The sequence below is a fragment of the Loxodonta africana genome, chromosome 2 (genome assembly GCF_030014295.1).
Source record: "Loxodonta africana isolate mLoxAfr1 chromosome 2, mLoxAfr1.hap2, whole genome shotgun sequence".
NCBI classification, from domain to species: Eukaryota; Metazoa; Chordata; class Mammalia; order Proboscidea; family Elephantidae; genus Loxodonta; species Loxodonta africana.
In genome coordinates, this window is record NC_087343.1 from 210,387,837 (window position 1) to 210,532,015 (window position 144,179).

General features: G+C 41.6%; 3 protein-coding genes across 5 annotated transcripts; 2 read left to right on the top strand and 1 right to left on the bottom strand.

The window, feature by feature from the left end:
• The first annotated feature begins 13,754 nt into the window (after positions 1-13,754).
• Positions 13,755-51,877, top strand: SLC47A2 (solute carrier family 47 member 2). The gene is made up of 17 exons (XM_064279356.1): positions 13,755-13,877; positions 14,870-14,971; positions 15,315-15,383; positions 16,809-16,957; positions 18,102-18,144; positions 21,190-21,234; positions 21,601-21,698; positions 22,279-22,376; positions 23,310-23,423; positions 24,319-24,386; positions 25,383-25,491; positions 26,387-26,462; positions 27,160-27,229; positions 48,705-48,837; positions 48,918-49,012; positions 50,367-50,451; positions 51,525-51,877. Exons 1-17 carry the CDS (start codon positions 13,755-13,757, stop codon positions 51,743-51,745), a joined length of 1,698 nt encoding a protein of 565 aa, XP_064135426.1. The 3' UTR covers positions 51,746-51,877.
• Positions 51,878-52,994: 1,117 nt separating this feature from the next.
• On the bottom strand, positions 52,995-100,530 carry ALDH3A2 (aldehyde dehydrogenase 3 family member A2). 3 transcript variants are annotated; one of them, XM_003420694.4, is made up of 11 exons: positions 100,307-100,530; positions 98,542-98,773; positions 97,341-97,426; positions 95,089-95,297; positions 93,777-93,894; positions 91,481-91,622; positions 82,838-83,004; positions 79,216-79,315; positions 59,550-59,785; positions 58,495-58,615; positions 52,995-56,385 (listed from the first exon to the last, which is right to left on the bottom strand). In XM_003420694.4, exons 1-10 carry the CDS (start codon positions 100,457-100,459, stop codon positions 58,532-58,534), a joined length of 1,527 nt encoding a protein of 508 aa, XP_003420742.1. In that variant the 5' UTR covers positions 100,460-100,530; the 3' UTR covers positions 52,995-56,385; positions 58,495-58,531. The 3 variants fall into 3 exon arrangements, with proteins under 3 accessions (XP_003420742.1, XP_010598546.1, XP_010598547.1); XM_010600244.3 differs by lacking the exon at positions 58,495-58,615 and having other exon boundaries at positions 100,307-100,529; XM_010600245.3 differs by lacking the exons at positions 58,495-58,615; positions 59,550-59,785 and having other exon boundaries at positions 100,307-100,528.
• Positions 100,531-125,329: 24,799 nt separating this feature from the next.
• On the top strand, positions 125,330-134,350 carry LOC100657008 (replication factor C subunit 5-like). Its single transcript, XM_064279735.1, is given in 3 exon segments — positions 125,330-125,422; positions 126,299-126,355; positions 133,436-134,350. Coding segments are annotated over 3 exon segments (1,065 nt in total).
• The last annotated feature ends 9,829 nt before the right edge of the window (positions 134,351-144,179 follow it).

The following is a 144,179-nucleotide window of genomic DNA, read 5'->3' on the forward strand; positions in this document are numbered from 1 at the left end:
TGTGACCTGGTAAGGATGTTACAACTCCACCCTAACCCTCTTTAACACAAAATTACACTCACAAAATGAAGAACAACCACACAATACTGGCGATCATGGCTTAAGCAAGTTGATACGCACAATTTTGGGGGGATATAATTCAATCTATGACAATACCTTTTTTTTTTTTTTTTCCTGCACAGCATCCCATCCTGTGGGTGAACCACCGTGCTCCTCTCCAGGTGATTCACAGTCCCATCCTCTCCACCTTATCCTCCTTCATGCCCATCACAGGTTGGCACTTGCCTCAGTCTTCTAGTAATACATCTCTGAGACTGAAGGTGGGCTCTCCCTTCAAAACCCAAAGAGTTCAGAATTGCCCTGATTCTCTCCTCCTCAAGGCCACTGCTCAGCTCTCTCTAGATCACCTGCCAATAAGTCTTCATCTTTCTTCCCTCCCTCTCTCTTTCTTCCTTCCTTCTTTCCTTTTTTTATTTCCTTCCCTTCTTCTTTCCTTCCCTTCCTCCCTTTATCTTCTGGCATTATCCCAAGTTATTTATACTGTTTCCATCAATGAACCACAACTGACCCAGAAATTTGTTGTAGGCCACAGTCCTTCTGGGAAATGAGAAGACTTGGAAGAAGTTATTATCTGACAAGACAGGGGCTCCAAAAGTCAATGGGTCTCTTTCACATTCTAGAGGGCTAGTAGCCCCTGCAATGAGAGGTGAAACACCTAACAGTGCCTCATGTGCGTTGTTAGGTCACCCAGGATGCAGGACTGTGGGGGAACATGGCTGCATCTGACAGTACTGGATAACTGGGAGAGAGGGCAATGCTAAAATGTCAAAGGATAGCACTCAGGCCTTGTCTGCAGCTCTGCTGAAAAACTCCACAACAGCTTCCACAAGGCTGAAATCCCAGAAACCCAACCCAGAGACTGAGTCTGGAGATCGCTGACTGGAAGTTCAGCTGAATTTGCAGTGACCACAATAAGTGTGGCACGTATTGGAAAAGAGTGGAAACATAACTTGAAAGTCAGTGTCCAGGAGAATTCTGGGGACTTGGAGATCCCCAGCCCCCTAAACCTTGAGGGAATAGTTGCCACTGTGCTACCTTTGTTGGAGAAAGCAGCCACTACATTGTAGAAGAAAGTCATCAGCTTTCCATTTCTGAGTAGGATCGAATTTATCCAGGCTGGGGATTGTCATACTAAACAGAGTGTAGAAAAAAATGGTTTTGCCCAGAAGAAAATGTAGGAATTAGTTAGCTTATATCATAAAAATCCTGGGGAATATTTGTGAGACTGGCTTTTGAAGATGCTCATCCAAGGACTTCCTTCAGGAAGATGAGCTGACCTGTGTACTGCTCCTGTTGAGTACCCCATTTGTCAGCAATCTTGGTAAACCTTGACCCAGAATAGTGCCCTGTCTTGCATAAGGTGGCAGGTTACTTAAACTGAGTATCTTCCATCTTGGTGGGGGTGGGGGAGTAAATTTCCCTTAATAAAATCAACTCTAGACCTAGATTTAAACCACCATTCCTGGGTTCCTGAATGAGCCTGTTGTTGTCATGGGATCCTACTAACATTGCTTTTGACAATAGGAGTCACTTCAGTGTAAGGTAATGGGCCAATGCCAATGGAAACACTGCTCTTGCCATGGGTCCCATAACTGGAAGCAGCTGGTTTTACACAATAGAGCAGGTTTCCTATAAAAGGGATTTTGGTGCACTGCGTGGGTTCAGAAGAGAAAGCCTAACCAGGCAAGGACTGGCCAAAGATGAGGAGAGCATGGAAGAGGCATTGGAAGAATGAAACATAAATACTAGCAATGGCCTTATAACTAGAGTATTGTAGCTTTTAATCTGCACTTCCTCCTTCTTTGTGTCATATAATAATAATGGCAATAAAATTTCTTCTCTTTTTGTTGGTGTTAGTTAAATTTGTTATTTTAATTTTTCAATAGTTAAATTCCCTATTTCCACATTGTAGATTATTGCAACAAGAAACCCAACAGAAGGACTGAAGGAAGATACCTTACTTAGATAAGATATATTATCTCAGTATTCACTCATTGGAGGCTGGATGTGTCTTTGGCTTGTCCCCTACTGAGAAGAAGGCAAGTGTACTTGATGTGAAGTAGTGGCACCTGTGAGTTGGGAGCATTTTGTAATTCTGTGTAAAGAAAGAAGGCTGTGTGTACATGTGGGAAAGATGTATGACGGTACTGGGCAGCCAAGGGGTGGAATGTAGTAGGCATCTCTTGTAAGTATTTGCCCTGAATCCTTTCCTTTGGGGATCTCACTTTCTCCATGTGGCCCTGGGGGATGCCAGTGATGGACTCCTGACTGCCACTCCCTCATTGCAGGGGTGGACGTGTGAAACATGCTGCACGCCAGGAAGGGATTAACTAATAAGCACAGTAAGCAAGGGGCACCAGTTGTCCAAAGCAAAGACTCATAGATGACAAGCAGACAGGACACAAGGAAAATGAACACTGCAGTGGAAGGGAACTGGTAGGGCACTAAATGAAGTTGATGCCATTTTATGAATTTCGTATACAATAACAATTATATTTTCATTTCAGACCAATCGGGTACAATCTCACAGGCAGTGCTGTCTCTTCAATCACATAAGAAGGAACCAGCAGTACTAGTGATGTATCTGGCTCTGCACAAAACAAACCAAGACACGTCTTCAGATTGAGCTCACCCTTGTGTTTCTATCATGCTCTTTTTGAAGGTACCCGCTCCCATCGTGTATCAGCATTACTGCCACAAACTGTGAAGATGCAGCATCAAAGGACGGAAAAGAGAGTGTGCAAGTTTTTAAGTATTATCCCAAGATGAAAAACGCTCACGGAGGTCTTTGAAGGGCCCACCAAAAAATTCATACAACAGATGAATGAAATTATTTCTGACTGCCTTGTAAATACTGTTTCTTTTGACTATCTGAGACCTGAAGAAAAAAATTGCATGTTCCAAATCAACTTTTTTACTTACTGATTTTCAAACATAATTTTTTTAATTAACTTTTATTAAGCTTCAAGTGAACATGTACAAATCCAATCAGTCTGTCATATGTAAGTTTACATACATCTTACTCCCTTCTCCCACTTGCTCTCCCCCTATTGAGTCAGCCCTTTCAGTCTCTCGTTTCGTGACAATTTTGCGAGCTTCCCTCTCTCTCTATCTTCCCATCCCCCCTCCAGTCAAGAGTTGCCAACACACTCTCAAGTGTCCACCTGATTTAATTAGCTCACTCTTCATCAGCATCTCTCTCCCCCCCGCTGACCAGTCCCTTTCATGTCTGATGAGTTGTCTTCGGGAATGGTTCCTGTCCTGTGCCAACAGAAGGTCTGGGCAGCATTGCCGCCGGGATTCCTCTAGTCGCAGTCAGACCATTAAGTATGGTCTTTTTATGAGAATTTGGGGTCTGCATCCCACTGATCTCCTGCTCCCTCAGGAGTTCTCTGTTGTGCTCCCTGACAGGGCAGTCATCGATTGTGGCTGGGCACCAACTCTTTCTTCTGGTCTCAGGATGATGTAGGTCTCTGGATCATGTGGCCCTTTCTGTCTCTTGGGCTCTTAGTTGTCGTGTGACCTTGGTGTTCTTCATTTTCCTTTGCTCCGGGTGGGTTGAGACCAATTGATGCATCTTAGATGGCCACTTGTTAGCATTTAAGACCCCGGACACTACATTTCAAAGTGGGATGCAGAATGTTTTCATAATAGAATTATTTTGCCAATTGACTTAGAAGTCCCTGCAAACCATGTTCCCCAGACCCCCGCCCCTGCTCCGCTGACCTTTGAAGCATTCATTTTATCCCGGAAACCTCTTTGCTTTTAGTTCAGTCCAATTGGGCTGACCTTCCATGTATTGAGTGTTGTCTTTCCCTTCACCCAAAGCAGTTCTTATCTACTGATTGATCAATAAAAAACCCTCTCCCTCCCTCCCTCCCTCCCCGTCTCGTAACCACAAAAGTATGTGTTCTTCTCAGTTTTTGCTATTTCTCAAGATCTTATAATAGTGGTCTTATACAATATTTGTCCTTTTGCCTCTGACTCATTTCGCTCAGCATAATGCCTTCCAGATTCCTCCATGTTATGAAATGTTTCAGAGATTCGTTACTGTTCTTTATCGATGCGTAGTATTCCATTGTGTGAATATACCACAATTTATTTACCCATTCATCTGTTGACGGACACCTTGGTTGCTTCCAGCTTTTTGCTATTGTAAACAGAGCTGCAATAAACATGGGTGTGCATATATCTGTTTGTGTGAAGGCTCTTGTATCTCTAGGGTATATTCCGAGGAGTGGGATTTCTGGGTTGTATGGTAGTTCTATTTCTAACTGTTTAAGATAACGCCAGATAGATTTCCAAAGTGGTTGTACCATTTTACATTCCCACCAGCAGTGTATGAGAGTTCCAATCTCTCCGCAGCCTCTCCAACATTTATTATTTTGTGTTTTTTGGATTAATGCCAGTCTAGTTGGTGTGAGATGGAATCTCATCGTAGTTTTAATTTGCATTTCTCTAATGGCTAATGATCGAGAGCATTTTCTCATGTATCTGTTGGCTGCCTGAATATCTTCTTTAGTGAAATGTGTGTTCATATCCTTTGCCCACTTCTTGATTGGGTTGTTTGTCTTTTTGTGGTTGAGTTTTGACAGAATCATGTAGATTTTAGAGATCAGGCGCTGGTCTGAGATGTCATAGCTGAAAATTCTTTCCCAGTCTGTAGGTGGTCTTTTTACTCTTTTGGTGAAGTCTTTAGATGAACATAGGTGTTTGATTTTTAGGAGCTCCCAGTTATCGGGTTTCTCTTCATCATTTTTGGGAATGTTTTGTATTCTGTTTATGCCCTGTATTAGGGCTCCTAGGGTTGTCCCTATTTTTTTCTTCCATGATCTTTATCGTTTTAGTCTTTATGTTTAGGTCTTTGATCCACTTGGAGTTAGTTTTTGTGCATGGTGTGAGGTATGGGTCCTGTTTCATTCTTTTGCAAATGGATATCCAGTTATGCCAGCACCATTTGTTCAAAAGACTATCTTTTCCCCAATTAACTGACACTGGGCCTTTGTCAAATATCAGCTGCTCATACATGGATAGATTTATATCTGGATTCTCAATTCTGTTCCATTGGTCTATGTGCCTGTTGTTGTGCCAGTACCAGGCTGTTTTGACTACTGTGGCTGTATAATAGCTTCTGAAATCCGGTAGAGTGAGGCCTCCCACTTTCTTCTTCTTTTTCAGTAATGCTTTGCTTATCCGGGGCTTCTTTCCCTTCCATACGAAATTGGTGATTTGTTTCTCTATCCCCTTAAAATATGGCATTGGAATTTGGATCGGAAGTGCGTTATATGTATAGATGGCTTTTGGTAGAATAGACATTTTTACTATGTTAAGTCTTCCTATCCATGAGCAAGGTATGTTTTTCCACTTAAGTACGTCCTTTTGAATTTCTTGTAGTAGAGCTTTGTAGTTTTCTTTGTATAGGTCTTTTACATCCTTGGTAAGATTTATTCCTAAGTATTTTATCTTCTTGGGGGCTACTGTGAATGGTATTGATTTGGTTATTTCCTCTTCGGTGTTCTTTTTGTTGATGTAGAGGAATCCAAGTGATTTTTGTATGTTTATTTTATAACCTGAGACTCTTCCAAACTCTTCTATTAGTTTCAGTAGTTTTCTGGAGGATTCCTTAGGGCTTTCTGTGTATACAATCATGTCATCTGCAAATAGTGATAGCTTTACTTCCTCCTTGCCAATCCGGATACCCTTTATTTCTTTGTCTAGCCTAATTGCCCTGGCTAGGACTTCCAGTACGATGTTGAATAAGAGCGGTGATAAAGGGCATCCTTGTCTGGTTCCCGTTCTCAAGGGAAATGCTTTCAGGTTCTCTCCATTTAGAGTGATATTGGCTGTTGGCTTTGCATAGATGCCCTTTATTATGTTGAGGAATTTTTCTTCAATTCCTATTTTGGTGAGAGTTTTTATCATAAATGGGTGTTGGACTTTGTCAAATGCCTTTTCTGCATCAATTGATAAGATCATGTGGTTTTTATCTTTTGTTTTATTTATGTGATGGATTACATTAATGGTTTTTCTGATATTAAACCAGCCTTGTATACCTGGTATAAATCCCACTTGATCAGGGTGAATTATTTTTTTGATGTGTTGTTGGATTCTATTGGCTAGAATTTTGTTGAGGATTTTTGCGTCTATGTTCATGAGGGATATAGGTCTATAATTTTCTTTTTTTGTAATGTCTTTACCTGGTTTTGGTATCAGGGAGATGGTAGCTTCATAGAATGAGTTGGGTAGTATTCCGTCTTTTTCTATGCTTTGAAATACCTTCAGTAGTAGTGGTGTTAAGTCTTCTCTGAAGGTTTGGTAGAACTCTGCAGTGAAGCCGTCCGGGCCAGGACTTTTTTTGTTGGAAGTTTTTTGATTACCGTTTCAATCTCTTTTTTTGTTATGCGTCTATTTAGTTGTTCTACTTCTGAATGTGTTAGTTTAGGTAGGTAGTGTTTTTCCAGGAATTCATCCATTTCTTCTAGGTTTTCAAATTTGTTAGAGTACAATTTTTCGTAGTAATCTGAAATGATTCTTTTAATTTCATTTGGTTCTGTTGTGATGTGGTCCTTCTCGTTTCTTATTCGGGTTATTTGTTTCCTTTCCTGTATTTCTTTAGTCAGTCTGGCCAATGGTTTATCAATTTTGTTAATTTTTTCAAAGAAGCAGCTTTTGGCTTTGTTAATTCTTTCAATTGTTTTTCTGTTCTCTAATTCATTTAGTTCAGCTCTAATTTTTATTATTTGTTTTCTTCTGGTGTCTGATGGATTCTTTTGTTGCTCACTTTCTATTTGTTCAAGTTGTCGGGACAGTTCTCTGATTTTGGCTCTTTCTTCTTTTTGTATGTGTGCATATATCGATATAAATTGGCCTCTGAGCACTGCTTTTGCTGTGTCCCAGAGGTTTTGATAGGAAGTATTTTCATTCTCATTGCATTCTATGAATTTCCTTATTCCCTCCTTGATGTCTTCTATAACCCAGTCTTTTTTCAGGAGGGTATTGTTCAGTTTCCAAGTATTTGATTTCTTTTCCCTAGTTTTTCTGTTATTGATTTCTAGTTTCATTGTCTTGTGGTCTGAGAAGATGCTTTGTAATATTTCGATGTTTTGGACTCTGCAAAGGTTTGTTTTATGACCTAATATGTGGTCTATTCTAGAGAATGTTCCATGTGCACTAGAAAAAAAAGTATATTTTGCAGCAGTTGGGTGGAGAGTTCTGTATAAGTCAATGAGGTCAAGTTGGTTGATTGTTGTAAGTAGGTCTTCCGTGTCTCTATTGAGCTTCTTACTGGATGTCCTGTCCTTCTCCGAAAGTGGTGTGTTGAAGTCGCCTACTATAATTGTGGAGGTGTCTATCTCACTTTTCAATTCTGTTAAAATTTGGTTTATGTATCTTGCAGCCCTGTCATTGGGTGCATAAATATTTAATATGGTTATGTCTTCCTGATCAATTGTCCCTTTTATCATTATATAGTGTCCTTCTTTATCCTTTGTGGTGGATTTAAGTCTAAAGTCTATTTTGTCAGAAATTAATATTGCTACTCCTCTTCTTTTTTGCTTATTGTTTGCTTGATATATTTTTTTCCATCCTTTGAGTTTTAGTTTGTTTGTGTCTCTAAGTCTAAGGTGTGTCTCTTGTAGGCAGCATATAGATGGATCGTGTTTCTTTATCCAGTCCGTGACTCTCTGTCTCTTTATTGGTGCATTTAGTCCATTTACATTCAACGTAATTGTAGATAAATAAGTTTTTAGTGCTGTCATTTTGATGCCTTTTCATGTGTGTTGTTGGCCATTTCATTTTTCCAGGTACTTTTTTGTGCTGAGACATTTTTCTTAGTAAATTGTGAGATCCTCATTTTCATAATGTTTGACTTTATGTTAGTTGAGTCGTTACGTTTTTCTTGGCTTTTATCTTGAGTTACGGAGTTGATATTCCTTTTTGTGGTTACCTTATTATTTACCCCTATTTTTCTAAGTAAAAACCTAACTTGTATTGTTCTATATTGCCTTGTATCACTCTCCATCTGGCAGTTCAATGCCTCCTGTATTTAGTCCCTCTTTTTGATTATTGTAATCTTTTACCTATTGACTTCCATGATTCCCTGTTATGTGTATTATTTTATTTATTTATTAGAATTAATCTTAATTTGTTTGTTTTTGTGCTTTCCCTATTTGAGTTGATATCAGGACGTTCTGTTTTGTGACCTTGTATTGTGCTGGTACCTGATATTATTGGTCATCTGACCAAACAATCTCCTTTAGCATTTCTTGTAGCCTTGGTTTGGTTTTTGCAAATTCTCTAAACTTGTGTTTATCTGTAAATATCTTAATTTCTCCTTCATATTTCAGAGAGAGTTTTGCTGGATATATGATCCTTGGTTGGCAGCTTTTCTCCTTCAGTACTCTGTATATGTCCTCCCATTCTCTTCTTGCCTACGTGGTTTCTGCTGAGTAGTCTGAACTTATTCTTATTGATTCTCCCTTGAAGGAAACCTTTCTTTTCTTCCGGGCTGCTTTTAAAATTTTCTCTTTATCTTTGGTTTTGGCAAGTTTGATGATAATATGTCTTGGTGTTTTTCTTTTTGGATCAATCTTAAATGGGGTTCGATGAGCATCTTGGATAGATATGCTTTCGTCTTTCATGATGTCAGGGAAGTTTTGTGTCAGGAGTTATTCGACTATTTTCTCTGTGTTTTCTGTCTCCCCTCCCTGTTCTGGGACTCCAATCACTCGCAAGTTATCCTTCTTGATAGAGTCCCACATGATTCTTAGGGTTTCTTCATTTTTTTTAATTCTTTTATCTGATTTTTTTTCAGCTATGTTGGTGTTGATTCCCTGGTCCTCCAGCTGTCCCAGTCTACATTCTAATTGCTCGAGTCTGCTCCTCTGACTTCCTATTGCGTTGTCTAATTCTGTAATTTTATTGTTAATCTTTTGGATTTCTACATGCTGTCTGTCTATGGATTCTTGCAACTTATTAATTTTTCCACTATGTTCTTGAATAATCTTTTTGAGTTCTTCAACAGTTTTATCAGTGTGTTCCTTGGCTTTTTCTGCAGTTTGCCTTATTTCATTTGTGATGTCTTTAAGCATTCTGTAAATTAGTTTTTTATATTCTGTATCTGATAATTCCAGGATTGTATCTTCATTTGGGAACAATTTTGATTCTTTTGTTTGGGGGGTTGTAAAAGCTGTCATGGTCTGTTTCTTTATGTGGTTTGATATGGACTGCTGTCTCTGAGCCATCACTGGGAAACTAGTTTTTCCAGAAAATCCGCTGACTGGTACGCTGGCTCCTGGCTCTGAAAACAATCGCTGTCTCCCCGTATTTGTTCGTTCTCAGTCTCTAAATCTGTGTTTGTTGTTCAGAGTTCATAGATTGTTATGTATGTGATCGATTCACTTGTTTTTCCGAGTCTTTGTTGCAAGAGGGATCCGCGGTAGCGTCCACCTAGTCCGCCATCTTGGCCCCGCCTCCAAACATAATTTTTGTGTTAATGTCCAGATTCAAATGTAAATTTTATTTTATAAATTTTCCTTGTTTTGCACATTTTATTTATTTTCAATTATTCAAATTATTTGTTACGGTAGAGCCAAATTTAAAAAATGACATAATTTTATATCCAGATAAAATGGAACAGCAACAACTAAGTGGAGCACAAAAACGAAAGTTCACAGAAGATAAAAAGAAAAGGATTTCCCAATCCCTAAAGACAATTACAAAATTAACTTCCTTTTTAAAATGTAATGAATCAAAAGAGACTTCTATTGAATGCTTGAGTATAAAGGGTGCAAATCGTTGTACTAGTGCCACTAGTGCTGAAATTACTAATACCAATACGAATACAACAGCATTTGTCCCAAATTCTGCATCCATTCCTTAGTGTAGTAAAAAAAAATAATAATGGGGTACAAAGTGAAGCTGCTTTAGAATCTGAAATTGTCACACTTGCAGACCCGATAAATGCAGAAATACAGATCCTGCTTGGTGGAATAATTTTTCTTCTAATGATGTAAATTATCAGAGCAAAAGAGGAGCAAGTGATTGTCAACATCACAGTGGACCATTTGAAAATCCGTGTCAAACAATTCTGGGTGGTAAACAAACAAGGTTCTGTAGCCAAATTATATTTCTAAGGTCCAAAGGTAATGGTGAAAATTATAAGAGGGAGTAGCTACTGTATTCCCCATCAGCCAGCTCTGTATACTGTTTTGTTTGCAAACTATTCAGCCCTAAATCATTTAATTCTCAATTTGCTACAGATGGATTTAGTGATTGGTGCAAATTGAACATGATTGATAAACATGAAAACAGTTCAGTTCACAGAGATTGTATGCTGTCATATTTAAATCAAAGATGTGGCTTAACTCATGAACTGGAAAGACAAATTTATGAAGAACTTCAGTATTGGAAAGCCGTTTTGCAACCCTTTGCTGCTGTCATATGAATCACTGAGTCTGGAATATCTTTTCGAGGAAGAAACCAAGTATTTGCATCCCCACAAAATGGAAATTAGGGGGTTTAGTTGGACTTGTTATTCAATTTGATCCATTTTTGGCAGGTCACATCTCAAAATAAGGTAACACAGGAAAGGGCAACTCATCGTATATGTCTAAAATGACATGTGAAGAATTAAGAAACTTAGTAAGTGATAGAGTTTGATGAACTAATTTTGGTGAAATGTGTATAGCTTGATATTTCAGTTTGCCTGTAGATTTCACTCCTGATCTTTCTCACACAGATCAGCTAAGTATTGTTTTAAGATATGCATCTCCAACAGATGGAAAAGCTGTCAAGGGACTTATCACATTTAGTAGCTTGCAGATCAAGTACTTCACTATTTATCTGAAGTTTGAATATTTGATTTTTCTAAGTGCATAGGCCAGTCCTACGACAATGCTGTCAATATGTCAGGGCGTTATAAAGGCATGCAGCAGAAGACTGTAGAAGGTAATGAATATGCCATTTTCATACCATGTGCTGCACACTCAATCTTGTAGGGCGTAGCACAGTAGGTTGTTGTCCCAAAGCAGTTGATTTTTTTCCCACTATTCAGTTACTCTACATATTTTTTTACTGCCTCTATTCATCAATGCGCAGCTCTTAAAACATATTTAGGCCGTGGTGGAGTACTCAAACGTCTTTTTAACATACATCGTGAAGCCCATGCTGTAGCAATGATTGCCACCCTGGGATTGTACACTCAGATTCTAGGTGCCTTAGAAAGTATTGCTAAAGACCAGACACAAAAAGGAGACAACAAAAAGAATCTGAAAACATAGTCAACAAAGTGCAAACACTAGACTATACATTTATGTTGGTTGTGTGGAATATAATGGATCCCATCGTCTTCATCAGACAAGTCAAGCTTTCCAAGATTCAGAAATAAATTTTTAAAGACATGCCCAGATCTCTACCAGTCATTACCTAATTTAAGAGAAGATTTTGAAAACACAACAAAACAAATACTGCCGAATACTGATTATCAAGCAGTTCACCATCGCAGAAGCATTAGAAAGAAACAAGTAAATGACAGAAGCGCTCCAGAAGTATCACTGAGGGCCAGAGATCAAATTTCCATAATCACATACTACACCATCACTGACACACTTGAATCTTGTGTGAAAACAAGGGCGAAAGTGTATGAAGTTCTCTCAGATAAATTTTCCTCAGTAAACTGTGGGGATAAAGCTGAAGAAGAACACATGAAGTCATCCAGTAAATTAGTGCTCGCTTATCCCATGACTTAAATACAAAGCTCTACAAAGAAGTGCAACAATTTCATTCTTACATGAGAACTAAGTTTACAGATTCAGGAAAGACAAATTTTACTCCTGCAGGCATGCATGATCCATAATAGAAGATAAAATACAATGGGTATTTCTCAATGTTGAAATTGCTTTTTGCATATTCCTAACTTTAATGATCACAAACTGCACAACAGAAAGCTCGTTTTTGTCCCTTAAGAGGCTCAGTAACCCTCAGTGTACAACAATGATTCAAGAAAGACTCAGTTCATTATCTTTATTACGTATGGAAGCAGATTTTGTTTGGCACCTTAATTGTGATGAAATCATTGAAGAATTTGTAAGAGCAAAGAGTAGAAAGAAGTGCTATTAATTATAAGATGTTGAAGGTGAATTAATATATTTTTAATTATATTAAAAATAAAATATTAGTAATTTGTTGTAATATTTGTTTTCTGATCATTAAATTGTCTTCTGTGACATCCTTCCATTTGTTCATTCTAATTATAGCATTTATTACCAAGTAAGCATCAGAATTGAAGTATGATCCATTTAAAGCAGACTTGCTGAAAGTCAATTTTTTATTGTAGGGAGATCAACAGAATTTTACATTGATTGTTGAAATGATTAAGTTCACTGACTCATTCTCTTTATTGTAGAATATGTGCAATATTCTTTTTGTAGAAAATGTGGTATACAGTAAAACTTTTAGTACCCTGCATCCCATAAAAATTCTATAACCCAGCTCATAGTCGAATTTAAATAGAAATTACATCATGAATAGCTAAGACATGCACGCACGCACACACACACACACACACACGTATATGTATAATTCACATGTCCCTTCTGAATGTGTGAGTAAGCAGAGGAGGGGACATGTCTTAAGACCCTCACATGTCTTAATCCAGCCCTGCTAGGCGCACAAGAGAACCGGAGCTGGTCCTGCCTGCTGCTCCTTACAGCCCTTCTTTCTCACCCCTCCTTCCCTGGGCTGAGCACACACCCTGAGGCCTGATCCAGACTGGGCCAAAGAGGGGCAGCAGTTAAAATCTCCTACATTTGCTGTCAGTGGGTCACAAGCAAGGGAGAGACGGCAACCTGAGCAAGAGGGGAGCCTACTGGGACACCAAAGGACAGCTTCAGTGGGCAAAGTTGAGGAGAGGAGGGGCTGCTTTCCTGAGCCGAGTCCTGCCTAGTCCTCAGTTATCTACCAGAAGGGGCGGGGGGATGTGTGAGGGCAATGGGAGTCATCCCAGATAGCCCAGCTCCTGTCCCCAACCCCAGGCCCACTCAGCAGGAAACTGCCAGAGGACATGCTATCACCAGCAAGCCTACTCCTACCTCGCTCCCTCACAGGGCAGGAGCAGGGGCAGGAGCATGGAACCCCAGTTCTGCCTGCTCCGTGACACCAGCAAGCCACCTGCCTCTCTGAGGCTTCAGTCCTTCATCTGTAAATGGGAGTCATTATGGCGCTAGGAGGCTGGGGCACAGTCCTGTGGGGATCGGTCTCAGCCTGTCCCAGCTCTTCCTCCCCTCGTGCCCCAGCACACATCCTCATGGCTATGGGAAACAAGCGCAAGCCCCTATTTCTCAGGGCTTCCTGCTGACCCCTCTGGGTGAGCAGACAGAGTCACAGGCAGGCACTGGACTGGGTGACTCTGTCCTGTGCCCCCTAGGGCAGGCTCACTCCATGGCTGGGGCCAGCAGGCCAGGCAGTGGTGCTGAAAATTGCCCCCAGGAGGGAGGGCACATCGCACAGGTTGCCATGGCTGAGGCTGCAGGCTGGGGCTGCTCCTCCTCCTCACCACCTACCCCCCTCCTCCAACTCCTTACTCATTAGCCAGGCTGTAAGGTGACATGGGGTGGCAGTCAGGGATGGCTTGGCTGGCTGTACAAAGCTGACTGGGAGAACACTCTGGCCCACAGGGTAGCCAGGCCTGGCTTGGGATGGACAGCCTCCAGGAAACAGGGCCCCCGGCCCATGGGTGCTGCCGCCCTGCCCTCCGCAGGCTGTTCCCTGTGGGCTTTGGGGCTGAGGCACGAAAGCTCTTTGTCCTTTCTGGACCTCTGGTGAGTAGGTGGGGTTGGGGAGCAAGCAGGGTAGGGGACAGGAGGGCGGCTGCTGCCTAGGCAGGACAAGGGGGTGTGCCAGGGGCTGCTCGTGCCTTTCCCCAGAAACTACCGATGCTGGCACCCCACCTGCACCAAGGCCCTGCCCTGAGCTGGTGACAGCGGGATGGCCCCTCAAGGCCAAGGACAGTGCCTGGGTAGTAGGGGGCCAGGTGTGCTCAGCACAGGCAGCCCCACTCAGAAGGGTCCGGAAACCCTTCGAAAGGCTCAGATGAAAAATCCCGAGAGGGCAAATGGGGCTCACTGATACCCAGGGCCTGTGGAACTCTCAGACAGGGGAGAAGGAGCCTCCTGCCCATCCTAGAAAGAAAGTTAGAAAGAAAATAACCCATCCTCTTATTTAACCTCCTGGAAATAACCATGGTTTTTTGGTGTATTTTATTTCACTGTTTATTAATATGATCTGATCAAGTTCTCCCACTTTATTATAATCATAACAGCAAGAGCAGTATTGGATATTTGTAGAAGCTTCCTGTGTGCCAGACACTGTGCCAAGTGCTCTCCAGATGTTACCACAGTTTTAAGGGAGGAAACGCAAGCCCAGGGGTGAGGGGAAGACCTAAGATCACACCACTGCTGCTGGTGGCAGGAGGGCAGCAGGACCGAGGTTTCCCCACTTCCAGCCCTGGCTCCTGGCAAGCCTGGACCGCACTGTTGTCTTCCTGGATCCGGCTCTGTACAGAGATGTTTGCCCAGGGGGTGGTAGTGTTCCACAGGAGAGACCCCTCAGCACAGGCAGGGGTGATTCTTGCCCACTAGCCTTGAGAGGTTTGCTGGGCTGTGAGGACTGAGGATGCCTGGGGTCTTTGCTGGGCGGAGAAGCAGGACCGAGCAGGGTGAAGGGTTGGGGTCTCCCTCAGGTGGCAAGAATGACACAGGCAGGAGCCTACATGTGGGGCCAGTGGCACATCTGACCCCGGGACTGCCCCCAGTTCCTGTTCCAGATGCTGACCTTCCTGATCTACGTGGTGAGCACGGTGTTCTGTGGGCACTTGGGCAAGGTGGAACTGGCATCCGTGACGCTCGCGGTGGCCGTGAGTACCCACCAGCTCCCAGGAAGCCCTGCTGTGGGTGGTGGGGCGGGTCAGGCAGTGTGACTCAGACCATCTGGTCTGACCACTGCACTCCACAATGGGCCCAAGGGCCAGAGGTGGGAAGAGTTTTGTCCAAGATCACACGGTAGAGCATGTTAGGACACAGCCAGGACCAAAAGGAAGGCCCTTGTTCAGTTGCATTCAGAGCTGTCTCAGGCCCCATTGCCCCTTCTGGGACAGTCTCCCCTGAGGCCCAAGTGGACTGGCCTAGTCTCAGATACAGGGTCTTCTCCTAAATGCACACCTGACAAGCCCTTGTGTTTTCTCCTGTGAGCGGCTCCAGTTTGTCAATGTCTGCGGTGTTTCCGTGGGATTTGGCTTGGCCTCGGCATGTGACACCTTGATGTCCCAGGTAGGGAGCCTCCTGGAGGCGGGCACCTGGCTGGGCAAGGCAAGAGCAAACCCCTCAAGGCTAGCAGGAACAGCGGGAGGAGGGCCCGCTGAAGGTTTCTCTGCCCACCCCTGGACCTTGAGCCTTAGTCCTACAGACAGGTGCTGGGGTCAGCTACCCCATCTCCAGGGACTGTGAGCCCTTAGGGACAGAGACCAGGTGTTAGCTTGACCCTCTGGGAGACCAGCAGACTGGTGAGAGGAGTCATGGAGGAGAAAGGCATAGAAACAGTTCGCTGGCTTGTTCCCACAGTGGAAGTCACCAAAAAGAAAAAACAGTTGCAACCTTAACGTGTTTCACTCACTTCTTCACCCTGCCCGCTAACCCCTTGCCCCCCAAACACAGCCCATTAAGCTGCCTATTGCAGCATTGTGTCAGATACTGAGGACGCAAGATGGGACTTTCCCCCTCGTGTCCCAGAGGAGGCTTGCCCAGGCTGCAGTGGGCCGCAAAGCCTCCAGTGAAGCGCTCCAGGGACCTGACCCCTGTCTCGGCTCATCGGTTGTTGCTGAGCTTCCCTGACCTTAGCTACAAAGTGGGATGAATACTATCATCCTCATTAGGCACTTCTGAAGAACAGTGGAGGCAATGGATGTACAATGGAAGGCACGGAGCTATTGCTGTTGTTTGCTGCCATTAGGTCACCCCTAACCCAAGGTGACTCCATACACAAGGAAATGAAATGCTGTCAGTCCTGGGCCATCCCCATGATCCACTGTGGATCAGACCATTGTAGTGCACACAGTTTTCAATGACCGATTTTCAGAAGTAGACTGCCAGGCTTTTATCCTAGTCCTAGTCTGAAAGCTCTGCTGAAACCTCTTCAGCATCACAGCAACACAAAAGCCTCCGCTGACAGATGGGAGGTGGCTGGGCAGGAGGTGCATTGGACGGAATGGAGCCTGAGCCTCCTGCGTGGAAGGTGTAAATAGCTCTTGTTATAATTCTATGAGCGGGTGAGCCTCTGGGCTGTGATTGGAGGTGCACTTAGGGAAAGGAGCCTCAGTGGCACAGGAGAAAAAGTTGACTACTAGCCTAAAGGTTGGCGGTGGTTGGAACCCACCCAGAGGCGCCTTGAAAGGCTGGCCTTTCCACTTCCTTCTGAAAGGTTACAGCCTTGAAAACCCTATGGAGGAGTTTTAATCTGTATACGTGGGGTCGCCATGAGTCCGAATCGACTAGATGGCAACCAACAACAGCAACAACATGATGCGCGAGGCTGTCACACACCTGGGAGCCTCCCTCACCCCACCTCACGCCCCCCGCCCGACCCCGGCATGTGGTAAAACCAGGATTTTCGCTGAAGATCCCTGGCCGGGAAGGGCTAGGGGGTGATGCGGTGGGAGCGAGCAACAGCGGCCTGGCCTGACCTGCCTGGTTTTGCAGAGCTTCGGCAGCCAGAACAAGAAGCACGTGGGAGTCATCCTGCAGAGGGGTACGCTTATTTTACTCCTCTCCTGCTTCCCCTGCTGGGCGCTCTACCTCAACACCGAGCAGCTCCTGCTGCTCCTCCGGCAGGACCCGGCCGTGTCCAGGTACGCTCGCTCCTGCTGGAAGCCGGGACTCTGGGAGGTCCAGGGAAACCTGGGGCGGGAAACCCAGAGGAAGCCCATCTCCCAGGCCCTTGCTTCTCTTGGCCACAACAGCTTCCAAGTGCAGTGTCTTCAGGGATGCTAAGGTACGCGTCTCCAGTTGTGACCAGCAGGGGGCAGACAAGCGACCAAAGGCGAGAAACAGCCTGGCGTTTGCATTTGTGTCCTGCCGCCTAGTACCAAAAAAAACCCCGTTGCTGTGGGGTTAATTCGGACTCATAGCGACCCTATAGGACAGAGTAGAACTGTTCCATAAAGTTTCCAAAGAGCGGCTGGTGGATTCAAACTGCTGACGCCACCAGGACTCCTTCCACATAGTATATGCTTCATAAATGCTTTCTTTCTTTTTTTTTTTTGATGAAGCGTGCGCTACCTCATATTCCAAAAGGAGAAAGAGGACAGAGCCAATTTCTGATGATTTACGCATACATTTATTATTAAATGGGAAACCCTGGTGCCATAGTGGTTAAGAGCTACAGCTGCTAACCAAAAAGGTGGCGGTTCGAATCCACCAGGCACTCCTTGGAAACTCTATGGGGCAGTTCTACTCTGTCCTATAGGGTCGCTGTGAGTCAGGATCGACTCGACGGCAAAGCGTATCTATGTGTTAGTAAATGTAGAAACGCCCTTTCATTGGGATGCCTTGTTCATTTTGTATTAGGTACACTTTTCTTGGTTATTTCTTGATAAGATAGATGTATATGTATATGTGTATGTGTATGTGTATGTGTATGTGTATGTGTATGTGTATGTGTATGTATATACACACACACATATACATATATATTTTTTTTCCCTCTACAAACGACATGTTACGAAACGTTAAGTTGCTTACTCACGAGGCCTCAGTGCACTGGGCTCTGGCTCCTGGCACCTTCTAGCACCTGGTAGCAGCGATCCCTGACTGCTGAGGTTTCAGACGCTTTAGCCGAGTTCTGCAGAGCCTGATAAATCCTCTTCTCGCACCCTGGTATCCGGGGATGTCCCTTGGACGGCAGCCCAACCCCCCGTCAGAGGTCAGAGTGGAGAAGGCCCTGCCTTCCCTGGGCCGTAGCTGATCAGCTCCGTGCTTCTCCTTCTCTTGCAGGTTAACTCAGGACTACGTGATGATTTTCATCCCAGCACTTCCAGTAAGTACCTCTGTCCCTGGGCTTTTTATTCCGCTGAACGAGGAGGAGCCTGGAATTATCCTCGTCTAAATTCTGGCTTCCTGCCTTTCCACCCTTCCCACTCAGAAGGCACATCTCAGCCCACGGTAACCCCCTACAGGGCCAGGAGAACGGCAGAAGTAGGAGAATAGGAGTTAGGATTCCAATCTATGATTCCAGTTGTTGCAAATTGGACTTAAAAAAAATAATAATAACATAGCATGTTCTTCTGATTAGAAAATTGTTTATTGGAGAAAATTTGGAAAGCATGGGAATGAAAATTTTCAAATCACCTATAATCCTACCAAAGTCCCTGGATGGTGCAAATACTTTGTGCTTGGCTGACTACCGAAAGGTTTTTGGTTCAAACCCACCCAGGAGCTCCATGGGAGAAAGGCCTGGCTGCTTCCGTAAAGATTACAGCCAAGAAAACCCTATGGAGCAGTTCTATGCTGTAACGCATGAGGTCGCCATGAGTTAGAATCGACTTGATGGCAATGGGTTTTTTTGTTGGTTTGTTTTTTGTTTTTAATAGTCCTACCACTCAGAGAGAACATATGGCAACTACTTCTATTCATGGGTGTGTATGTTCAAACACACACATATATACAAATAGTTTGAAATAGAGTCAGTATGTGTATATTGTATTCTGACCTACTTATTCCCACATAAAATATGTCATTAGTCTCGTGATATGATTAAATAGCCTCCTGCAATATCTATTTTAAAGGCTATGTAGTATTGCATCAGATGTTGTGGTTGGGCCGGGTGGCAACTAACAACAGTGCCATATAGTTGTGCCGTAATTCTTTAGCCAATCCCTATTTGCAGATATTTAAGTTGTTTTCAATAGCACTATTATAAACAAGATTGTGATAAACCTTGTTGAAAAATCTTTGTGGACATTCATAAAGATCTCCTTAAGATGCGTTATTGGAAGTGGGTTGTTTGGTCCACGGCTTTTGATACGTATTGCCCAGTTGTACCAATTTTTACTCCCACTGGCAGTGTGCGAGAGCTCCACTTTCCCAAAATCAATGCAGGGGATCATACTTTTTTTTAACCAGTTGGAAATAAATTATTTTTAACATGCTTTTATTGCTTATGAAGTCGAACATTTTTGCATCTATTTATTGGTTGGTTGGTTTTCTTTTCTGAATGTCCATTTGCTCTGCTTATTTTTGATTATTTAATCTTCTAATTATTACAATTCATATTAAATAATATTTTAACCCTTTGTCATTTATGTTACAAATATTTTTCAGTTTGTCATTTGCCTTTTATTTCTTGATATTTTTGACTTAAAGAATTTTATCCTGTGTGTAATTGGATCCACAAGGCCTCTGTTTCATGAAGTCTGTCTTAGATGAGCTTAGAAAGAATTATCCCGTTGCAAGATTATATAGGGATTTGCCTATATTTTCTTTGAACTCTGCCATGGTTTCTATTTTTACATCTAAGACTTTAATACACCTAACTTAAATTTTTTCTAGCACCAATGATTGAATATTCTCTTCCTTCTGCCTTAATTTATTAAGTGCTAAATCAATAAGCACAGCATATATTCCGGTCAGTGTCTGGGCTTTCTACACTGACCCAGTGATTTGTATGACTATTCTGGAATGCAATACTGCATTATTTGGTTTGTTGTCATGTAATCATACTCATTAATGTTTGGCAGTGCTGATCACAGATGGCCCAAGTTCATCTTCCCATCTCTGTAATAGCAGCAGCCCTTTTGCCTCCATGGCACCAGGGGCAAAGTTCTTAAGGCAGGAACCGGGAAGAGACTGGGTCAGGGTGAACACAGGGTGCCCCTAAAGCATGCCCAGGTGTACCCCAGCCATACCTACCCGTCTGAAAGGCCAGGGCCTGACCTCTTTGAGGCCCACCCAGCTACAGATTTCTTCCATATCTTATGGAAACCACCTGAAGGGCTGGTTTCCCTATAAGGCATACTTTGGCTCTTCAGATCAAGATGATGGTATCTTACCAAATAAGGTCATTGGAGCTGGATCGGGGGAAACGTCCTCTGAAGATATCATTATGGTTCAGTGACATCACTAGGGTGGTGCGGGGGTGCGGACAGCACCATGTGACACAGAGTCAGAGAATCTGACACCAAAATGACTGTCTATAAAACGTTTGTGCAGTGTTTTGGCAAGTTTTCCAGGCCATCTTGGCACTTTAAGTGACCATTAGTTCACAAAGTGCAAAATACACATAAGCACCTGCCTCTGAGTGGAGACTTAACGTGCTAACCAAGGAAAATTGACCTCTTCCTCCATCCCGGAGGGTCAAGCGCTTGTCTAGTGAAATTAGTCATCCCCAAGCTCTAGGCACTTGCTCGAAGGTTGATCCCGAATATTGATTATAAATTTATATTTTCTTGTCTGCTCTCTATAAAAGCCTGCCTCCCCAAGCTGCCTGCCAGCAGTCTTGGGGGCAGCCCGACTGTTCCTTTCCTCCCCCAAGAAGATAAAGGCACCTTTCTAATCTCCCACCTCAGCCTCTTGTTTGTTGACTGTGACGAGTTGATCCAAGCAAAACCTGGGGTTTCCACCCAGCAACAAGTATAGAACTGTGTTCCACAAGGTTTTCAAATAGTTGATTTTTCAGAAGCAGATCTGCAGGCCTTTCTTCTGGGTTATTTCTAATCTTCGGTCCCATATCCTGACTAGCAAGAGGCAGCATGTCCCCAGCATGGCCTGTGGATTCAGGCTTTGCTGGGCCTTTCTCTGAACAAGCCCAGCCTTCGCTCCCTCCTTGTTGTCCTCCAAAGCTGAGACAGGCGCCGGCTCACTGAGGGAAGCTCCGCTTGGCAGCCAGAAGCAGCCTTTTGCCTGTTGCCCAAGCGTGACCAGACCTCAAATTTGTTTTCTTAGAGCCCCATACTCTGCCTGCTTTCTCCCACCACAGCAGAGCAGGAGACCTGAGGGAACTCAGATATCTATGTCCCAGAAGGAAATGTCTGTTAACGCTAGTCTGAGTTGTTGTTTGTTGATTTGTTGTTTCTTTTTCATACAGGCAATTTTTCTCTACTGTCTGCTGGCAAAATATTTGCAAAATCAGGTACAGGTCGCTGGCTGGAGGGAGGCTCCCTCCCACCACAGCACACTTCCCGGGCAGCTCAGGAATACCCCGATTCCAACTGAATGGGACAGGACAGATATCTCTGTGCTTTCCCTCTCTACCATCTATGAACCAGGGAGTCAGAGGAGAAGGCCCGGGTCACTTCTTATCTGCCATCCTGTGTCCTGACCACCAAGAAGCAGCATGCCCCCAAACTGCTACACAGCTGACATGTTTGGGCTTGTTCACACTCCCTCAGTCTTACCCACCTGAGGGGTGGGTAAGACTGAGGGAGCAAGGAAGTCCTTGCATTTAAGGAACAGAGGTTACTTGTGGCCTTAGGCTAGTGGATAATCTTTATTTCAGGGGATCATCTGGCCTGAAGTCCTCAGTGGCATTGTGGGGAACTGTGTCAACGGCTTGGCCAACTACGCCCTGGTTTCTGTGCTGAACTTGGGGGTCAGGTGAGCAGCTCCTGCCATGGGCACGGGGGCTGGTGAGCTGAAGGGTGTGGTCAGGGAGCACTGCCCACTGAGAACCCTCGTGCAGGCAGAAGACAATTACCACCACAGACTTGCTCAAGGCAAGAACTTGTGCAAGGCTGCTGTGCTGTCCTTAAGTGAGGGGGCCACGGGGAGGGGGCCTGATGGTCCTCAGGTGCCCCATGGCACTTCTGCTGTGGGCCCAGTCAGGTGGGAGGAGGATCACTCCCCATCGATGAGATGGGGCAGGGACACTCCACTATCCCCCAGATCCAGCCCACCAGGAGATGGGGACAAGTAGGGGCTGGCTGGGTGGCCCCAAGGACATGGTAGTATTTGCTGCCTGTGTGGCATTGCAGTGCCCAGAGACCCCCTGGCTACTGGACAGGATCAACTCCAGGGATGGGGGTGCTGGCCAGGCCATGGCTGTGTCCCCTTGCTGCCCCATGCTGGCTGTCAGCAGGAAAGCCACCTCCACCCCACAGAAAGAGCAGTGAGGGCTCCAGGAGAGCGCAAGGGGCCATTTGGCTATCAGCCACAGCCTGTCTTCCCTCCTTTCCAGGGGCTCTGCTTATGCCAACACCATCTCCCAGTACATGCAGACCATCTTCCTCTTCTTCTACATCGTGCTCAAGAAGCTGCACCTGGAGACATGGGCAGGTGCGTGCGAAGAGCCCCCCTCAGAAACCCTGGAGTAGAGGGTGGGCACTCACCAGGTAGAGGCCGCAGGCCCTGTCCCTGGCCTGCCTCCATTTCCCTTTAGGGCTCCTTCCTTCTCCTTTGTTCTGCCCCTTCAGCACCCACAGCTCTGCTGCGGACCAGGTTCTACTGTGTTGGCCAGTCAAACCTGGTCAGTGAGCATCCCATAGTGTTGGTCACACTAGTAACGCAGGCAGAAGCCCTAAGTGTCAGCAGCATGCTGAGTGCCTGGCATTCCTTCCCTTGTTTAAACCTCCCCATCTTACCTTGAGGAAACTGAGACAGGGAGAGGTTGAGTAATTTGTCTAGTATGTCAGAGGTCCTAAGTGGTAGGGCGTGGACTTGAGCCCACACCTGTCGGATTCAGGTCTCGGGGTCTGAGCACTGCACTTGTCTGCCTCCTGAGAGCTGACTGTCGAATGTGGGTTCCTCCAAGACCCAGAGCCTGGCTGGGGGCAGGGACTCCTGCACCCCTCTCCTATCTTACACAGCCCTGGCTACTGTGAGAGTCTCTTCGTCACCCTTAACCTCAGGTTACCCTCCAACAACCCTTTAGGGGAGGCAAGGTGGAGACTGCGGACTCAAGGTTTTCAGATAAAAGGGTAGGGTATTGTCTGAAGTCCATGATGTCAAGGGGCAGGATGGGGACCTACACCCATGACCCCTCCTGGTCCTGAGCCACCCCTTTATCTGGCTCTGCTGTGGCCAGATGGCTGCTATCCTGTGCCTGCATCCTTCTCCTCTGGCCCCAATGCCCGCTCCCAGGTCAGCTGACTCCCATCCCCCCTCCCACCCCCGTGTGGGGTGACACATGCCTTGGGCCTGCGCTCCCAGTGGCGGCAGGCACCCAGTCTGTGGGTGGCTGCTGCTCAGCTCTCAGGTTTCTGCTCCTAGGCTGGTCCAGCCAGTGCCTGCAGGACTGGGGCTCCTTCTTCTCTCTGGCCATCCCCAGCATGCTCATGATGTGCATCGAGTGGTGGGCCTATGAGATCGGGAGCTTCCTCATGGGTACGTGCAAGAGGGCAGGGTGGGGCACCACGTGTGGGCAGCTTGCCCAACCCAGAAGCCTCTGGCCTAGACAGGGAGTTCACAGGTCTCACTCTGAGTCCATGGGTGGGTCCCAGCACAGCCCAGCTGGTGCAGCTGAGTCTGTTGCTCACCTATCTCTCCCTGCCAGGCTGGGAGCCCCCCGAAGGCAGACCTGTGCCTTTTACCTTCCATCTCTGTGTCCCCAGAATTGCCCAGCACCAGGCTTGGCACTGTGTGGGTCTCTGTGAGAGCAGGCTGAGTCAGTCAAATGAAGAAGTTAGGGAGGGAATGACTTGGGTGGGAGGGTTAGTCATTCAAGGGCTTGGCAAGTGCAGGGCTCTCACCTGGCACTTCCCATGTGTTTCTCATGGCAGTCGGCACAGAGTTGAAACATCCTGAAATGCAGAAAGCGTGGCCTGGAACAGCCCCAAGAAACCTAGGCCAATCCCTGGCACTATTTACAGATGAGAAAAATGTGGAGTCCCACAAATAAGAGAAATTGTCCACAGTCACCCAGAAAAGGACGGTAGGGCTAGGGCCCGAACTTGGGTCTCCTGACCTTGGTCCATCCCCCATTAAAGACAGACCCTCCCTCATCCCCTCTGTTCCTGAGAGGTGCAACCTGCAGGACATTCTGCAAAACAACTGGGCCAGGGTTTCCCAGCAAGCAGAAGGCCAAGTAGGAAAATTCTGGCTGCAAATCTGCTCTTCAGGATCATTGGTCCCTTTGTCCGCAGAGCAGAGAGTCATAGTGTCTCCCAGTCTCCGGACTCCTCCCCACTGGCTAGGCCAGTAGGTGGCATTTGACTGACCTGAGCGCTGGATCCCTTCCCACTCCCCACTCTGCACTGTGCTCTCCTCCACCCCCCAACAGGCCTGCTCAGCGTGCTGGACCTTTCTGCCCAGGCGGTCATCTACGAGGTGGCCACGGTGACATACATGGTGAGAGGCTTCTCTGCAGGTGCCTTCCCACACTTTCCGCCTAGGGCCCAACACCCACTGATCCTTGGGGGTGCCCGGGGGGGTCATCTGTCACCACACAGGGCACCATGTCTCCTGAGGGACCCCTCTGCAGCCTCTCCTGGGAATGTGAGGTGCCTCAGGGTGAGGGATCCCTCCCATGTCCTGTAGCATCAGGTCCCAGACCTGCTTGGCCAAGGCTGAGCTTGCACACAGGTGGCACACACAAGTGTAATATTCAGTTCAGATGACTGTAGAATTTTTAAAATTTGTTAACATCATTCACAAATTGGGAGATTTCACATTATAATCTGGGTGTTTGGCTTTTCTTAAAAGTACAGGACATTCCATTTAGGGAAAGGCCTGCATTCTGCACACCCAGTCAGCTGGAGCTGAGAGACAGCAATCTCCCTCAGTCCCATGCCACTCTCCTCCCCACAGACGCTCAGCATCTGAGGGCTCCTGAGGGCACCGAGCCTGGGATCCCCATTTAAGCAAAAAAATTCACAGAAATTTATGTTTACAAAGCTAGTTTATCAGGTGATTCTGATTTTTACAAATTGTTTCCACTAAATTTTTTTTTTTTCTTCTTCTTACGCCGAGCTTTTCTGGTCTACGTAAGACCACATTCACCGCTTTAAAATTCATTTCCTTGTGCCTTTCTGGCAACACATTGATTTCAGTTGCAAGGCCAGCACTCCTGTGAAGTCTCTGATGGAGTGGGTGGGGTGGCATTGGTGAGGGAATGATTCTGTGGCTCACTTAGGAGACCCCCACACCACCTCCCCACCTCAGACCTCACTGCCTGCCATCTGCAACGATGAATGCCCTCTCCTCTTATCCAGCCTGCTTTGCTCTCTCCCTACTGGCCAGGGTGGTGGGCTGCTCTCCCCCAGCCTTTTCCTGGCTCAGGATCCCACTTCATCTCAGGGGCTGGAGAGTGGCTCCACTGACAGCACCTTCATATCTCTGATCTAGATTCCCATGGGGCTCAGCATCGCAGTCTGTGTCCGAGTGGGGACAGCTCTGGGAGCTTTAGACACTGTGCAAGCAAAGCGGTCGGCCATCTCAGGTGTGCTCTGCACAGGTGGGTGGTAGCCCTCTCCTCCTGAGACACTGGCATGAGTGAGTCAAGGACCTGATCAGAGGAGGGCCTGGCATGTTGGGATCCAGAAGAGCCAAATGGTTTACCTTCCAAACCTGCTGTGTCTGCCGTCCAACCCAGAGCAGGCCCTGCTGATGGGAAGTTGATAGCTGCCACTTTCCCAGGGTTCTTGGCCCCAGAAGGCAGCTCCAAACATGTCTCTCTTACTTGTCTTGTCCCCTCCCCACTCCTTCCCTGCTGCTGGGACTCTCAAACTCACCTGGGGACAGCCTCTCAGTTTAACTTCCACAACTTATGGTACACAAAACCAGGAAGGCCCTTCCTCCCCAGGGTTCAACCTCCAACTGTCCAGCGTCTTTCTGTAAGTCCACCTTCCCAGCATGCCTATGAGCTTGGAATCTGCCCATCCCACCCAACAGAATGAATGTCTGTGTTTCCCAACCCATTCGTTCTGCTCCTGAGACTAACAGATTCAGACAAGCTCATCTGTGTAGAGCAGTGGTTCTCAAGTGTCAGCCTGCATGGAATCTCCTGGAGGGCTTGTGAACACAGGTTGCTGGGCCAGCAGAGGTCTGATGTAATAGGTTGGACACTTATCTGAAAACTTGCATTTCTAACAAGTTACCAGGTGATGCTGATGATACTGGTATAGAGACTGCCCTTTGAGAACCACTGGAGTAAAACACATTTTACATGGTGACTTCCTAGGTGACGGCAAAACAGTATGTGTTTTCATCTGTATGAATGACTAATACATTAGGCCCTGCAACCAAAGCTCCTCAGGGTACAGGGTTGGGAACTTCGCACTGATTTATCTGATCTAAGCTGGGGTCCTCAGTTTGGGTGCTGTCACCGCTGTTCCCTTTGTCTCTTCCAGTTGCCAGTTCCCTGGTTGTGGGCACCCTGTTGAGCATCCTGAAAAATAAACTGGGGCATATTTTTACCAATGACGAGTAGGTAATCAGTTTTCTTCATTGTCTCCTGGAAAATCTTGGTGTGGTTCTCAGCTGGTGCTCAGAGACTTGTTCCATGCCTGGCTGGGTGCTGGGTCTACAGGAAACGGGAAGAGCACAATCTTTGCTCTCACTGGGAGGAGTCCAACATCTTGTGGGCCCTGGGTGGTCCACCTACCCTGTGCTTGTCCACCCAAGTCCTGTCCTCTACTGTTTGCTTGCCCATAGACGAGATGCTAATCTAAAGGCAGTAGCAAATTGTGCAGGGGGTGGGGGGTGTAGGCGGGGCTTCTGGGGTTTAATATGTGGCTCAGACATATAGAAAACTCAGGCCTGTAAGTGTCAGTTATGTTTGCACGAGGGAATGACCTCTATTGCAAAAATATGGGGGGTGGGGGGGGGCGGGGGAATAAAAACCAGTTACCTTCAAGTTGATTCCAACTCATGGCGACCCCACGTGTGTCAGAGTGGACCTGTGCTCCATAGGGTTTTCAATGGCTGATTTTTCAGAAGTAGATTGTCAGGCCTTTTTTCTGAGGCATCTCTGGGTGAACCTGAACTTCCAGCCTTTTGGTTAGCACCTAGCATTTGTACCACACAGGACTCCTGGGGGAGAATAGAAGGGACACAAATGTGTATCTAAAGATAGTCTTTTCTGAGTGCTCCAAGTGAGTGTTCTTTCCCACTTCTTCTGCAGAGAAGTCATTGCCCTTGTGAACCAGGTCTTGCCAATTTACATCATCTTTCAGCTCTTTGAAGCCATCTGTGTGAGTACCGTTCTGATCCAAACCTGGCCCCAAAGTGCGTGAGTCTGTGTGCACCTGCTGAACCCTCCCTGAGACCTCAGAGAGTTTTTGTGAGGATTAATGAGTTAAAACGTGTAAAGGGCTAACTACAGGGTAGACAAAATTATTTGCTGTTATTGGTTCTATTCAAAGCAATGGCTCCCTTCATCTTCTGGAATTCCAACAAGCCAAAAAAAAAAAAAAAAAATGAATCAAGATTAGCAAAAAACTGCAAAATTGTATGTGTAAGCTCACAAACTTTTTCCTTCTTAATCCCTCAAAAGCTGAAACCATGGGCGCTGACCCCTGCCCCATACTGGTCAGGAGCTCAATAGCAACCAGAAAAGAGGGACGTTTCTGAGAATGAATGAGTGAATGCCAAGGGATCTAAATTTTCTGCTCATTTGATCACTAAAATACAAGTACTGTGACTCATGGCACCCCCATGTGTGTCAGAGTAGAACTGTGCTCCGTAGGGTTTTCGATGGCTGATTTTTGGAAGTAGATCTCCAGGCCTGTTTTCCAAGGTGCCTCTGGGTGGACTCAAACCACCAACCTTTCAATTAGCAGTTAAGTGAGTTAACCGTTTGCACCACTGAGGGACTCCCAATAAAGTTGGTGTCGTTAGGTGCCTTTGTGTAGGTTCTGACTCATAGCAAACCTATGTAAAACAGAAAAAAACACTGCCCGGTCCTGTACCGTTCTCACAATCATTGCTACATTTGAGCCCATTGTTGTAGCCACTGTATCAATCCATCTCATTTAGGGTCTTCCTTTTTTTTTTTTTTTTGCTGACCCTCTGCTTTACCAAGCACTATGTCCGGACTGGTCCCTCCCGATAACATATTCAAAATACGTGAGACAAAGTCTCTCCATCCTGGCTTCTAAGGAGCATTCTGGCTGTACATTTTCCAAGACAGTTTTGTTCTTTCCTCTGGCAGTCCATGATATATTTAATATTCTTCAACACCATAATTCAAAAGCATCAATTCTTCTTCAGTCTTCTTTATTAACTGTCCAGTTCTCACATGCATATGAGGTGATTGAAAATATCATTGCTTGAGTCAGGCCCACCTTAGTCCTCAAAGTAACATCTTTACGCTTTAACGCTTTAAAAAGATTTTTTACAGCAGATTTACCCAATGCAATATGTCTTTTGATTTAATGCAAATTTAATTTATGCAAATTTTTTAAAAGTATGACATAAAAACACACAACACTAATGTCTAACTTTACAAGCAGAATTTGAAATCATAGGACTCCTACTTTAGTTACGTGAATTTTACAGAATACATCAAGAAAACCCAACCCAGTGCCATCGAGTCAGTTACGACTCATAGTGGCCCTATATGACAGAGTAGAACTGCCCCATGGAGTTTCCAAGGAGTGCCTGGCGAATTTGAGACCCTTTGGATAGCAGCTGTAGCACTTAACCACTAGGCCACGAGGGTTTCTGAATATATCAAGGGATGCCTTAAATCCAACAGCTCCATATGGGATTTGTGCCCTTAATTAGCAACTCAAAACTACTACACTCCAGCTCTTTGCAGGGGTGTGGGGGGCAGGATGTACAATAATTGTTATCAACTCATATAAAAATATCCCATTGAGATAAATTTTATTTATGAAGGATTTTTCCAAAGCACTCTAGGAACGCCATCCAGCTCTCTAAATATTCTATGATTTACCTTTGAATCAAGCTGGACATCCAGAAAGCAATGTGGGGCCACATGTTCTTAGCCTCAGCAGATCAGCTTTCTCTGGGCTGTGTTGGTATCATATTCATAACTTTTGTCAAGGAATATTAGAAGAAATTACTTTATAGAGCCCATTATTGCATTTGTCATAGGATATTGTTAAGGACACTATTTGTGTTTTGTTTTGTTTTTTTTTCTAGCTCTTCTAAGGTGAAGGTACAGTTGAGAAATTGCTTTTGTAAGTAAAGACTGAGAATAGCTTTGCATTTCTCAAAAAATTACATAGGCCTTCTCCTCCAGTAGGAGCAGTGGTGGTTCAGTGGTAGACTTCTCCCCTTCTATGCGGGAGGCCCAGGTTCAATTCCTGGCCAATGCACCTCGTGTGCAGCCATCACCTCTCTGTCAGTGGAGGTTTGTGTTTTGCTCTGATGCTGAACAGATTTCTACAGAGCTTCCAGACTAAGATGGCCTAGAAAGAAAGACCTGGAGATCTACTTCCGAGAATCACCCAATGAAAACCGAGTCCAAACCAATGTGGGGATGGTGCAAGACTCAGTAGTGTTTTGTTCCATTGTGCATGGGGTACCATGAGTTGGGGCCCAACTCAATGGCAGCGAACCACACCCGTTCCTCCAATGGGCAGCACTTCTCTGCTCACATGGGTTGCCAGGAAACTCAGAGGGAAGTTAACAGCAATTGTATGGAGACTTATGGCTTGCATATCTATATTCTGTTATTTTTCCTCACAGTTATTCTATTTGATTCTTAATTTGTTTCCTGTGAACCTTATTTTTATTTCATATTTTTACAGCTTTATTCAGGTATAATTTACATGTCATAAAATTACCTCATTTTAAGTGTACAATACAATTATTTTTAATAAATTCAGTCTTGTGCAACTATTGTCACAATCCAGTTTAAGAATATTTCTATCACCCCTCAAAATTCCCTGGAGCCTGTTTTGTAGTCAATCCCTGCTGCCACGCCCAGCCTCAGGCTGCCACCCCCAGCCTCAGGCAACCACAGATTTGCTTTCTGACTGTATGAATTTGCCTTTTCCTACCATTTTATATAAATGGAATCATACAACATGTAGTTTTTTGTGTCTAGCTTCTTTCACTTAGTATTATATTTATATATATACACATATATATATATAAATTTTATTGTGCTTTCGGTAAAAGTTTATAGCTCAAGTTAATTTCTCATTCAAAAATTTATACGCATATTATTTTGTGACATTGGTTGCAACCCCCACAATGGGACAGCACGCTCCCCCTTTCCATCCAGGTTCCCTCTGTCCATTTGTCTAGTTCCTGTCCCTTCTCATCTTACTTTTGGGCAGGAGTTGCCCATTAGGTCTCATATATTTGATTAAACTAAGCAGCATGTTCTTCATGTCTGTTAGTGTTTGTTTTACAGGCCTGTCGAATCTTTCTCTGAAAAGCAGGATTCGGGAGGGGTTTCAGTTCTGAGTTAGCACAGCGCCTGAGGGCCAGAGTCTCAGTCTCTGGTCAGACCAGAAAGCCTGGTCTTTTTTCCTGAATTTGCCTTCTGTTCTACATTTTTCCCCTGTTGTCTCTGGGATTCTCTGTTGTGACCTTGTCAGAGTGGTCGGTGGTGGTAGTCGAGCACCGGCTAGTTCTTCGGGGCTCAGGCTGGTGGAGTCTCTGCTTCACGTGGTCCTTTAGACCTTTGGGCTAATATTTTCTTTGTGTCTTTGGTTTTCTTCATTCTCCTTTGCTCCGTATGGGATGGGACCAAAGGACATATCTTAGATGGCTGCTCACAAGCTTTTAAGACCCTAGCTGCTACTCACCAAACTGGGATGTGGAACATTTTCTTTATGAAATGTGTTATGCCAGCTGACACAGATGTCCCCCAAGACTATGGTCCCCAGTCCCCAGCCCCAGCTACTCGGTCCCTCAAAGTGTTTGGATGTGTTTAGGAAACTTCTGTGGTTTTGCTTTGGTGCAGTTGTGCTGACTTCTCCTATATTTTGTGTTGTCTTTCTCTTCACCAAAGTTGACACTTGTCTACTATCTAGTTAGTGATTCCCCCCGGCCAAACATAACCAGAGAAGAATGTTTTTTTTTCTGTGTGAACCCTTTTCTCAGGTTCTTATAATAGTGGTCTCATATAATATTTGTCCTTTTGTGACTGACTTATTTCACCCAGCCTAATTCAGATTCATCCATGTTGTGAGATGTTTCAAGATTCAACATTGTTCTTTATCCTTGCATAGTCTTCCATTGTGTTTATGTACCATGGTTTGTTTATCCTTTCATCTGTTGATGGGCACTTAGGTTGTTTCTATCTTCCTGCTGTTGTGAACAGTACTGCAGTTAACACGGGTGTGCCTGTGTCTATTCGAGTGACAGCCCTAATTTCTCTAGGGTGTATTCCTAGGAGTGGAAATGCTGGATCGTATGGTATTTCTATTTCTAGCTTTCTAAGGAAGTGCCATATCATTTTCCAAAGCAGTTGTACCATTTTACATTCCCACCAGCAGCGCATTGTTGTTGTTGATTGGTGCCGTCAAGTTGGTTCCAACTCATAGTGACCCCATGTACAACAGAACAAAACATCCCCCAGTCCTGAGCCATCCTCACAGTCATTGTTATGCTTAAGCATATTGTTGCAGCTACTGTGTCAATCCATCTTGTTGAGGGTCTTCCTCTTTTTCACTCATCCTCTACGTCACTATGAGTCGGAATCGACTCAATGGCACTGGGTTCTACTTTACCAAGCATGATGTTCTTCTCCACGGACTAATCCCTCCTGTTAACAAGTCCAAAGTACACGAGACCTAGTCTTGCCATCCTTGCTTCTAAGGAGCATTCTGGTTGTACTTCTTCCAAGACGAATTTGTTCATTCTTTTGGTAGTCCATGGTATATTCAATATTCTTTGTCAACACCATAATTTAAAGGCACCAATTCTTTTTGTCTTCCTTATTCACTGTCCAGCTTTCGCATGCATAGTAGGTGATTGAAAACACCATGGCTTGGGTCAAGTGCACCTTAGTCTTCAAGCTGACATTTTTGCTTTTTAACATTTTAAAGAGGTCTTTTGCAGCAGATTTGCCCAATACAATGTGTCATTTGATTTCTTGACTGCTGCTTCCATGGGTGTTGATTCCATATCCAAGTAAAATGAAATTCTTGACATCTTCAATATTTTCTCCATTTATCATTATGTTGTCTATTGGTCCAGTTGTGAGAATTTTTGTTTTCTTTATATTGAGATGTAATCCATAATGAAGGCTATAGTCTTTGTTCTTCATCAGTAAGGCTTCAAGGCCTCTTTCAGCAAGCAAGGTTGTGTCATCTGCATAATGCAGGTTGTCATTGAGTCTTTCTCCAGTTCTGATACCCCATTCTTCTTCACATAGTCCAGCTTCTTGGATTATTTGCTCAGCATATGGATGGAAAGGATACAACTCTGACACACACCATTCCTGATTTTAAACCACAGTATCCCCTTGTTCTGTTTGAAAGACTGCCTCTTGGTCTATGTACAGGTTCCTCATGAGCACAATTAAGTGTTCTGGAATTCCCATTCTTTGAAATATACCCATAATTTGTTATGACCCACACAGTCAAAGGCCTTTGCATAGTCGGTGAAACAGAAAGATGTAAACATCTTTCTGTTATTCTCTGCTTTTGGCCAAAATGCATCTGATCTCAGCAATGATATCCCTCATTCCACGTCCTTTTCTGAATCCAGCTTGACTTTCTGGCAGTCCCTGTTGATGTACTGCTGCAACTGCTTTTGAATGATCTTCAGCACAATTTTACTTGTGTGTGATATTAATGATATTGTTCTATAATTTCCACACTCTGTTGGATCACCTTTCTTTGCAAAGGTGATTTGGGCACAAATATGGATCTCTTCCAGTCAGTTGTCCAGGTAGCTTTCTTCCAAATTTGTTGACATGGATGAGTAAGCACTTGAACTTCTTTCTTCAGCAGTATCGGTTCTTGATCATATGCTACCTCCTGAAATGGTTGAAAGTCAATCAGGTTTTTTCAGTACAGTGACTCTGTGTAGTCTTTCCATTTTCTTTTGATGCTTCCTGGGTCTTTCAATATTTTGCCGATAGATTCTTGCAACATTGCAACTTGAAGCTTGAATTTTTTCTTCAGTTCTTTCAGCTTGAGAAATGCCAAGCGTGTTATTCCCTTTTGGTTTTCTAACTCCAGGTTTTTGCACATGTCATTATAATACTTCACTTTGTCTTCTCAAGCTTCCCTTTGAAATCTTCTGTTCAGTTCTTTTACTTCATTATTTCTTCCTTTCACTTTAGCTTTATTCTATGTTCAAGAGCCAGTTGCAGAGTCTCTTCTGACATCCATTTTGGTCTTTTCTTTCTTTCGTGTCTTTTTAATGATCTCTTGCTTTCTTCATAGGAAACCCTGGTGGCGTAGTGGTTAAGTGCTACGGCTGCTAACCAAAATGTTGGCAGTTCGAATCTGCCAGACACTCCTTGGAAACTCTATGGGGCAGTTCTACTCTGTCCTATAGGGTCGCTATGAGTCAGAAGCAGCTTTGGTTTTTGGTTTGCTTTCTTCATGTATGATGTCCTTCTACAACTCATCTGGTGTTTGGTCATTAGTGTTCAACCTGTCATATCTATTCTTGAGATGGTCTCTAAATTCAAGTGAGAATGTCGTACTTTGGCTCTTGTGGACTCTTTTCATTTTCTTCAGTTTCAACTTGAAGTTACATATGAGCAATTGATGATCTGTTCCACAACTGACCCCTGGCCTTGTTCTGACTGATAATATTGAGCTTTTCCATTGCCTCTTTCCACAAATGTAGTTGATTGATTCCTATATATTCCACCTGGCAAGGTCCACATGTATAACCACTGTTTATGTTGCTGAAAAATGTATTTGCGATGAAGAAGTCAGTCTTGCAAAATTCCATCATGTGATCCGTGGCGTCATTACTATCACCAAGGCCATATTTTCCAACTACTGATCCATCTTCTTTGTTTCCAGCTTTTGCATTCCAATCACCAGTACTTATCAATGCATCTTGATTGCATGTCTGATCAATTTCAGACTGCAAAAATTGGTTAAAAATCTTAAATTTTCTCATCTTTGGGTTTAGTATTGGGTGCAGAGGTTTGAATAATAGTCATATTAACTGGTCGTCCTTGTAGACGTATGGATATTACCCTATCACTGACAGCATTGTACTTCAGGATAGATCTGGAAATGTTCTTTTTGCCAGTGAATGCAATGCCATTCCTCTTCAATTTGTCACTCCTGGCATAACAAACCATATGATTATATGATTCAAAATGGCCAATACCAGTGCATTTCACCTCAGTAACACCTAGGATAATGATGTTTATGCATTCCATTTTATTTTCAATGACTTTCAATTTTCCTAGATTCATACTTCGTACATTCTATGTTCCAATTATTAATGGATGTCTGTAGCTGTTTCTTCTCATTTTGAGTCATGCCACATCAGCAAATGGAGGTCCCAAAAGCTTGACTCCATCCACGTTATTAAGGTCAGCTCTACTTTGAGGAGGCAGCTCTTCCCCAGTTGTATTCTGAGTGCCTTCCAACCTGAGGGGCTCATCTTCTGGCACTATATCAGACAATGTTCTGCCGCTATTCATAAGATTTTCATTGGTCAATTTTTTCAGAAGTAGACTGCCAGGCCCTTCTTCCTAGTCTGTCTTAGTTTGGAAGCTCTGTTGTAATCTGTCCGACCTGGGTGACCCTGCTGGTATTTGAAATACTGTTGGCATAGCTTCCAGCATCACAGCAACATGCAAGCCACCACAGTAAGACAAACTGATAGATGCCCGGTGGAATATTCTCTTAGAATTCTCTTAATTTTTTCATGGTCAGCAGTGATGTCCCAGTCAGACTCTTTCCCAGTTTTGGTCATTTGTGTCTTCACTCTTATTATCTTGATCAGTTTAACTAAGAGTTAGAACCCTTTTCCAAGAATTTACTGTTGGCTCCACTGATTTTCTCTGTTGGTTCTCTTTTCTATTTCAAAGATTTCCATTCTAATCTTTATTATTTCTGTCCTGCTTGATGTAAATATAGATTGTTCTTCTTTTCTAGTTTCTTAATGTGGAAGCTTAGGTTATTGATTTGACATCTTTCTTTTTTCCTGATATAGGCAATTTAAATTATACATTTCCCTCTGCGTATGGTTTTAGCTGCATCTCATAATTTTTGGTATGTTTTTCTTTCATTCTACTAAAATATTTTAAGTTTCTTCTTGTGATTTATTCTTTGATCCATGGATTATTTAAAAGTGTGTTGTTTAATTTTTAAATATTTGAAGTTTTCCCAGATTTTTTTCTGTTGTGCATTTCTTATTTAATTTGTTGTGATCAGAAAACGTATTTTGTATGAATTCAATCTTTTTAAAATTTATTGAGACTTATTATGGCCTAGCATAGATCTATCCTGAAGAATGTTACATGTATGCTTGAAAAGAAAATGTACTCTGGAGAAATCTGGTGGGGTGTTCTATAAATGCCAATTATGTCAAGTTGATCGATAGCATTATTCATATCTCCTATATCCTTGCTGCAGTTTCTGTCTACTTGTTTTATCAATGATTGGGAATGAGATATTCAAATCTCCAACTATGATTTTTAATCATCTGTTTCTTTTCAGTCCTATCAATTTTTGCTTCAGGTATTTTTGGGCTCTGCTATTAAATGTGTATACGTTTATAATTTTTATATTTTCCTGATGTATTGACCCTTGCGTCAAATGAAATGTCTCTATTTGTCTCTAACACTATTTTTCATCTTAAAGTTTATGTTGTCTAATATTAACATAGCCACTTCAGCTCTTTTACTGTGTGCATGGTATATCTTTTTTTCTATCCTTCTACTTTCAACCTATCTGTGTCTTTGAATCTAAGGTACTTTTATTTTAAGGAGCATATAGTTGGGTCTCGCTTTTTTATGCAGTCTGATAATAGTATAACTTATACTTATATAAGTACGTGGTGGGGGAAGGGTGCAGCTAGCAAACAAAAGTAGAAAGTGTGTGTTATTTGCTAAAAAATACAGTATGATATATAAACCCATGTATACAGTGTTATAATTATTGCTTACTACAAAGGTATGTATTTTAAAAAGATCAAGAAAGAAAATGAGAAGAAAACTGTATAAATTCTTTTATATTTACCGACATATCTCTTCCTGTGGATTCAAGTTACTAACTAGTGTTACTTTTAGCCTGAAAGATTCCCTTTAGTATTTCCTGTAAAGCTGTTCTGTTAGCAACAAATTCTCTCATTTTTTATCTGAGAATGCACTTTTAAAAAAAAAATTATTCTTTTTTGTCTTATTGTAGTAAAATACATATAACAAAAAATTTGCCATATTAATCGTTTTTAAGTGTACAACTTGGGACATTAATTACATTCAAAATGTTGTGCAACCGTTATAATTATCTATTTCCAAAAGATTTTCCCCAACACAAACAGTACCTCTTAAGCAATAGCTACCCATTACCCCTACCCCCAGCCCTGGTAACCACTAATGAACTTTTTTCTCTATGCATTTGACTATTCTAGCTATTTCATATAAATGGAATCATACAATATTTGTCTTTTTGTTTCTGACTTATTTCACTCAGCATAATGTTTTCTAAGTTCATCCATGTCATAGCATGTGTAAGAACTTCATTTGTCTTTATTGCTGAATAATATTCCATTGTATGTGTATACCACATTTTGTGTATCCATTCATCTATTGATGGACACTTGCATTGTTTCTGCCTTTTGGCTCTTGTGAATAGTGCTGTGATGAACATTGGTGTACAACTATATGTTTGAGTCCCTGCTTCCATGTCTTTGAAGGTACACCTAGGAGTGGAATTGGTGGGTCATATGGTAATTCTGTGTTTAACTTCAAGAGAAACTGCCAAACTCTTGTCCACAGTGGTTGTACCATTTTGCCTTCTCATCAACAATGCACAAGGGTTCCAATTTCTCTGCACCCTTGCCAACACTCATTATTTTCCACTTTATTGATATTAGCCATATTAGTGGGTGTGAAGTGGTATCTCATTGTGATTTTGATTTTCATTTCCTTAAGTTGTTGAGCATCTTTCCACGTGCTCACTGGTCATTTGAATATCTTCTTTGGAGAAATGTCTATTCAAGTCTTTGGCCAATTTTATAATTCAGTTATTTTTGTTGTTGAGTTGAAGGCGCTCTCTATATATTCTGGATATTAAACCTTATCAGATACATGATTATCAAATATTTTCTCCCATTTTGTAGGCTGTCTCTTCACTTTCTTAATAATGTCTTTTGTTGCACCAAAGCTTTATCATTATTATTTAAAAGACTACTTATCCATTTTGTCTTTTGTTGCTTATGCTCTTGGTGTCATATCTAAGAATTCATTGTTTTAAAAGGGGAGTGTTGAAGCTTTACCCCTATGTGTTTTCTAAGCATTTTATAGTTTTAGTTCTTATGTTTAGGTCATTGATCCATTCTGAGTTAATTTTCATATATAGTGTGAGGTATGGGTCTAACTTCATTCTTTTGTATGTCGAAATTCAGTTTTTCAAGCACCCTTTGTTGAAGAAACCATTCTTTCCCCATTGAATGGACTTGGAACCCTTGTTGAAAATCAGTTGGTCATAGATTTATTTCTGGATTCTCAGTTCTATTCCACTGTGTGTATATCTATCCTTATACCAGAACCACATATTTTGATTGCCATAGGTTTATAGTATGTTTTGAAATCTGAAGTGTGAGTCCACCTACTTTGTTCTTCTTTTTCAAGGTTGTTTTGGCTACTTGGGGCCTCTTGAAATTTCATATGAATTTGAGGATTGGCTTTTCCATGTCTGAAAAAAGGCTGTTGTAATTTTGATTGGGATTATGTTGAATCTGTAGATTTCTTTCTGTAGTATTTAAATCTTAACCATATTAAGCCTTCCAGTCCATTAACACAGGATGTCTTTCCATTTATTTAGGTCTTATTTAATTTCAGCAATGTTTTATATTTTTCATTGTACAAGTCTTTCACCTCCTGGTTAAATTTATTCCTAGTTATTTTATTCTTTTAGATGCTATTATAAATGAAATTGTCTTAATTTCCTTTTCAGATTGTACATTAGTACGTATAGAAACACAACTGATTTTTGTGTGTTGACTCTTTTTACTCTGCAACTTTGCTGAATTCATTTATTAGTTTTAGTAGCTTTTTCTTGAGGACTCCTTGAGATTTTCTATATATAAGAAATGTCATCTGTGAATAGATAACTTTTAATTCTTCCTTTACTATTTGGATGCCTTTTATTTGTTTTTTCTTGCCTAATTGCTCTGGCTAGAAGTTTCAGTACAATATTGAATTGCAGTAGTAAAAATGATCATCCTTGTATTATTCCTGAAGCAAAGCATTCAGTCTTTCCCCGTTTAGCATGATGCTAGCTCTGAGTTTTTCATATGTGGCCTTTACTATGTTGAAGCAGTTTCCTTCTATTCCTAGTTTATTAAGAGTTTTTATCATGAGGGGTGGAGCCAACATGGTGCTATAGACAGAAGCACCACACCATCCCTCCACAGCAAAGACCTGAAAAACTAAGAAAAAAGGAGATAAACATCAATCTTGGAACCCTAAGCATCAAATGGAGAGATAAAGAGCTCAGTCAAGCACCAAATGAAATAAGAAACTGACAGAAAATTGAGAGTGAGGAGAGATGTGTGTGGGGGTCCCCTATCACCTAACGCAGCAGATTCACCATCTTGGACTCCTATCGGAGACCAGAAGACAGGGGTACAGGATAGGAGCTTCACATAGGTCCCAGCAGGAGACAGAAAAACCAGGAACTAGTGATATATGCTTTCCCACCCCCCATCCTTCTCACCCCTACTCCGCCTCCACTGCTTCCTAGCTGACTTTGGTTACTAGGCTGGCTGGGAAGTGCAGGGTCTGTATGGCTTGGATTCGCCCCATCCACATCAGAGACTGGCAGACAGGGGGTATGAGAAAGCAGCTTTATGGAGCTCCCAGCAGGAGATAGAGCAGCCAGTAACCAGCAATATACACTTTTCTACCCCCCACCCTTCTTCCCTCTACTCAGCCTCTGCTGCTTCTCGCTGGCCACAGTCTCTTGGCCGGGAAGCATAGGCTCTAGACACATGCCGCTATGATTCACTGCACCCACACTGTCCGGCCCCATAACTGCCATCTTTTTGTTGCTGGTGTTGCTTTTTTTGGATTCTTTTGGTTTCTTCCCTGCCTCTCACCACCTCCCCCTCCTCTGTCTCAAACACCTCACTCTGTGTGCCAGCTTAGCTTCTTCTTGAAAGGCTGTGAAGCATCGCTCAGCTGGGAAACTGCTTCCCTGGTCTGTGCCACCATGCTGGTGTGATCCCTGGAGTCTTTGTTGTTGTTGTTGTTGTTTTCTTCTGTTTTGTCTTGTTTGTTTGTTTTCTTTTTCTTTACATGGCCAGGCTTTCCTGCCCAGCTTGGGAGCCACTTCCCTGTTCTTCACAGCTTCACATATTCATGGAAAATACAGACAAAAAAATGGAAGAATTCAGGAAAATAATACAGGAACAAAATGCCAAAATAAATTCACAACTAGAAATCATACAAAAACAACAATTAGAAATCCAAAAAGATAAACAAGATTTCAGAAATGGACGATGTCACACAAGGGCTGAGGAGCAGATCTGAAACAATAGAATTCAAACAATGGAAGACAAGATCAGCAAAATTAAAGACAAATACTTGGATACAACTCTGGGGAAAAGTCAGAAAAAAGGAATAAAGAAAAATGAAGAAACTCTGAGAATTATGTGGGATATGATCAGAACCAAAAATTTGCAAGTGACAGAGTTCCAGAACAGGGGAGAGAAAACAGAAAACACAAAGAGGATCATTGAAGAATTGCTGACAGAAAACTTCCCTAATATCATGAATGATGAAAAGCCGACCATCCAAGAAGCTAAATGAACCACATACAGGATAGACCCCCAAAAGAAAATCACCAAGGCATACCATAACCACACTTGCTAAAACTGAAAGACAAAGAAAGAATCCTGAGAGCAGCTCAAGAAAAACAAAAGTCACATACACAGGGGAAAAAATAAGACTAAGCTCTGATTATTCGGCAGACACCATGCAGGCAAGAAGACAATGGGATGACATACACAAAATGTTGAAAGAAAAAAATTGCCAACCAAGAATAATACATCCTGCAAAACTCTCATTCAAATATGATGGTGAAATTAGGACACTTCCAGATAAACAGAGATTAAGGGAATATGTAAAAACCAAACTAAATTTACAAGAATTATTAAAGGGAGTCCTTTGGTTTGAGATTAAACAACATCAGACCACAGCCTGAATCTAGGACACAAGATCATACCAGCCAGATACCAACCTAGGAAATGAACTCTCGAGGACTATCCAAAACCAGAAGAATTACAACAGGGAAGCAGAGAGGTTAATCTGTAAATGACAACAACATCAGAACAATAAAAGTGGGAACAAATGGTGCAGATATAGACTTTCTAATGAAGAGGAAGGCAAGGCAATACGAAGCATTAATAGACTGTTTCAAATGTAGGAAGATAAGGGTAAATATCAAGGTAAGCACAAAAGAAGTTAACAAGCCTACTCATCAAAATAAAGAAGAAAAATAAAGTCTCAGTAAAAACAAAATCTACAAAAACAAAAGAAATGAAAAAAGAATTCAGCACAGGAGAGTAAGAGGTACAAAGAAAACATCAGCACTACAAAAAAAAGAGCAGTACAAAATGACAGCAATAAACTCACACTTATCAATAATCACACTGAGAAAAAAAATTTTTTTATTTTATCAATAATCACACTGAACGTAAATGGCTTAAATGCACCCATAAAGAGTTAAACAGTGACAAAATGGATTAAAAAAACGATCCATCAATATGCTGTCTACAAGAGAGACACCTTAGAAACAAAGACATAAATATATTGAAAATGGAAAGATGAAAAAAAATATATCAAGAAAACTGCAACCAAAAAAGTGCAGGAGTGACAACACTAATCTCAGATAAAATAGACTTTAAAACAAAATTCACTATAAAAGACAAAGAAGGGCACTATATAATGATTAAAGGGATAATCCATCATGAAGACATAACCATAATAAACATCTATGAACCCAATAATACCCAGAGTCAATTCAGACTCATAGCAACCCCATAGGACAGAGTAGAACTGCCCCATAGAGTTTCCAAGGAGTGTCTGGTGGATTCGAACTGCCAACCCATTGGTTAGCAGCCGTAGCACTTAACCACTAGGCCACCGGGGTTTCCGAACCCAATGATAGGGCTCCAAAATACATAAAACAAACTTAACAGCACTGAAAAGAGAAATTGACAGTTCCACAGTAATAGTAGGAGACTTCAACACACCACTCTTGGTAAAGGACAGAACATCTAGAAAGAAACTCAGCAAAGATATAGAAGAGCTAAAGGGCATGCTTAGCCAATGTGACCTCATAGACACTTCACCCAACAGCTGCAAAGTGCACATTCTTTTCCAACCCACATGGAACATTCTCCAGAATAGAGCACATTTTAGGTCACAGAGCAACCCTCAACAAAATTCAAAACATCAAAGTAATACAAAGTGTCTTCTCTGACCACAATGCCATCAAGGTAGAAATTAACAGGAAGAGCAAGGAAAAAAAAAAATCGATTACATGGAAACTGAATAATACCCTGCTTAAAAACCATGACTAATAGAAGCAATCAGAGATGGAACCAAAAAATTCCTAGACTCAAGTGAGACTGAGAACACATCAACCAAAACCTTTGGGCACAGCAAAGGCAGTCCTCAGAGGTCAATTTATAGTAATAGATGCACACATCAAAAAAGAAGAGAGGGACAAAATCAAAACATTAGCTGCATAACTTGAACAAGTAGAAAGCAGCAAAAAAAAAAAAAAAAATCCCACAGCCACAAGAAGAAAGGAAATAATAAAGATCAGAGCAGAAATAAATGAAATAGAGAATAGAAAAACAATAGAAAGAATCAACAAAACCAAAAGTTGGTGTTTTGAAAGGATCAACAACATTGACAAACCACTGGCCAAGCTGGCAAAAGAAAAACAAGAGAGGACACAAACAACTCAAATAAAAAAGAAATGGGGGACATTGCAACAGACCTAACTGAAATAAAAAGGGTCGTAACAGAGTATTATGAAAAACTATACTCCAACAAATTTGAAAACCTGGAGGAAATGGACAAATTTCTAGAAATACACTACCTACCCAAATTAACACAAAATGATGTTGAAAATCTGAACAGACCCATAACAAGAAAAGAGATTGAAAAGGTAATTTAAAAAACTCCCAACAAAAAAAAAATCCCTGGCCCAGATGGCTTCACTGGAGAATTCTACCAAACATTCAGAGAAGAGACTATACCAGTACTACTCAAACTATTTCAGAACATAGGAAAGGAAGGAATATTTCTAAATTCATTCCATGAAGACAGCATAACACTGATACCAAAACCAGGCAAAGACACCACTAAAAAAGAAAATTACAGACCAATATCTCTCATTAATATAGATGCAAAAATTCTCAACAAAATTCTAGCCAATAGAATTCAGCATCATATCAAAAATATAATACACCATGACCAAGTAGAATTCATACCAGGTATGCAAAGGTGGTTCAACATTAGAAAATCAGTCAACAGAATCCACCACATAAAAAAAAAAACGAAAGAAAAGAATCACACAATCATCTCAATGAATGCAGAAAAGGCATTTGACAAAGTCCAACACCCACTCCTGATAGAAACAATAAAATAGGAGTAGAAGGGAAATTTCTCAACATAATAAAGGGCATCTATGCAAAACCAACAGCCAACACCATTCTTAACAGAGAGGCTGAAAACATTTCCCTTGAGAACAGGAACAAGATAAGGATGCCCTTTATCACCACTCCTATTTAACATTGTGCTGGAAGCCAAAAGCTATAAAGTTCATATAAGAAAAAATAGGATTAACACTAGAGGCCCTAATAAATGGCATTAACAGGATGCAAACAATAACCAACAACACACAAACTCCAGAAGATAAGCTAGATAACCAGGATCTTCTAAAAATTAAATACTAATGCTCATCAAAAGACTTCACCAAAAGAGTATTACACAAAGATAAAGAGGAATGATGAATCTGTGAAGCATCTCGTAACATGGATGAACTTGGGAGGGCATTATGCTGAGTGAAATAAGTCAATCACAAAAGGACAAAAATTGTACGAGAGGACTACTGTAAAAACTCGTGAAAAGGTTACACACAAAAAGGAACAATTTTTGATGGTTATGAGGGAGGGGAAGGGTAGGGCTGGAAAAACACTAAATAGACAATAGATAAGTGGTAACTTTGGTGAAGGGTAAGACAGTACACGATACTGGGGAAGCCAGCACAACTTGTACAAGGCAAGGTCATGGGAGCTCCATAGACACACCCAAACTCCCTGAGGGACCGAATTGCTGGACTGAGGGCTGTGGGGACCATGGTCTCGGGGAACATCTAGCTCAATTTGCATAACATAGTTTATAAAGAAAATGTTCTACATTCTACTTTGGCGAGTAGCATCTGGGGTCTTAAAAGCCTGTGCGTGGCCATCTAAGATACTCCACTGGTCTCACCTGTTTGGGAACAAGGAAGAATGAAGAAAACTAAACGTACAAGGGAAAGATTAGTCCAAAGGAATAATGGACTATCATATCTACCACAGCCTCTACCAGACCGAGTCCAGTAAAACTAGATGGTGCCTGCTACCACCACCGACTGCTCTGACAGGGATCACAATACAGGGTACCATACAGAGTTGGAGAAAAATGTAGAACAAAATTCTAACTCCCCCAAAAAAGACCAGTCTTACTGGCCCGACAGAGACTGGAGAAACGCTTAGACTATGGCCCCCAGAAACCCTTTTAGCTCAAGAATGAAGTCCCTCCCAAAGTTCCCCCTCTAGGCAAAGATTAAATAGGCCCATAAAACAAAACGAGACTAAAGGGGCACACCAGCCCAGGGGCAAGGACTAGAAGGCAGGAGGGGACAGGAAAGCTGATAATAGGGAACCCAAGGTTGAGAAGGGAGAGTGTTGACATGTCATGGGGTTGTTAACCAATGTCATAAAATAATATGTGTACTAACCATTTAATAAGAAACTAGTTTGTTCTGTAAACCTTCATCTAAAGTACACAGAAAAAAAGCTTACCATGAAAGGATTTGGGATTTTGTCAAATGCAATTTTTGCTTGAATTGAGATAATCATGTGGTTTTTTTTTTCCTTTGCTCTATTAATGTGGTATATTACATTGATTAATTTTCTTATATTGAACCAGCCTTGCAATCCTGGGATAAAATCACAATTGGTCATGTTGTATAACCCTTTTAATATGATGTTGGATTTGATTTGCTAGTATTTGATTGAGGAGTTTTGCACCTATATTCATAATGGATATTGGTCTGTAGTTTTCTTGTGGTGTCTGTATCCTGGCTTTGGGATCAGTGTAATGCTGGCATCAGAGAATGCATTAGGAAGTGTTCCTTCCACTTCTATTTTTTCAAGAGCACAAGAAGGGATGTGCTAATTCTCCTTTAAATGTTTGGTAGAATTCACCAGTGAAGCCACCTGGCCCTGGGCTTTTATTTGGTGAAAGGCTTTTGATTACTAAGTCAACCTCCTCACTTGTTAAAAGTCTGTTGAGATTTTCAATTTCTTCTTGAGTCAGTTTTAGTAATATGTATGTTTTTAGGATTTTGTCTATTTCATCTAGATTATTTAATTTGTTGGTATGCAACCGTTCATTAAAGAAAAAAAAAAAACCAAACCCATTGCCATTGAGTCAGTCGATTCTGACTCATAGTGGCCCTAGAGTACAGAGTAGAACTGCCCCACAGCGTTTCCAAGGAGCGGCTGGTGGATGCGAACTGCCAACCCTTTGGTTAGCAGCCATAGCTCTTAACTGCTGCGCCACCAGGGCTCCATAGTATTCTCTTATAATTTTTTCTTCCCTTTATGATTGGTAGTAACATTCCCACATTAATTACTAAATTTAGTTATTTGCATCTTCTTTTTTGCTTTGTTGGTCTAGGTAAAGTTTTGTCAATCTTACTGTTCTTTCCAAAGAAACAATTTTTGGTTTTGCTGATTCTGTTTTCTATTCTTTCATTTATCTCTGCTCTAATCTTTATTATTTCTTTCCTTCTGATGGCTCGTTTCTTTCTAATTCCTCAAAGTGTGAAGTTAGCTTATTGATTTGAGACCTTTCTTCTTTTTTAATGTTGGCGTTTACAGCTCTAAATTTCCCTCTGAGCTCTGCCTTTACTGCATCCTCAAGTTTTGGCATATTGTGCTTTCATTTTCATTCACTTCAAATTATTTTCTGATTTCCCTTGTAATTTCTTTTACTCATTAGTTGTTTTACAGTGTGTTGTTTCATTTCCACATATTAGTGAAACTTCTAGTTTTCTGTTATTGATTTGTAGTTTCATTCCCTTGTGGCCAGAAGAGATACTTTGTACAATTTCAACCTTTTAAAATTTATTGAGACTTATTTTATGAGCTATAATATGGTCTATCCTGGAGAATGGTCCATGCGCACTAAACTATGTGTATTCTTCTGATGTTGGGTGGAGTGTTCTATACATGTCTTTTAGGTCTTATTGGTTTATAGTGTTGTTCAAGTTCTCTATTTTGATCTTGATCTTATGTTTAGGTGTTCTATCCATTATTGGAAGTGGGATATTGAAGTCTCCAGCTACAATTGTGGAACTATTTCTCCCTTCTATTCTGAAAATATTTGTTTCATATGTTTTGGGGCTCTCTTGTTAGGTGCATATATGTTTATAATTGTTATATCTTCTTGATGAATTGACCCCTTTATCATTATATAATGCCCTTCTTGGCCCTCTCATATCTCTTCTGCCCATGTGCATAAGCTCCACTGTCCAGGGGTGTGGAGGAGGTTTGGACCTGCTCCTACAGTCCCTGGGGTATGTGGAGAATTTTCAAGCCCCCTCTGGCTATCTTATTTCATGGGATTCCTTGCTAAATCCCTGTCTAATCTGCCCGTCCATTGCTTGTCCTATATAGGACTATAAAAATATATATATATATACATAGCTTCAGGCTAATGGGGCCATTGGCCTTCCTGTGCACTTGCCACTGAAATTTTTACTTTAGTTTATGATGCTGTGAATAAGGACTTCTCAACCTTAGCATCACTGACATTTTGAGCCAGACAAATCTTTGTTGTGGGGGGGACTATTTTGCTTTGCAGTATCCCTACTAGATGCCAGTTATCTACTTCCCTCCAGTTGAGACAACCAGAAACGTCTCCATACACTGACAAATGTCCCATGAGGGCAAAATCACCCCCTAGTTGAGAACCACTGGTCCAGAGCACATCAATCATAATTTGGGAGAAGTCTTTTTTTTAACCAAAAAAGATCTTCTATTCTATGATATATAATAACCAGAAATGTGCACACCTTAGTTCAAATTTCAAGAGGTACATATCGCCTAACCCCAATGAATACTTCTTCACTCAAATGTGTAAAAATCAAATGATTAAATACTTCTCATCCCTCATATTAACAAAATAATCAAATACCTACCGGTCAATAATGCTGACTGAGCATGAGCTGTGCCTGTAGTTCTGCAGTTCATTAGATCTGAGAGCAAGTTGGGAGGATGAGACTAATAAAAGCCAAGTTTCTATTTTTTCCAGAGCAACTCTGATCTGTGAACATAACCACTGTGATGGAGTAGGCAAGGGCTGCCTATATCATATGGAATGAGAGAACACCTTTGCATGACACTTGCGGTGGGCAGAATAATGGCCCCTAAAGATGCCCATGTGCTAATTCTTGGAACCTGTGAATATGTTATTTCACATGGCAAAAGGGACTTTACAAATGTGATTAAGTTAAGGATATTGAGATGGGGATATTATTCTGGATTGTTCAAGTGGGTCCAATGTAATCACAAGGTTCCTTATAAACGAAAGAGGCAGTAGATTCAGAGTGAGAGAATGTGACTACAGGAGCAGAGGTTGGAGATACGATTGCTGTCTGGGGGCTATGAGCCAAGGAATGCAGGTAGTCTCTAGAAGCTAGAAAAGGCAAGGAAATGGATTTTCTCCTAGGGCCTACAGAAGGATCACAGCCCTTGGTTTTAGGCCAGCGAGACCCGTTTTTGACTTGTGACCTCTAGAACTGTAAAATAATAAATTTGTGTTGTTTTAAGAAATAAAGTGTGTGGTAATTTGCTACAACAGCAATAGGAAACTTAATAAATCATATCTTTGCTGTATCATTAGTCCAGCCTCCCAGAGTCCTGGACTAGTGGTTGGTCACCAATTCTATCTTTACTTTCTAGCAAGGTAGTAATGGTGCGGAGGTGAAGACTGGGGGCTCTGGAGTTTTTTAAAACATAGCTACTTTTGTGTAACACTGAGCAAGTGTAACTCTGTGACTCAGTTTCCTCATGGAAGAAAGGGGGATAAGATTACTTATCTGTATTAGTTTCCTAGGACTGCCAAAACAAAAAAGCTTGGTGGCTTATAAGAACAAAAATGTATTGACTCACAGTTCTGGAAGCCAGCGGTCCAAATTCAGGATGTCTAAAGGCCCATCTTCTCTCCAAAGGTTCTAGGGGAAGATCTTTTCTCATCTCTCCTGGCTTCTGGTAGCCTTAGGTGTTCCTTGGCTTGCAGTTCCAGCAAGACTCTATCACATATGGCCATCTTCCCTCTGTTTCTCTTCTCCTCTTTCATATCACTGAGATTGGATTAGGACCCACCCTCCTCTGGTATGACCTCATGTTAACCACTAACATCTTCAAAGATCCTATTTCCAAACAAGGTCACATTGACAGGCACTGGGAGTTAGGAATTCAACATATCTTTTGGGGAAGCCCTGGTGGTGTAGTGGTTAAGAGCTTGCTTGCTGTCATGGTTTGAACTATGTCCCCCCAAAAATGTGTTTATCAACTTGGTTAGGCCATGATTCCCAGTATTCTGTGGCTGTCCTCCATTTTGTGATTGCAATTTTATGTTAAAGAGGATTAGGGTGGGGTTGTAACACCCTTACCAGGTTACATCCCTGATCCAATATAAAGGGAGTTTCCCTAGGGTGTGGCCTGTACCACCTTTTCTCTCTCAAGAGATAAAAAGGAAAGGGAAGCAAGCAGAGAGGGGGGACCTCATACCAAGAAAGTAGTGCAGGGAGCAGAACGTATCCTTTGGACCTGAGGTTCCTGCACTGAGATGCTCCAGCTCAAGGGAAGACTGATGCATCACAAGGACCTTCCTCCAGAGCCGACAGAGACAGAACGCATTCCCCTGGACTTGTAGTCTACTAGACTGTGAGGGAATAAATTTCTCTTTGTTAAAGCCATCCACTTGTGGTATTTCTGTTGTAGCTGCACTAGATGACCAAGACACCTGCTAACCAAAAGGCTGGCAGTTTGAATTCACCAGTTGCTCCTCGGAACCCCTGTGGGGCATTCTACTCCGTCCTATAGGGTCTTTATGAGTTGGAATCGACTCAATGGCAACGGGTTTGGATTTTGGTGAAACAGTTCAATCTATAACACCATCCTAGTGTTGTGAGAATTAAATAAGGCAATGCAATTACTTAGAAAAGTACCTGTCGCTTATGTTACAGCTACCAATCTCATCGTTACTAATCTCTAGCCCCTTTCTGCCTCTCTTTCCAGTGTGTCTATGGTGGAATACTAAGAGGCACCGGGAAGCAGGCCTTTGGAGCCATTGTGAATTTGATCATGTATTATGTCATCGCCCTCCCACTGGGAGCCGTTCTGACCTTTGTGGTTAGAATGAGGATAATGGGTATGTGGTGTAAGGAAAAGCTGGGAGAAGGTCTGGGGTGTTCATTTCACCCTCTACCTATTGTCATTTGTCTCCTACAGGCCTCTGGCTGGGCATGTTTGCCTGTGCCCTCCTGGCAGCTGCTGCCTTTGTTGCCTACACTGCCCAGATTAACTGGAAGTTAGCTGCAGAGGAGGTAAGTAAATCAATATAGCACTTGGCGCAGAAGACACACTCTGCACCTGGCCCAAAACAGGAGAAATGCCCAGAGCATGCCAAGACTTGGCAGCAGTGATCTGTGGTATAGGTTGCGGTGGGAGTGGTGGAGTCGGGGAAGGGCCACCTGAGCCTCAACACCTCATTCTAATTGGGCTCCAGATAGTTCCAGGTTAAGAACATACTCTGCAATTACAAAGAGAAATGCAAGACCAAAAGTCTTCCTTAGACAGGGAGGCTACTGAAAACCAAACAAAAGCAAAGAGCTCAGTCAAACTAGGCTGATTCCAGAGGAGCCCCCAAAGTGTGTCTTGACTTTGGAAGATGTCCTAAAATCACCCTGTCCACAATCCTCTCAGCGAAGTTTTAAACGGCAAGCCAGCATTTGTTTCTCCTACACAGTAATGAGTCGGAATCGACTCGAGGGCAGTGGGTGGGGTCTGGGACACAGTAAAGAGTGGAAGGTAGGTATTCTCTCAAAGATCAGGGTAGGATTTTGCTGTGTGTGTGGATAAAGTCATCTTTGCATCTTAAGACACTGTTAAGATTTAAAGCAACGACAGTAAAGACACACAATAAAAACTACTGTTGAAACAAAAATCCTATTAAGCCAATATCAGAAATTGATAGAAGTTTATTGAATATACGATTTCCAAATCAGGGTAACATTTCAACTAGTGTCAGAAATGTTCCAAAGATTAAACAAACTCCCAAAATTTTTACACAAAATCTTATCAGCATCATTGCCATGGGAAAAAAAAGGGCGGGAACAGAACTGATAAACAAATTTGTGGTCAAGCAGGATTTTCATACAGCATTATCTTGTAAAACAATTAAAATAATTACTGATTTACCCTAAACATAGTTCCCAGTCTGACCTTTGGAATCTGTTTCCCCAAACTAACCGAATTCTTCAAAAGAACACAGGGCAGGTTACAGAGGGTCCCCAAAGGCATGTCATACTATCCTTAAACAGCCTCTAGTCAGACCCTGGAGTGCCTGCATCTCGAAACAGGCTGCACACAGAAAAATTTCCAAAAGAACCCAATATCTAAAGGCAAACAACTTGGCTAAACTGCTTACTAAGCTATTGTTTAATGTGAAGGTGATTCCAGTGAACCAGTTCCTACAAGGTTCAAAAAGGACACCTAAGGGCAGATGACCCCAACTCCCAGGAAAGCCAGAAATCTGGATTCCAGGAGGATTAAAACTCTTGTCACAAGTATATGAATGTGCTCTGCTTTAGCTTATAATATTTCCAAGGCAGGCGATACATGAGGCCAGTGGTGCCAAGAGGGCTGGCAGGCTGACTCAGGCAGCTCTCTCTCCTTTAGGCTCAGAAACATGCAGGCCTGCAGCAGCAGGAGGCACAGTGCACAGTCCCCAGACCTGGGCCAGAGAAGGTGGTTGTATCTTCAGGTAATGTTGCAGCGTCTTCTGCTTTGGTACATAAAACTTTCAGTGGCACATTGTTCCTGGCCACCTTCTGTGTGACAACCAGCTTCATTCGTTTAATAGTTATGGGGCACCTATTTTGTGTTAGGTCCAGAGCTTCCCCATTAAGCCTCTGTGTGGCTCAAGTGTTTGGAAACTGTGTAAGCCCAAATGTTTTCCTCCCTATCATCATGAAAATGATGTCCTGAGTGCCAGGAAAACGACAATAATATACCAGACACCGCAACAAGTAATTTACAGCCTTAGGCTTGTATGCAAGTAACACGTATCCCCAACTTCAGATAAGAAACCAAGTCCCAGAGAAATTAGGTACTTTCCCCATCATTCCACAACTATTAAAGACAAAAGACAAGATGCAAGTCAGACTGGTAAACTCATATTCTCACTCACTCAACTCCCTCCCAGGACAGAAGGGATAGGGGGATCCTGACTTTGCCCACAGCAGCCATCCGGAGATGGGAGCCTGGACCATCAGACAGTCATAACCTCTCTGGTTTACATCCAGTGTTCACACGATAAAGTGAAGGCCCCAGCTCTGAGGCACAGGGTCCCCTCCCACCCCCAGGCTGGCACTATCAGGTGTGTGTATGTAGCTCACAGCTCTTCCAGGGGCCACAACTCTTCCTGGGCTTCCCCTGATTGGAGCAGTTGGGAGCCAGTTGACTAAAACACTGAGGACTTAAGTTGTCATGAGAGAATTTGGTAAGACAAAATCAACTAAGCATTTAATATGCTTTTCTGAAGTTATACACAGGATTAACATGCAAGGACAGATTCAGATAGATTCTTCATCTGACCAAGTAGTAAGCTTTATTTATACAGCAACTCACAGATTAAGCTTCCCCAAATATTTCTTCATCTGATCCTGCTTGTAAAGTAGAAAAAGGAGGCATTATCTCATTGTACAGGAATTTTCTATTGCAAGGCATAGAGGTTAATTAGCCAGTCATACAGCATAACAAGTAGAGTCAACTGGTTAATGTAAGCTTTTTGATTACCACAGCACTGCCTAAGTTTGTTCCTGTTTGCTTCCGCAGTGGCTATGGGCGGCTCCCCTGGCATCACCTTGACAACATATTCAAGACCTGAGTACCAAATGGACCTCTTCAGGATGCCAGAAACAGCCCTCGGCCTTTCGGTTTCTGCCAACATGTTGTCAGTAAAACAGCTGGCCGTCCGCCGAGGGGCTGCTCTGGGGGCAGCATCAGCCACACTGATCCTGGGGCTTGTTGTCAGGGTCCTGACCACCAGTCACTAGCAAGGCAGCTTGGACTGCCCCCACCACACACACGGGTCTGCCAATGTGTGGACACTGAGGACAGCTCCTCATAAGAGCTTCAGGACACATGAGGGCATCTGAACTGCAGACTGACAATTCTCTTGTGGTCAAGCTGCTTTCTTCTTCTGACTCGGATTGCTCTTTAGAAGATACCAGCCAAGTGAAGAGTGAAAAAATCCTGAGTGCCACTATTATTCAATAATGTAAATGGCTTCAAATTGGAGATGTCAAATAAAAAGATACTACAATAATCACTGTTGTATAAAAAGTACTTATTTCTGAGGCAGTCTGCTGCCCAAATCTGTTCTCAGACTCTTTGCGAAGCTCTGGAAAAGCGGCCAGTGGGCCTGTCCAGGCAACCCAGTTCACCACAACCCCCTCGCTGGCTCCCCCAATCCCCCCTTCAGCAAATACAGGTGCTGTCAACTGCTGAATGTAGATTCTTCTTCAGGGATCCCGTTGAACCTTCCCTCCAGTTCTCTCCTTACCACCAGTATTTTCACTTACACAGCTCTGGGAAACACTTGTTTCTTACCACATTTTTTCTTATAGTAGTTACTAAATATAAACAAGGGCAGCAAAAACAAGATCTTTCTCCCACATAGCCCTGGAATGGAATTCAATGCCGATTCAAATTCTAGGATGCTTTCTTTGAGGCCTGGGGCTGGTTAACATCTTAGGGTTCAATGGTGAATGCAGGTCATGCCCTGCCATCAAAAGTGGAAGGCAGTCTACCTTCATTGCTGCTCTCTTCAACATCTTTAGCTATAAACACAAGGCCAATGGAAGGGATAAAAAAGGATGCACAGAGCATAAATCCCTGCTTTGAAGATTCAACATGCTATAAATTCAGTTACTCGGTGTTTTCAGTGTCCCGTACTTATTTGTGAGACAAATGCCTTAGTGAGCTTCTAGCAACCAAACAAAATAACTAGGTACAGCGCACAGAAAAGTAATCACTGAAGAGAAAATCTGGACTCCGTGGTATTGTCTCCCCACGTGCGCGCTAAGGAAATGGTAGTGTCATGGAAAGTTAACAGGTGTTGAGGAAAGGGGTTCCATGGTCAAATAGCAACACACACTAAATGCTTCAGAGATTCTATAGGACTTGGATCTTTTGATATGCTGATGTGCTTTACAAATCCCTGCTATACAGGAATAGCTGTGGGACCATTCTTTGTGTAAAATTTTGTGGGTTAATGTTCTATGAATATGCTTTCAGAAGCCCGTTTTAGATTAGTGAATGAGGACAGGAGGATACAGTTGGAAAAGTATATTCACTATAGCTTTTTTTTTTTTTTTTAAACAAATCACATAAAGAAAGCTTGAGAAAATCTTCTTAGCTAAGGATTTAAATTAAGAAAGCATGCCTTAAAGTTGCCAAATACTACTTTTGATGGTTAAGAGCAAAAAACATACGTAGTTGGAAACAGTTTATGATCTGATTTAGAAAATAATATTGGAGTCATTATTCCCTGTCCCTGAGCATACAGAATGTAATCCAGCTGGAGCTGGACTCACAAGGACTCCCAAGGACACATCAACTGGGCCCCGAGGTATAAAGGCAATAGATAGAACAATCTTGGAAAATGTCTTTTAGGAAAACTTTCACATAAGCCAGAACACAAAAGACTTTCCACTCTTATCTTTTTCTATTAACATTTAGTGAATAGAAATTTGTTGGACCAATGAAGACCCTCCTGACTGTCATCTGTACCAATCATTGTTAAGAAACACAATTCAAAATGTAGGATGACAGTTTCTACCCAATCTGTGAAAAGGTGAAGCTTTCAATGGTTTTGTGCATTTGTAATGTTAATATATACTGATGACTATGTAACCTTCCTTGGACTTGGGCAGACATGGCTATGGCAGCATGCTTGCCCGTTTTCCCACTTTTGTCTGTTCTGTAATTTCCTTGGACTCGGACAGACAAGGCTGTGGTAGCATGCCCGTCCATTTTCCCATTCTTGCTTACTCTGTAATACTTCCTTGGACTCAGGCAGACGAAGCTCTGACAACATCCTTTGACCGCTTCCCACTTCTATCTTTTTGAATATACGTTGAATAAAACTTTCCTTTTACTGTACTAAACTTGGAAATGTCTTTTCCCCTACAACAGATTGAAGAATCAGGGCATAACTGAGGTTCCACGCCAAGAATGCTACGTTTAGTAGCATTTGCCAATTCTTTCAAATACAATGTACTTATTCTGAAGGAGAATGTACTAGTAACCATGCCAAAAATTTAGTTTAATCATGAATTATAATGTACAATTTATATACTAAATGAAAGTTTCATACTGAAATTTTGCCTAAGATATTTTAATGTTCTCCCTTTTGGATTGTTACAGCCACAGTTTAGTCAGTCTCTTCCTAAACTGGGCAAGTGATTAACTCCTAATACTTCCTACTGTGATAACGATGAACATAACATACTTTTGATAGCCTTCATGGAACAAATTCATTCAACAAATTTGGTTATACATTCTATAAAATGAATTATATTCTCTCATTGAGTGGGCTGAGTTTGCTTGCAAATGCAGAGGGGTAGCAAGGTGGAGTCAGAAGCACATGTCCTGGATTGAATTGTGTCCCCCAAAAATGTGTACCATGATTCCCAGTATTGTGTGGCTGTCCTCCATTTTGTGATTGTAATTTTATGTTAAAGAGGATTAGGGTGGGATTGTAACACCCTTAGCGAGGTCATGTTCCTGGTCCAATGTAAAGGGAGTTTCCCTGGGGTGTGGCCTGCACCAACTTTTATCTCTCATGAGATGAAGAAAGGGAAGCCAGCAGAGAGACGGGGGACCTCATACCACCAAGAAAGCAGTACGGAGAGCAGAGTGCGTCCTTGGACCCGGGGTCTCTGCTCAAAGAAGCTCCTAGTCCTGGGGAACATTGATGAGAAGGCCAACAGAGAAACAAAGCCTTCCCCTGGAGCTGATGCCCTGAATTTGGAACTTCAGCCTACGTTACTGTGAAGAAATAAATTTCTCTTTGTTAAAGCCATCCACTTGTGCTATTTCTGTTACAGCAGCACTAGATGACTAAGATAGCGCGATACTGCCCCGAGGAAAGGGCTGGGTTCCACATGCCCAATTCTTTTTAGTACTTTCCCAACTTGGCTGAAATGCTTCAGGTCTTGGCCACATCAGGCTCTGCATAAGGGTAACTTCTACTTTGCTTGGGAGATACTCTGGCTTTACATTTGCAGGTCCTATTACTGTGTTCTCTATCCCCTTCAGTATGGTCAACTGCTATAGCTCACAGTTATTCCTGAGCCCTGGTGGTGCAGTAGTTAAGCACTGCTAACTGAAAAGTCAGCGGTTCAAACCCACTGCGGGAGAAAGATGTGGCAGTCTGCTTCCTTCCATAAAGATTACAGCCTTGGAAACCCTATGAGGAGGTTCTACTCTGTCCTATAGGGTCACTATGAGTCGGAATCAACTTGACAGCAATGGGTCATGGTTATTCTCCAAACTTCTCCAACTGATCCACCACCTGCCCCATGAGACCTTCAAGCCCCAAAGTCCTGAATATCCAAGGCCTCTTTTCTGTGAGAGGAAATGGTTTCCCCACTTTAAGTTCTGCAGGATGAATTTATTCCAAAAGGGATCTATCTGAAGCTTTAAAAGATGAAATTTACTTGCACTGTGCTACAGAAGTAGGAAACTCAGAGATCTGTCCTTGAAGATCTGCTAACTTGCCACTTTAGGGTCCTGAGAGTATACAAACATTTTCATAAGTCCTTTTATTACAGCATTTAAAAAATGCCAGTTAGTTTTGATAATATGTGGAATTCTACAACTCCAAAGCCATAAGAATGACAGACGATACTTGCATGAAATTGGCAAGTGTCTTCTAGGAAGCCCAAGATTTACAAGATACTTTGAGTGACATTAGTTACCAAAAGCACTTGTGGACAACTACAACACAGAATTCCACAAACCACACACAACTCAGGATGAAGAATGGATATGAAAGGATACAGACTACATGTCAGATGGCACACCTAAGCAGAGGGTCAACTTCGGGAGGCCAGGTGCTCAAGGCCCAGTGGATGAGAGGCCACCCACGTGCAGTTCTACTGCCTCAAACCTCAAGAAGCGCTCTAGCCTCACCTCTTTGGAGTGCTGATAATCCTAAGCAGTGCTGAGAAAACCAGCCTCCATACCTTACTGGGTAACACAACCCTGAAAAGCTTCCCTGAGTGATCGCCGCCGCAGCAGCAGGGGCAGCAGGTAGGGTGTCCCATGAACTGGAGTGAAGTCACTGAACAGTCCTGCAACTTCCTTACACTCCCAAACAGTCTGGGTTTAGCCTAACACATTCTCCTCCTGTACCCCAAAGGTTTAAGATTTGAGTAAGCACAATCTAGAATAGGTGCTGCTGGGTACCCTTACTTTTGGGGGATGTTGGGATTTGGCTGAAATGGCAAATTTTATTAATCATTAGTGGCAGTGATTTTTAGGTTTAAACACATTGCGCTTGCATATTCATTCTTACTATTTTTAGCAGAATTTTAAAATTATTGGTTCATTAGCCATTTAATAGAAGGAATCATTCTGAAGCAGCAAGCCGGTGGTTGAACAGGATCATTCTTCAGTGGTATTCAGCCTAGAGAGGAGAAAGGGATCCAGGTTACTCTACCAGGTTAAAAACCCACCCAACCAGTCGTGGAACATGCACTTAATACTGGGACTCTAACAAATACCTCCTGTCTTTAGAGACTTTAAATGTATTTTGTTAAAAAAGGCCTATGTATCCCTAAGAAATCAGTGAGGTTTGGGCTGAAGATAAAGGCCTATGTCCTCTCTCCAACAGCAGCAGCAGCAGCAGCAAAACGGGTGGTGATGGAAGCTAGATCCTGCCTGGTATCAGAGACAGGAGTTGAAAAACTCATTTACTTTCCTACCACTGTAACTAGGAAGCTGAAGTCTGCACAAAATCTGAAAAGTGGGAACAATTTTATTTCTAAAACTCACAAGCAGTATTGAATTTAATCCCCACCTATGGAGGCTGAAGAGGTGCTACTGAACCTCAAAGTTCAAATGTGATATTTAACTTTCTAAGACCTAATGGCATAATGGTTAAGTGCTACGGCTGCCGACCAAAGAGTCGGCAGTTCGAATCCGCCAGGCACTCCTCAGAAACTCTATGGGACAGTTCTACTCTGCCCTACAGGGTCGCTATGAGTCGGAATCAACTCGACAGCACTGGGTTTCTGGGTTCAATGACATTCATCAACTTGAACATCTCGGATTTTTCAGCCTTCTTAAATCCATACCCCTATGGTGTAGCTTATATTAAGTTTACTGAAACTTTACTTTGTGCACTTACATCTTTAAAAAAATGCACGCACGGTGAGCTTTTCCGAACTCCTCTCCCTGAGCCTGATACGCTCCCTTTAGATTGGTAATCGCTGCTTCTGACTTTCCATTTTAAAATGTTCCAAATCTATTCTAATTCTAGTAAAGCCAAAGAATAAAATCAAATCCAAGCATATTCTAAAATCAGTAAACTCTTAATTGCAGAAAGGCAATTTCAGAAAAACATCTGCAATTATAACAAAGACTCCTCGTAAAATACGCAATATTGTCTCAGAGTCATTTACCTAAAACGAAAGATGATTTAATAAAAGGAGGATATAAGCTCAAAGAGAAAAGCAAAGAAGCACAAAGTGAAAAAGAAAGCCAAATCTTTAGTTCCAGACCGAACCCCCCAAAATAGGCGCAGCTAACACAACAGCTAACAGTCACAAGAACTGAGACAGCTGGAGTTGAAAGTGGCCTCATGAGCAAGCTAGGCCTAAGAAAGGGTTTGGAAAAGGCTTTGCCCACGGTCACTTTCAAGTCAGTATCAGAACCAGTGATCAAAGTCAGATTTTCTTATTCCCAGCTACATGTTTTTACACACTGCTGCTTTTCTAGAACCTAAAAGAGAGGAGACCAGTCTGCCAAACCCTCCTGTGAACTCTGAACAGGCTCACTGTCCGGCCCCAGCCTGTCTGATGTGGTGCAACTGCCCCTGGGGGCCTTCCTGGGAATACGGCAAGCCTGGGAGCACAGACTCACCCCAGTTCTCCAGCTTTTCCACGAGGCTGAGGAATTCTACCCCAATCAGGAAGCTGCATATCAGGCTGGAGGAAGGATGTCTTGGGAAAAGAGCAAGGTCGATAGACAGCAGAACCAAGCACACCTCCAGCCACATTCACAGCCTCAGAAAGATACAGAAGTTGAAATCCCTAACCCACTAAGTCTTGATGGACTAAGTTTGCTACCATGAATTGCAAAGTCAAACTTTTTTTAAACAAAACAAACAAAAAATGACCTGGATATTTTCAGAAGATATTCTCAAATTGTGTACAAAAAAGAAAAAGAGGTCAGGGTCAAAATGATACTTCCTCCAAAGGAGCTGAGTGGATATAGCAGGGTGAGGGGGCTCACTATCATGGCTGTCCTTTTTCCAGAAATGGTTTATCTTCCAGCTAAGTCATTGCCTCTACATATTTCTCTTAGATTTCCAGCAAAGCTCCCTTCTATTAAAATTTGTGACTAAGTTGAATTTTAACACTCTGATACTCTGGGCCAAAGTCCAAAATGTTTGGAGATAAACATTCTCTTTTATTAACCCCTAAGGCCTCCAACTGTAGCAGAACAAGTAACTGAAAGAAAACATATCCCAACTGGGCCCCTTACATATAGAAAGAAAACAAGGAATTCCTACCTCTCTCTTTACAGAGATGGGTTTTGAAATCTGCAGTTCACCACTGTTTACTGGACCAACGCAGTCTGTGAACTACCAGAAAAATCAACAGGGCCCTTCTCCTCAGCGCAGCTTGGTATTTCTGAGAAAACCCAAATGATTTCAAATGCAACTGATATCGTCAGTTCTACCAAATTGTGACAGAATCAATATTATATCACCACCAAGGCTGTGATATTGTGAGATAATCCAATCTCCTTTCATATTAAAAAAAAAATACAAATATAAACACAGTTATTCCAATAAATGCCGGATTCTTGTCTCTTTTCCCAAATGTTGTCAACAGTTTCAACCTCCTCACTAGGCATCTGAGGGCTCGAAGAACACAGTTCAATTTGTTCCCCATTCCATCTTAACTTTCATTATCATGGATTTTCTCATTCCTCTGAAGGGTACACAAACTGCTTTAGAAAGGTAGCTGTCACAGGGGCCTCTTTGTAAGCCCATCGCTATTAACAACTACTCACCCAAGACAAACTTCATCTGGTAGTCAACTCTGGAGGAAAAACATTCCAGCCCCATAAATATTCCTCACCAAAATTGCTTCACCACCATTACCCTCTGCCACACAACAAGCCCCTCCACTTCTAGGGCATGCTAATTTCATGCATACTCAAGAACAAAACTGAAACTACAACGACAGAGCAATAACAAAAGATCAGAGGATTAGCAAACTTAGAATTCTGCAAGCAAGCTCTACAATGTTTTAAACTTAGGCCAGAGGTCTGCAAACTTTTTCTACATGTATTTTAGGCTTTGTGGGTCATCTAGTCTCTGTTCTACGTACACAATTCAGCCATCACAGCATGAGAGCAGCCACAGACAATAAGTAATGGATGGGAGTAGCTGTGATCCCATAAAACTTTATTTATAAAAACAGGTAGTTGGCCAGCAACCTTAACAGTTAATATTAGAGGTATAGTTCATTTATGAAAGTAGAAGCACTCCCAAGGCAGGAGAAAAAAATACACGTGGCAGCCATTCAGACCAACACCTCATGAGTACTGGAGACTTACCTTGAGGAGCACAGCTGCTATAATACCCAGGAGAGTAAGCATCAGAAGACCGAGTTTTCCTTTGTTGAACCGTTTCAAAATGAAAAATTTTGCCCAATTCACTTTTGACTGGCTGTTGGGAGGATATCTGAGTTTGTTAAAAACTTCTCTCTTTAAACTTTTTAATAAACAGGAACGTTGATGAGAGAAAGTATCAAAACTATGTTTTCCATGATAAGCTCCTATCCCACTTGAACCTGAAATCAAGGGGAACAGACAAAAAGGCTTCACTGTAGGTATGACAAGAGTCCCTAGGTGCTGCAAACCGTTTACATAGTTGGCTGCCAACTGAAAGGGTGGAGGCTCGAATTCACCCAGAGGTGCCTCAGAAGAAAGACCTGGCGATCTACTTCCCAAAAGCTGGCCAGTGAAAACTGTACAGAGCACAGTTCTACTCTGACACGCATGAGGTCACCATAAGTCAGAGTCAATTCCATAGCAACTGTTTTTTTGGTAGGGATGCCACAAGTGCTGAGCGTGGTCCTTTTCAACACTGACCAAGAAAATCTACATGTACTCCCTGCTGCCTGGGATGCTCCCGTTTACCTTCTCTGGCAGTAGAAGTACCTCTTTTCAGGAACTCCTTTCCAGATCCTGTGGAGGGTAGGTGGCTATAGGGTAAGGCTATTCAGCTATATGCATCCCCTCCTAATGGAGTCAGTTTTGCTCTCCCTCAAAGCATGCTGGAGATGGATTCAGATGGACTCGGGCTAAGGCACAAGGCAGGGAGTGGTGTGACTGGGCAGCTGGCCAAAGCTAAGGAACACCTTAGCAACAAGAAGAAAAACATTTGGTCCTGGACATGAAGTCCCTGGGAACACTGGCTGTCCAAGGATATGGGAGAAAAACAATGAGCCTTGGCCCCAGCTGGAACGGTACATAAACCTGTGCTCTTGCTAGGTGGCTGCAGAGCGTCAAACTGGTCCAGCCACCACCCGGGGCCACAGTTCCGTAAGTAAGCTTCCCAATAAACCATATGTCATGACTGCTGGTTCTGGAGTCTTTCTTCAGTATCTTGGAGACGTGGCTGACCTTGGGTCCAGGTGCCACTCGGCTGTTACACAACAGTGGCAAACCCAGTGTGTGAGCGCAGGTCGGTCTGACTCTAAATGCTATGTGTGTTCTTGTACCACCATTCCATGCAGCTGTATTTACCCATGGCCCTGCTCATCCACTTGCTTCCTCTAATCCAAAAAACTCATTGGCATCAAGTGGATCCCGACTCATAGTGTCCCTACAGGACAGAGAAGAACTGTCCCACAGGGATTCCAAGGCTGTAATCTTTACAGAAGCAGACTTCCCTATCTTTCTCCCATGGAGCAGCTGGTGGGCCCCTAGAAAGCAAAGGAGACCAGCATGACAGGGTTATGAAGCCAGGAGATAATAAGCAAGTGTAAATCTCTGCACTCTTAAAAAGCCAAGTTCTATAACAGTTTTCCTTTTCCTACTTTGCTATGTGTACAGTAGACCGGGAAGAGAAAAGGAGAGAAGCAGAGAGAACAGCATGTGGACAGCAGAGGATGAGCCCAGGCACTCAGAGGCCAGTGAGCAGTTTGCCAGGCCAGGCTGCAGTGTGTATGTCATCAGCGGTCAGGTGATGCCTGAGGCTGCAGGAAGGGACAGTTTAGGTGGCAGGTGTGGTATATGAAAACGACCAAGGGCAAAGCCCTGAGAATCTCTGACCTTTAGGGAGGGTAGACGAGGAGGAGTGGACCAAAGATACGATGGCCAAGAAAGAAAACAAAAAACATGTGTAAACAGCTGAAGGAAGGGGGCCAAGATGGCTCACTAGGTAGAAGCTACCTCGGATCCCTCTTGCAACAAAGTCTCGGAAAAACAAGTGAACCAATCACATACATGACAATCTACGAACCCTGACCAAGAAACACAGATATAAAGAGTTGACCTGAGTGACAGAGACTGAGAACAAACAACCACAGGGAAGCAGCGGCTGTTTTCGGAGCCTGGAGCCAGCGTCCTAGTCAGAAAACCCTGGCACCGGACTTTGGACCGGACACAGTGGAGCTGAGCATGGCATCCTGTGATGGCGCAAATACGGGACGCAGCCCTACCCCCCAGAATTGACTTCGGGGGAAGCCCAGCCAGTGCACGCAGGCATCGCAGCGACTCGGCTGACAGGAGGAGACGTGACCAGGAGGCAGCGACAGGGTTTGGAGCCGGGAGTGCGGCGTCCCAGCCGGGAAACCTTGGCGCTGGGCTTTGGACTGGGAGCGGAGGAACTAACCACGGCTTCTGAGACAGCATGGGCATGGGACGCAGGCCTGACCCTCGGGGGCAATCTCTACCCAGCCAGTGCACAGGGTCGACATGCCCCTCGGGAATCTCAGATAAAACAGTTACCCCAAGCAATGTAAGAAACGTTGTCTATATTCCGGTGTGCTGCTCTCTCTTATTTATCTGAACCCTCCCCTCCCCGTCCCAGGCAGCTTCATTAACATTGGAATTTCCTGAGCCAGAGAGTGAACTACACCGCGGTTTTTTTTTCTTGGTCTTTTCCTAACCCATTCTCCTGGCCTGAGAGAAGCAGCTCAAAAAACCCAGGGACGAAAAATCCTTCCCGAATTGCACTAAAAACACAGAACCAGCTCCAGCCAAGCATATGTGATCCACAGTCTTGGGCTTTCATCCCTAAAGGGAACAAGGTGGCTATTATAATGCAAAGGTATTTCTGATAGGGATCTGACTGTAACTGTTTTAGCAGATTACTGGAAAGACAAGTTTCCCAGGTCTGACATCTCTGCATATTCAACAGAGCCCTCACTGACCCACAACAGGGAACTGAGGGATGAAGCTCCCCCCAGACCACCTAGCCTCCGGCCTTAGGGGTCTAAGGAGGGTGACACCTACCAATCTGTAGAGGTACTTGCATAGGGGGCCTAAGGTACAGCTGCAGAGCCCACTCACCAAAGTGCTTTAGGAATAGAGACACACCTACCTCACTGGAACTTGGGGGAAGCCTGTCAGCATCCTGCCCTCCCTGGAGCGTGACCCCCTACTGCTACTAGAATCTGGTGCACACAACTATCACCACTGCTTCTCAAGGGGAATAGGTGACGGTCTGCACCACACACTTGGTAACCCAAAATCAGATTCTACTCAAGAATAGTGTATGTACTCTTAGGCTTATATATCTGGTAACAGCCCAAACCAGCTGGTAATAGGACATAACTGATTCAAGGGCTACAACAATCAAGACAGCACAATCTAGTAGCCCATCTATGTATATTGAAAGAAAACAAACCAAGATAAGACTCAGTGAGTAAATACAGAATAAATCACTACAATATCTTAGAGATGGCTCGGAGACTGCAGTCAATATCAAACCACATTAAGAAGCACACCATGATTGCTTCTACAACTCCCCAAATTAAAGAAACAAAATCTTTCCCAAATGAAGATACAATCCTGGAATTTCCAGATACAGAATATAAAAAACTAATTTACAGAATGCTTCAAGACATCAGGGATGACATCAGAAATGAAATAAGACAATCTACAGAAAAAGCCAAGGAACACACTGGTAAAGCAGTTGAAGAACTCAAAAAGATGATTCAAGAACATAGTGGAAAAATTAATAAGTTGCAAGGATCCATAGAGAGACAGCATGCAGAAATCCAAAAGATTAACAATAAAATTACAGAATTAGACAACCCAATAGGAAGTCAAGGAGCAGACTCCAGCAGTTGGAACGCAGAGTGGGAAATCTGGAGGACCAGGGAATTCACACCAGTACACCTGAAAAAAATCAGATAAAAGAATTAAAAAAAATTAAGAAACCCTAAGAATCATGTGGGATTCAAAAAGAATAACTTGCATGTGATTGGAGTCCCAGAACAGGGAGGGATATCAGAAAACACAGAGAGAATACTTGAAGATCTCTTGGCAAAAAACTTCCCTGACATCATGAAAGATGAAAGGATATCTATCCAAGATGCTCATCGAACCCCATTTAAGATTGATCCAAAAAGAAAATCACCAAGACATATTATCATCAAACTTGCCAAAACCTAAGATAAAGACAAAACTTTAAAAGCAGCCAGGGATAAAAGAAAGGTCTCCTACAAAGGAGAATCAATAAAAATAAGTTCAGACTACTCAGCAGAAACCATGCAGTCAAGAAGGCAATGGGATGACATATATAGAGCACTGAAGGAGAAAACTGCCAGCCAAGGATCATATATCCAGCAAAACTCTCTAAAATATGAAGGCGAAATTAAAACATTTACAGATAAACACAAGCTTAGAGAATTTGCAAAAACCAAACCAAAGCTACCAGAAATACTAAAGGAAATTGGTCAGAAAACCAATAATATCAGATACCAGCACAACACAAGGTCACAGAACAGAACATCCTGATATGAACTCAAATAGGAAAATCACAAAAACAAATTAAGATTAATTTTAAAAAGAAAAAAACGCTCAAAACAGGGAATCATTGAAGTCAATATGTAAAAGATCACAATAATCAAAAAGAGGGACTAAATACAGGTGGCATAGAACTGCCATATTGAGGGGGATACAAGGCAATATAGGACAGTACAAGTTAGGTTTTTACTTAGAAAAATAGGGGTAAATATTAAGGTAACCACAAAGAGGTATAACAACTCCGTAACTGAAAATAAAAACCAAGAAAAACGTAACGACTCAGCAAACATAAAGTCAAATACTATGAAAATGAGGAACACACAATTTACAAAGAAAAACATCTCGGCACAAAAAAGTAAGTCGAAAAATGAAATTGTCAACGACACACATAAAAAGGCATCAAAATGACGGCACTAAACACATACTTACCTATAATTAGGCTGAATGGAAATGGACTAAACGCACCAATAAAGACACAGAGAGTCTCAGACTGGATAAAGAAACACGATCCGTCTATATGCTGCCTACAAGAGACACTTAGACTTAGAGACAGAAACAAACTAAAACTCAAAGGATGGAAAAAAATATATCAAGCAAACAATATGCAAAAAAGAGCAGGAGTAGCAATATTAATTTCTGACAAGTTAAATCCACCACAAAGGATAAAGAAGGACACTACATAATGATTAAAGGGACAATTGACCACGAAGATATACCCATATTAAATACTTATGCACCCAATGACAGAACTGCAAGATACATAAAACAAATTTTAACAGAACTGTAAAGTGAGATAGACACTTCCACAATCATAGTAGGAGACTTCTACACACCACTTTCGGAGAAGGACAGGACTTCCAGTAAGAAGCTCAATAGAGACACGGAAGACCTAATTGCTACAATCAACGAACTTGACCTCACTGACTTATACAGAACACTCCACCCAACAGCTGCAAAGCATTCTTTTTTTTCTAGTCCACAGAACATTCTCTAGAATAGACCACATATTAGGTCATAAAACAAACCTCTGCAGAATCCAAAACATCGAAAGATTACAAAGCATCTTCTCAGACCACACGGCCATAAAAGTGGAAATCAATAACAGAAAAATCAGGGAAAAGAAATCAAATACTTGGAAACTGAACAATACCCTGCTCAAAAAAGACTGGGTTATAGAAGACACTAAGGAGGGAATAAAGAAATTCTTAGAATGCAACGAGAATGAAAACACTTCCTATCAAAGCCTCTGGGACACAGCAAAAGCAGTGCTCAGAGGTCAATTTATATCGATAAATGCACACATATAAAAAGAAGAAAGGGCCAAAATCAGAGAACTGTCCCGACAACTTGAACAAATAGAAAGTGAGCAACAAAAGAATCTATCAGGCACCAGAAGAAAATAAATAATAAAAATTAGAGCTGAACTAAATGAATTAGAGAACAGAAAAACAATTCAAAGAATTAACAAAGCCAAAAGCTGGTTCCTTGAAAAAATTAACAAAATTGATAAACCATTGGCCAGACTGACTAAAGAAATACAGGAAAGGAAACAAATAACCCGAATACGAAACGAGATGGGCCACATCACAACAGACCCAAAGGAAATTAAAGGAATCAGATCAGACTATTACGAAAAATGGCACTCTAACAAATTTGCAAACCTAGAAGAAATGGATGAATACCTAGAAAAACACTACCTATCTAAACTAACACAATCAGAAGTGGAACAACTAAATAGACCCATAACAAAAAAAGAGATTGAAATGGTAATCAAAAAACTCCCCCCCAAAAAAAAGCCCTGGCCCGGATGGCTTTACTACAGAGTTCTACCAAACTTTCAGAGAAGAGTTAACACCACTACTACTAAAGGTATTTCAAAGCATAGAAAATGACGGAATACTACCCAACTCATTCTATGAAGCAGCCATATCCCTGATACCAAAACCAGGTAAAGACATCACAAAAAAAGAAAATTATAGACCTATATCCCTCATGAACATAGATGCAAAAATCCTCAACAAAATTCTAGCCAATAGAATTCAACAACATATCAAAAAAATAATCCACCACGACCAAGTATTAGAAAAACCATTAATGTAATCCACCATATAAACAAAAGACAAAAACCACATGATCATATCAATTGATGCAGAAAAGGCATTTGACAAAGTCCAACACCCATTTATGATAAAAACTCTCACCAAAATAGGAATTGAAGGAAAATTCCTCAACATAATAAAGGGCATCTATACAAAGCCAACAGCCATCATCACTCTAAATGGAGAGCCTGAAAGCATTTCCCTTGAGAACGGGAATCAGACAAGGATGCCCTTTATCACTACTCTTATTCAACATTGTGCTAGAGGTCCTAGCCAGAGCAATTAGGCTAGACAAAGAAATAAAGGGCATCCGGATTGGCAAAGTGGAAGTAAAATTATCTCTATTTGCAGATGACATGATCTTATACACAGAAAACCCTAAGGAATCCTCCAGAAAACTACTGAAACTAATAGAAGAGTTTGGCAGAGTCTCAGGTTATAAGATAAGCATACAAAAATCACTTGGATTCCTCTACATCAACAAAAAGAACATCAAAGAGGAAATAACCAAATCAATACCATTCACAGTAGCCTCCAAGAAGATAAAATAAAACTAGGAATAAATCTTACCAAAGATGTAAAAGACCTATACAAAGAAAACTACAAAGTACTACTGCAAGAAACTAAAAAAGACCTACTTAAGTGGAAAAACATACCTTGCTCATGGATAGAAAGACTTAACATAGTAAAAATGTATATTCTACCAAAAGCCATCTATACATACAATGGACTTCCGATCCAAATTCCAATGACATTTTTTAATGTGATGGAGAAACAAATCACCAACTTCATATGGAAGGGAAAGAAGCCTCGGATAAGTAAAGCATTACTGAAAAAGAAGAAGAAAGTGGGAGGCCTCACTCTACGTGATTTTAGAATCTATTATACAGCCACAGTAGTCAAAACAGCCTGGTAACTGGTACAACAACAGGCACATAGACCAATGGAACAGAATTGAGAACTCAGATATAAATCCATCCACATATGAGCAGCTGATATTTGACAAAGGCCCAGTGTCAGTTAATTGGGGAAAAGATAGTCTTTTTAACAAATGATGCTGGCCTAACTGGATATCCATTTACAAAAAAATGAAACAGGACCCATACCTCACACCATGCACAAAAACTAACTCCAAGTGGATCAAAGACCTAAACATAAAGACTAAAACGATAAAGATCATGGAAGAAAAAATAGGGACAACGTTAGGAGCCCTAATACAAGGCATAAACAGAATACAAAACATTACCAAAAATGACGAAGAGAAACCAGATAACTGGGAGCTCCTAAAAATCAAACACCTGTGCTCATCTAAAGACTTCACCAAAAGACTAAAAAGACCACCTACAGCTTGGGAAAGAATTTTCAGCTAGGACAGCTCTGACCAGCGCCTGATCTCTAAAATCTATATGATTCTGTTAAAACTCAACCACAAAAAGACAAACAACCCAATCAAGAAGTGGGCAAAGGATATGAGCAAGCACTTCACTAAAGAAGATATTCAGGCAGCTAACAGATACATGAGAAAATGCTCTCGATCAATAGCCATTAGAGAAATGCAAATTAAAACTACGATAAGATTCCATCTCACTCCAAGAAAAAAAAATAAGGCTGGCATTAATCCAAAAAACACAAAATATTAAATGTTGGAGGAGCTGCGGAGAGACTGGAACTCTTATACACTGCTGGTGGGAATGTAAAATGGTACAACCACTTTGGAAATCTATCTGGAGTTTTCTTAAAAAGTTAGAAATAGAACTACCATACAACCCAGAAATCCCACTCCTCGGAATATACCCTAGAGAAATAAGAGCCTTCACACAAACAGATATATGCACACCCATGCTTATTGCAGCTCTGTTTACAATAGCAAAAACCTGGAAGCCACCAAGGTGTCCATCAACGGATGAATGGTTAAATAAATTGTGGTATATTCACACGATGGAATACTACACATCGATAAAGAACAGTGACGAATCTGTAAAACATTTCATAACATGGAGGAACCTGGAAGGCATTATGCTGAGTGAAATTAGTCAGAGGCAAAAGGACAAATATTGTATAAGACCACTATTATAAGATCTTGAGAAATAGTATAAACTGAGAAGAACACATACTTTGTGGTTACGAGACGGGGAGGGAGGGAGGGTGGGAGAGGGTTATTTACTGATTGGTTAGTAGATAAGAACTACTTTAGGTGAAGGGAAGGGCAATACTCAATACACTGAAGGTCAGCTCAACTGGACTGGACCAAAAGCAAAGAAGTTTCTGGGATAAACTGAATGCTTCAAAGGTCAGCGGAGCAAGGGTGGGGGTTTGGGGACTATGGCTTAAGGGGACTTTCTAAGTCAATTGGCAAAATCATACTATTATGAAAACATTCTGCATCCCACTTTGAAGTGTGGCATCTGGGGTCTTAAATGCTAACAAGCAGCCATCTAAGATGCATCAATTGGTCTCAACCCACCTGGATCAAAGGAGAATGAAGAACACCATGGTCACATGATAACTATGAGCCCAAGAGACAGAAAGGGCCACATGAACCAGAGACTTACATCATCCTGAGACCAGAAGAACTAGATGGTGCCCGGCCACAACCGATGACTGCCCTGACAGGGAACACAAGAGAGAACCCCTGAGGGAACAGGAGAATAGTGGGATGCAGACCCCAAATTCTCATAAAAAGACCAGACTTAATGGTCTGACTGAGACTAGAGGAATCCTGGCCGTCATGGTCCCCAAACCTTCTGTTGACCCAGGACAGGAACCATTCCCGAAGACAACTCATCAGACATGGAAGGGACTGGACAATGGGTTGGAGAGAGATGCTGATGAAGAGTGAGCTACTTGTATCAGGTGGACACTTGAGACTGTGTTGGCATCTCTTGTCTGGAGGGGAGATGGGAGGGTAGAGAGGGTTAGAAACTGGCAAAATTGTCATGAGAGACTGGAAGGGCTGACTCATTAGAGGGAGAGTAAGTGGGAGTATGGAGTAAGGTGTATATAAGCTTATATGTGACAGTCTGACTTGATTTGTAAACGTTCACTTAAAGCTCAATAAAATTAAAAAAAAAAATAAGCTGAAGGAAGAGTAAGTTTCAAGAAAGTGCCCATTCACAGATAAATGGGTAAGCAAAATTATCCATACAATGGAATATTAACCATAAAGAGAAATGAAGTTCTGATACATACTACGATATGGATGAACCTAAAACCCACATATCCAACCACATTACTTGGCATATAATAAGCATATACTAAATTCTAGCTATAAAGCTAACTATAACTATAGTAATTAACACTGTGGTACTACTCATCCAGGAGGGAAAAAACCCAGGAAGATCAATGAAACCAAACAGAAAACTCAAAGAATGATCCAAGTTGGGTTCTTATTGAGTATAGTTTATAATAGTTGGAGCCCTGGTGACACAGTGGTTAAGAGCTCAGCTGCTAACCAAAAGGTTGGCAGTTCAAGTCCACCAGCTGCTCCTTGGAAACCCTATGGGTTACATGAGTCAGGATTCACTTGACAGGAATATATATATATACATATATTTGGAAACCCTGGTGAGGTAGTGGTTAGGTGCTACAGCTGCTAATCAAAGGGTTGGCAGTTTGAAGCCACCAGGTGCTCCATGGAAACTCTATGGAGCAGTTCTACTCTGCCCTATACGGTTGCTATGAGTTGCAATTGACTAGATGGCAATGGGTTTGGGGTTTTTTTTGGTTCATAGTTTATGATAAAGCTAATACTTCAAATCAACTTTAAAAAGAATAATTAGAAGGCGGGGCCAAGATGGCAGACTAGGTGGACGCTACCGCAGATCCCTCTTGCAACAAAGACTCGGAAAAACAGGGGAATCGATCACATACATAACCATCTACGAACTCTGAACAACAAGCACAGACTTAGAGACGGAAAACGAACAAATATGGGCAGACAGCAAACGTTTTCAGAACTAGAAGCCAGCGTACCAGGCAGGTGACCTTCGGAGACCGATCTGGGGCAGAGCCCAGGGGGGCAGACGGCACAGACGGGGGGCCCAGCCCTTCCCACCCGAAACCATCCCAGGAGGAAGTCTAGCTGGTTGGCGTGGGCGGCGTAGTGGCGCAGCCGGAGGGAGAAGCACCCGGGAGGCAGTGACTGATCTTGGAGGGGGAGAGCAGCGTCCCAGCCAGGGAGCCGTCCCGCCGGGAGTTTGGAGGGAAGCGGGCAGGGCGCGAGCGGGGGGGAGGGTCAGCTATATTTCCCTAAAGCGACCCCGGGGCGGGGCCCGCACGTTCGTGCGGGAGGACGCCCACCAAGTCCGCGCGTGTGGCGCGGTGCACCGGAGGGAGAAGTCCCCGGGAGGAAGTGACAGGTCTCGGAGCGGGGAAAGCAGCGTCCCAGCCGGGGAGATGTCCCAATGTGATTTGGGCGCGCGTGCGGACGGGGCGTGAGCGCGGGGTCCAATTATATTCTCCTGAATAGACCCTGGGGGCGGGCCCACCCGTTCGTGCGGGAGACGCCCACCCAGTTCGCGCAAGCGAGTGGTGCTGCGCACCGGAGGGAGAAGTCCCCAGGAGGAAATGACTGGTCTCGGAGTGGGGAAAGCAGCGTCCCAGCCGGGGAACCGTCCCGCCCGGATTTTGGTGGACGGGGGTGGAGCGTGAATGCGGTGATCAGCACTATATTCTGTGGTGCTACACTCCTAGCTCTCTGATCCCTCCCCCACCCTCCCCAGGCGGCTCCATTAACATCCGAATACCCGGAGCCAGAGGAAGAATTCAGATAGGGATCTGACTGCATTTTTTTTTAGCTGATTACCTGGAAGATCTAGTTTCCCAGTGATGGCTCGGAGACAGCAGTCCATATCAAACCACATAAAGAAACAGACCATGACAGCTTCTCCAACCCCCCAAACAAAAGAATCAAAATTGTTCCCAAATGAAGATACAATCCTGGAATTATCAGATACGGAATATAAAAAACTAATTTACAGAATGCTTAAAGATATCACAAATGAAATTAGGATAAATGCAGAAAAAGCCAAGGAACACACTGATAAAACTGTTGAAGAACTCAAAAAGATTATTCAAGAACATAGTGGAAAAATTAATAAGTTGCAAGAATCCATAGACAGCATGTAGAAATCCAAAAGATTAACAATAAAATTACAGAATTTGACAACGCAATGGAAAGTCAGAGGAGCAGACTCGAGCAATTAGAATGTAGACTAGGACTTCTGGAGGACCAGGGAATCAACACCAACATAGCTGAAAAAAAAACAGATAAAAGAATTTAAAAAAATGAAGAAACCCTAAGAATCATATGGGACTCTATCAAGAAGGATAACTTGCGAGTGATTGGAGTCCCAGAACAGGGAGGGATATCAGAAAACACAGAGAAAATAGTTGAAGAACTCCTGACACAAAACTTCCCTGACATCACGAAAGACGAAAGGATATCTATCCAAGATGCTCATCGAACCCCATTTAAGATTGATCCAAAAAGAAAAACACCAAGACATATTATCATCAAACTTGCCAAAACCAAAGACAAACAGAAAATTTTAAAAGCAGCCAGGGAGAAAAGAAAGGTTTCCTTCAAGGGAGAATCAATAAGAATAAGTTCAGACTACTCAGCAGAAACCATGCAGGCAAGAAGGGAATGGGACAACGTATACAGAGCACTGAACGAGAAAAACTGCCAACCAAGGATCATATATCCAGCAAAACTCTCTCTGAAATATGAAGGAGAAATTAAGATATTTACAGATAAACACAAGTTTAGAGAACTTGCAAAAACTAAACCAAGACTGCAAGAAATGCTAAAGGAGATTGTTTGGCCTGATGACCAATAATATCAGGTACCAGCACAATACAAGGTCACAAAACAGAACGTCCTGATATCAACGCAACTCAAATAGGGAAAAGCACAAAAACAAACAAATTAAGACTAATTCTAAAAAATAAATAAATAAACAAAATAATACACATAACAGGAAATCATGGAAATCAATAGATAAACAATCACAATAATCAAAAAGAGGGACTAAATATAGGAGGCATTAAACTGCCAGATGGAGAGTGATACAAGGCGATATAGAAGGTTACAAGTTAGGATTTTACTTAGAAAAATAGGGGTAAATAATAAGGTAACCACAAAAAGGAATATCAATTCGATAACTCAAGAAAAAAGCCAAGAAAAACGTAACGACTCAACAAACACAAAGTTAAACATTATGAAAATGAGGAGCTCACAAGCTACTAAGAAAAACGTCTCAGCACAAAAAAGCATGTGGAAAAATGAAATGGCCAACAAAACACATGAAAAGGCATTAAAATGACAGCACTAAAAACTTATTTATCTATAATTACGCTGAATGTAAATGGACTAAATGCACCAATAAAGAGACAGAGAGTCACGGACTGGATAAAGAAACACGATCCATCTATATGCTGCCTACAAGAGACACACCTTAGACTTAGAGACACAAACAAACTAAAACTCAAAGGATGGAAAAAATATATCAAGCAAACAATAAGCAAAAAAGAAGAGGAGTAGCAATATTAATTTCTGACAAAATAGACTTTAGACTTAAATCCGCCACAAAGGATAAAGAAGGACACTATATAATGATAAAAGGGACAATTGATCAGGAAGACATAACCATATTAAATATTTACGCACCTAATGACAGGGCTGCAAGATACATAAATCAAATTTTAACAGAATTGAAAAGTGAGATAGACACCTCCACATTTATAGTAGGAGACTTCAACACACCACTTTCGGAGAAGGACAGGACATCCAGTAAGAAGCTCAATAGAGACACAGAAGACCTACTTACAACAATCAACCAACTTGACCTCATTGACTTATACGGAACTCTCCACCCAACTGCTTCAAAATATACTTTTTTTTCTAGCGCACATGGAACATTCTCTAGAATAGACCACATATTAGGTCATAAAACAAATCTTTGCAGAATCCAAAACATCGAAATATTACAAAGCATCTTCTCAGACCACAAGGCAATGAAGCTAGAAATCAATAACAGAAAAAACTAGGGAAAAGAAATCAAATCCTTGGAAAGTGAACAATACCCTCCTGAAAAAAGACTGGGTTATAGAAGACATCAAGGAGGGAATGAGGAAATTCTTAGAAAGCAACGAGAATGAAAATACTTCCTATCAAAACCTCTGGGACACAGCAAAAGCAGTGCTCAGAGGTCAATTTATATCGATAAATGCACACATACAAAAAGAAGAAAGAGCCAAAATCAGACAACTGTCCCGACAACTTGAACAAATAGAAAGTGAGCAACAAAAGAACCCATCAGACACCAGAAGAAAACAAATAATAAAAATTAGAGCTGAACTAAATGAATCAGAGAACAGAAAAACAATTGAAAGAATTAACAAAGCCAAAAGCTGGTTCTTTGAAAAAATTAACAAAATTGATAAACCATTGGCTAGACTGATTAAAGATATACAGGAAAGGAAACAAATAACCCGAATAAGAAACGAGAAGGACCACATCACAACAGAACCAAATGAAATTAAAAGAATCATTTCAGATTACTAAGTAAAATTGTACTCTAACAATTTTGAAAACCTAGAAGAAATGGATAAATTCTTGGAACAATACCACCTACCTAAACTAACACATTCAGAAGTAGAACAACTAAATAGACCCATAACAGAAAAAGAGATTGAAACAGTAATCAAAAAACTTCCAACAAAAAAAAGTCCTGGCCCAGACGGCTTCACTGCAGAGTTCTACCAAACCTTCAGAGAAGACTTAACACCATTACTACTGAAGGTATTTCAAAGCATAGAAAAAGACGGAATACTACCCAACTCAATCTATGAAGCTACCATCTCCCTGATACCAAAACCAGGTAAAGACATTACAAAAAAAGAAAATTTTAGACCTATATCCCTCATGAACATAGATGCAAAAATCCTCAACAAAATTCTAGCCAATAGAATCCAACAACACATCAAAAAAATAATTCACCATGATCAAGTGGGATTTATACCAGGTATGCAAGGCTGGTTTAATATCAGAAAAACCATTAATGTAATCCATCACATAAATAAAACAAAAGATAAAAACCACATGATCTTATCAATAGATGCAGAAAAGGCATTTGACAAAGTTCAACACCCATTTATGATAAAAACTCTTACCAAAATAGGAATTGAAGGAAAATTCCTCAACATAATAAAGGGCATCTATACAAAGCCAACAGCCAATATCACTCTAAATGGAGAGAACCTGAAAGCATTTCCCTTGAGAACGGGAACCAGACGAGGATGCCCTTTATCACCACTCTTATTCAACATCGTACTTGAAGTCCTAGCCAGGGCAATTAGGCTAGACAAAGAAATAAAGCGTATCCAGATTGGTAAGGAGGAAGTAAAGCTATCACTATTTGCAGATGACATGATCATATACATGGAAAACCCTAAGGAATCCTCCAGAAAACTACTGAAACTAATACAAGAGTTTGGAAGAGTCTCAGGTTATAAAATAAACATACAAAAATCACTTGGATTCCTCTACATCAACAAAAAGAACACCGAAGAGGAAATAACCAAATCAATACCATTCACAGTAGCCCCCAAGAAGAGAAAATACTTAGGAATAAATCTTACCAAGGATGTAAAAGACCTGTACAAAGAAAACTATAGAACTCTGCTACAAGAAATTCAAAAGGACATACTTAAGTGGAAAAATATACCCTGCTCATGGATAGGAAGACTTAACATAGTAAAAATGTCTATTCTATCAAAAGCCATCTATACATATAACGCACTTCCAATCCAAATACCAATGTCATACTTTAAGGGAATAGAGAAACAAATCACTAATTTCATATGGAAGGGAAAGAACCCCCGGATAAGCAAAACATTACTGAAAAAGAAGAAGAAAGTGGGAGGCCTCACTCTACCTGATTTCAGAACCTATTATACAGCTACAGTAGTCAAAACAGCCTGGTACTGGTACAACAACAGGCACATAGACCAATGGAACAGAATTGAGAACTCAGATATAAATCCATCCACGTATGAGCAGCTGATATTTGACAAAGGACCAGTGTCAGTCAATTGGGGAAATTGATAGTCTTTTAAACAAATGGTGCTGGCATACCTGGATATCCATTTGCAAAAGAATGAAACAGGACCCATACCTCACACCATGCACAAAAACTAACTCCAAGTGGATCAAAGACCTAAACATAAAGACTAAAACGATGAAGATCATGGAAGAAAAAATAGGGACAACCCTAGGAGCCCTAATACAGGGCATAAACAGAATACAAAACATTACCAAAAATGATAAAGAGAAACCCGATAACTGGGAGCTCCTAAAAATCAAACACCTGTGCTCATCTAAAGACTTCACCAAAAGAGTAAAAAGACCACCTACAGATTGGGAAAGAATATTCAGCTATGACATCTCAGACCAGCATCTGATCTCTAAAATCTACATGATTCTGTCAAAACTCAACCACAAAAAGACAAACAACCCAATCAAGAAGTGGGCAAAGGATATGAACACACATTTCACTAAAGAAGATATTCAGGCAGCCAACAGATACATGAGAAAATGCTCCCGATCATTAGCCATTAGAGAAATGCAAATTAAAACTACGATGAGATTCCATCTCACTCCAACAAGGCTGGCATTAATCCAAAAAACACAAAATAATAAATGTTGGAGAGGCTGCAGAGAGATTGGAACTCTTATACACTGCTGGTGGGAATGTAAAATGGTACAACCACTTTGGAAATCTATCTGGCGTTATCTTAAACAGTTAGAAATAGAACTACCATACAACCCAGAAATCCCACTCCTCGGAATATACCCTAGAGATACAAGAGCCTTCACACAAACAGATATATGCACACCCATGTTTATTGCAGCTCTGTTTACAATAGCAAAAAGCTGGAAGCAACCAAGATGTCCGTCAACGGATGAATGGGTAAATAAATTGTGGTATATTCACAGAATGGAATACTACGCATCGATAAAGAACAGTGACGAATCTCTGAAACATTTCATAACATGGAGAAATCTGGAAGGCATTATGCTGAGCGAAATGAGTCAGTTGCAAAAGGACAAATATTGTGTAAGACCACTATTATAAAAAAAAAAAAATTGTATAAGATCTTGAGAAATAGAAAAAACGGAGAAGAACACATACTTTTGTGGTTACAAAGGGGGGAGGGAGGGAGGGAGGGAGGGAGGGAGAGGGCTTTTTATTGATCAATCTGTAGATAAGAACTGCTTTGGGTGAAGGGAAAGACAACACTCAATACAAGGAAGGTCAGCCTAATTGGACTGGACTAAAAGCAAAGAGGTTTCCGGGATAAAATGAAAGCTTCAAAGGTCAGCGGAGCAGGGGCTGGGGTCTGGGGAACTTGGTTTGAGGGGACTTCTAAGTCAATGGGCAAAATAATTCTATTATGAAAACATTCGGCATCCCACTTTGAATTGTGGCGCCTGGGGTCCTAAATGCCAACAAGTGGCCATCTAAGATACATCAATTGGTCTCAACCCACCTGGAGCAAAGGCAAAGGAAAAACACCAAGGTCACACGACAACTAAGAACCCAAGAGATAGAAAGGGCCACATGATCCAGAGACCTACATTAACCTGAGACCAGAAGAACTAATTGGTGCCCAGCCACAATCGATGTCTGCCCTGTCAGGGAGCACAACAGACAACTCCTGAAGGAGCAGGAGACCAATGGGATACAGACCCCAAATTCTCATGAACAGACCATACCTAATGGTATGATTGCGACTACAGGAATCCCAGAGACAATGCTCCCCAGAACTTCTGATGGCACAGGACAGGAACCATCCCTGAAGACAATCATCAGGCACGAAAAGGACTGGTCAGTGGGGGGGGGAGAGAGATGCTGATGAAGAGTGAGCTAATTAAATCAGGTGGACACTTGAGAGTGTGTTGGCAACTCTTGACTGGAGGGGGGATGGGAAGATAGAGAGAGAGGGAAGATGGCAAAATTGGCACGAAACGAGAGACTGTAAGGGCTGACTCAATAGGGGGAGAGCAAGTGGGAGAAGGGAGTAAGATGTATGTAAACCTACATGTGACAGACTGATTGGAATTGTAAATGTTCACTTGAAGCTTAATAAAAATTAATTATAAAAAAAAAAGAATAATTATTCAAAAAAAATGGTGGCAGCATGACTGTTTAGTCTTTGGGAAAAAAAACTCCACGGTTAAATGTAAAAAAAAAAAAAAAACCATTAGAGAATTTAACAAAAATAGAGATGACTTTTCTAAGCCTAACTACCTAGTCTAGTAAGATAAGGTCTGAAAACAAGTCACCAGATTTGCAATTAGGAGGCCTCTGGTAACCTCACACAGGGCGATCAGAGTCACCACAATGGTACAATGGAAGCTAGAATCCTGTGGGCTTGCTGAGCAACTAGAGACAACAGAGTCTAATCTACTCCTGTAAAAATGTGGGCAGTGAAACTAGTTACTCCAGCCAAAATCCCAGGAGCCATCCTCTCTTCGCCCAACCACATACACACACACACACACACACACACACACACACACACACTCTCTCCTTCAGCAAATTCTGCTGCTTAACCTCAAAAACATCCACTCTCTTCCACTGTCTCCTCTGCCACCACCCTAGTCCACATGGTCATGTCTAGATGAACCCCACAATACCCACTTACTAGGTCTCTCCCCACCTGTCCCTCACAACATGCCAGGCACTGGGTGGGGCTGGCAACAGGCTTGCATCAAGGGAAGTAGGCCAAGGGCGAGACTCCCTTAATCCAGGCACAGGTGACTTGATCCCTGAGAGTGTAAGGCCATTCCATTCACTTGGTGTAATTTATTTATACAATGACAAAGGAAGGTGTAGCGTAATGCTATTCAGCTATATGCATCCCCTCCCTAACAGAATCAGCTTTGCTCTTCCCCAAAGCATGCTGGGGATGAATTTGGGATGGACTTGGGCTAAGGTACAAGGCCGGGAGGGGCACGACTGGGCCAGCAGCCAAGGCCAAAGAATGCCTCAGCAACAAGAAGGAAAACATCTGGGCCTAGACGTGAAGTCCCGGGGAACACTGACTGCCCAAGGACATGGGAGAAAACAATGAACCTTGGTCCCAACTAGAATGGTATACAAGCTTGAGTCCCTTGCTAGGTGGTTGTGGAAAATGCTCCAGCCAGCTACCACTGGAGAGCAGCTGCTCACCCATGTCAGTAAGTTTCCCTGAACGTATGAATTTGGAAAGGGCTACGTGTCAGTTCTTCGGATTATCTGCCAGGACACACAGTGAAGGTCTTTCCTTGCTGGGGCTGTCCCCCGACAAAGGGAATAAAGCTTGAGCTTTTACGCCTTCTGCTTTCATCACTTGCTTTTGGTTATGAGAATTTTTACCCGTGTTATTTTGCAATAGCTCTATTAGATAAGAGAAAACTACCACTCAAATGAAAACTAAGAAGTTCAAACAGGGTGTCATCACGGTTCATCATCTCAGTAAAAAGTAAGCAGTCTAGTCCTGGGGAGGTGGGGGAGGGAGCCGCAGGACCTGGTTGTGTCCACAGAGCATCACTGAGTGTGAACTTCTTTCTGCCCATCCTCTCTAGGACACAGGGCGTCTGGCTCTATTCAGACTGCAAGACAATTCAAGGAGAGGCTGCCCCTGGAAGAGGGCTGGGCTAAGAGCTGATTACTACTTAACGTTACCTTGGTTGCTGTCTATGCCAAGGCACTCTGAATTTTTTATTCACTACCTTTTTTAGAAAAAGAGGGAGAGTGATCTTATTAATTTAAGACCTGTTTGTTGGCCAAAAAAAAAAAACCCAAAATCTAGGACAATAAATAAGTAAACAAATGAAATGAACAAAATAATTACAGATTGTGTTAAGTGCTACATAGCAAGGAAGGAGGACAATAGGACAGAGATGTGCCCTGCGTTGGAGGAGTTGGTGGGGAAGGGGGAGTGGTGGTCAGGAAGGCCTCTCCAGGAGAAGGCCATCAAGCAGACATGAGAAACAGCAGTAGCCAGCTAACTTCAACAGCCTGGACAAATTATCTGTGAAACGTTGGTGCTCTGAAATATTTATACCACGGACAAGAGAAATTAATACTCACCCACTCCTCCAAACGGTAGAGAATTGACTGTGAAATGCATAATAACATCATTGCCTGTGACACCGCCACTGGATGTTTCATCGATCATTCGTTTGATCAACTAGGTAACAAAACAAAGTTTTCCAGGTCAGAACCACAGCTGATGGTGGGCCCAGGTGCAGCTTCTCGAAGGAGGGGGTCTGTGGTCTACCTTTGTGCTTCCACAGGAGGCTCAAGTCTGGGGGTACTATGTCCATTCCAGCATCAACAAACTGACCTGACCGAACAGATAAATGGTCTAAACTGTGTTTCAATTTAGCAATATATCCAACACCTCAGAAGCAAAAAAAAAAAAATTTTTTTTTTTCCAGAAGCACGTCTAATACATCAGTGAGGCACTGAATTACCACCTATACGTTTACAAACTCAAAACAGTACATGGCTTTTTATAAGGGGCTACATTTCAATTCTTATAAATGGTTAATGTTTTCTGTATCTTATAGTACATGATTAATAGATATTTTTCAGATGACACAACTGCTAGAAAGTGTCCCGCTCCCCAACCTCCCCCCACCTCAAGATGCACCCTAGCCAATAATACTTTACACCATATTATCTATGGTAAGTTTACACGTCAGACCACTGTTTTGTTAACAGCCCATTCTTTGTGGACCCCCATGCAGTGAGTCTCACTTCAAATACCTGTAGTACATGTGTTGCCACGGCACTCAGGTTCCAGAAGCTGTCACACGACTGCTGTATGAATCCATCAGAGGCTCTCCAGAAAACACCTGTTTATGAACTTCTCAGACCTTGACTGCTCCCATTCCCTCCTTCCAGTTTTCCCTTTCTTTCAGATGGAGGGCTCCTGAACCTACTTCCCCACTCTGAGGCCAGCCAGTAGTAGCAATACAGAAGAATAAGCCATAAAGCAGTCCTCCAAGTTGCTCAACCTGCTGGGGTTCCACCACACTAACAAAAAAGTGACTTAATTTGAGAAACTGAAGTCCAAGATATCACAACTGTTTACATGACAGCGCCAGAGAACTCTGTCACACACAGCCAAATCTGAGTATCTGCCAACGCCATTCAGGTAACAGAGGAGTGCTCTATAGTGGAATGCCCCTGTGACTAAGTATCAGAAAAGCACCTAACGCTGGTATACTTGTCGTTCTTAGGTGCCGTCCAGTCAGTTCCGACTCACAGTGACCCCACATACCACAGAACGAAACACTACCTGGTCCTGTGGCATCCTTACAATCCTTCTTATGCTTTAGCCCATTGTTGCAGGCACTGTGTGAATCCATCTCGTTGGGGGTCTTCTTTTTCGCTGACCCTCTACTTTGCCAAGCATGATGTCCTTCTCCAGGGACTGATCCCTCCCGATAATATGTCCAAAGTATGTAAGGCGCAGTCTTGCCACCCTTGCTTCCAAGGAGCATTCTGGTTGTACTTCTTCCACCACAGATTTGTTCCTTCTTTTGGGAGTCCACGGTATATTCAATATTCTTCGCCAACACAATTCAAACACATCAATTATTTTTCCATCTTCCTTAGTCACTGTCCAGCTCTCACACGCATATGATGCGAATGAAAATACCATGGATTAAGTCAGGAGCACCTTACTCTTCAAGGTGACATCTTTGCTTTTCAACACTTTAAAGAGGTCCTTTGCAGCAGATTTGCCCAATGCAATGCATTGTTGGATTTGACTGCTGCTCCCATGGCTGTTGATTGTGGATCCAAGTAAAATGAAATCCTTGACAACTTCAATCTTTTCTCCGTTTATCATGATGTGGCTTATTGGTCCAGTTGTGAGGATTTCTGTTTTATGTTGAGGTGTAATCCATACTGAAGGCTGTGGTCTTTGATCTTCATTAGTAAGTGCTTCAAGTCCTCTTCACTATCAGCAAGCAAGGTGGGCATGTCATCTGTATATCACAGCTTGTTAATGAGTCTTCCTCCAATCCTGATGCCCCGTTCTTCAGTTTCTCGGATTATTTGCTCAGCATACAGATTGAATTGGTATGGTGAAAGAATACAACCCTGATGCACACCTTTTCTCACTTTAAACCACTCAGTATCCCCTTGTTCTTTCCAAACAACTGCCTCTTGATTTGTGTACAGTTTTCTCATGAGCACAATGAAGTCTTCTGGAATTCCCATTCTTCACAACGTCATCTATAATTTGCTATAATTCACACAGTCAAATACCTTGGCACAGTCAATAAAACACAGGTAAACATCCTTCTGGTATTCTCTGCTTTCATCCAGGATCCATCTGACATCAGCAATGATATCCCTGGTTCCATGTCCTCTTCTAAATCCAGCTTGAATTTCTGGCAGTTCCCTGTGAATATACTGCTGCACCCGCTTTTAAATGATCTTCAGCAAAATTTTACTTCCATGTGATATTAATGATATTGTTCAATAATTTCTGCATTCAGTTGGATCACCTTTCTTGGGAATAGGCATAAATATGGATCTCTTTCAGTCGGGTGGCCAGGTAGCTGTCTTCCAAATTTCTTGGCAGAGATGAGTGAGCACTTCCAGAGCTGCATCTATTTTTTGAAACATCTCAATTGATATTCTGTGAATTCCTGGAGCCTTGTTTTTTGCCAATGCCTTCAGTGCAGACTGGACTTCTTCCTTCAGTACCATCGGTTCCTGATCATATGCTATTTCTTGAAATGGTTAAACATCGACTAATTCTTTTTGGTATAATGACTCTATTTATTTCTTCCATCTTCTTTTGATGCTTCCTGCCTCATTTAATATTTTCCGAATAGAATCTTTCGCTACTGAAACTCATGGCTTGAATTTTTTCTTCAGTTCAGCTTGAGAAACGTTGAGCATGTTCTTCCCTTTTGATTTTCTATCTCCAGCTCTTTGCACATGTCATTATAATGCTTTGTCTTCTCGAGCCACCCTTTGAAATCTTCTGTTTAGTTCTCTTACTTCATCATTTCTTCCTTTTGCTTTAGCTGCTTGACGTTCGAGAGCAAGTTTCAGAGTCTCCTCTGACATCCATCTTGGTCTTCTCTTTCTTTCCTGTCTTTTCAGTCACCGCTTGCTTTCTTCATGTATAACGTCCTTGATGTTATTCCACAACTCATCTGGTCTTGGGTCATTAGGCTTCAATGTGTCAAGAACCATCTATTCTTGAGATGGTCTCTAAATTCAGGTGGGATATATTCAAGGTTGTATTTTGGCTCTCGTGGACTTGTTCTAATTTTCTTCAGTTTCAACTTGAACTTGCATATGAGCAATTGATTGCCTATTCCACAGTCGGCCCCTGGTCTTGCTCTGATGATACTAAGCTTTTCCATCATCTCTTTCCAAAGATGTAGTTAATTTGATTCCTATGTATTCCATCTAGCAAGGTCCACATGTATAGTCACTGTTTATGTTGGTGAAAAAAGGTATTTGCAATGAAGTCACTGATCTTGCAAAAGTCAGTCATGTGATCTCCAGCATCATTTCTATCACTAAGGCCATATTTTCCACTGGTACACTTAGCTCTTTCAATTATACTTTGTGAACTCTAACACTATACAAGAAAAATATTATTTGCTTTAGAGCAAAAAAAGAAAATTATTTATGATAGTGGCTTATGACAGTGACTGTTCTCTGTGATGTTTACCTTATTGTTATAAGAAAATATATAAAAAGCCAGGGGCTTTTCGTGGTCATTTATGAATTTTATGGCTTCATCTGCATCCTTCACAGGCACTATTGGAAGAATTGGTCCAAAAATTTCTTCTTGCATCACCTTGGCTTCAGGACTGACGTCAGTAAGTATTGTTGGGGCTGAAAAGGAAAGAAACAACACGAAGCTAAAAATGCTGAAGAAGAAGGCACAAATGCAAAACTCCCATCTGACGCTTGTTTCATCAGGCCACCTATCCATTCCTTTTACACTGCCACCCAAATCGTATCTCTTAGGAAAAAAAAAAGTCCTAAGTATGTGCATTAATCTGCTCAAATATTAAATGTCTCCAAGCATGTGGATTAGGGGATCCTTGTGCAAGATGGGACAGATGTATACTGGAATAGGTGGCCTATGCATATTTAAAAGGAGATTACATCTTTTTGTGAGTAGGTTTCTCTGGAAATCAAAGCAACACCATTTCTTCTTCTTTTTTTATTGTACTTTATTTGAAGGTTTACAGAACAAACTAGTTTCTCATTGAAGTTAGTACACAATGTTTTATGAAATTGGTTAACAACCCCCATGACATGTCAACACTCTCCCTTCTCAACCTTGAGTTCCCTATTACCAGCTTTCCTGTTCCCTCCAGTATTCTCTTCCTTGCCCCTGGGCTCATGTGTCCCTTTAGTCTCGTTTTGTTTTATGGGCCTGGCCAATCTTCTGCTGAAGGGTGAACCTCAGGACTGACTTCATTACTGAGCTGAAAGGGTGTCTGGGGCCCATACTCTCAGGGTTTCCCCAGCATCTGTCAGGCCAGCAAGTCTGGTCTTTCTTTTTGAGTTGGAATTTTGTTCTACATTTTCCTCCAGCTCTTTCCAGGACCCTCTATTCTGATCCTTGTCAGTGCAGTCAGTGGTGGTCGCAGGGCACCATCTAGTTGTGCTTGGACTCAGTCTGGTGGAGGCTGTGGTGGATATGGTCCATTAGTCCTCCGGACTAATCTTTCCCTTGTATCTTTAGTTTTCTTCATTCTTCCTTGCTCCCAAAGGGGTGAGACCAGTGGAGTATCCTAGACGGCTGCTTAGAGGCTTTTAAGACCCCAGACAATACTCACCAGAGTGTAGAACATTTTCTTTATAAACTATGTTATGCAAATTGAGCTAGTTGCTTCCCGAGACCATGGTCCCCACAGCCCTCAGTCCAGCAATTCAGTCCCTCAGGGAGTTTGGACGTGTCTATGTAGCTTCCATGACCTTGCCTTGTACAAGTTGTGCTGGCTTCCCCAGTATTGTGTACTGTCTTACCCTTCACCAAAGTTACCGCTTATCTATTGTCTATTTGGTGTTTTTCCATCCCTAGCCCTCCCCTCCCTCGTAACCATCACAGATTGTTTCTTTTTGTGTGTAAACCTTTTCATGAGTTTTTATAGTAGTGGTCTCAGACAATATTTATCCTTTTGTGATTGACTTATTTCATTCAGCATAATGTCCTCCAGATTCGTCTATGTTATAAGATGCTTCACAGATTGATCATTGTTCTTTATCATTGCATAATACTCCACTGTGTATGTACCACAGTTGGTTTATCCATTCGTCTGTTGATGGGCATCTAGGTTGTTTCCATCTTTTTGCTATTGTCAACAACGCTGCAATGAACATGGGTGTGCGTATGTCTATTCGTGTGATGACTCATTTCTCTACAATAGACTCCCAGAGGGGGACTGCTGGATTATATGGTATTTCTATTTCTAGCTTTCTAAAGAAGTGCCATATCATTCTCCAAAATGGTTGTATCATTCTGCATTCCCATCAGCACTGCACAACAGTTCCAATCCCCCCACAGCCTCTCTAACATTTGTTATTTTCTGTTATTTTGATTCTTGCCAGTAATGCTGGGGTGAGATGGTATCTCATTGTGGTTTTGACATGTATTTCTCTAATAGCTAGTGATCTCGAGCATTTCCTCATGTGTCTGTTAGCAGCTTAAATGTCTTCTTTGGTGAAGTGTCTGTTCATTTCCTTTGCCCATTTTCCAAATGGATTATTTGTCTTTTTGTTGCAGAGGTGTTAGATTTACTTGTAGACTTTAGAGATTAGATCTTTGTTTGATCTGTAATAGCCAAAAACTTCTTCCCAGTCTGTCGGTTCTTTTTTTGCTCTTTTGGTGAAGTCTTTTGATGGGCTTAAGTGTTTAATTTTTAGAAGATTCTAGTTATCTAGCTTATCTCCTGGAGTTTGTGTGTTGTTGGCTGTGGTTTCTATATTGTTAATGCTATGTATTAGGGTCTCTAGTGTTGATCCTATTTTTTTCTTCAATGAACTTCACAGTTTTTGGCTTTATATTGAGGTCTCTGATCCATTCTGAATTAGTTTTTGTATACGGTGTGAGGTATGGGCCCTGTTTCATTTTGTTGCAGATGGACATTGAGTTCTGCCAGTATAATTTGTTAAAAAGACTGTCTTTTCCCCATTTGATGGACTTCAGGCCCTTGTCAAAGATCAGGTGACCATAGCTGGATGAATTTACATCTAGGTTCTCAATTCTGTTCCACTGGTCAATGTATCTGTTGTTGTTATCAGTACCAAGCTGTTTTGACTGCTGTAGTTGTATAGTAAGCTCTGAAGTCAGGTAGTGCAAGTCCTCCTACTTTATTCTTCTTCTTCAATAGTGCTTTACTCATCCGGGGCTTCTTCCCTTTCCATATAAAGTTAATGATGAAGTTTTTCCATCTCTTTAAAGAATGTTCTTGGTATTTGGATTGGGATTGCACTGTATTTGCAAATTGCTTTGGGTGGAATTATCATTTTCACAATGTTGAATCTACCAATCTATGAGCATGGCATGTTTTTCCATTCATGTAGATCTCCTTTAGTTTCTTGTAGTAGTGTTTTGACACCATTTCTTCTTCTTTTTTTTTTTTTAACTTTTATTAAGCTTCAAGTGAACGTATACAAATCAAGTCAGACTGTCACATATAAGTTTATATACACCTTACTCCATACTCCCACTTGCTCTCCCCCTAATGAGTCAGCCCTTCCAGTCTCTCCTTTCGTGACAATTTTGCCAGCTTCCAACTCTCTCTATCCTCCCATCCCCCCTCTAGACAGGAGATGCCAACACAGTCTCAAGTGTCCACCTGATACAAATAGCTCACTCTTCATCAGCATCTCTCTCCAGCCCATCTTTCAGTCCCTTCCATGTCTGATGAGTTGTCTTCGGGAATGGTTCCTGTCCTGGGTCAACAGAAGGTTTGGGGACCATGACCACCAGGATTCCTCTAGTCTCAGTCATACCATTAAGTCTGGTCTTTTTGTGAGAATTTGGGGTCTGCATCCCACTGATCTCCTGCTCCCTCAGGGGTTCTCTGTTGTGCTCCCTGTCAGGGCAGTCATCAGTTGTGGCCGGGCACCAACTAGTTCTTCTGGTCTCAGGATGATGTAAGTCTCTAGTTCATGTGGCCCTTTCTGTCTCTTGGGCTCATAGTTATCGTGTGACCTTGATGTTCTTCATTCTCCTTTGATCCAGGTGGGTTGAGACTAATTGATGCATCTTAGATGGCTGCTTGTTAGTATTTAAGACCCCAGATGCCACACTTCAAAGTGGGATGCAGAATGTTTTCATAATACAATTATTTTGCCAATTGACTTAGAAGTGCCCTTAAACCATGGTCCCCAAACCCCCATCCTTGCTCCGCTGACCTTTGAAGCATTCAGTTTATCCCAGAAACTTCTTTGCTTTTGGTCCAGTCCAGTTGAGCTGACATCCATGTATTGAGTATTGTCCTTCCCTTCACCTAAAGCAGTTCTTATCAACTAACTAATCAGTAAAAACCTCTCTCCCACCCTCCCTCCCTCCCCCCCTCGTAACCACAAAAGTATGTGTTCTTCTCAGTTTATACTATTTCTCAAGATCTTATAATAGTGGTCTTATACAATATTTGTCCTTTTGCCTCTGACTAATTTCGCTCAGCATAATGCCTTCCAGGTTCCTCCATGTTATGAAACGTTTCACAGATTCATCACTGTTCTTTATCGATGTGTAGTATTCCATTGTGTGAATATACCACAATTTATTTATCCATTCATCCGTTGATGGACACCTTGGTGGCTTCCAGCTTTTTGCTATTGTAAACAGAGCTGCAATAAACATGGGTGTGCATATATCTGCTCGTGTGAAGGCTCTTATTTCTCTAGGGTATATTCCGAGGAGTGGGATTTCTGGGTTGTATGGTAGTTCTATTCCTAACTTTTTAAGAAAACGTCAGATAGATTTCCAAAGTGGTTGTACCATTTGACGTTCCCACCAGCAGTGTATGAGAGTTCCAATCTCTCTGCAGCCTCTCCAACATTTATTATTTTGTGTTTTTTGGATTAATGCCAGGCTTGTTGGAGTGAGATGGAATGTCATCGTAGTCTTAATTTGCATTTCTCTAATGGCTAATGATCGTGAGCATTTTCTCATGTATCTGTTAGCCGCCTGAATATCTTCTTTAGTGAAGTGCGTGTTCATATCCTTTGCCCACTTCTTGATTGGGTTGTTTGTCTTTTTGTGGTTGAGTTTTAACAGAATCATGTAGATTTTAGAGATCAGGCGCTGGTCGGAGATGTCATAGCTGAAAATTCTTTCCCAGTCTGTAGGTGGTCTTTTTACTCTTTTGGTGAAGTCTTTAGATGAGCATAGTTGTTTGATTTTTAGGAGCTCCCAGTTATCGGGTTTCTCTTCGTCATTTTTGGTAATGTTTTGTATTCTGTTTATGCCTTGTATTAGGGCTCCTAACGTTGTCCCTATTTTTTCTTCCATGATCTTTATCGTTTTAGTCTTTATGTTTAGGTCTTTGATCTACTTGGAGTTAGTTTTTGTGCATGGTGTGAGGTATGGGTCCTGTTTCATTTTTTTGCAAATGGATATCCAGTTATGCCAGCACAATTTGTTAAAAAGACTATCTTTTCGCCAATTAACTGACACTGGGCCTTTGTCAAATATCAGCTGCTCATATGTGGATGGATTTATATCTGGGTTCTCAATTCTGTTCCATTGGTCTATGTGCCTGTTGTTGTACCAGTACCAGGCTGTTTTGACTACTGTGGCTGTATAATAGGTTCTGAAATCAGGTAGAGTGAGGCCTCCCACTTCCTTCTTCTTTTTCAGTAATGCTTTACTTATCCGAGGCTTCTTTCCCTTCCATATGAAGTTGGTGATTTGTTTCTCCATCACATTAAAAAATGACATTGGAATTTGGATCGGAAGTGCATTGTATGTATAGATGACACCATTTCTTCTTAATACAAGCACTCTTCATGCAAACTGTCTCACTGACCTTTATTATAACTCTGTTAGACTGTGAGGACATTTTACAGATTAAGAAAATATACTTAAATGGTCAAAATTCCCTAACCCTTAGCTCCGTGTTCTGTCTACTGTGAGGAAGGTGTATTAGGAAAGAGGGGAAGGTGGATGCTGAAGAAGGTTTGCAGAGTTTCCAGCATTCATACAAACATAAGTCACCAACTTACCAGTTGCTGTGAATTTGACCCCGATTCATGATAACCTCATGTGTCAGACTGGAACTGTGCTCCACAGGGTTTTCAAGGCTGATTTTTTGTAAGTACAGGTAGTCCCGGACTTACAATCCATTCAAATTACGATGAACCACACATAACGACCTTTTGTTTTTGGTATATCTTATTGTTAATAATATGTACTACATACAATATTGCAGTGTGCAATTTGCTGATGTTAGCATTCTCAAATGTTCAGTCACAGATGTTTATATGTAATGTTTTCAAATGCCAAAGGCAAGCAAAGATCAGATTTATAAAAACACTGATAATAAAAGGACAATAATAATGAAAACTAAAAAAAAAGAAGTATCTGAGTTAAGTCAGAATCAACTTACAAGGGAGTTGTCGAATGGAACCCCATCCTAAGTTGGGGGCTACCTATAGACTGCCAGGCCTCTATTCTGAGGCTGTACTGGCTGGGCTGAAATCACCAACCTTTTGGTTAGCAGTTGAAGGCATTAATCATTTGCACCACCCAGGGACTCCCATGTCACCAATGAGCAGTACTCAAAAAGACCTTGCAAACAAACTGGATCATCAACTAAAAGAGAAGATACCTGACGATAACATGCGTGTTCTTTTCCTTTATCCCTACCGTCCTACTAGCTCATCTTGGCATGACCTTTCCAGCAACACTCCAGAAGTATAAACTGCTATCCCAAATCCACTCTCCACTTCTTCCTTGGGATCAGAGCATCAATTTCGTTTGGGTGCCCACCCTACCTTGCACAGTCATGTGCTGAGGTAAGGCGACCCTAACTCCAGGTCAAGGGAAAGTCCTAAGCTAATCATTAGTGTAAGTTATCCATGATCACACTTTCCTCTTGCCATTGAGTAGCCTAGAAGCTTGGGCAAATTATCTAATAGGTAAGATAAGCATGGTGCTTACCTTGCTCACCAGATGATCTACAATGAAATTTCTCACTACAGATTAGAAAGTAAGCCAAGTAAGGCCATGCTTACCTTGCTTACTGGGTCATCTGCCTCTATCAGGGACTATAAATTTGAAAAGAGGCTTTGATTCTGTAGGAAGATGCTGTGGGGTTGGGAGAGAGACAGATGCCAGCCATACTTAGAAGCAGAAACTTTGATGTGGTGAAAAATGTGAAATTGTTCACTACAGATGATCTGGTAAGCAAGGTAAGCACCATGCTTACCTTGCCTACTGGATAATCCCCCCCCTGCATGTGGCCCAGTTCTGGCCAATATGATCAAAGGGGAAGAAAGCTGAAAAAGGTCTCCCAGCTCTTAAATAGAAAAACAAGAGAAAGAGCTCCTTCCCTCCATTGGACTTAGTGCAGATATGTCTGTGCTGCCTGAGATCCAGACAGCCGACAGTAGAGGAAAAAGTCACATCCTAAGAATGGGGGACAGAAGATGGAAGAATCAGGGACAAAGTCACATGCTGAGGATGGGGGATAGAAAGATGGAAGAATCAGGAACAAAGTCACACACTAAGGATGAGGGACAGAAAAATGGAAGAATCAGCGATAAAGTCACATGCTGAGGATGGGGGACAGAAGGATAGATGAATCAGAGGCAAAGTCACATGCTGAGGATGGGGGACAGAAAGATGGAAGAATTAGGTGCTCTGATGATTAGCCAGCCCTGGAGGACCTCAGGACTGCTCATATTCTTCCATATTGTTTAAATCCTTTGTTTATATGTAACTTGCAGAGTCCGATTTTATAAGGAAAGCAATTTGGGGCAGCTTCTTTGCCAACTAAATGTGCCTATAATTATCCTGTCATCTTGTATGTTATTTTAGAAAAATGTGTTTAAAATTCAAAGCTATACATATTCATGGCAAAAAATAAAAACTACAAAGAAGATAAATTATAAGGTCAAGTACAACAGATCAAAACACTATTTCTGAAATAGTACTGCCATCGACTAGTTGCTGAATTATGGCTAATTTAGTTCCTTCTCTGGATTGTCTGCCCATCCATAAACTGGGAACAATTACATAGAGTTCTGTTCTGCTTCTCAGGGTGGTTAAGAAAGAAAAAAAATTGGGTAATATATGTATAAATACTGAAAAGCTAGTACGACACAGGTGGCATTATTAAACATGTATACATATATACATTCTTAAATAGTTTATAGTAAAAGCAGTATGCCAGAAAGCAGTATTTAATAATTTAATAATTAAACTATTAAATATTTAAACTATTATTAAAATATTTAACTATTAGTTCAAGTAATTTAAACTACTATATAATTACTGATGAAAATCAAAGACTACAGCCTTCAGCACGGATTACACCTCAATATAAAGAAAACAAAAATTCTCACAACTTGGCCAATAAGCAACATCATGATAAATGGAGAAAATACTGAAGTTGTTGTCAAGGATTTCATTTTACTTGGATCCACAACCAACGCCACAGAAGCAACAGTGAAGAAATCAAATGACGCACTGCACTGGGTAAATGTGCTGCAGAAGACCTCTTTAAAGTGTTAAAAAGCAAAGACTAAGGTTCCCCTGACCCAAACCATAGTATTGTCAATTATCTCATATGCATGCGAAAGCTGGACAATTAATAAGGAAAACTGAAGAACTGATGCCTTTTAATTATGGTGTTGGCAAAGAATACTGAATATACTAGGGACTGCCAGAAGAGCGAACATATCTGTCTTGGAAGAAGTTTGGCCAGAAGGCTCCTGAGAAACAAGGATGGCGAGACTTTGCCTCACATACTTTAGACACGTTATCAGGAGGGACCAGTCCCTGGAAAAGGACATCATGCTTGGTAGAGAGTCAGCAAAAGAGAGAAAGACCCTCAATGAGATGGAGTGACACAGTGGCTGCAACAATAAGCTCAAGCATAACATCAATTGTGAGGATGGAGCAGGACCAGGCAGTGTTTCATTCTATGGTACACAGGGTTGGAACAAGTCAGAATCGACCTGACAGCAGCTAATGACAAGAACATTAAATAATTATTAAACTCTTCAATACCGCTTTCTGGCATACTGAAATGTTGTATGTTTAAAAGTCTAGTGTCAGTAAATAGTGTCAGTAAAAACCGCAACTGTCATCTTCCCATAGGAAGAGGTGAATTTCCATTACCTATGTAGCGTGTGGCCTCATCAGTCTCCCCACCATAAGCTATCTTTTGTCCTTCGAGCAAATTTTTTATTCTCTTAAAGTGACGAAGATTGATGATCCTTTCATAATCAGGAGACTCCTTCACATTTTCACCATAAAATTCCTATTTAAAATAATACAATATTTGATTGGCATAAAATACCCATGTTTCAATTTCTTTAGTAAGTTACAAAATCCACCCATGCCCAAAAATCTACCTGGTTTTATATTCTCACAGAATCCAACACTCCACACCACCCTCCTCAAGTAATTTAACAGTAGTACAACAGTAGTAAGTTTAAGCTTTTTGGCAGGTCAAGGACAAGAAATAAAAGCAAACACACAGAGATCTTTCATTTCCCATACAGTTTCAGGGGGTTCATACAGATCTCTTAGAGTCAATCCCTGGGCCCTCCTGGGGGTGACTGTGGGAACAGGTGCAGGGGAAGGAGTTGCTCTTTATCAGGGGTCGCCCATTCATTTATGTACTAGCCATGGCTGCTCTCCCACTGCAGTACAACTGAGTAGTTGCAGCAGAGATCTATGGCATCCAGAGCCTAAGATATTTACTATCCAGCCCTTTACAGACATTTGGAAATTCTGCTCTATTTTGCTGACTTATATGATCATAGATGTTAGTGAAACCACTCAAACTGAAATACAGGTTTGATAAAATTAACCGAAGTAATAGAATCCCAATAGTCATACAATCAATAATTATAATGTAAAATAAACACAAAACTACTAAACTGCTGCTCTTCCTTCTAACTACTGCAATGGGGCTTTAGGGCATCCTTTCAAAGGCTTATGAGAGCTCTCAATTTACTCTTGACTTAAAATGAAAATTGTTCACCTACGAATAGTGATTTTGAAGTCTGGGTGGTAAGAATTCCCTGGGCTCTTGTTAAAATGCATATTCCTGGGCCCCACCTCCAGAGCTACCAACAGTAATCTTCAATGCTGGTTGGACCTTAGACTTACCTGGGAACCCCAGACCAATTAAATCAATTTTTGGAGGGTAAAGGCTAGAAACTTAATTTTAAATGGTTCCCCACTGATTCTAATGTATAGCCAGGCTAAGAACCACTGTGCTCAAGTATAAAATACCTCAAAGGAAGGCAAAACCCATTGCCGTCAAGTCAATTTTGACTCATGGTGACCCTAGAGGACAGAGTAGAACTGCCCCATAAGGTTTTCAAGGACTGCCTGGTGGACATGAACTGCCAACTTTCTGGTTAGCAGCCAAACTCTTAACCATTACGCCACTAGGGTTTCCAAAAGAAGACAAAGAAGCCCTTGTTCCTTTAAAACTGAGTTCATCACCGTCCTCAACTAACCACTTCTCCAAATACTCTCAATCTCACACATTTATCTTTAATGTCCCTTCCATCCCACATTCCCTAAGTCTGCCCAATCCTCCCTTCTTGTTCTCCTGGTCTGGATTCATCTCCAGTCCCATCACTAACACCCAATTTCCACATCAAGACCTCCAGCATCACCCCCAGTGTTACCCTGGCTGAGCCCATTGTGAACTATCTCCCTAAACTTCCTGGCATACAGCTTTCATTCCCTGATAATATACCTTACTCTTAGGTATTCTCGATCCTTTCAGTGCTCAATTAGCATCTTCTGTGTGAACGATGACTGTTCTAATCATTTGTTCTGCCCAGCGTGCTTAGTGACACCCTTCCACCACTGCCCTCAGTCACACTGGTTCATCCCATTTCTTTTCACCAATTCAAATCCTACATTTCTTTCCAGGCTGAGTTCCTCAATCCCTCACTGGAAATCTTTACTGTAAACACTCTGAAAGATTCATAAACATGTAAAGGGTACACTATAAGCAGGTATTTAATTAACTCATTCCTCCAAACTACTGGTCATCCTAGACCCTCTACATACATAAATCTTGATAACCTTAATCAGCAATAGCCAATATGTCAATTATACTTCAACAATTACACTCACGACACTCTTTCAAAACCATAAACATATAATTATTTAACTTTTTTTAAGTAGGTGCCACAACTAATCAGCTGTTTCACCAACAAATCAACTAGACAGTTTAAGTGGTTTTAATACCCCCTTAACTTTCCTCCCAGCAGACATTTTATAAAAGATGCACAGAGTACTTTTAATTAACTGATAAATAATAATTCAGTCACAAATGCTATTGGATTTTCCTGAAAGGAGGGGAAAAGGGGATGCTGCCTGCTAAGAGTTAATTTGACTCCATATCTTAATGAAATAAATGGATTCAGATGTGCTGAACACAGACCTTCACAGTTTCTTTAATCTTCTGCACAATCTGATTCTGGAGAGATGGTTCACAGAGAATGTAGTCTGGAGCAATGCAGGTTTGACCACAGTTCATGTACTTCCCCCAGGTTATGCGTCTGGGAGGAGGTAGAAACAGATTAGCTATATAATTCAGTATAATACTCAATCGTTATATACTTTTGTGTTGTTTTACAACTAGAACATATTCATAAGTTTAATTGGTAATCTTTATAAAAAAACAAACATTTTAAAAACTGTGTAAATGAGTTTGTTCAAACCAACTTAGAATGCATTTTCTGAATGAAGTAGAATGTTCTAAGTGTCAGGAAAATTCCCAAACCAGCTCATAGGAAATAGTCCATTATAAGGAGTACAGCCACTGCTGCAGGAAAAGAGGAGAAACAGCCTCCCAACATCTCCTTTCTCCTCCTACTGCAGCCGTAAGGACATCCTGGGTGACGGAAGTCTGGTACAGACTCTGCTTCTACTGGTTGTGGCATCAGGCCCTGCTGACTAGAGGTTCAGCTATAAAGCAGGACAACAGCCAGCTGGCAAGACCACCTTCCTCTGTGTGGAGCCCTTCCTCAGTTTGGAAGGCCGTTTCTAGGTATGGACAGAAGTCTACAGCCTGAACGTTCACTAACTGAGGGTCTCATATTCTGGCAATCGGACTTCTACTCAGGAAGCCAACCTGGAACCTGGACCTAACTACCTGACTCCTCCTCGTTCCCCATCTCTGAAGCGGACAGGCAGGTGCACTACACTGAGGACAGGGTCACTTCTTTATTTTGGCACTTCCTGGTAGTTAAACCTGATTAAGCAGATAAAACCTGAAACCTTATTTTTTAGTTCCCAGATGCAAAGTGCTACTCAAAGGAAAAGATGAGAAATATTGGTTTTGTCAACAAAGGAACTCAGTTAACAGATCCATATAATACCCTTTCAGCTGGTAATTTAAAGATTTTATGAGGCATACATGAGATTTTGGATTATTCTACTTCTTGGATCATTTTCCAGGAGAACAGTAAAATATCTTGCCTGATCCATCCATAAATCTCGAGGACAAAAAAAACTTTTTCATAATTCCCGAGGTCAACCACATGACGTCAAAACCCACGGCTCGTCTTTTCTAACACTGGCATTAAGAGGCAGTCCGTGAAAGAGTTACGTTATCCTTGAGGACATCAACCACCAAAGCCTAAAGATGTATCTCGGAGTCACAAAGCACAGCGTTCAAGTGCGAAGAAGATACACCAACCTGTTTCCCACTGTGCTAGGAAAACCTCAGATAACCAGAGAGTAACTCTCACCTGCAGGCAATGTCTAAGTCACAATCTTTATCAACGTAACATGGACTTTTCCCTCCCAGTTCAAGAGTCACAGGGGTCAGATGCTTGGCAGCAGCCTCCATGACAATTTTTCCAACTGCAGCACTTCCTGTATACAGAATATGGTCAAATCGCTGCTTCAGAAGCTCTGTGGTTTCCTTAACACCACCATTAATAACAACATACAGGTCCTTAAAAAAAAAAAGAGAAACATAAACACTTAAATTGTCAAATTAATTCTATTATCTAACATGAGCAATTTCTTTGTTAACATAAACACATAACATTCAATAAAGCCAGAAGAAAGTCAAGACTGGTCCTTGTGAGGAATGGCAGAGGGACCAGCCAAGGATAAGTAGAGAACACACAATCTGAGGGAGTCTAGGAAGCGTCAACTGACAGTGGAACTGATCCAAACAGTCCATTGTTTTCTACATAAGCTCAGCCACGAAGGCACAAAAAAAAGAGCAAACAAGTTGGATTCGGCCAGGGAAATGGATGAAACAGAGGGTATTTTGGAACAGAAGCTGAGGATTTTGGTGAGAAAGTAGCTACTGTTATGAACCACAGGACAGGTCCCAGCCGAAATATCTCAATCTGAATGTTATCTCTCTACACAGTATAGGGCAGGACTTAGCCTATGGTAAAAACAGTTGCTGACGAGCGGACTCTGACTCATGGCAGCCCCTATGTCAGAGAAGAACTGTGCTCCATAGGGTTTCTGGCTGATTTTTTGGAAGTGGATTGCTAGAGCTTTCTTCCAAGGCGCCTCTGGGTGGACCTGAACCGCCAACCTTTCAGTCACCAGCCGAGTGTGACTTAACTGTTTGCACCACCCATGGCAGGAAACAAATAAATGTCTGCCAAATAAACAAATGGTATACAAGGCAGACAGATCTGGAGCGACTCTGGCTCTGCCACTTAGTAGCTTATATGATCTTCGGCAAGTTATTGAACATCTCTGAGCCTCAGTTTCCTCATCTGTTACTGAGAAATTCATGTAGCTTCCATGGACTGACCCCTTAGATGCTCTGTGTTATTATTAGCAGCTATTATAAATGAGAACACCTTGAAAAATAATACCACAGAAAGTAACGCCAGAGAACACATGCCAAGGAAGGAAAACAGAAGGTATTCAAAAGCTTCTGAGGTGTGAGTATGAAGTAAACACTGGCTTACGGACGTGTGCCCACTTTACCTCCTGCTCTTTGAAGAGTTAATTAGTTCTCATTCACTTCACAGTTCAACTGCCCAACAAATGTTTCAAGTTTTAACTTTTACATGACTTATCTACAGAATATATGTGATTGATCCCCCAACAAGCTAAGTGAGGCAGGAGGGGGCGTCATTAGCCCTGTCTCCACAGAGCCAGATACTGAAGAATTTACTTCCAGTGAGGGGCAGAACAGGGCTTTAAACCTCCATCTTCTGGTTCCAAATCCTAGGAATTCATGACATCTTACTGCCTTCCATTTCATCCCTCTGAAGTGGATAACTACAGCTATTAGAACAAAATTGTTCTGTGGGCTGCCATGACAGTGATAAGACAACAGAAAACAATATTATTCCAAGAGCCAGAGATGGCCTCAAGGCTACCATTACAAATTACTATGTACAGCTGTAGGTATGATATTTTAAAGTTGCCTTTTGATGAAAGCTAAGTGAGGACCTCTCGCTGCAGCAATTTCTTTAGAACTCAGCAGTCCGAGCTGCATGGCTACATCATAAGCTTGCTCCCTAGGTAAGTGCAAGAACCTATGAGTCAGACACAGAGTTAAACTTTAACTCCGGTTGAGGATCATTTTCTTTTGTAGTTTTCAGGCCACAAACATACCCTTTTTAAAAGCAGGCATGCTCTTATACAGCTGTAACCCGTTAGGCAAAAAGAAACTGTCAGCAACAAAAATATGGCAGTACACAGCACAGTACCAATCCCTCAATAATTCACTGAATGAACACACCTAAAGCCTTATTTTAGAGCAAGCAAAATGCGAAATAGCAGAAAAGGATTTGGAAATAAAAGGAGGGGTCCCAATGAAGCCACGAGCCTAAAACTATTGTATAACCAACCACAATGGCTAGGTCATTTCACAGTTTATTTTGGAACTTGAACTTCTTTTATTCAGCCAGTTGTTTGAACCCACAAACGGAGCTCCTGCTACAATGACAGGAAAACCAAATGTGTGTTTCCTAAATTAAACAGATATGCTGAAGATTGTTGAAAACATTCTTACCTGGTCTAAGTACTGAGGGAGGAGCTTAGCCATGATCTTGGCTGTATTTTCACTTACTTCAGAAGGCTTGATAATCACAGCATTTCCTGAACAAAGCAAAAAGCAGAACAATATCATCTAATACTTGAGTAACTTCAGTAGCTACCACAACAGTGTTCACAAGTAGAGTACAGGCTAGGCCCTCAAACTACTTCTGTAGCTCTTCATTCTGTTCTTCCTCATAAGGGGCAGAAGAGTCTGTCTCACCTTCTCTTCCTTTCCGCGCTCTATCTCGAACTCCTTAGTTCTCCTTAGCTTTCAGATCGTTAGCAACTGGCTCAATGAGCCTTCCCTACTCCTTTACCCTTCTATCACTTTTTTTCCCACTCCCACTCTTGGATTTCCCTCTCTGCTCTTAAATTGTCAGACAAGCAGGCCTTGACAACAGAAAGTTGTTGATCTAGACCCGCAGAAGTGATAAACTAATCTCTTGGTATTGCCATGCACTCAAGGTAGCATTACTCCCATAATAGCCCTTATCTGAATGAAGAAGCTAGTCAGAGCCAGCAACTGAATCTACATTTAAAAAATAATGGATGCCTGATTCCAAACTCTTGAGCCTACTGACTCAGATGCCTTTACACCCTCACATGTGCACTCTCTGGGTGCTTCAAAAGATCAAAACAAACAAACAAACCCGTTGCCATCGATTGATTCTGACTCATAGCAACCCTATAGGACAGAGTAGAACTGCCCCAAGGGTTTCCAAGGAGTGTCTGGTAGATTCGAACTGCCATCTTTTTGGTTAGCAACCATAGCTCTTAACCACTGTGCTATGAGGGTTTCCCTGTTTCAAAAGATAGTCATCATGAAAATCCACCCTGGAGCCCAATTTTCAAAAAATATGATAATTATGAATTCTCAATACGCTACTGGTATAAATCAAAGCAAACTGCCAAGGAAAATTATTTAATTAGACACAATCCTTAATTTACAACCAATAGGGGAGAAATACCAAATCCACTGCCATTGAGTCGATTCCAACTGATAGTGACCCTTTAGGCAGAGCAGAACTGTCCCATAGAGTTTTCAAGGAGTGTCCGGTGGATTTGAGCTGCCGATCTTTTGGTTAGCAGCCAAGCTCTTAACCACTGTGCCACCAGAGCTCCATAAGAGAGTAAGCTCCTCTAAAAAGGTATGAGGACATAAGTTGGCTCCAGACCTGCGGCAATGGCTCCTATCAGTGGCTGGATGTTGACAACAAAGGGGTAGTTCCAAGCTCCAATAATCAGTACGACTCCCAAGGGCTCTGAATGAATATAGGCCTCATCCAGCATGGTGAGCAGGTTCTTCTCCACTGGTTTAGGAGTGACCCATTCGGGAAGCTTCTCCAGGGCGTGATCAACTTCTCCAAGGATGTTAATGACTTCCTGACTGTATGCATTGAATTCACTCTGTTATAAGAGAATCAGTTAACCTTACACAATGAGTCTGACACACTCAGCCTTAATTGTCAAAAACCTCAGGTCAGGTACTGGATGGTTTACCATCCGGATCCCTTTTACACCCTCTAAGCCTTCAATAAAACCAGCTGGCATCAAGTCAGTTCTCACTCAGGGGGCCCCCACATGTGTCAGAGTAGAACTGTGCTCCATAGGGTTTTCAATGGCTGGTTTTTCAGAAGTAGATAACTGGGCCTTTCTTCCAAGGCACCTCCAAGTGGACTCAAACCTCTGACCTTTCCATTAGCAGCCAAGTGCACTAATAGGCCGCACAATCCAGGGACTCCTAAGCCTTCAGTAGCAACTTGCTAACACCTTCTGTAATATATTTAATCCATCAAAATCCTTCTCTACTGATCTAAACTCTTTAAAAATGGGTTTAAACTCTTCTTCCATGAGGAAGACTTTCCCGAAAAATAATGGCTTGTCCTGGTCACGCTTCGATTTATACACAACAGCAACTACACTTTCAATCTGTATCTTGATATTTCACCCTTAATATGCTAGTTTTTAACTATATTCACATTTATCTGTGTATGTTTTGTCTGCCAACCAAATTTAAAACTTTCAATGTCAGGATCTTAATTTCTTTAGTACTCCTATACATGTACATACTCACACATTTAACATTTGTAGAATGAGTAAATGAACCACAGCCTTTTTGGAATCTTAATTATCCCACCTTGTATATTTGATATCACAGCTCCTCTACACCAGAAGTACTATAAAGGAAATTCTATGGTTATTACTGTTACTACTACTACCGTTGATATTACTACTACTTGAAATAAACTTTGACAGAGGGAGGTGGGGAAGGAAGACTCCCAAAGCCAGAGAAAGGTCTTGCTATATGTGGAGTGCATATAAAAAGTGAAAACAAGGTGACAGTAGTATTATTACCGAAAACGTGGTTCCAGATCTGAAAGCATGGTATCAACCAGCGAACTCATTAGGAACTTAAGACTCTCAGACCCCATCCCAGACCTGGTGAACATAATTTGCATTTTAACAAGATCCCTAAGTGATTCCTCAGCACACTACAGAGTTTGAGGTGTGCTGACCTAAAACACAGAATCATGACGGAAAATTTGAGCGCAACGACTGTGACGAAGACGACGACAAAAAACGCCTGTCTACAAAAGAAACCACAAAATTAAAAGGCAAGAAACAGACCTGGAGAAAAATATCGGCAATATGTTAAGTTGGCAAACTATGAAATCCAGCATATACAAAGAGCTTCTACAAATAAAAAAGGGCCATAGACGCGACAGAAATATGGGCAAAGTATATAATAGGTCATTCATAGACGAGGAACTACAGAGAAGAGAAAACACACGGACTTCTAAGCGTGTCTAAACACGCAGGGCGGAGGATCGGGAACGTCGGGGGAAACGTTTGCTTGCTTAATCAGAATTAAAAAGAAGAATGCAGAAGCTCAGGGGAATGCCATCCGGAAGTGGGGAGGCGGAAGGCCGGAGTCCGCACCTTGCACAGGTCAGCGCTGATGGCAGCCAGGATGTCCCTCTCGCGTTCCTGCACCATCCTCCGCAGCGCCTCCAGCTGCTGCAGCCGAAACTGCAGAGGCCGAGACCGGCCGGACCGGAACGCGGCGCGAGCCCGCTGGACCTTGCTCTCCATTTGCCACCAGTCTGCCCGTTCGCTCGTAGCCTGAACTACACCGGCTCAGCGCCGGCCGAGTGCAACCCGCAGCCCAACGCCCAGCGACCCCACGCCGCGCGCCCATTGGCCTAGGCCGGCCACGTGACCTCTGGGGTGCGCCCGACCCCGCCCCATCGTTCCGCCCGCCGGCCGTCAGGCAAGGCCCTCACGGCCTGTCAGCTGGCCGCTGGTTGGCTGTGGTGCCCGCCCGGCTGTGGCGTCGGGGTGCCGGGTTGGAGGGAGAAGCTTGGCCAGGCTGGTGCGCGGGGCCCGTGGTGACTCCGCAGTGCAGAGAGGCGTCCCCGAGAAGCGGGGTGAAGCGCTGAAGGACACCGTATAAAGGAGGGAGGAAGCCGCCCGCCTCCATTTCGTGGCTCTTCGGAATGTGGCAAAACGGCTAGAATCGGGAAGCCAGGCGCGGCTAAACGCATAGGGCGTCCTGGGGCCGTGTTTTGCGGGGTCTGTGGAGAGTGTGGGCACCATAACCCAGGGGCGCCTCAGCGTTCCAGCCCGAAGCCGGAAGAAGATGATGTTTGCCCACCCATTCTCTGTCCCAGGAGCCCTGGTGGCGCCTGGTTAAGAACTTGGCTGCTAACGAAAAGATTGGCAGTTCGAATCCACCAGCCGCTCCTTGGAAACCCTATGGGGCAGTTCTGCTCTGTCCTGTAGGGTCACTATGAGTCGGGATGGACTTCATGGCAACGGGTTTAGTTTGGTTTTTGAGTCGGAATGACTCCATGGCAACGCGTTTGGGGTTTTTTTTTTTTTTTTTCCCCCTTCTCAGCTAAAGGCTGCGCGACCTGCTTCATAGATGAGCTGCTTTGATTTTATGCAGTGCCGACGCACTTCTGGTGCTTGATCTCATGAATTCTTCCGAAGGTTAAACTTCTGAAAACAGAAAGCGAGGATTTATCTCCTATTATGTTAGTACTGCTAACACAAAGGTTGGTGGTTGGAACCCAGGAGCGGCTCCATGGGAGAAAGATGTGGCTGTCTGCTGCTTCTGCAGAAATTTACAGCCTTGGAAGCCCTATGGAGGCGCTATGAGCTGGAATGGATTTGCGGCAGTGGTTTTGGTTTGGTTTATGCTAGCGCAGTCGGTATTTCCAGCGCTATACAAATACACTGTGTTATCCCAACCCTAACCCCATCCTTTAAAAAAGTTCCTCCTTGGCTGTTTATCACTTGATAGCTCCAAACCCTAAACCTGTTGCCATCAGGTCGACTCATAACGATCCTGTAGGACAGAGCAGAACTGCCCCATAGGGTTTCCCAGGCTGATTTCCCAACAGAAGCAGACTGCCACATCTCCTGCGGAAAGTTTGTGGGTTTGAGCCACCGACCTTTCTTTTAGCAACTGAGAACTTTTAACCTCTACACCACCAGGGCTCCTGCAGCTTGCTAGCTACCATCCCATTTTTCTGCCCTGCTTTATTGCAGAACTCTCCCGAAGGGAATTTGCCCCTATCAGACTTTCCTCCCTACCTCCTAGTTGTCAAATCCTAGGGGTACTTCCATTCTTATCTGAAGTAAAATTTGGCCTAGCCGATCACTCCCATCTTCTGGAGACACTGTTCACTTATTTTCCATTACCCTGCAAACTTCTGGGTTTCCTTTTACCTCACTGACTGAGTCTTCTGGGTCTTCCATTGCCGGATCTTTCTCCCCTGCCTGACCTTTTAAGTGTTCTGGTGCCCTCGAGCTGAGTCCTTGGCCTTCTTTTCTTTTCACAGTCACTCGGTCATGTAACCCATGAATGGTGGTCAGAGACAGTTTTAAATCCCATCTCTACTCCCAGCCTTTCCTCTGAACTCTAACTGGTATATCTAACTATATCCTATTCATCTCTGTTTGAATTTATAATAAGCATCTTAAAGTTAACATGTCCAAAATAGAACTTTATCTTCCGCCACCAAACAAACATACAAACACAGTGCATACCTCCCGCAGTGTTCACTATCTCAGTAAATGGTACTATCCTTTATCCCATTATTCTTCCAGTTTTTGACCTCGTCCTTCATCTTTCTCTTTGCCCCATCTTCAAAAAATATATTCAATCATGTCCACCCTAATCAAGGTGTAATTTTTCATCTGAACTATATATAGCAAAAACAAAAAACCGCATTGCTGTAGAGTTGATTCCGACTCATAGATAGGAGTCCCTAATGGTACAGTGAAGTGTTCCACTACTAAACAAAAGGTTGGCGGTTCATACCCACTCAGAAATGCCTTGGAAGAAAGGTCTAATGACCTGCTTCCAAAATGTCACAGCCTTGGAAACCCTACTCTGCGTACTTGGGGTCACCATGAGGAGGAATTGATTCAACGACAACTAACAACAAGAACAACAACACATCCTAGCTTCTACCTAGCTGTCAATGGTCCTTTCAGGACGTATCCTGATCATGTTACTTCTTTGCTCAAAACTTTTCCAATGCTTCCTAACACATTTAGAATAAATTCCGAAACCCACAACATAGCCTACAAGCCCTATATGTCCTGGCCTACATCTCTAACCTCGTTGTCTATGATCTCCCACTTAGTAATTTCTAGCCAGATTGGCTTCCTTGCTGTTCACTGAATAACCCAAGCACACTTGCACTTAAGGGGCTCTGCACTCTTGTTTCTTTTGACTGGAGTGCTCAGCTAACGTTCTCTCATAATTCAATCTCTGCTTAAATGGTGCTTTCTTGGAGAAGTCTCCCCTGACCAAACCAAAAACCAAACTCCCTGCCATCAAGTTGATTCCAACTCATAGCAACACTATAGAACAGAATAGAACTGCCCCGTAGGGTTTCCATGGCTGTAAATCTTTACAGAAGCTGAGTGCCACATCTTTCTCCCATGGAGCCACTGGTGGGCTTGAACCACCCACCTTTTGGTTAGCAACTGAGTGCTTTAACCACTGCACCACCAGAGGTTCTCCTTCCCTGACCAGTATGTCTAAAATAGCAGACTCTGCTAGTCTCTGTCCCTTACTCTGCTTTGTTTTTCTTAATAGGACTTACATATGTATCTGTTTACAAGACATTCCACTGGGGAAGACAGACAGGGACGTTTGTCTTTCATGTTTACTGTAATATCAGTACCTACTACAGAACCAGGCCCATAGTAAGTACTTAATATTCATTGAATGAATGAATGATATACTCAGCAATACTCTAGTCTTAACATCTTGGCAATGTCCACTTTTATGGCCTTCTCAACACACTATAATTTGAGGCTTACGTAAGGAGATTCTTGGTGAAGGAAGAAAATTGGCAAGACCATCAAACTCTTCACCTCTACTTCTCCCTTTGCCTTGTCTCAAAATAAAAAAGAAAGAAAAGAAAATGACAGTCCATGTGGAGATCCCCTGAGAAATCTCTAGGTGAGAAGGTGGGGGAGAAGAGAAGCAGGCTTCTTACATTACAAGGAAAAGCTGTAGCTCCAACGCATACAAAGCCTTTAACTCTTGTGCCCAACAGTACATATAGTGACCATGAACTTTTTCAGCCTCTGTGGTTTATTGGGGTGCTACTGTACCACTGACAGTGCATGCTACCAGAAAGCAGGGATCTTTGTGACTGTTTGAAACCGAAGAAATGGACATGTGCAGCAAATTATTGTTTTACAGGGTATTTTGTCTGAATTTTTGGTAGGCAAAATAGAAATTTTGAAAACTTTTATTTGTTACATGTAGGTACCAATAGACCCTAGTGAGGACTCCAGGGTATAATTAGTGGTATTTCATATGTACCATTAAACACTTAGGATAGGCTTGTGGGAGGGGGCAAGAAAAAAATCCATACTACCCACCAAAATTCAGACACACTCAATGATTCAGTATGCTTCCATTAATGAAAACACATGGTATCAATAAAAAAATCAAAGCAGAAAATAGTTCGGTCACCAAAGGGTTAAATTAAATCAACTCTATAAGTAACTGAGCATTGCGTGTGCATAGCAGGCAAAGGGTCTGATAACAGTATCCAAAACTGTGTACCCACCAAAAAAAACTGTGTAGCAATGCTTAAAATTGGCTCAAAGCTCACCACAGAGTGTACCCAGTTATCTTGTTTTATCTGAGAAGATATGGAAAAGTGACTAGCTTTAAACTCTGGGCTAATATGTAAACATTATGTGAGGGGCTAGGTAAGTTGAAATATGAGTCATTCTACAATGAAAAAAAAAAACCCTCATAAATGTAAAGAATGAACAGAATTCCAGTGTGAAAATAGAAATCAGTATTATCTGAGGCAAGTTAATTTCTCAGTAGCAAATATGATAAGATGTGAGGATTTCTTTAAAAGAATGTATTCTAATGGCACAATCACCAAGAGTTTGACTCCACCAATTCTTGAACATTTTCTTTATTAGTTGGAGAAATCAATTGATGGCATTTTGCTAGGCATATTTAAAAACCACATGCAAATACTTTAACAGAACAAGGAGATACGTTTATAGAACCAATGAGAGGACTGGTAATTCTTTCACCACACTCCCAAGTTGAAACATTCTCCCTTCTAGCTTTGAATATGATATAATCATTGATTTGGGTAGATATGAACCAATGATATCACCACTGCAGGATACAGGGTTATGGGGTAAGAGTTCACGGGCTAATTCTTTCAGGAAATGTAGCAGACTAATAATTTTAGTATGCCTGCCCAGCATATTTTCTCACCTTCTTTTTCAGTTAAAGAAAGAAATTTCTCTATAGTAGGTAACCTACTTCATGATCTTCCCAACCACAACCTCAGGGTTGCCATATGACCCAGACCTGTCTATTTAGAAAATCAGATCATTCTAGCCACAGTGATTAGGAATTTGCAGGTGACCCAAGCCTGACCATTCAAGTCTCTCTAGAACTTTTACTAGAACTGTTATGAAAGAGACGTGCTTTTCCCCATGAGATCACTAGTTATTGTGGATGGTACAACCCTCCAGCCACCCAAAACCACTTTTGGGGCATTCTGAGGTAAAAGACTCCCTGAGAATAAAGCCAATACAGAGGAAAGTAGAACTCAGACAGTGTTCTGGTAAGAGTATTTGTATTCAGCTAAAACCTGATGCAAAATATACATCTGAAGTTCACAGGTTCATGAGCTAATACGTTCCCAAATGTTAAGGGCCCTACAAAGTTTGAGTTGAATTTTTGTCACTTGTCACCAAAAGAAGCTTGAATAGTATGGAGAGATTTGCCAAATTTCACTCAATTCTGTTATCTAGGCCCTCAAATTAACTATAGGGAAAAAAACAGTCGCCACTGAGTCAATTCTGACTCACGGAAACCCCACGTGTGACAGAGTAGAACTATGCTCTATAGGATTTTCAACAGCTGACCTTTTGGAAGTATATCTCCAGGCCTTTCTTCCAATGTACTTCTGAATGGATTCAAACCACCAATATTTCATTTAGCAGCTGTTAACCAATGTCATGGATTGAATTGTGTCCCCCAAAAATATATGTCAACTTGGCCAGACCATGATTCCCAGTATTATATAATTGTCTCCCATTTTGTCATCTGATGAAATCTTCCTATGTGTTATAAATCCTGTCTCTATGATGTTGATGAGATGGGATTAGCAGCAGTTATGTTAATGAGGCAGGACTCAAATTTACAAAATTGGATTGTGTCTTGAGCCAATCTCTTTTGAGATATAAAAGTGAGAAGCAAGCAGAGAGACATGGGGACCTCATACCACCAAGATAGCAGCACCAGGAGCACAGCTCACCCTTTGGACCAGAGGTGCCTGTGCAGAGAAGCTCCCAGACCAAGGGAAGATTGATGACAAGGACTTTCCTGCAGAGCCGACAGAGATAGAAAGACTTCCTCTGGAGCTGGCACCCAGAATTTGGACTTCTAGCCTACTAGACTGTGAGAGGATAAATTTCTGTTTGTTAAAGCCATTCACTTGTGGTATTTCTACTATAGCACTAGATAACTATAGACACCATTTACACCATCCAGGGACTCCAACTGTGGGGTAAACCAAAAAAACCAAACCCATTGCCGTCAAGTTGATGCCAACTCGTAGCCACCTGAAAGGGCAGAGCAGAACTGCCCCATAGGGTTTCCAAGGCTGTAAATTTTTATGGAAGGAGACTGCCACATCTTTCTCCCACAGAGCAGCTGGTGGATTCAAAACACCAACCTTTTGGTTAGCAGCTGAGTGCTTTAACCACTGTGCTACCTGGGCTCCTAACTATTGGGTAAAAACCAAAAAACCAAGCCCATGGCCGTTGAGTTGGTTCCAACTCATAGCAACCCTATAGGACAGAATAGCACTGCCCCATAGGGCTTTCTAGGGACAGCTAGTGGACTCGAACTGTGGACATTTTGGTTAGCAGCCAAACTCTTAACCGCTGTGCCACCAGGGCTCCGACTACGGAATAGGAGGAGTGAAATAATCTTGAAACTATGAAAGTGTATCTAAGTAGTCAGTGAACAACTTGCAGGGGAATATAAGTGATAAATCATATCCAGGTTGCTAGGAAACAAAATCAGGGCCAGAAGGAAGAGTAAGTTCTGGGCATATACTCACAATGTTAGTCCCCTAAGGTTGAGACAGAAAGTCCCGGCAATCTGCCTCCATAAGGGTCACAGCCGAGAAAACCCTGTGGAGCAGTTCTATTCTGTAACACATGGAGCTTCTATGAGTTGGAATCTATGGCAACAGGTTTTGTTTGTTGGTTGATTATTTTACCCTTGCTGTTAAGAAGACCGTCCGCACTGACAATAGAGGAGATCAAAGGTCTAAACCTTGATATTAGGCTACCACTTTTTTTGGTAATAAGTATTACTTTTTTATTGGATATCGCATAAATACAAAAAAGTACATAAATGTATACAATGAATTATTACAAAGTTAAGCCACTTGTATATCTACAACTGTGGGGTTAACTTTCCCAAAGAATTTGGCCTTTGTCCTTGGCTCATGAATAATAACATCTAAAACTTTGGAATTTCCCCAGTTATCGAAATGTCTTTGATGAGGCCTCCAGACCACACCTAACCTAACAGCTTATGGTAATAAGGTGACTCTTGAGTGGGAGCTGGCAGGCCAGAAAAACCCACCACGTGATACAGCCTGACCTCAGGGGAGAGGGCTGAAGGTTGAGTTCAATTAATCATGCCTATGTAATGACCCCAATGACGGCTCTGGACATGGAAGCTCCATGGGCTTCCTGGTTGATGAAAAACATTGCAGCTCATGAAAGGGTAGCACATCCCTTCTTGGGACATGGAAACCTTGCATTGAGAACCCTCCTTGCCCCATCCTATGCATCTCTTCACTTGTATCCTTTTTGTTACAAAAATGTAATTGCAAGTACAGTCACTCCTCACTTACTGACATGGTTAGGTTCCAAGAACCAGGTTGTTATGTGAAAATAGAGGATGACCACATCAGATCACAAAATGGAACATGACTACATCATTATATAACTGCTAGATTACATCATTACATAACTCCAAATTACATCATTTCATAACTGCCACGCTAGTCACAAGATGTTTTGCTTAAAACTACTGGTGTTTTGCCTCAAAGAATCAATCTTTGACTTAAAAAGACCTTTTATCCTTAGCCAGCTCAATCCGACAACCAAGACCAGTTCGATCAGTTCTTCCGGTATGTCTAATTCCTAGAGAATTTGCAAATTTCTTATAATCCTAAATCAATTCCTTCTTTTGATCATTGAATTACAGGCAGTAAATCAATGATCATGCAGAAGACAATGCCCTAGGCTTAAGTGGCTCCTAGATGGCAGCCGTAGCAGGTACTTTAAACTCAGAGCTCTATTGAACCGGATACCTTCTGTTTCTCCACTGAGGTGATGAAAGGATTCCTTGAAGAGCTCAAGTGTTAATACAAGGCAACCAGGCTGGCCACAGTGTTGCAGAAATGGACAGAATTCGTATACATCATTTGTTTGGCAATTGGATGGGTTCCAGAGTGCTGGCACTTGGTGACACAAAAAAATAGTACATTCAACTAAACCAATTACTATTGTTACTAAATTGAAATAATCAACATGTCTTGTAAAAAGAAATAAGCCCAAGACTAAATTTCCTGAGGCAACCATCCAAATAAGTCAGGGGCCTGTATGGGAGTGATAGGCAACCAGGCAGCTTGTTGGTGAATTTGATTAATATCTGGTTTCACTTCTCCTGTGTTATTATCTAAGTACAACTGGAAGAATTGGCTATTGGGCATATCCCTTGTTGTGCCAATAAAAAAAAAAAAAAAAACCTAATACTATTTGATTGTTTAAAACTACTCTAACTAAAGAAAAGAAATTAAGGATTTTCATTCAGCCACTATTCCATCAGCTATTTCATCACCAAGCCAAGCCATGGTAATGGACAAATTCTGTAAAGATTTTTCTAATTCAACTATTCCATATGTAGGTATTAGAACCTTCAAAAATGATCATCCCCACCCTGCATATTCCCCCACGTGTCTGTCAGTTTGTTGTACTGTGGGGGCTTGCATGTTGCTGTGATGCTGGTAGCTATGGCACCAGTATTCAGATACTGGCAGGGTCACCCGTGGTGGACAGGTTTCAGCTGAGCTTCCAGAATAAGACAGACTAGGAAGAAGGACTCAGTAGTCTACTTCTGAAAATAATTAGCCAGTGAAAACCTTATGAATAGCAGCAAAAACAGTGTCTGATATAGTGCCAGAAGATGAGCCCCTCAGGTTGGAAGGCACTCAAAATACAATTGAGAAAGAGCTGCCTCCTCGAAGTAGAGTCAACTTTAATGACGTGGATGGAGTCAAGCTTTCAGGACCTTTGTTTGCTGACGTGACATGACTCAAATGAGAAAAAACAGCTACAAACATCCATTAGTAATTGGAACATAGAATGTATGAAGTATGAATCTAGGAAAATTGGAAACCATCAAAAATGAAATGGAACAGAGGCAGGGTCAAGATGGCAGACTAGGTAGAAGCTACCTCGGATCCCTCTTGCAACAAAGACTCACAAAAACAAGTGAATCAATCACACACATGACAATCTATGAACCCTGACCATCAAACACAGATCTAAAAGTTGACCTGAGTGACGGGAGCAAAAAGCTGCATCCTGAAGCAGTGACCGCTTCTGGAACCAGCAACCCACGCCACAGCCTTGAGCCCTCGTGGTTCCCGGGTGCCGAGTGGCGGGGCTGATTGTGGCTCGCTGAGGTGGGGCAGGCACAGGAGGCAGCCCTAACCCCTAGCCCCCTGGGATAACCTCCGTAGAGACTCAGCCAGTGCAAGAAGGCTGCACACTGACAGGGCTAACGAGAGAACGAGCAGCCACGGGGAAGCAGCGACTGTTTTCGGAGCCTGGAGCCAGCATCCCAGTCAGAAAACCTTGGCGCCGGGTTTTGGACTAGGCACAGGGGAGCTGAGCATGGCATCCTGAGACGGCACAAACACGAGACGCAGCCCTAGCCCACAGAAGTGACCTCGGGGGAAGCCCAGCCAGTGCACGCAGGCAGCGCAGCGACGCAGCTGACAGGAGGAGAAGTCACCGGGAGGCAGCAACTGGTTTTGGAGCCTGGAGTGCGGCGCCCCAGCCGGGGAACCTTGGCACTAGGCTTTGGACTGGGAGCGGAGGAACTGACCACAGCTTCTGAGACAGCACAAGCACAGGATGCAGGCCTGACCGTCAGGGACAATCTCGACCCAGCCAACTCACACAGGCTACACACCCCTCAGGAATCTCAGATAAAACAGTCATCACCAAGCAAGATAAGTAACTTTGTCTACATCCCTGGGTGCTACTCTCTCCTATCTATCTGATACCTCCCCTCCCCTTCCCAGGCGGCTTCATTAACACTGGAATATCCTGGGCCAGAGAGTGAAGTGCTCTGCAGTTTTTGTTTTTTTTTCTTTGTCTTTTCCTAACCCATTCTCCTAGCCTGAGAGAAGCAGCTACAAAAAAACCAGGGACCAAAAATCCTTCCCTGACTTCCTGAAACTGGACTAAAAATACAGAGCCAGCTCCAGCCAAGCATATGAGCTCCGCAGTCTTGGGCTTTCATCCCTACAGGCAACAAGGTGGCTATTGTACTGCAAAGGCAATTCTGATAGTGATCTGACTGTAATTGTTTTAGCAGATTACTGGAAAGACAAGTTTCCCAGGTCTGATATCTCTACCTATTAAACAGAGCCCTCACTGACCCACAACAGGGAACTGAGGGCTGAAGCTCCACCCAAACCACCTAGCCTCCTGCCATAGGGGTCTGAGGATAGTGACACCTACCAATCTGTAGAGGTATATGCATTGGGTGCCTAAGGTACAGCTGCAGAGCCCACTCACCAAAGTGCTTTAGGAATACAGACACACCTACCTCACTGGCACTTGGGGGCAGCCTGTCAGCATCCTGCCCCTCCCCCCACTGCTACTAGAATCTGGTGCACACAACTATCACCACTACTCCTCTAAGTGAATAGGTGACAGTCTACACCACACACTTGGTGACCGAAATCAGATTCTACTCAAGAATAGTGTATGTACTCTTAGGCTTATATATCTGGTAACAGCCCAAACCAGCTGGTAATAGGTCATAACTGATTCAAGGGCTACAACAATCAAGACAGCACAATCTAGTAGCCCATCTACGTATATTGAAAGAAAACAAAACAAGATAAGGACTCAGTGAGCAAATACAAAATAAATCATTACAATATCTTATAGATGGCTCGGAGACAGCAGTCGATATCAAACCACATAAAGAAGCAGACCATGATTGCTTCTACAACTCCCCAAATTAAAGAATCAAAATCTTTCCCAAATGAAGATACAATCCTGGAATTGCCAGATGCAGAATATAAAAAACTAATTTACAGAATGCTTCAAGACGTCAGGGATGACCTCAAAAATGAAATAAGGCAATCTACAGAAAAAGCCAAGGAATACACTGATAAAGCAGTTGAAGAAACCAAAAAGATTGTTCAAGAACACAGTGAAAAAATTAATAAGTTGCAAGAATCCATAGAGAGACAGCATGTAGAAATCCAAAAGATTAACAATAAAATTACAGAATTAGACAACCCAATAGGAAGTCAGAGGAGCAGACTCGAGCAGTTGGAATGCAGAGTGGGAAATCTGGAGGACCAGGGAATTGACACCAATATAGCTGAAAAAAATCAGATGAAAGAATTTGAAAAAATGAATAAACCCTAAGAATCATGTGGGATTCAAGAAGAATAACTTGCGTGTGATTGGAGTCCCAGAACAGGGAGGGATATCAGAAAACACAGAACGAATAGTTGAAGATCTGTTGGCAGAAAACTTCCCTGACATCATGAAAGATGAAAGGATATCTATCCAAGATGCTCATCGAACCCCATTTAAGACTGATCCAAAAAGAAAATCACCGAGACATATTATCATCAAACTTGCCAAAACCAAAGATAAAGAGAAAATTTTAAAAGCAGCCAGGTCTCCTACAAAGGAGAATCAATAAGTTCAGACTACTCAGCAGAAACCATGCAGTCAAGAAGGCAATGAGATGACATATGTAGAGCACTGAAGGAGAAAAACTGCCAACCAAGGATCATATATCCAGCAAAACTCTCTCAAATATGAAGGTGAAATTAAAACATTTACAGATCAACACAAGCTTAGAGAATTTGCAAAAAACAAACCAAAGCTGCAAGAAATATTAAAGGAAGTTGTTTGGTTAGAAAATCAATAATATCAGATACCAACACAACACAAGGTCACAGAACAAAACATCCTGAAATCAACTCTAATAGGAAAATCACAAAAACAATTTAAGATTAATTTTAAAAAGAAAAAAAAATGCTCAAAACAGGGAATCATCGAAGTCATTATGTAAAAGATCACAATGATCAAAAAGAGGGACTAAATACAGGAGGCATAGAACTGCCATATGAAGAGGAAAACAAGATGATATAGGACGATACAAGTTAGGTTTTTACTTAGAAAAATAGGGGTAAATATTAAGGTAACCGCAAAGAGGCCTAACAACTCCATAACTCAGAATAAAAACCAAGAAAAACATAACGATTCAGCAAACAAATTCAACTACTATGAAAATGAGAAACACACAACTTACAAAGAAAAACGCCTCAGCACAAAAAAGTAAGTGGAAAAATGAAATTGTCAACAACACACACAAAAAGGCATCAAAAGGACAGCACTATACACATACTTACCTATAATTACGCTGAATGTAAATGGACTAAACGCACCAATAAAGAGACAGAGAGTCTCAAACTGTATAAAGAAACATGATCTGTCTATATGCTGCCTATAAGAGACACACCTTAGACTTAGAGAAACAAACAAACTAAAACTCAAAGGATGGAAAAGATATATATATCAAGCAAACAATATGCAAAAAAGAGCAGGAGTAGCAATATTAATTTCTGACAAAATAGACTTTAAAGTTAAATCCACCACAAAGGATAAAGAAGGACACTACATAATGATTAAAGGGACAATTGACCAGGAAGATATAACCATATTAAATATTTATGCACCCAATGACAAGACTGCAAGATACAGAAAACAAACTTTAACAGAACTGAAAAGTGAGATAGACACCTCCACAATTATAGTAGGAGACTTCAACACATCACTTTCGGAGAAGGATAGGACTTCCAGTAAGAAGCTCACTAGAGACACAAAAGACCTAATTGCTAGGATCAACAAGCTTGACCTCATAGACTTATACAGAACACTCCACCCAACAGCTGCAAAGTATACTTTTTTTTCTAGTGCACATGGAACATTCTCTAGAATAGATTACATATTAGATCATAAAACAAACCTTTGCAGAATCCAAAACATTGAAATATTACAAAGCATCTTCTCAGACCACAAGGCCATAAAAGTGGAAATCAATAACAGAAAAAATCAGGGAAAAGAAATCAAATACTTGGAAACTGAACAATACCATACTGAAAAAAGACTGGGTTATAGAAGACATTAAGGAGGGAATAAAGAAATTCATAGAATGCAACAAGAATGAAAACACTTCCTATCAAAGCCTCTGGGACACAGCAAAAGCAGCGCTCAGAGGTCAATTTATATCGATAAATGCACACATACATAAGCAAGAAAGAGCCAAAATCAGAGAAGTGTCCCTACAACTTGAACAAATAGAAAGCGAGCAACGAAAGAATCCATCAGGCACCAGAAGAAAACAAATAATAAAAATTAGAGCTGAACTAAATGAGTTAGAGAACAGAAATACAATTGAAAGAATTAACAAAGCCAAAAGCTGGTTATTTGAAAAAATTAACAAAATTGATAAACCATTGCTCAGACTGACTAAAGAAATACAGGAAAGGAAACAAATAACCCGAACAAGAAACGAGATGGGCCATATCACAAGAGGCCCAACTGAAATTAAAAGAATCATGTCAGATTATTATGAAAAATTGTACTCTAACAAATTTGCAAACCTAGAAGAAATGGATGAATTCCTAGAAAAACACTACCTACCTAAACTAATACAATCAGAAGTAGAACAACTAAATAGACCCATAACAAAAAAAGAGATTGAAACGGTAATCCAAAAACTCCCAACAAAAAAAAGCCTTGGCCCGGACGGCTTCACTGCAGAGTTCTACCAAACTTTCAGAGAAGAGTTAACACCACTACTACTAAAGGTATTTCAAAGCATAGAAAATGACGGAATACTACCTAACTCATTCTATGAAGCCACCATATCCCTGATACCAAAACCAGGTAAAGGCGCCACAAAAAAAGAAAATCATAGACCTCTATCCCTCATGAACATAGATGCAAAAATCCTCAACAAAATTCTAGCCAATAGAATCCAACAACACATCAAAAAAATAATTCACCATGATCAAGTGTGATTTATACCAGGTATGCAAGGTTGGTTTAATGTTAGAAAAACCATTAATGTAATCCACCATATAAATAAAACAAAAGACAAAAACCACATGATCTTATCAATTGATGCAGAAAAGGCATTTGACAAAGTCCAACACCCATTCATGATAAAAACTCTCAGCAAAATAGGAATAGAAGGAAAATTCTTCACTATAATAAAGGGCATCTATACTTATACAACAAAGCCAACAGCCAACATCGTTCTAAATGGAGAGAGCTTGAAAGCATTTCCCTTGAGAATGGGAACCAGACAAGGATGCCCTTTACCACCACTCTTATTCAACATTGTGCTAGAGGTCCTAGCCAGAGCAATTAGGCTAGACAAAGAAATAAAGGGCATCTGGATTGGCAAGGAAGAAGTAAAGTTATCTCTATTTGCAGATGACATGATCTTATACACAGAAAACCCTAAGGAATCTTCCAGAAAACTACTGAAACTAATAGAAGAGTTTGGCAGAGTCTCAGGTTAAAAGAGAAACATACAAAAATCACTTGGATTCCTCTACATTGACAAAAAGAACATCGAAGAGGAAATCACCAAATCCATACCATTCGCAGTAGCCCCCAAGAAGATAAAATACTTAGGAATAAATCTTACCAAAGATGTAAAAGACCTATACAAAGAAAACTACAAAGTACTAGTGCAAGAAACTAAAAGGGACCTACTTAAGTGGAAAAACATACCTTGCTCATGGATAGGAAGACTTAACATGGTAAAAAATGTCTATTCTACCAAAAGCCATCTATACATACCATGTGCTTCCAATCCAAATTCCAATGACATTTTTTAATGTGGTGGAGAAACAAATCACCAACTTCATATGAAGGGAAAGAAGCCTCGGATAAGTAAAGCATTACTGAAAAAGAAGAAGAAAGTGGGAGGCCTCACTCTACCTGATTTCAGAACCTATTATACAGCCACAGTAGTCAAAACAGCCTGGTATTGGTACAACAACAGGCACATAGACCAATGGAACAAAATTGAGAACCCAGATATAAATCCATCCACATATGAGCAGCTGATACTTGACAAAGGCCCAGTGTCAGTTAATTGGGGAAAAGATAGTCTTTTTAACAAATGATGCTGGCATAACTGGATATCCATTTACAAAAAAATGAAACAGGACCCATACCTCACACCATGCACATAAACTAACTCCAAGTGGATCAAAGACCTAAACATAAAGACTAAAATGATAAAGATCATGGAAGAAAAAATAGGGACAACGTTAGGAGCCCTAATACAAGGCATAAACAGAATACAAAACATTATCAACAATGCAGAAGAAAAACCAGATAACTGCGAGCTCCTAAAAATCAAACACCTATGCTCATCTAAAGACTTCACCAAAAGAGTAAAAAGACCACCTACAGATAGGGAAAAAATTTTCAGCTATGACATCTCTGACCAGGGCCTGATCTCTAAAATCTATACGATTCTGTTAAAACTCAACCACAAAAAGACAAACAACCCAATCGAAAGGTGGGCAAAGGATGTGAACACGCACTTCACTAAAGAAGATATTCAGGCAGCTAACAGATACATGAGAAAATGCTCTCGATCATTAGCCATTAGAGAAAATGCAAATTAAAACTACGATGAGATTCCATCTCCAACAAGGCTGGCATTGATCCAAACACACAAAATAATAAATGCTGGAGAGGCTGCAGAGAGATTGGAACTCTTATACACTGCTGGTGGGAACGTCAAATGGTACAACCGCTTTGGAAATCTATCTGGCGTTTTCTTTAAAAGTTAGGAATAGAACTACCATACAACCCAGAAATCCCACTCCTCCGAATATACCCTAAAGAAATAAGAGCCTTTACACGAACAGATATATGCACACCCGTGTTTATTGCAGCTCTGTTTACAATAGCAAAAAGCTGGAAGCAACCAAGGTGTCCATCAACGGATGAATGGTTAAATAAATTGTGGTATATTCACACAATGAAATACTACGCATCAATAAAGAACAGTGACGAATCTGTGAAACATTTCATAATATGGAGGAACCTGGAAGGCATTATGCTGAGTGAAATTAGTCGGATGCAAAAGGACAAATACTGTATAAGACCACTATTATAAGATCTTGAGAAATAGTATAAACTGAGAAGAACACATACTTTTTTTTTTATATAACTTTTATTAAGCTTCAAGTGAACGTTTACAAATCCAATCAGTCTGTCACATATAAGTTTACATACATCTCACTCCCTACTCCCACTTACTCTCCCCCTCTTGAGTCAGCCCTTTCAGTCTCTCCTTTCTTGACAATTTTGCCTGCTTCCCTCTCTCTCTATCCTCCCATCCCCCCTCTAGACAAGAGTTGCCAACACAATCTCAAGTGTCCACCTGATATAATTAGCTCACTCTTCATCAGCGTCTCTCTCCCACCCGCTGACCAGTCCCTTTCATTTCTGATGAGTTGTCTTCAGGGATGGTTCCTGTCCTGTGTCAACAGAAGGTCTGGGGAGCATGGCCGCCGGGATTCCTCCAGTCTCAGTCAGACCATTAAGTTTGGTCTTTTTATGAGAATTTGGGGTCTGCATCCCACTGATCTCCTGCTCCCTCAGGGGTCCTCTGCTCTGCTCCCTGTCAGGGCAGTCATCGATTGTGGCCGGGCACCAACTAGTTCTTCTGGTCTCAGGATGATGTAGGTCTCTGGTTCATGTGGCCCTTTCTGTCTCTTGGGCTCTTAGTTGCCATGTGGGCTTGGTGTTCCTCATTTTCCTTTGCTCCAGGTGGGTTGAGACCAATTGCTGCATCTTAGATGGCCGCTTGTTAGCATTTAAGACCCCAGACGCCACATTTCAAAGTAGGATGCAGAATGATTTCATAATAGAATTATTTTGCCAATTGACTTAGAAGTCCCTGAAAACCATGTTCCCCAGACCTCCACGCTTGCTCCGCTGACCTTTGAAGCATTCATTTTATCCCGGAAACTTCTTTGCTTTTGGTCCAGTCCAATTGAGCTGACCTTCCATGTATTGAGTGTTGTCTTTCCCTTCACCTAAAGCAGTTCTTACCTACTGATTAATCAATAAAAAACCCTCTCCCACCCTCCCTCCCTCCCCCCCTCGTAACCACAAAAGTATGTGTTCTTCTCAGGTTTACTGTTACTCAAGATCTTATAATAGTGATCTTATACAATATTTGTCCTTTTGCCTCTGACTAATTTCGCTCAGCATAATGCCTTCCAGGTTCCTCCATGTTATGAAATGTTTCACAGATTCGTCACTGTTCTTTATCAATGCGTAGTATTCCATTGTGTGAATATACCACAATTTATTTACCCATTCATCCGTTGATGGACACCTTGGTTGCTTCCAACTTTTTGCTATTGTAAACAGAGCTGCAATAAACATGGGTGTGCATATATCTGTTTGTATGAAGGCTCTTGTATCTCTAGGGTATATTCCTAGGAGTGGGATTTCTGGGTTGTATGGTAGTTCTATTTCTAACTGTTTAAGATAACGCCAGATGGATTTCCAAAGTGGTTGTACCATTTTACATTCCCACCAGCAGTGTATGAGAGTTCCAATCTCTCCGCAGCCTCTCCAACATTTATTATTTTGTGTTTTTTGGATTAATGCCAGCCTTGCTGGTGTGAGATGGAATCTCATGGTAGTTTTAATTTGCATTTCTCTAATGGCTAATGATCGAGAGCATTTTCTCATGTATCTGTTGGCTGCCTGAATATCTTCTTTAGTGAAATGTGTGTTCATATCCTTTGCCCACTTCTTGATTGGGTTGTTTGTCTTTTTGTGGTTGAGTTTTGACAGAATCATGTAGATTTTAGAGATCAGGCGCTGGTCGGAGATGTCATAGCTGAAAATTCTTTCCCAATCTGTAGGTGGTCTTTTTACTCTTTTGGTGAAGTCTTTAGATGAGCATAGGTGTTTGATTTTTAGGAGCTCCCAGTTATCGGGTTTCTCTTCATCATTTTTGGGAATGTTTTGTATTCTGTTTATACCTTGTATTAGGGCTCCTAGGGTTGTCCCAATTTTTTCTTCCATGATCTTTATCATTTTAGTCTTTATGTTTAGGTCTTTGATCCACTTGGAGTTAGTTTTTGTGCATGGTGTGAGGTATGGGTCCTGTTTCATTTTTTTGCAAATGGATATCCAGTTATGCCAGCACCATTTGTTAAAAAGGCTATCTTTTCCCCAGTTAATTGACACTGGTCCTTTGTCAAATATCAGCTGCTCATACGTGGATGGATCTATGTCTGGGTTCTCAATTCTGTTCCATTGGTCTATGAGAACACATACTTTTGTGGTTACGAGGCGGCGTGGGGGCGGGAGGGAGGGTGGGAGAGGGTTATTTACTGATTAGTTAGTAGATAAGAACTACTTTAGGTGAAGGGAAGGGTAATACTCAATACACTGAAGGTCAGCTCAACTGGACTGAACCAAAAGCGAAGAAGTTTCTGGGATAAACTGAATGCTTCGAAGGTCAGTGGAGCAAGGGTGGGGGTTTGAGGACTATGGCTTAAGGGAACTTATAAAGTCAATTGGCAAAATAAATTCTATTATGAAAACATTCTGCATCCCGCTTTGAAGTGTGGCGTCTGGGGTCTTAAATGCTAACAAGCAGCCATCTAAGATGCAACAATTGGTCTCAACCCACCTGGATCAAAGGAGAATGAAGAACACCATGGTCACATGATAACTATGAGCCCAAGAGACAGAAAGGGCCACATGAACCAGAGACTTACATCATCCTGAGACCAGAAGAACTAGATGGTGCCCGGCCACAACCGATGACTGCCCTGACAGGGAACACAAGAGAGAACCCCTGAGGGAACAGGAGAATAGTGGGATGCAGACCCCAAATTCTCATAAAAAGACCAGACTTAATGGTCTGACTGAGACTAGAGGAATCCTGGCCGTCATGGTCCCCAAACCTTCTGTTGACCCAGGACAGGAACCATTCCCGAAGACAACTCATCAGACATGGAAGGGACTGGACAATGGGTAGGAGAGAGATGCTGATGAGGAGTGAGCTACTTGTATCGGGTGGACACTTGAGACTGTGTTGGCATCTCCTGTCTGCAGAGGAGATGGGAGGGTAGAGAGGGTTAGAAACTGGCAAAACGGTCATGAAAGGAAAGACTGGAAGGAGGGAGGGGGCTGACTCATTAGGGGGAGAGTAAATAGGAGTACGTAGTAAGGTGTATATAGGCGTATGTGTGACAGACTGACTTGATTTGTAAACTTTCACTTAAAGCATAATAAAAATTATTTAAAAAAAAAAAGAAATGGAACATATAAACATCAATATCCTACGCATTAGTGAGCCGAAATGGACTGGTACTGGCCATTTTGAATCAGACAATCATATGGTCTACTATGCCGGGAATGACATTTTGAAGAAGAATGGCATTGCATTCATCGTCAAAAAGAACACTTCAAGATCTATCCTGAAGTACAAAGCTGTCAGTGATAGGATAATATCCACACGCCTACAAGGAAGGCCAGTTAATACAACTACTACTCAAATTCACACACCAATCACTAAGACCAAAGATGAAGAAATTGAAGATCTTTACCAACTCCTGAAGCCTGACGTTGAACATGCAATCAGGATGCATTGATAATTACTGGTGATTGGAATGTGAAAGTTGGAAGCAAAGAAGAAGGATCGGTAGTTGGACAATATGGCCTTGGTAATAGAAACGAAGCTGGAGATCACATGATAGAATTTTGCAAGACCAACAACTTCTTCATTGCAAATACCTTTTTTCACCAACATAAACTGTGACTATACTCGTGGACCTCACTGGATGGAATACACAGGAATCAAATCGACTAATTCTGGAAAGAGACAATGGAAAAGCTCAATATCATCAGTCAGAACAAGGCCAGGGGCCGACTCAGGAACAGACCATAAATTCCTCATACACAAGTTCGAGTCGAAACTGAAGAAAATTAGAACAAGTCCACGAGAGCCAAATTATGACCTTGAGTATATCCTACCTGAATTTAAAAACCATCTTTAATGCGCTGAACACTAATGACCAAAGACCAGGCTAGTTGTGGAATGACATCAAGGACATCATACATGAAGAAAGCCAGAATTCATTAAAAAGACAGGAAAGAAAGAAAAGACCAAAATGGATGTCAGAAGAGACTCTGAAACTTGCTCTTGACTGTCGAGTAGCTAAAGCAAAAGGAAGAAATGATGATGCAAAAGAGCTGAACAGAAGATTTCAAAGGGTGGCTCGAGAAGACAAAAGTTAAGTATTATAATGACATGTGCAAAGACCTGGAGATAGAAAATCAAAAGCATTTCTCAAGCTGAAAGAACTGAAGAAAAATTTCAAGCCTCAAGTTGCAATAGTGAAAGATCCTATGGGGAAAATATTAAATGATGTAGGAAGCATCACAAGAAGTTGGAAGGAATACACAGAGTCATTATACCAAAAAGAATTGGTCAATGTTCAACCATTTCAAGAGATAGCATATGATCGGGAATAGATGGTACTGAAAGAAGAAGTGCAAGCTATACTGAAGGCACTGGTGAAAAACAAGCCTCCAGGAATTGAAGGAATATCAATTGAGATGTTTCGACAAATGGACGCAGCACTGGAAGTTCTCGCTCATCTATGCCAAGAAATTTGGAACACAACTACCTGGCCAACAGACTGGAAGAGATCCATATTTATGCCGATTCCCAAGAAAGGTGATCCAACCAAATGCAAAAATTATCGAACAGTATCATTAATATCACATGGAAGTAAAATTTTGCTCAAGATTATTCAAAAGCGGCTGCAGCAGTATGTCAACTGGGAACTACCAGAAATTCAGGCAGGATTCAGAAAAGGACGTGGAACCAGGGATATCATTGCTGCTGTCAGATGGATCTTGGCTGGAAGCAGAGAATACCAGAAGGATGTTTACCTGTGTTTTATTGATATGCAAAGGCATTCAACTGTGTGGATCATAACAAATTATGGATACCATTGCAAAGATTGGGAATTCTGGAACACTTGTGCTCATAAGGAACCTGTACATAGGTCAAGAGGCAATTGTTTGGACAGAACAAGAGATTATTGCGTGATTTAAAGTCAGGAAACCACTGCGTCGGGGTTGAGCCTTTCACCATACCTATTCAATGTGTGTGCTGAGCAAATAATCTCAGAAGCTGGACTATACGAAAAAGAATGGGGCATCAGGATTGGTGGAAGACTCGTTAACAACTTGTGTTATGCAGATGACACAACCTCGCTTGCTGGAAGTGAAGAGGACTTGAAGCACTTACTAATGAAGATCAAAGACCACAGCCTTCAGTATGGATTACACCTCAACATAAAGAAACAAAAATCCTCACAACTGGACCAATAAGCAACGTCATGATAAATGGACAAAAGTTGAAGTTGTTAAGGATTGCATTCTACTTGGCTCTACAATCAACATCCATGGAAGCAGCAGTCAAGAAATCAAAAGACACGTTGCATTGGGCAAATCCGGTGCAAAAGGCCTCTTTAAAGTGTTGGAAAGCAAAGACGTCACCTTGAAGACTAGGGTATGCCTGATCCAAGCCATGGTATTTTTCAATTGCATCATATGCATGCAAAAGCTGGACAGTAAATAAGGAAGACAGAAGAACTGATGTCTTTGAATTGTGGTGTTGGCAAAGAGTATCGAATATACCATGGACTGCAGAAGAACAAAGAAATCTGTCTTGGAAGAAGTACAGTCAGAATGTTCCTTAGAAGCAAGGATGGCGAGACTGCATCTTAAATACTTTGGACATGTTGTCAGGAGGGATCAGTCCCTGGAGAAGGACATCATGCTTGGTAAAGTACAGGTCAATGAAAAAGAGGAAGACCCTCAATGATATGGATTGACACAGTGGCTGCAACAATGGGCTCAAGCATAACAACGATTGTGAGCATGGCACAGGACTGGGCAGTGTTTCGTTCTGTTGTACGTAGGGTGGTTATGAGTTGGAACCAAATCTATGGCACCTAACAACAACACCATGCATGTTCTACTACAGGATTATCTACTGTTTCTCTTTTCACTAGGTTTGTTACTTTTAGTTTACTGGTCACTGTAAGCTATCTGTATAGCTATGAATGTCTAGGGGCAGTCCTAGAGATCCCAAGGTACACTGTCCCCTCATACACCCTCCGTCAATATAAGGAATATCCCAGGTATAAGAATTGTATTTAGGAAAAGGATCATGGATATGAGTGTAATTTGAACCCCCACGTAAAAAAGGTATGTCCATATGGGGTATGTTCCACTTGATTAGAATGGGGGTACAGAATAGAAAAATTAGCACGTGTTAACCAAGTTTCAAGTATACGATTATCACATATGCATAGGCGTCTGAAAAGCAGTTCTTGCTGTCAATAATTATGTAAACGTTCATTGTCACAGAAGTGTAGTGCTGATTAGTGGCTACGCATCTGAGACAGCCTTCATACCAGTCAGTATAGTAGTGGGGAGTACTCTCACGCTGAGTCTGAAGACATTCTCCTTTTTTACAGGGTAAATCTGGATGCCCCTCAATAATAATGTATCACAGCTGTAATAACTAAGTTGGATGACAGTTGAACAAGGAACTGGTGGTGTATGACTAACGTGGGCTTCCGTAATTTTACCCTTATAACCCTCTTAAGGGCTGAGTTAGCATTTATACTGGGAGGTGATATAATATGATAATTCGAAACCAGGGAAGCTAAGGGATCAGAATTTTCTTCAACCAACCCAGAATTCTGGCGATGAATCCAGCAACTTGTAAGGTTACTAGCACTGGCTTCAGACTAAGATGACCTAGCAAAGGCATTTTCCTTCCAAGAATTGCTAATATCTATGTTTTTTTTATGACTAGTAACAAAAATGAAACTGCCTGAATAATTAACACGATGATAAATGAAAAAGAGGATATAAACCAATAATCAAAATGATAGGCCCGAGAATCAGACACACAATACCAATAATTTCACACCAATGAGTGGATTAAGGTATTTTTTTTTTATTTCCAATTAATGTATGAAAAGAGTAATAAATGGAAACAGGCAAAAGTTAAACCCAAAAGATCAGCTGGAGGCAGAGTCAGTTCTTGATTCCTCTCATGTTTCCACAGCAGGATTCTCTGTATTTGGAGCAGGACGGTTGTTTGGGGTCTTAGGATGATGCTTGAACTTCAGTTTCAATTCGTCTGCTGGTTCTGTTTCCCAGCTGGGAACTTTTGTCTTCTTAAGCTGTGACAAATGAACCCACCATTTGACTCCTTGCAACTTTGCAGCATAATTGTTAGTGAACAAGACTAGACATAGTCCCTTTCATCTTGGTTCTAATGAATCTTTTAATTGATGCCTTCTCCAATATACATAATTTCTAGGCTTAGGATTTCTGAACCTTGGATTCTCTGAATGTTTATCAGTGGAAAAAGCTTATTGTATTTAGTAAGCATGCTCCCTATTATGATATATCAACCCTTGATGATATTTAAGAAGATTACAAGCAATTAGGCTAGAGTCAGTGATACAGGCTCCATAAGGAAGGATCACTGGCTTCCCAGTCACAATCTCAAAAGGAATAAGTTTATGTGGTCCAAAAGGAGTGGAACAAAGATTTATTAAAACTATAGGTAGTACCTGAAGCCATGTCAGCCCTAAGGATGCAGCCAGCTTGCCCAACCTATTGTGTTTTTAGAATTCCATTTATTCATTCCATCAACCTTGATGATTGAGGATGGTAGGGATGATGTAGTCGCTGAAGGAATGGAAAAATTCGATATATGGCAGAGATTACTTGCTCTGTGAGATGAGAACCCTGATCACTACACAGCAGGGCTGGGCTTCCCCGAGTGGGAAGAATGTTTTCTATAAGTTTTTTTTTTTTTTTTTTTTAATCTACAAAGGTTGCAATGGTATTTCTGTAAGAGAAAGCTTGAACCTGATGAGAGTACCTGCATATCATTACTAAAACACATTTATATCCATGGGAAGGAGTCAGTTGTATGAAATCCATTTGCCATTCTAATATGGGACCAGTCGAAAAAGGGATATCTTCCTGGAGGTGGTTGATAAGTGTGTTCCGGATTTAATTCTGAAAAAACAGCTCAACTTCTAACAACCTGATCCATAGCGTTCCAAAAGTGACCCCAATAAAAGCCACACCTTGAATTTGTACATATTGCAATCAGTTGTCTGGATCCCATCTGCCAGGCCCTGGTTAAAGCTATCGGCTCAGCCTGTTGAGCAGCTGTCACTTCTGGTAAGGGACCACTCTCCAAAACCTCTGCGGAGGTGGCGATAGCATATCCTCCTTGATACATATTCAACTTTAGGCGTCGGGCTTTAAATAAGATCCATCTACAATAACATAAGGGACTATGGGAACTGAGGAACTACTGCTTGATTAATGGCTCTAAGTCTTGTACAAATCTCCATTTCTGATTGTTAGGCTTTCTGACAAGAAACACAGGAGTGTTCCAAGGACTAGTGTATGGAATAATGAGTCCTTTATCTAGAAATTCTTGAGTAACAGACTCTAATTCTATCTTAGTGTTTGATTTTAATGGGTACTGAGTTACCCTAGGCAAAGGCTTACAAGCATCTATCTGTACCTTAATGATTTCAATTGACAGCTCCTGTCCCACATCGGTGGAAGAGGTAGCCCACAGTCGGGAAGGAACTTGATCTAGAGTTTTCCCTCCCTCCCTGTTTTCTTCTTCTGTCCTTTCCTCTGTTACCATAAGCCCTTGAAGCAAGTACAGGTTTCTACAACCTCAGGTAGGGGTTCTTCTGAGTTCCCTTTGGGATTCGGGAAAGTCGATAGAATTTTTCCTCCTTCAGTATATTGTACATGATACCTCCATTTTGATAAAAAGTCCCCGACTAATAAATTAATGAAGGTAACTTGACTTGAAAGAAATGAATGGAAATCTTGAACTGGACCTAAAGAAATAGAGATAAGGTATGAGGTAAAACCTGTTCTTGATTTGAGACTCCCATGACCTTAGATGTTCGGATACTAAGGGGAAAAGGCTTCTGCAAACTTGTGGGATTTATTGCAGACAGGCTTGCCCCCACGTCCACCAAGAAAGTGCAAGGCTCCTCATTCACTTGAAGTGTTGCCTCACCTTGATGGGTGAGTGGTACCACTGACAAAGCCTCTAAGATCTCCCTGGGACCTAGTCATTGGGTCTTAGGTAGAAGCAGAGCTGATGGAAAAGCTCACATTTTGTTCTTTAACTTAAAAAAAAGGGCCCCTTAAAATGACCAGGGTTTTTTTTTTTTTAAAATAACTGCAGACTACTGTGCCATTTGGGCCATTTGAGTTGTGAATTCCCGATTTGGTCATTGGTTGAGGATCTTGACCAGCATGTTGTAATTGCTATAGTTGTAAAGCCATCAGCTTATCTTTTTTCTCTTTAGCTCTTCGCTCAGCTTCCTTAGCCTTTTTTCTCATGGTTTGAGCTAATTTATAGGCCACAGTAGTTAATTCAGAAGTATCAACACTCTCCCAATTAAGCTGATGTCTTTTTAACAAATCTGCTAATCCAGGATTCAACCCTCCTTTGAAGAGAAACTTAAAAGTGACCTTTGTTCTTTGGTCTTCTAATTTTAACCCTGAATGTTCTAAAAATAATTTAGCTAGTCTATCACAGTAATTATAAACATTTTAATCCTTTTCTTGGGTACAAGTCTGCACCTTTGTCCAATTAATCTTTGATGAGAACACAACAGGAAAGGTGTCAGTCAGACTTTTAACCAAGGCCTTAATTTCTGTTCTAATTTCTTTTCCCAATGCTCCAATGGGAATGGACACAGATTGTTCTGAATCTTTCCACTTAGCCTCTTCCATCTGCCTAAGGGCATCTCCTGGTCCCCAAAACATAGTTAATAAACTACACAGGTCTACCAAACCTGGTTCATAAGTTTCAGTTAATATTCTAAACTTATGTATAAATTTTTGCAGATATTCTCGGGGGTCAGGAAATTCTTTTACAATGGCAAGAAGTTCACCCTTGGACCAGTGAGAAAAGGTGATGTCTTATTTAATGCTGCTATAAAAGAAATACCCAAGTGGGAAGATTTTAGCAAATAGAAGTTTATGCTTTCACAGTTTAGGAGGCTAGAAGTCTGAAATCATGGTGCTAGCTCCAGGGGAAGGCTTTCTCTCTGTCTTCCTCTGGACAAGATTGATGACAAGGACAAGGAAGGTCCTTGTCATCAATCTTCCCCTGGGTCTAGGAGTTTCTCAGTCCTTCTCCAAAGGACATGTTCCACTCCTGGCTCTTGTTTCTTGGTGGTAAGAGGTCCCTCTTCTCTCTCCTTGCTTCTGTCTTTTACATCTCATAAAAGATTGGCTCAAAATATAATCCGATCCTGTAGATTGCATACTGCCTCTGATCCTGTCTCATTTACATCACAGAGGTTGGGATTTACGACACATAGGATAATTACATCAGATTGAAGTAGCGAAAATGCATTTTCTTTAGTGTTTTAGTATTAGAGAGAATATATTTTCTCATTCGTTTTAGTATAGCTGTATAAGCTGTGATTAATCTCTAGTCCTTGGAAAATGGTGCAGGTTCTGTTCAAAATATAGCTGAGCAGCCTGTTCCACTCTTAAACATAACAAACACCCTAATACCTTACAACACGTTTTCCTCTGTTCAGAATAGGTGACTGAGAGCTTGACATGACTAATGCCATAAGGATGCTCTAAGTAATCTCTAAACATTTTTTTTATTGCACCAGCTGCACCAGTCTCTTCCAAAGGGGTGTGGAGCTATCTCAGCTCCTGTGGCCTTGGTCTTTCTTCTTTTTTGTTCTCTTGAGAAATGGCCTTCAGCCTGCAAAACCGATAGGAAAGCTCTCTGGCATTTTTAATCTGCAACTTTCTTTCTTGCTCCCTATCTCAGCCACAGTGGACTTGGCAAAACAGTTCCACTAGCCCAGAGAGTTTTATGTGAGTTTTTCAGCCTGTTACAAACATACTGATTAGAGTCCGGATACCTGATATGCATATCTTTAGTTTAATAAAGAGTTTTTTGTAGTTGTTTTGTGACATATAAGACCATCTGTGGACTATGTGCTCAAAACATTAGATAACCCTGATCTCCCCCATATAAAACCCTCCCATCAACCCTTTAGGGTAGACAGAATTTGGGAGAAATTTAACCCCCTCCGTCTCTTGAACACTGGTATTCAGTAAAGCCCTCTTACTGCTTACCTCCTCCTATCTCAGTATTAGCTTTGTGACAGGCAGCTTGAACCCGCGATTTGCGGTAACAAGATTACAAAATGGAGGACAACCACACACTACTGGGAATCATGGCCTAGCCAAGTTGACACACATTTTAGGGGGACACAATTCAATCCGTAACAGGTGACTTCCGGGTGCCCACCTCCCACCCTAGGTTGTCTAGCCACTAATGGCATTGTAGTAATAGGGGCAGCAGAACTTGCGTCTAAAGATTCTGCATTGGAAAAAGATAATTTGAACAAAAGATTGTGATTTGAAGAAGATAAATCTGGAAAACAAGAAGCAACTACCTCACTCCTTCCTTTTGATTGATAAAGGGGACGTTGTCCCTTCTGTATTTCCTGAAATTGCTGAGCTTATTTAGAAATTTTCTCTTATATAGATAGAGGCAAATTTAGCATTATGTGGTCAGTGAGAAGTCTCAAAATACCAATTAAAAATATTTCCTATTGAGGCTGACTGTCTATGTTCATACCAATTTGTATTTTTACAAACTGTGTAATTCAAAGCTCCTCCACCGGGCCATGGCTCCACCTCTCAGTCCTTCGTAATTTCATGCCATTGTTCTAAGTACTGAATGGTAAAAAAAAAAAAAAAAAAAGTACTGAATGGTAAAACTGAACTTTTTTTTTTTATGGTAGCAGGGCCAAAATTATGAAGCATATAAGCTCGCAGGAGTCTGGGAGGGGGGCTTTCAGCTTGCTACCAGTATTTCCCGTGATCTCCACTTAAATTTTATCAGACTGCAGTTCTCAAAAAGGCCACTAGATAATGCCCTTAGCTTAACTCTGAGTTTAGAGACATGGACACCTTAAGGATTCTTTCGTCTGCAAGTCATCTGAGTAGCAAATGAATCAATTTCAACCAAAGGGGGGAAAAAAACCCACAAAGAAATCCGAACAAGAATTTTTCTTCTACTCTTTCTATTACTTTCGGTTATAAAAAACAAAGGCTCTTTTTCTGAGACCACTTAACCATGCCAGAACTTCCCAAATGGATGCGTGAAACGGTTCAACAGACCAGAAGCGTAGTGGCGTTGAAGCAGGCAGTCATGAAAGGGTTGTTTTTCAGAAAAGTCTACTCTTGCTACATTTTTGTTACAAATTTAACAGCACTTCACCTGATTTGCCCGATCTCCAGGATTCGTCTCCTCCCCTGGCAAGAGGCGCACTGACTGCTAATCTACCCACATATGACCTTCCAGGTTGGCAGTAGCAAGCCATCACCATTTTTCAGGGCTGTGCACCATATTTTAGAGCCGTGCGCAAAAAACTCATTCACTAAAATTATGCTGACTGCACACATGTCGCAAGGCTGAAGATCCTCCCCTCACTGTTCCGTTACTCCCTATAAAAAGAGTACATCTGCCCTGGTTCAGAATGCTGGCAGCCTTAGGTCACCTTGTGTCTGGCTGACTTCAATTTGCTAGTCTGCTTGACAAGAACCTATTAGTTGACAGCTTCAGCGTCTTTTGCCGTCCAGGTCTCTTTGGGGTTTTGTAGAAGAAGCTGGTTCCGAAATCCTGCCAGCTACACCATTACTGCTCTAGAATAAAATAGAGGACAAGTTATTTGCATGAAAAAGGAAAAATCCTTTTTTCAGAGACAAACACCACAAATCACTTGAGTGGGGGACACAGCTGACTGACTCAAGATCAAACTGAGTCTGCCAATTATATAATTTATACCGTTTTACCAGGAGAAAGATAGCAGTAAAATCACTATTGGATACAATTTTGCTTCATCCTGATGAGAACGGGATTTATCAATGCATAGGTTATTTTATAAACAAACCTCTCTGGATTGGTGGCCTTTTAACCAATGATATCTATGTTCTTAAGGGCTGTATTTCTCTTTTCTCTCAACCCCATGCTAATCACAAAATGTTTTGCCAAAAATTTCTGCTGTTTTGCTTAAAACTACTGGTGTTTTGCCTCAAAGAATCAATCTTTGACTTAAAAAGACCTTTCATCCTTAGCCAGCTCAATCCAACAACCAAACCAGTTTGATCAGCTCTTCTGGTATGTCTGATTCCTGAACAATTTGCAAATTTCTTATTATAATCCTAAATCACAAGTTGACACACAACCTTAACCATCACGGCCAGCATTATTCTGGCCCCACACCTTGTCATTTGTTACTGCCATACATAAGTTGTTAATGCACAAAATAGCTGGAAAGTAGATTTTTTGCTATTGTCATAATTGCAAAATGTCAGATAACAAGATAGTTGATAAGGGAGTAGTAGGTGTATTGCATTTTCCACGAATTCTGTGAGCCATTCTAGCAAATTATCAAACCTGAGGAAATAGTGGGGGCCAGCAGTTCAGAAGTGAAGGGGGGCCTTGGGGATTTCTGAGCTTATGGCTGGCATCCTGAGAGGGTGGTGTGAAATCCCCCAGTTTGTAGCCAGCAGGTCAGACGTGCAGGGACCCAGAGACCCCTAAGCTTACAGTTGTCATCTGAAGTCTTGGGCAGACTTGGAGTCTGAAAGACTGTGTCCTTTAATTTATGAGATCAGAGCTAGCTGTGGTGGTTAAGATTAGAGGAAAAAATGTAAGGGCAGGGGGAGAGGTTACATTCAAGAGGAAGAAGAGGCAGGGGGTGGTGACATTCCTCAATAAGATGGTCCCTACGTCATTAAACGTTAAGTCAAGGAAATGGTAAACCTTAAGCCAAGGAAATGGTAAACCTTAAGCCAAGGAAATGGTACCAAGGTCCCTAACTTGCTAATTAAATGTTAAGCCGAAGAAGTAATCTCGATAGGGGTCCCTGACTTAGCTGTTAAACATTAACAGGGAGAAATAAGAGACAAGAAGGGTATAAAACCCTAAGAAAATGACTATCAGGGCTCTCTGGCTCTCTCTATATCTGAGTAGCCTGCTTGACGCTCCCTAGTCAAGTGTGCTTTCGCTACTAACCCTCTGCTAGCTAATAAACCTCTGCTCACTTGGCACTATTTGTCTCAGTGTTTGAATTCTTTCCTACACAGAAGACAAGACCAGAGCTATTCTCTGGTAACAGAAGTACTGCGTGAGCAATTGGTGTCAGAATTAGAACAGAAGTGGAATAGATTTGAGTTGGAATTGAATTTCTTCATTCAGCTGGTGTGAAAAGTAGATTTTATTGGCTCGTGAAATAAATTTTTTCTTATTAAAAATACTTTACTTTTATTTCAAGAGACTTTTCTTATCCACGAACCTAAAAATTCCTGACCCAAAATTAATACTGCCTCAGCACTGGGTTACAGCTTCAATGGGAAACCCTGGTGGTGTAGTGGTTAAGTGCTATGGCTGCTAACCAAAAGGTCGGCAGTTCGAATCCACCAGGCGCTCCTTGGAAACTCTATGGGGCGGTTCTACTCTGTCCTATAGGGTTGCTATGAGTCGGAATAGACTTGATGGCACCGGGTTTGGTTTTTTGGTTTTATAGCTTTAATGGCCTTCCCTCCTCCCCCGCCCCCCCCCCGAAGTTGTTAATTGACTCTTTTTCCTGTTGGAGAGCAGTCAATAGTAAAACCATTACCTCAAGATTTAAGGAAAAAGACTCTAGGCTTACTTAATTTAAATTTCAAAAGGTACCATGGCCGCAGGTGGGTGGAGGGCCAAATTTTTAGCTGCCAGGCCTGAGACCACCCCCTAATCTGATATCAGTTGATCTCAGTAAAAGGGAGAGAGCAGGGTTCAATCAAACATGTTAAGATTAGCCAATGGTTGATCTTCTATTCTCTTTACCCCCTTCTCTTTTAAGCCTCATTGTAACTAGCTCACTTCCAGCCATTTGCTTTTTTTTTTTTTAATCAGAATGGTCTCCCTATAGGCATATAAAATAACTGCTCAGAAGAAATCTCATGTTTCAATTTCCTTGAGTTTTGACTATTTTTAACAGATCGTTACAACGACTCAGAACATTACCTTCTTATCCCTACCCAATTATCCTTCTTATCCCTACCCAATCACTGCTACAGAATTTCTGGGTGAAAGCAAATATATGTTTACCATGTTTAACTTTAAAATGAAAACGAAACCATTGCCATTAAGGTGACTGTGACTCATAGCGACCCTATAGGACAGAGTAGAACTGCCCCACAGGGCTTACTAGGAGCGGCTGGTGGATTCAAGCTGCCGACCTTTTTGTTAGCAGCTGAGCTATTAACCACTGCGCCACCAGGGCTTGTTTAACTTTAGTCGCCAAATAATTTTCTAATGTGCTTACACCAATTTATACTCCCCACCAGTAGTGTATGACAGTCTAGTAGCACACCAACACTTGGTGTCAGTTTTTTTTTTTTTTAATCCACTCTGGTGAATGTGTAATGGTATTTCATTGTGATTTTAATTTGCATTTCCCGGATGCCTATGATGGTGGACATCTTTTCATATATTTATTCATTATTTGCATATGTATTTCCAGAGAATAACAGATTTTATGAAGTGTTTAAGACAACTATTAAAAATAATTGAAACCCAAGGAAATTAAAAAAGGATTTATTTTGAGCAGTTAATCTATAAGCATGCAGGGAGATCATTTTGTTTCTAAAAACAAGTGGCTCAAAGTGGCCTAGTTACAATTGCTTTTAAAAAAACTTTTGAATTAGCTCAAAACAGTAACACAATATTTGATTGCTCTATGATTTAGTAGGAACCCTGGTGATGAAGTGGTTAAGAGCTCAGCTGCTAACCAGAACACTGGCAGTTCAAATCCACTGGCAGCTCCTTGGAAACCCTACGGGGCAGTTCTACTCTGTCCTATAGGGTCACTATGAGTCAGAATCGGCAATGGCAATGGGTTTGGCTTTCTGATTTTATGATTTAGTAGGAGCCCTGATGTCACAGTGGTTAAGAGCTATGGTGAACTACTGGCTGCTAACCAAAATGTCGGCAGTTCGAATCCCCCAACTGCAACTTGGAAACCCTGTGGGGCAGTTCTACTCTGTCCGATAGGGTCATTATGAGTCGAAATCAACTCAACGGCAACAGGTTTGGTTTTGGTTTGATGATTTAATAAACAATTTGCAAATCAGGGGCGCATGAGTCTCTGTGCATGAAGAAAAAGAAGAAAAAACACTCCCAAGGACTGGAGATTTCACAGAAGCTTAAATAATTTTTTACTTAATGAATACAACTTTCCATGGTGACAAGGTACTTAATGGTTACTAAATTAGCAATAAAAAAAAAAGTAATTCCTGAAAACTGGCCTTTCCTTATTTGCAGCTATGTTGTAAAAAAATTTTTTTTGTTATTGTTGTTGTTAGGTGCCATCGAGTTGGTTCCAACTCATAGCGACCCTACGTACAACAGAATGAAACACGGTCTGGTTCTGCACCATCCTCACAATTGTTGCTATGTTTGAGCCCATTGTTGCAGCCACTGTGTCAATCCATCTCGTTGAGGGTCTTCCTCTTTTTCACTTACCCTCTACTTTACCTAGGTTGATGTCCTTCTACAGGGACTGGTCCCTCCTGATAATATGTGCAAAGTATAGGAGACCAAGCCTTGCCATCCTTGCTTCTAAGGAGCATTCTGGCTGTACTTCTTCCAAAACACATTTGTTCATTTTTCTGGCAGCCCATGGTATATTCAGTATTCTTTACCTTGTAGCTACGAGACCTCTTGAAACAAAAATCAAGGAAACACACGGTCTTTTTCATTACATTACCAGGTAATGGGTTTGATATTGACTACCCTTTGCCCAAACTCTAAGTGAGAGGGTCTGGTGACAGATCACAGCTGCTCTCTGCTGGTGCCTGGGGAATGCTACTATCCTAGTAGATTCGGTCACCCCCATCTCCTCACCATGGGGACCTCAGCACTAAAGCAGCAACAGCAGCCCGCGATGGCCACAGACATTAAATAATCTCATTTCTCATCAGGAAATTTTGAGTACCATTCAGAAATTTATCAGTGAGGACCAACTGCCACATCTGCTTCTCTATGGTCCTCCTGGGACAGGGAAGACATCCACCAACCTAGCTTGTGCTAAACAGCTCTACAAAGATAAAGAATTCTGTTCCATAGTCTTGGAGCTGAATACTTCAGACGATCGAGGAATAGACATCACTAGGAGACCAATCCCGAGCTTTGCTAGCACAAGGACAATATTTAAGAAAGGCTTTAAACTAGTGATATTGGATGAAGATGATGCCATGACTCAAGACACCCAGAATGCCCTGAGGAGATTGATTGAGAAATTTACTGAAAATACCAGATTTTGCCTCATCTGTAACTATCTGTTGGAGATCATTCCTGCCTTGTGGTCACTGTGTATGAGGTTCCAATTTGGTCCACTGACTCCTGAACTGATGGTCCCATATTTGGAACATGTCATGGAAGAAGAGAAAGCTGATATAAGTGAAGATGAGATGAAAGCACTTGTAACTCTTTCCAGTGGAGATATGAGAAAGGCTCTGAACATTTTACAGAGCACCAATACTGCCTTTCGGAAGGCGACAGGGAGGACTGTCTACACCTGCACGGGGCGCCTGCTCAGGTCAGACATCACCAACATCCTAGACTGGATATTGAATCAAAACTTCACCACAGCCCATAGAAATATTCTGGAGTTGTAAATGCTGAAAGGGTTGGCATTGCACTTGTTGGTGCACAGAGTCGACTTTCCATCTTCAGTTAGAATACATTTGTTGCCCAAAATGGCAGACATTGAGTACAGATTTTCTCTTGGCATCATTGAGAAGATTCATCTGAGTTCCCTCATTGCCGCTTTTATAGTCAGCAGAGACCTGATCATTGCACAGGCCTAGATGGCAGGGCTTGTTAGCTACAATTCTTAGTACCCAGCAGTGACCAGAGACCAGAGGACTCAGAGGACAACCTGTTGCCCTGGGCTGGAGTGATAAAGCCACAGTCACCCAAAGTGTTGGAAAACTCCATTCCAGGCCTGGGTGAGCAGGCATCAAGAAGTACTGCATTTGTGGCAGTTTGGAGGAGGAATTTACAAAACAGTTTTAGTGTACAACTATCTTACTGCATTGCCCATTTGTCTTTTACAGGAGGAAATAAAACTTGTCAGCCTTAAGGCTTCTACTCATATGTTGCTTGGATGACATGACAGGAAACTTTCAAATCTAACATAGTCCAGGTGTCTTTCAACTCTAGATAAACAGAAGATCTCCAAAATTAAGTTTACATATCTACTTTAAACGGGTATTGATGGATTTCTGGCTAAGAGCATTATATTCTTATAAAACAGACTCAATTCTCTTATTTTAAAAACTGGACTTTTTATTTCTCCTCTTGAAGTAGAGAGTTACCAGCAGCTTCCTAGTTGTGGTGTGGACTGTAGGTTAAAAAAAAAAAAAGGAACCCTGGTAGCGCAGTGGTTAAGAGCTTGTCTGCTAACAAAAAGGTCAACAGTTCGAATCCACCAGCCACTCCTTGGAAAACCTATGGGGCAGTTCTGCTCTGTCCTATAGGGTTGCTATGAGTTGGAGCTGACTTGACAGCACCCAACAACAACAACCCTTCAGTATTGCTTAAATTTTTATATAAGACTGTTTTATCATATATATATATATAAAAGACTGTTTTATCATATATATATATAAAAGTTATTTGTTTAAAGAGAATTGGCTTTTGCAATGCACTATGAGAATATGGCATAAAACCAAGAGTGTTCAAGACCTTTTCAAGGCAGCAGTTATAGACTTAGGCAAAGATAAAAACACCAGGTATCTCTATCTTCTGTTGACCCTCAACGAAGGATTCATTCACAGCTTGATGAAGGTTCCTTGACCCTTTGAAATCTAGAGTGTCACATTGTGACCTCAAATTTTATCTTTTTAAAGCATGCAGGGCAGAAGTTCCCAAACTTTCTTGGCTCATGGTGCCCTTAGTATTCAGTAATTTTTCATAGCACATCTAAGCCAAAAGAAATACCAATAATTCTATTTATTAATTGGTTAGGTCTAAGCAATTTAATAACTACTTATATCTTGTAACCTGATTATAAAACCAAACCCATTGCCATTGAGTTGATTACAACTCATAGTGACCCTGTAAGGACAGAGTAGAACTGCACCATAGGGCTTCCAAGGCTGTAATCTTTACTGTAAAGCAGATGAGTTGTGGAATGACATCAATGACATCATACATGAAGAAAGCAAGAGGTCATTAAAAAGGCAGAAAAGAAAGATAAGACCAAAATAGATGTCAGAAGAGACTCTGAAACTTGCTCTTGAACATCGAGTAGCTAAAGCGAAAGGAAGAAATGATGAAGTAAAAGAGCTGAACAGAAGATTTCAAAGGATGGCTTGAGAAGACAAAGTATTATAATGAAATGTGCAAAGCCCTGGAGTTAGAAAACCAAAGGAAAGAATACGGTAGGCATTTCTCAAGCTGAAAGAACTGAAGAGAAAATTCAAGCCTTGAGTATTAAAGGATTCTATGGGAAAATATTAAATGACTCAGGAAGCATCAAGAAAAGGTGGAAGGAATACACAGAATTCAACCATTTCAAGAAGTAGCATATGATCAAGAACTGATGGTACTGAAGGAAGAAGTCCAACCTATGGTGAAGGCACTGGTGAAAAACAAGGCTCCAGGAATTGACAAAATACCAATTGAGATGTTTCAACAAACAGATGCAATGCTGGAAGTGCTCACTCGTCTCTGCCAAGAAATTTGGAAGTCAGCTACCTGGCCAGCTGACTGGAAGAGATCCATATTTATGCCTATTCCCAAGAAAAGTGAACCAACTGAATGTGAAAATTATCAATCAGTATCATTAATATCACACACAAGTAAAATTTTGCGGAAGATCATTCAAAAGTTGCTGCAGCAGTACATCAACAGGGAACTGCCAGAAATCGAAGCTGGATTCAGAAAAGAAAGTGGAATGAGGGATATCATTGCTGATATCAGATGTATCTGGGCTAAAAGCAAGATGTTTACCAGAAAGAGGTTTACCTGTGTTTTATTGACTATGGAAAGGCATTCAACTGTGTGGATCATAACAAATTATGGATAACACTACAAAGAATGGGAATTCCAGAACACTTAAGTGTGCTTATGTGGAACCTGTACATAGACCAACAGGCAGTCGTTCAAACAGAACAAGGGGATACCGAGTGGTTTAAAATCAGGAAAGGTGTGTGTCAGAGTTGTATCCTTTCACCATAATTATTCAATCTGTATGCTGAGTGAATAATCTGAGAAGCTGGACTATATGAAGAAGAATGTAGCATTAGGATTGGAGGAGGACTAATTAACAACCTTCAATATGCAGATGACACAATCTTGATTGCTTAAAATGAAGAAGACTTGAAGCACTTATTGATGAAGATCAAATACTACAGCCTCCAATATGATTATACCTTAACAGAAAGAAAACAAAAATCCTCACAACTGGACCAATAAGTAACATCACGATAAACGGAGAAAAGATTGAAGTTGTCAAGGATTTCATATTACTTGGATCCACAATCAATGCCAATGCAAGCAGCAGTCAAGAAATCAAACGATGTATTGCATTGAACAAATCTGCTACAAAAGGCCTTTCTAAAGTGTTAAAAAGCAAAGATGTCACTTTAAGTACTAAGGTGCACCTGACTAAAGACATAGTGTTTTCAATCACCTCATATGCATGCAAAAGCTAAACAATGAACAAGGAAGACTGAAGAAGAATTGATGCCTTTGAATTATGGTCTTGGCAAAGAATATTGAATAGACCATGGACTGCCAGAAGAACAAACAAATCTATCTTGGAAGAAGTACAGTGAGAATGCTCCTTAGAAGAATGGATGGCAAGAGTTTGTCTCACATACTATGGTTATTTTATCAGGAAGGACCAGTCCCTGGAGAAGGACACCATGCTTGATAAAGTAGAGGGTCAGCGAAGAAGAGGAAGACCCTCAAGGAGATGGATTAACACAGTGGCTGCAACAATGGGCTCAGGCATAACAACAATCGTGAGGATGGCACAGAACCAGGCAGTGTTTTGTTCTGTTGTACATAGGGTCACTATGAGTTGGAACCAACTTGATGGCACCTAACAACAGCAACAACAACATACACTGCTAGTGAGAATGTTAACTTGTGCTAGCACTTTGGAAAACAGTTTTTTATTATCTAGTAAAATTGAGGATAAATAAACCCTACCAAAAAAAAAATACTCATTGCCATTGAGTCGATTCCAACTCATGTTGACCCCATGTGTTATAGAACTGCTTCATAGGGCTTTATTGGCTGTAATCTTTATGAAAGCACATCACCAGGCCTTTCTCTCATGACACTACTCAGTGGATTAGAACCACCAACCTTTAGTAGTGGAGCACAAACCGTTTGGGTCATTCAGAGTCCCATAAATAAACCCTATGGCCCATTAATTTTATTCTATAGACTCTGGAGAAAATTGTGCATACATGTGCCGTAACACACATACAAGAATATTCATTGCAACATTGTTTATAATAATCTCAAAAGGAAACAACCTAAATGCCCTCTATAGTATAATAAGTAATTGTGATATATGCATTCAATGGGATACCACCTAGGAAGGAGTATAAATGAATTACAGCTTGTATTCTTTCAGTTACTATTTGCATGGATATCTTTTTTCCATCCTTTCATTTTCAACCTATTTGTGTCTTTGGGTCCAAAGTGTCTCTTACAGAGAGCATATAGTTGAATCATGTTTGTTTTTAAAAAAAAATGTATTTTATTTTTGGTGAAAATATATACAGCAGGTCATACACCCATTCAACAATTTCTGTATGTACAGTTCAATGACATTAGTTATATTCCTCACGTTGTGTCACCATTCTCACTATCTCTCCCCATATTGTTTCACCACCACTCACTTAGACTCACTATACCATACACTACTCACCTATGTTTGGGAGTTAACTATTGTTAATTTCATCTGACACAGATAATTCTTCAAAAGAGTGAAATGCTCAAGGTGAACATTCTTTACTAATTTATCTAAACTATTTTTTTTTTTTCTGAAGATGACTTCAGGGGATAGTTTCAGTTCAAGGTTCAAAAATTTTCTCAGGGCAACATTTAGGGTTTACTTCAACCTCAATGAGTCCAGTATGTCTGGATTCTATAGGATATTTTAAATTCTGTTCCACATTCCCCTCCCCCCAATTGATCAGGACCCATTTATTGAGTCCTTGATCAAAATGTTCATCATACAATTCTTCTGGTATCATGGCAAAGGAGGTGGTAGTTTATGGAGGCACCTAGACTCACAGTCCAATTCCTCCTCCAGTTCCTGGGTCTCCTTCTTGCTCTGCTGCTCCAGGAGGATAGAGACCAATTATTGTATTTCGGATGGCTTCTCGTAAGTTTTTAAGACCCGAGGCATTACTCACCAAACTGGGGGGTAGAACAGAAACTCTAAAAACAGTGTTGGGCCAATTGGCTGGACAGTTCCATGGAGCCGTGACCCTAGGCCTTCAAACCAAGAGAACTAATCTCATACGGCTTTTAGTTGTACCTAAGTAGTTTCAGCAACTTCATCCCTTTTTTTGGGGGGGGGTTGCTGTTGTTGTAAAATTATATGCAACACATTTGTTGTTTTACGCTATACAATTTAGTGATATCAGTTACATTAGTCAAGTGCACAATAGTTACCTTAATTGATGCCAATTTTCCCATCACCATAGGCATAAACTCACTGCTTCCCAGAGAAGGATTCCCCCTCCCCGTCTCACCCCAGGTAACTACTAACAACCACTGATCTCTATATATTTACCTATTCTTGTCATTTCATGTAATTGAGGTCACACAGCACTTGTCCTTTTGTAATTAACTTATTTCTTTAAGGTTTAAGACAAGTCTTTAAGGTTCATCCATATCGTAGTGTGCATCAGGACTTCATTTCTCTTTATGACTGAGTTTTTAGTGTTCCGTTGTATGTGTGTACCACATTTTCTTTACCCATTCATTCATTGATGGGCACTTAGATGGTTTCCACTTTTTGCTATTGTGAATAGTGCTGCTATGAACATAGGTGTACATATGTCTGTGTTGCTACTTTCAGATTTCTAGGGTATACCTAAAAGTAGAAATCCTGGGTCATATTGTAGTTCTTTTTTAATTTATTGAGGAATTGTCATACTGTTTTCCACAATGGTTGTACCATTTTATATTCCCATCAATGATGAATAAGGGTTCCAATCTCCCCACATCCTTGCCAACATTTGTTATTTTCTTTCTTTCCTTTTGATCATTGCCATTCTAATAGGGGTGGGGTGGTATTTCATTGTAGTTTTGATCTACACCTCTCTAATGGCTAATGACAATGAGCATCTTTTCATTTTTTGTTGGCTTCTTGGTTATCCTCTTTACTGAAGTTCATGTCCTTTGCCCATGTTTTGATTATTTGTCTTTTTTTGTTAAGTTGTATCAGTTTTATATATATTTGGATATTAGACCCTTATTGGATTTTTAGTTCCCAAAGATTTTTTCCCAGTCTGTAGGTTGTCTTTTTACTCTTTTGATGAAGTCCTTTGATGAACATAAGTATTTAATTTTTATGAGGTCTCAATGATCTCTTTTGTCTTCTCTTGCTTGTGGATTTGTTGTTGCATCTGATAATCTACCATTAAAACAAAAAAAAAAAACAACATAAAACCTAGGTCCAATAGCTTTACCCCCATATTTTCTTCCAAGAACTTTATGGCTTTAGATTTAACATTTGGGTCTTTAATCCAATTTGAATTAGATTTTGTATAAGGTGTAAGGTATGACTCTTGCTTCATTTTTCTGCATGTGGAAATACAATTTTCCCAGCACTATTTGTTGAAGAGACTGTTCCTTCCCCATTGAATTGACTTAGCACCCTTGCTGAAAATCAATTGACCATGAATGTATGGTTTTATTTCTTGGCTCTCAATTCTATTCTGTTGATCTATGTAAACCATAAAACAAACTCATTGCCATCATGTTGATTCTGACTCAAGATCTATGTTTTTATCATTAAACAAGTACCAGGCAGCGTTGATTACTTTAGCTGTATAGTATATTTTGAAATCAGGAAGGGTGAGACCTCTTACTTTGTTCACCTTCCAAATTGCTTTGGCTCTTTGGGGCCTCTTGCCTTTCCATATAAAGTTGAGAATTAGTTTTTCCATATCTGTAAAAAAATTCTGTTGGAATTTTGATCAGGACTCTGTTGAATCTATAGATTGTTCGGGTAGTATTGACATTTTCACAATATCAAGTCTTCCAGTCCATGAGTATGGAATGTCTTTGGATTTATTTAGGTCTGTTGCAGTCTCTTGCAGCAGTGTTTTACAGTTTTCATTGTGTAACTCCTTCATAGCCTTGGTTAAGTTTGTTACTAGGTATTTTCTTCTTTTAGGTGCTATTGTAAATGGAATTCTTTTCTTGATATTTTCTTTTTAGATTTATCTTATCGGTTATAGATTTCCAACTGATTTTTTGTGTGCCAATCTTGTACCCTGCAACTTTGCTGAATTCTTCTATTAGTTCTAGAAGATTTCTTGTGGATTTGTTAAAAATTCTTTGCTGTGGAGCCAATTTTGACTCATAGTGACCCTATAGGACAGTGTAGAACTGCCCCATAGAGTTTCCAAGAAGTGGCTGGTGGTTTAAACTACCAAACTCTTGGTTAGTGGACGAGCTCTTAACCACAGGGCCGCCAGAGCTCCTATGGATTCTTTGAACTTTTCTATATATAGGATTGTGTTATCTGCAAATAAAGATAGTTTTTCTTCTTCAATTTGTATACCTTTTATTTCTTTTTCTTGCCTTATTGCTCTGGCTAGGAATTCCAGTATGATATTGAATAGAAGTGGTGATAGCAAGCATGCTTCTTTCATTTCCGTTCTCAAGGACTTCATTTCTCTTTATGGTTTTCTTCATTCAGTTGTGTTGGCTGTTGGTTTTTTTTATATATATAATTTTTATTGTGCTTTACGTGAAAGTTTACAAATCAAGTCAGTCTCGCACACAAAAGCCCATATACACCTTGCTACACACTCCCAATTACTCTGCCCCTAATGAGACAGCCCGCTCTCTCCCGCCACTCTCTCTTTCCGAGTCCATTTCGCCAGCTTCTAATGCCCTCCACCCTCTCATCTCCCCTCCAGGCAGGAGATGCCAACATAGTCTCAAGTGTCCACCTGATCCAAGAAGCTCACTCCTCACCAGCATCACTCTCCAACCCATCATTGTCCAGTCCAATCCATGTCTGAAGAGTTGGCTTCCGGAATGGTTCCTGTCCTGGGGCAAAAGAAGTCTGGGGGCCATGACCACTGGGGTCCCTAGAGTCTCAGTCAGACCATTAAGTCTGGTCTTCTTATGAGAATTTGGGGTCTCCATCCCACTGCTCTCCTGCTCCCTCAGGGGTTCTCTGTTGTGTTCCCTGTCAGGGCAGTCACCGGCTGTAGCCAGGCACCATCTAGCTCTTCTGGTCTCAGGATGATGTAGTCTCTGGTTCATGTGGCCCTTTCTGTCTCTTGGACTCCTAATCACCTTGTGTCCTTGGTGTTCTTCATTCTCCTTTGATCCAGGTGGGTTGAGACCAATTGATGCATCTTAGATGGCTGCTTGCTAGCGTTTAAGACCCCAGACGCCACTCTTCAAAGTGGGATGCAGAATGTTTTCTTAATACATTTTATTATGCCAGTTGACTTAGATGTCCCCTGAAACCATGGTCCCCAGACCCCTGCCCCTGCTATGCTGGCCTTTGAAGCATTCAGTTTATTCAGGAAACTTCTTTGCTTTTGGTTTAGTCCAATTGTGCTGACCTCCCCTGTGTTCTGTGCTGTCTTACCCTTCACCTAAAGTAGTTCTTATCTGTGTAATTAGTGAAAAGTCCTCTCCCACTCTCCCTCCCTCCCCCCTTGCATAACCACAAAAGAATGTTTTCTTCTCATTTTAAACTATTTATCAGGTTCTTATAATAGTGGTCTTATACAATATTTGTCCTTTTGCAACTGACTAATTTCACTCAGCATAATGTCTTCCAAAATTCCTCCATGTTATGAAATGTTTCACTGATTGCTCACTGTTCTTTATCGATGTGTAGTATTCCATTGCGTGAATATACCATAATTTATTTATCCATTCATCTGTAGATGGGCACCTTGGTTGCTTCCATCTTTTTGCCATTGTAAACAGTGCTGCAATAAGCATGGGTGTGCATTTATCTGTTCCTGTAAAGGCTCTTATTTCTCTAGGATATATTCCAAGGAGTGGGATTGCTGGATCGTATGGTAGTTCTATTTCTAACTTTTTAAGGAAGCACCAAATCAATTTCCAAAGTGGTTGTGCCATTTGGCATTCCCACCAGCAGTGTATAAGTGTTCCAATCTCTCCACGACCTCTCCAAAATTTATTATTTTGTGTTTTTTGGATTAATGCAAGCCTTGTTGGCATGAGATGAAATCTCATTGTAGTTTTGATCTGCATTTCTCTAATGGCTAATTATTGTGAACATTTCCTCATATATCTGTTAACCAGCTGAATGTCTTCTTTAGTGAAGTGTCTATTCATATCTTTTGCCCATTTTTTAATTGGATTATTTGTCTTTTTGCAATTGAGTTTTTGCAGTATCATGTAGATTTTAGAGATTAGGCACTGATCAGAAATGTCATAGCTAAAAACTTTTTCCCAGCCTGTAGGTGGTCTTTTTACTCTTTTGGTGAAGCCTTTGGATGAGCATAGGTGTTTGATTTTTAGGAGCTCCCAGTTACCTAGTTTTTCTTCTACGTTCTTTATAATGTTTTGTATACTGTTTATGCCATGTATTAGGGCTCCTAACATTGACCCTATTTTTTCTTCCACGATCTTTATTGTTTTAAATTATAGATATATATATTTTATTTAGGTCTTTGATCCATTTTGAGTTAGTTTTTGTGCATGGAGTGAGGTATGGGTCTTGTTTCATTTTTTTGCAGATGGATATCCAGTCATGCCAGCACCATTTGTTAAAAAGACTGTCTTTTCCCCCATTGAACTGTTTTAGGGACTTCGGCAAATATCAACTGCTCATATGTGGATGGATTTATGTCTGGATTCTCAATTCTGTTCCATTGGTTCCTGTATCTGTTGTTGTACAAGTACCAGGCTGTTTTGACTACTGTGGAGGTATAATAGGTTCTAAAATCAGGTAGAGTAAGGCCTCCCACTTTGTTCTTCTTTTTCAGTAATGCTTTATTTATCTGGGGCCCTTTCCCTTCCATATGAAATTGGTGATTTGTTTCTCCATCTCATTAAAGAATGTCTTTGGGATTTGGATTGGAATTGCATTAAATGCATAGATTGCTTTTGGTAGAATAGACATTTTTATAATGTTAAGTCTTCCTATCCATGAGCAAGGTATGTTCTTCCACTTATGTAAGTCTCTTTTGGTTTCTTGCAGAAGTGTACTGTAGTTTTCTTTGTGTAAGTCTTTTACATCTTTGGTAAGATTTATTCCTAAGTATTTTATCTTCTTGGGGGCTACTGTAAATGGCATTGGTTTGGTGATTTCCTCTTCAATGTTCTTTTTGTTGGTGTAGAGGGATCCAACTGATTTTTGTATGTTTGTCTTGTATCCTGATACTCTGCTGAACTCTTCCTATTAGTTTCAGTAGTTTTCTGGAGGATTCCTTA

Excerpts from the sequence above, each read along its gene's own strand:
- SLC47A2 (XM_064279356.1), top strand. The coding sequence starts at position 13,755 with ATGGACAGCCTCCAGGAAACAGGGCCCCCGGCCCATGGGTGCTGCCGC. Across the intron at positions 26,463-27,159 it reads CATATTTTTACCAATGACGA|AGAAGTCATTGCCCTTGTGA; the intron begins GTAGGTAATCAG and ends CTTCTTCTGCAG. Across the intron at positions 48,838-48,917 it reads GGTTAGAATGAGGATAATGG|GCCTCTGGCTGGGCATGTTT; the intron begins GTATGTGGTGTA and ends TGTCTCCTACAG.
- ALDH3A2 (XM_003420694.4), bottom strand. The coding sequence starts at position 100,459 with ATGGAGAGCAAGGTCCAGCGGGCTCGCGCCGCGTTCCGGTCCGGCCGG. Across the intron at positions 93,895-95,088 it reads GACTTAGACATTGCCTGCAG|ACGCATAACCTGGGGGAAGT; the intron begins GTGAGAGTTACT and ends ACCTCCTCCCAG. Across the intron at positions 58,616-59,549 it reads TAGCAGCTGTGCTCCTCAAG|AAATACCAAGCTGCGCTGAG; the intron begins GTAAGTCTCCAG and ends GGGTTTTCTCAG.